At 28.4% G+C, this 137,097-nt stretch overlaps 5 protein-coding genes and 1 non-coding gene across 8 annotated transcripts in view; 3 read left to right on the top strand and 3 right to left on the bottom strand.

Moving 5' to 3' along the window:
- Window positions 1-16,357: 16,357 nt before the first annotated feature.
- trnat-agu (transfer RNA threonine (anticodon AGU)) lies at window positions 16,358-16,430 on the top strand. The gene has a single exon. It is a non-coding gene; the product is annotated as a tRNA-Thr (tRNA).
- A 13,372-nt stretch (window positions 16,431-29,802) lies between these two features.
- On the bottom strand, window positions 29,803-54,754 carry LOC100211296 (inositol oxygenase). 2 transcript variants are annotated; one of them, XM_065805485.1, is made up of 10 exons: window positions 54,616-54,754; window positions 49,286-49,393; window positions 49,106-49,186; window positions 48,832-48,924; window positions 48,673-48,742; window positions 38,517-38,584; window positions 30,833-30,939; window positions 30,659-30,726; window positions 30,422-30,584; window positions 29,803-30,345 (listed from the first exon to the last, which is right to left on the bottom strand). In XM_065805485.1, exons 1-10 carry the CDS (start codon window positions 54,631-54,633, stop codon window positions 30,237-30,239), a joined length of 885 nt encoding a protein of 294 aa, XP_065661557.1. In that variant the 5' UTR covers window positions 54,634-54,754; the 3' UTR covers window positions 29,803-30,236. The 2 variants fall into 2 exon arrangements, with proteins under 2 accessions (XP_065661557.1, XP_065661558.1); XM_065805486.1 differs by lacking the exon at window positions 54,616-54,754 and adding an exon at window positions 49,787-49,941 and having other exon boundaries at window positions 30,133-30,345.
- A 6,531-nt stretch (window positions 54,755-61,285) lies between these two features.
- On the bottom strand, window positions 61,286-61,753 carry LOC136085428 (uncharacterized). The gene has a single exon (XM_065806733.1). It carries the CDS (start codon window positions 61,751-61,753, stop codon window positions 61,286-61,288), a length of 468 nt encoding a protein of 155 aa, XP_065662805.1.
- A 357-nt stretch (window positions 61,754-62,110) lies between these two features.
- On the top strand, window positions 62,111-66,143 carry LOC136084744 (uncharacterized). Of its 2 annotated transcripts, XM_065805484.1 has the most exons (3): window positions 62,111-63,613; window positions 63,880-63,952; window positions 64,281-66,143. In XM_065805484.1, the coding sequence occupies exon 3, from the start codon at window positions 64,955-64,957 to the stop codon at window positions 65,372-65,374; it is 420 nt and encodes a 139-aa protein (XP_065661556.1). In that variant the 5' UTR covers window positions 62,111-63,613; window positions 63,880-63,952; window positions 64,281-64,954; the 3' UTR covers window positions 65,375-66,143. The 2 variants fall into 2 exon arrangements, with proteins under 2 accessions (XP_065661556.1, XP_065661555.1); XM_065805483.1 differs by having other exon boundaries at window positions 62,429-63,952.
- Window positions 66,144-70,900: 4,757 nt separating this feature from the next.
- Window positions 70,901-94,002, top strand: LOC100198277 (polypeptide N-acetylgalactosaminyltransferase 2). Its single transcript, XM_065805482.1, has 5 exons — window positions 70,901-71,143; window positions 71,234-71,298; window positions 87,350-87,518; window positions 90,964-91,089; window positions 93,697-94,002. The coding sequence occupies exons 1-5, from the start codon at window positions 71,003-71,005 to the stop codon at window positions 93,973-93,975; spliced, it is 780 nt and encodes a 259-aa protein (XP_065661554.1). The 5' UTR covers window positions 70,901-71,002; the 3' UTR covers window positions 93,976-94,002.
- A 25,897-nt stretch (window positions 94,003-119,899) lies between these two features.
- Window positions 119,900-137,097, bottom strand: part of LOC100198425 (uncharacterized protein C19orf47 homolog) — a 23,671-nt gene continuing 6,473 nt past the window's right edge. The window contains exons 2-8 of the mRNA XM_065805481.1: window positions 133,744-133,810; window positions 133,558-133,618; window positions 124,609-124,689; window positions 121,333-121,522; window positions 120,809-121,126; window positions 120,530-120,609; window positions 119,900-120,453 (exon numbers count right to left, since the gene is read on the bottom strand). Coding sequence (XP_065661553.1) covers window positions 120,262-120,453; window positions 120,530-120,609; window positions 120,809-121,126; window positions 121,333-121,522; window positions 124,609-124,689; window positions 133,558-133,618; window positions 133,744-133,810 — 989 coding nt within the window. The 3' untranslated portion in view covers window positions 119,900-120,261. The remainder of the gene's footprint in view (window positions 120,454-120,529; window positions 120,610-120,808; window positions 121,127-121,332; window positions 121,523-124,608; window positions 124,690-133,557; window positions 133,619-133,743; window positions 133,811-137,097) is intronic.

Here is a 137,097-nt window from a genome sequence, read left to right as displayed (position 1 = left end):
TGCATTAGACCATTAAAACCGCGGCTTTTTTAAAAATCGTTGACGCCAAAACATTTTGCGCATGAAGTCACTTTGAGGCAAAAGCGAATATAGTGTAAGATGATTTTGGTTTAAAGTGCAGAGTAAACGCATGTTTTTCGAACCGCTAGTACGCGGCGACGGGAGGGGGTCTTGACCTTGAACGAATGTTGGCAGACAGCCCAAACAATGCCGTTTCAGTCGCTATGGAGCATTGGGGCGTACAACATCGTGTGTTCGTTGTCGAACAGTTTTTTAGAAACAATGATTCTGTAGTCACAGTGCAATGTCTTTTCCGTCAGTATTTTAGAGTTGGACGTCAATGTTCAAAACTGTCGGTATTGGGCATCGGAGAACCCACAAGAATTACACCAAAGACCTCTGCACAGTTTAAAGGTAACAGTGTAGTGCTGCATTTCAAAGTTGGGGATTGTTGGACCCTATTTTTTTGAAGAGGAAGGAATTGCAGTTACTGTTACATCAGCTCGCTAGGTTGAAATCTTAAACAACTTCTTCCATCCAGAACTTGAAAGGCGTCAAGTGAACATGAGAGACATTTGGTTTCAACAGGATGGTGCCACAGCTCACACGGCGAGAGCATCCATGGAAGTGGTTCAACAAATGTTCCCAGGACATGTGATTTCGAGATTTGGTGATGTTCACTGGACCCTTGCTCACCCAACCTGTCGATGAACAAGCCTCGCACACTCGATGACCTTAAGAATTCCATTCGTCAGGAAATGGAAGCCGTGCCGAATGAAATGTTGGAGAGAGCCGTCCGTAATTTTCAGAAGAGGACGTCATCTCAAAGAAATTATTTTCCGAACCTAAATATGATATGTAATTTCAAAAACTGCATTAAAAAACCTATCATTTAATACTTGTTTTTATTATTTTCAACCCATTGCGTCCCAGTAAATCAATATTGAAAAACACGCGTTTCCTCTGCACCACCCAGTAGAATTTGATTTATGCAGGATTTTAGTTTAAAATGTTTAGGAAATCTCCTCCATTGAAAAAAACTTGGAAAATATTTAGAATACTTTCTGTTAAAGACTAAAAACATTTATTACTATATTTTTTTAAAAGTTTTTTTACTTAAATTAATTAAAAACACTCGATTTTATAGACAGTAAAAATTTAAAAAAGTTTCATATATATATTTATTGACCATGAAATAAAATACTTTTAGTTAATTTACCTCGAAGTTTTTTCCAATCTTTATTCAAATTCTCTCCTTGGTATAATCTAAGGTTACAGTAATAAAAGCTAATCATTTTGACTAAATTAACCAAATGATAAGATTGAACATCATTATCAAACATATGTTCCCTGTTATCGATAAAAATAGAGCTACCAACACTGAATAGAATATTAATAATTAACTTTATTATTAAATTTTTTTGAAATAACCTCTTCTCTTCCATAAAAATTCTGATTTCGCTTTCTGCAACTTTACATATGTGAATAACATCTTTGGGGGGTTAAACCAAGCATAGTTTAATGTCACTGTAATTCTTTTTTTTATTGTTGGGGTTTGTGATTGAATTAAGGTTAAGCAAATGTCACAATCTAAAAATTTAAAAAGTTTTTTTATAACAAATCCAGCAATATATTCAACAAGGGGCCATTCATAAAGTACGTACGTAGGTATAGAGGGGGGGGGGGGTTTTACCTAAAAGCGTATGAACGCGTACAAGGAGGGAGGGGGGGAGAGGTTGTTAAAGACAGTGAGAACGTACGTGGTTTGACTATCTCTCCTAACCTGATTTTACTTATTATTTATATTAAAACATTGAATTTCACGTGTGTAACAAATCAGTATTGTATTTTTTTTTTCTGACTTTATTCACAATTTTTTTTAAATTTCTTTTATAAATAATAAGCAGAGAAAAATGAAATCGAGCGACAAATAATAGTGTAATTATTCAAATAAACTAAATGTTTTTTTTTGTTTTCAATGTTTTGAAATATTTACGCGTTAAGGAGAGGGAAGAAGAGGGGCTCTATTTTGAAAAAAAATAATGCGTACGTACGCGAAGATGGGGGTAGCTTTGAAAGCGTACAGGTTCGTACAAGGGGGAGGGAGGTCCTAAATCAGTGGTTTTACTGCGTACGCACTTTATGGATGCTCCCTAACATCATTCACATATAATGATAAACTTCTTGAATAACTTAAACTATTTATAGCATACCCATGATCATCACAATTTTTTTTTCTTTACCAAAATCTTCAATAAGCTGATGATCAATTGTTTTCATTTTAACATTTTTGAAGAACTCATTGCTAAATTTTTTGATGGTGTCTGTTCAATACAATTGGCCTGAGAAGAACTTGAAACACTTGTATACGTAAACAATTTTTTGTAGACAGCTTGAAATTGTTTTGCTGTGGGATTATTATTATATCCTCCATGGCTCCCTATAGCACCTGTTTTACTCTGACTTAAATGCTGACGTTCTCCATTTTTAGTACATTTAAGTGTTATTAAATACTCTATTGACTCTTTAATTTTTTTTGAAAATAGTTCTTTATTATAATGTTGTAAACTAGGTTTGATACTCTTCGCTAACAAATTTCTGCTATATAAGATGTCAAAAATGTTATTAATAACAATAATAAATCTTTCTGTTGCTTTGCTGTGTTCAAAATCCTTAAAGTACTGACTTTCTCGTAAATATTCGATTGCGTTTACAACTTTTTGACTGAATGTCTGTGCAACTAGCTTGACTTTCATTTTTTCTTGAAACCAACTTACATGTCTCTTTGTAATTTTTGTAGCTAAATCTAAAAAATTTTAAGGCCTTTCTTTTTTTTGAATAGTTACTATTTTTTTAACAAAATTTTATCAGCTCATTATTACTATCAAACATTATCTTTTGAAAATCTTTTTTTGTATTTCTTATAAGTATCAAAATGTGCAGAGAATCCATGAAAATAAAAATTGTTTTTTTGAACTGGATGTGGAAAGTATGTATATATATGTATGTGGGGTTAACTGATTAATCAGCTCCGAGATGATTTATAATATTTGCCGAAGCACTTTCAAAAGTTAAACTTGTTAAAGTAATGTCAACTTCTTCTAATGTTTTTAAACACATTTTTACTAAGTTAATTTTTTGAACTCCTGAGATTCAATTAATTGAAAAGTAGCCAATTGGTAGCTTCCGCGTATCATTTAAACTATTAATCAAAAATACAATTGCTTCTTTTGCTTCATCTTCAGAATCGCTTTGAAGTTCAGAACCATTATCAACATACCTAAAATTGTAATCAATTTTTTATTTATTAATCAAACACATTGATTTTGATTAAACAAACCCATGATTAAACTTTTCACTATTGCGTACATATATAATTATACTCATATTGTGCACATATATAATTATGTCAACACAACCTACCCTGAAAACTTTTCACCACCCCATTCTATTTTTTTATGAATTGCCATTTCATCAATCATTAATGAGCAGATATATGATTTTTCTTTTTCTTTTAGTTCTCCTACTTTCAGTTTTAAGACCTTAATTAATTCTGATTGAAATCCAGGGTTGCATGTGACTTTTTGATACCATTTTTGAGGTGTTCTCGGATGAGGAAGCATTTTAGTAAATGTTTTTTTAACATATAAATAAACTCTAGGAGAATGAAAATTTAGGGTAAGAGCAAAAAGTTTTACAAATTATTGTGTAAAAGGACACCAAGTATAAATATGGATGATGAAACTCAAGTGGACTTAAATATCAAAATAATACCAGGACATTTATATATAGGGGTCTGCAGGTAAATGACGAACACTAATTTTAAAACAATAAATCTGAAGAAATTCCTAAAAAATGTTATGGTTTGGCAAGCCATATGTCAACGTGGATTGAAATTACAAATTTTTTTTTTAATTAATAGTGAAATATATCTAAAGTATCTAGAGTACCTAGAAAAAGGCTTATTTCTACTATGGTAACTATGGCTACTATGGTAACTATGGCTACTATGGTAGATGTAACCACAATGATAATGCACTTTTTTGACTGAGACACTTACCATTTCTCCAAATCCATGGCAAACTTTGTCACTTAAGGCAGTATTAAGCAATTATTAAAGCCAAATTACGTAAACCAAGTGCTTAAACAATTCTCAGTATACAAATTAATAAATTTTCTGAGAATTATGTCAGCTGTTTAGCCACTTAGGTATAGTTACCAAAATTAGCAATGACAGAATAATCATATAAAACTGTTTGAATGTGTAACAAGAAAACAAAGTTATTCTTACCTTGGTGGTGTTGAACTCAATTTTATTACCAAAACTGTTGGCTAATGATCAATAAAGTAAATTTCAGTTCACGAAAATTTACTAAATTAAAACCATATTTCAACAGTAGTCAAACTAGTCATATATAATGAAGTAAAATCTTTATGATCGAACTAAAAAAAAATATAATAAAAAATTTAGTTTAATAAAAAATATTTTTAAACTTGCATTAAATATATAATTCTTTTAATGAAAATATAAAAGAATCAATAAAAGTTTATTTAGATTAAAAGAAATGACAAAAATAGAACTTAAAAACATATACAGTCGTGTGATAATTTATTATGGCCGCTCATAATTTTTTACATTCTTAAGTTTCAAAGTCTATTATTTTAATATTTTTTTGTGATTTATGAACTCAAAAGTAATTTTTATTTTAGAAATAGGTATTTTTTTGACAAATAAAAAACATTCAACAAATTGTTAATAAATTTTATTATTTAAATATTACTACAAATATATTCAAGATCAATATTTGGCGATTCCTCCTTTTGCCTCTATAATTGCAAGAACCCTTTTTGGCATACTTTTGATGCATTTTTCAGTCTGCAAATAGTTTATATGAGATAGGGGGCAGGTGGTCAATTATAAAAGTAAGGAGACTAATTAAGAAAAATATCATAAAATGTCGGGTAGGTAGGTAAAAAGCATAGGTACTTTTAGGGAGGTAGAGGTTACTCAAAAAGCGTACAGCAAAATAGGAGGGGAAAAAAGGGTTGAAATAAAAGCGTACATTCTTTATGAACGACCCCTTTCCAAATACAATACTTGTACTTTAGGATAAGAAAAAATAAAAAGATTTTTTCAAGACTAGACTGATAAAAGAGTCAATTTAATAGAAGAATGAAAACAAGTTTTCAAACGAATTTCCCTCAAAAACAAAGTATTAATTTAGTGTTACAAACGAAAAAAAACACACAAGTCTCTTGATTTTTCCCCCATATTACAGGTTACAAATTGTTACAAACGAAAAAAAAAGAAAACACACAAGTCTCTTGAGTTTTCCCCCAAAACACAGGTTAATCTAGTTTATGGAATTGCAAATACATTTCAATTACAAATATTCAAGAAACTTTTCATAAAAATATAAATATGCCAAATTAACCTATATTTATCAAATACAAATACGTACAACCCTAATACACAAATAATTTCTTCTTAATTAGCCAGCAAGTGGGTTTCCACGTATATGGGAAGACTACAGTTTATAAACTTGTTTAGAGTAGTAGCCACCCTATAGTTAAAATATTAATAGTAATAAGAGATTTATGTATGTTTATTTTTATTTTTAAATAAGCATTCCACACCTAAAATTCAGGGAACTTTAAAATTTATTTTATAGAAATCTTAGCAGGGCAATCAAATTTCAAGGTACCCTGTAACATGAATTGCTTGTTTCAATCAAGAATGATTTGTACTCTGTACATAAATAAAATTTAGTTTAAGTTGATTTATTCACATAAAACACAATATGTGATAAATAATAATTAAAACATGTAATTAAAAATATGTAAAACAATTATCATTTTATGTTCCATAATGCATAACTAGGCATTTTTCAATAGACAAAAAATTAACCATTTTTGACCAAATGAAAGCTTCATTCAATAATTTTCACATGCCTCTTCTCTGTATTGCTGCAAAGTCATTATTGGTCCAGGTTGGATATACAGGTTTGCTTGAACCAGCAACCCTGTATATACAACTTGAACTTTGTTTGCAAATTGCTGCCCAGAATGTCTTTTTTTTTTTTTGTAGTTGCTTTGATAGACATGATTGCAGATATTTTAATTGATTCGGGTTCATGTTAACAATATCATACTGCTTTCTTTTCTTAACTTTTTATTCGTGTTACTGGGCTTTATTGACTTACGTTTTTTTTTCTTTTCTTTAGACCACTATTAGAGTTGGAAATTACTGGGAGAGAAAAGGTGAGATTTATAAAGCAAGATGATGATTAACAGACAACTTAAAAGGTTGCAAATTATATGAATCTGGAAAACACGATAAAGGGAGCAAATTCTGAAGAACAAATGATCAAGGAAAAAAACTAGACGAATAAAAATTTTAAGAGCGCTTAGGAATATTCACTGTAGAAGGATGAGACTTAATTAAATGACGAGTAACACCAAAATGAATTTTAGTAGATGGGACAAAAGACGCTAACTCTTAAGAGCAGCGCCCTTTATAGTATTTATTGAAAAGAGAAAGAGAAGCAACATTACAACGATGTGACAACGATTGAAGGTTGGCGGCAAGAGAAGGCTTACAATGTTTACAATACGTTTTTGCACTTTGTCTAAAAAACAAAGGATATTATTCGAAGATCCACTCCAGATAGGGTAACAGTATACCATACAAGTACGGATTTTGAGATAAAGAATAGAATCCGGAGTAAGAAAGTGGTGAGAACGATAAACGGATGCAACCTTGGCAGATGCTAGTTTTGCAATGGATTTGATATATGGTTTCCAAGAAAGATAGAAAGAGTAAGCCCTATGAGATGAAGGGTAGATGACTCATCGAGTATATTAGCATTCATAAATGTTAGAAGATCTAGATTATTGCAATAACAATTAGAAAAAAAAATTGAGTTTTATTTGAGTTCACTAGCCATTGATAGCCCCATGCTGTAGCAGAAGTAAGATCCTTTTCAAGCTCAAATGCATCTTCCAAGCAGTTAGAGAGTGTTGGCTTCATATCACGACAAGAATAATTGGTAGTACCATCAGCAAACAATGCCACATTGATTAGAATTTGAGAATGACAATTTCAGACAATTAAAAAAAGTATACGGTCAAGGATAGAACCGTGAGAAACCCCTTAAGTTAAAGGAAATGAAGAAGAGTGCTGACCATCTAGGAAAACATTTATACTACGATTGGTAAAGAAGGATGCAATAGTCTTAAAGATTATACCTAATACACCATAAGAAGAGAGCTTACAGAAAAGACCAGCATGTCAAGCTTTATCTAAGGCTTTAGAAATTTCGAGAGCAATAGCTATAACCTCACCACATCTATCTAATGCACAATAAAACCTCTCAGTTATAACTGTTAACAAATCAGCAATAGAACGAGAGGAATGTATTGGCTAAATATTTTTTTTCAAAAAATGTCTTAAATAATTTAGAAAATTATTTAAGGCATTTTTTGAAAAAAAATGAAATAGAAAATAAAAAAATATTTATTTTTCATAAAACAGAAATAAATTATAATTTTCTTACTTATATTAAATTTTTCTAGAAAGACATGACAATACTTTATCCCATAAATTTTTTTTCACTTATTTGTTGAAAATAAACATGAAATTTGTGATAAAAAATAGAAAGTGCCAATAACTGAGTCATGCCAATAACAGCCACACTATCATGTCTGTCTTTTCCATGTTAGCATTCAAGAATGCTGCATGAAGAAAAAATAAAGGGAATTCCCGAGAATGGATAATCTCTATGCTTAAAATATACCTTGCGATTTCTCTTAAATATTTCTACATAAAATAACTGGAGTTAAAAAACCAAAAACAAAGAAACAATTTTACTAAGTTATTTTTGGTATTTGTTAAACATCATCAGGGTTTATATAGGTTCTAAATGAAGACTTTCCTGACTTCCTTTTCCTTTTTTCTTGAAAAACAATCTTTCTCCCTGAATTTTTCCAAAAAACTACCCTTTTTCCCAGAAATAATTATAAATAGTTTCCAGAAAAAACTCACATTGACTTGCATTTACACTAGCATCTAGAAAAGAATACTCACATTGACAAGCAATGACACTCACATATATAATAAAATGCATATATGACTGATCATATATGTTTTTTAATTAAAGGTTTTTATTTATTTACACTTCACAAGAACTAATTTAAAAAGTTTTATTTATGACTAAATTTTCTCAAAGTTTCACATACAAAAGTGCTTAAAATATCTTTTTTCTATATTGTAAAGATGAAATAAAAAAAGTAATAACTTTTGAAAATTATTTTATAAAGAAAAAGAATAGTTAAATAAAGTAATATTTTTAAAAAAGATTTATTTTTTCTTAATTTCACTTTTTTTTTTCTTTTACTCCTAGGAAATTTGAACTGCTCATTCTATATTTTTAATTTCAAGACCTTTATCTTCACTTTTCATTTTCAAATCGTTTCCTTTGTTAACTAACCCCAAATCTTTTTATTTTTCTGTCTCTTATATGATAATAATAAACTAAATATCTAAATTGTTGCAAAAATTTAGTAAAAAATTTTTTTTCTTTTAATCATCACTAATTTTTCTGGCTAAAATGTTTAACTGATGATTGTGTTAATATTTTCTTAGCACTCTTCTTCTCTTGGTTAAGGCCTAGCTGATTTTTTTTTCAAATTAACTTTGGTTTCAATTTTGTTAACATAAAGTCCTCTCTGCCATTGTTATACCATGACTTGAAACTAAAACCAATATTAGAGCAGAACAGATTTTAACTCTTTGGTATATGGATGGTGGGTTTATGAAAAAAGAAAAATTATTTAGTCTAGTGATCTCGTAACTTGAAGATTTTACTATTTCGGGATCTTGAGATAACACTGGCAATATATATAAATATTGTGGCAAAACTTTCTCTGCTAAAGTTGCATTAATATTCTTCAATGAGTCAAGAGTTGTTTCTTCTTGCTTCTTAATTTGAATATTTGTATACAGAATTTGTATATGACCAATCCGATTTATTAATCGGATTGGTCATATACAGGAACTTAGATCAAACACATTTGCATTTCTTACCATGCAATGATGTAATGGACTTTTTTAAGTAATTTTCTCCAATAAAAGAATGACCATACTTGCAGCTTCCTTCTAAAACTTTTTTATATCTGCAGATTTTACTTTATTTTTGCGTAATAAATTCTGAAGATTTTCTTTAGCTAAAAATCTAAAATAAATATCTTTTATCTTTAGATAAATACCTTTATCAGTAACATTAAGCTCTAATAAGTTAAGAACAAAATCACATTTAAGAAAAATATCAGTTTTAACAACCGACGGCATTAGGAATCTATGCAATATCTCCAGGTCCTTGCCCAGAAAAGACAACATTGGATCATCTGTTTGTTATTTTCTCAGATTTTCTGACTGCAAAAGGCGTGATGTAGAAAAAAAAAGGCGTGATGTAGAAAAAAAAGGCGTGATGTAGAAAAAAAAAAGGCGAGATGTAGAAAAAAAAAGGCGTGATGTAGAAAAAAAAAAAAGTATAAAAAAGAAAAGCTTAAGTATTTCAACTGACTTTTTTTTATAATCAAAAACGGAAATTGAAAACAGCTCTTTGATGATGGCCTTTTAAAAGATGATAGATTTTGCCAAAAATCAATTATCTTTTTTATATTTGCCCATTTTCTTTGATATCGATGTTTACAAATTTATTCAAACTTCTTCTCTTTCCAATTGTATCTCCCTGAGAATCTTCCAGTTCACATTAGGACCATGCATAGGTAGTTGTACTTGTTTGGATAAATCCAAACCAGATAAATCATTATTTATTCTCTTAAGTCTATTGCAATGTCCGTAAAACAGAGTCCCAATACCATACTTTAACTTTGTTACTTAGCTTGTTGATCTCTTATTCTTAATCTCTCAAAAGCTCACTATAAAATCTCAAACTCTTGAATGACTTTGTTCAAACTTTCATCATTACAAACAGCAAGCCATTCTGATGCACAAACTTGTACTTTTAAAAGCTCCCTGTAGTGAGGTGCAATTCCATAACTAACAATGTATTTTAATTTGGCTTTGCCAAGTTAAAATGTTTGATACAAAAAAAAGGATTAAAAAAAGTGAAAACTTTAAAAAATTGAAATAAATGTTTATAATAAGATTTTCTTATTAAGAATATACAAAAGCCTTAAAATTATTTAGGAATAAGGTTTACAATTATTTAAAATACTAATTTAAAAAAGAAAAAAAAAATTTTTAGATTTTAAAACTCCAATGAACATCAGATAATTGATAATTAAATTTTATATAAAAAAAGAAAACTTCAAAAATAAAAATATTTAACTGTCAATAAAATAATTTGTATTTAAAATGATTAAACTTAAACACAACCAACATTTGACATTTCAAGATTTCATTGAAAAATCCTAGAAACATTAACAATTTATTATAGTCTTGGGTAAAAAAAGAAATTTAGAATTAAAAATATTTTATCATTCTCTGACTCACTGAGAAAAAAAGCTACTGTTTCCCCTGACCACTAAGTAAATTCCCTGCTTTTCCTGACCCAGTTAAAAAAGACACTTTTGCCCCTGACTTTTCCTGACAGTATAAATCCTGATCATTATTTAATGTTTAGTATGGTTAAAATAGAACACAAATTTAGCTCAGCCAGTGTTAAGTTTATTCTTATTTCAGTATCGTACATTTTACAAAAAAAAGTAAATTTAAAGTAATTTCTTTAAAGAAGCTTTGGGAGTTTTAAAAGCCAATATGACCGCCGTGTTTACTTCGCATATTTATCCATAACTACAACATTAAGTGCTATAGTTTTAACTTTGGTTTTTATATTACAGGGTCTGCAACACTGAGCAAGCGGATAAAATAACGTCTTCTTATTCAATATGCACGGCTGAAAGAATTTTTGATTTGTGCACGCGAAGCACAAATCAACAAATCTCTAACAAATTGTTTCTATGGTTGGACAACAAAGGGTTTCACAGCATTTTTCCTTCGAATGCATGCTTCCATGACTCCACAATCTATTAAACACGAAATGTTTTCCTAAATTTGACGGAACTCCAACATCCGCACACGGGTGAGATACTTGTGGAATGTTCATAAAAATGTCTTAATCATTGGATAGTTAGAGAAGATATGTTGATTGTTTCAGACAATGGGCCTAATATTGTTATAGCCATTAAACTCTTACAGTTAGAGCACGCAGCCTTAAAACGAGTCAAAATTTTACGCGCCTCAATCTGGTTTAAACAAATGAGGAAGACAACCATTCACAGTCTGACTCTACTGATTTATATATATGATTAAATATATTCCATATCTTTGAATGCCCTGTATGTCTGACACACTTTAGCTTTTTATAAAACTAATTTACAAACATTATAGTGCAACTATCTCAGAAACAAAACAAGTTGCATCGAAAATTAGAAAATCAAGTGTGGCAAAAGAAAAACTCATTCATCAATATGGGAAGACTGTGATCACTGACTGTACCACAAGATGGAACAGTACATATCAGATAAACCGATAGTTAAAAATAAAGACACCAATGAATGAAGGTATATATTATTTATGTTATTAGGTTACACAAACTGTTTTCGGGAGTTTAAAATACACAAAAGTGTTATTTAAACTAAGAAAATAGAAGTAGTAATAAAGTTAAAGAAGTTCTTTAGTCATTATCGTTGAAAGACTAGATATTTAGTAAAGACTATATACCCAGTCTTTTAATTCACTTCTCAAAAGCATGAATCGAAAAATAAACGTAAAAAAAAAACGTAAACGATGACAATTATTAGTTTTTATAATTGCTATTAAAAAATCTTTAATTTCAGTTGGTTTACTTAAATATACACACTAGAAATTGACACACTCAAAGCAAATAAATGGGTTTGGCTTAAAAATACTTCCTCTCTTTTAGAACCCTTCGCAGTACAAACAAATGAGGCGCCTCACAGGAAAAGGTACCAAGTCTTAGTTTCTAGTTACAGAGATATTTGACATAATAGTTAGTCAGGTCGAAAAATTCAAAAACGAGATTATTGTTTTTTTTATAGTTTTATTATATTACAATGCATATTAGGTGTTTTTTTGTGAAAAATTTTTTTTGGTAGTTGCAAAAAAGGATTTTTTTTAAATGTGGAAAAGGTACCAACTCTTCATCAGAACTGTTTTGATAATTTTCTCTCCTCTAGAAGTAAAGAACTCCTTGTTAAATATTTTTTATGCTGTATTATCAACGTTTTAGCGTGCCAGTATATAATACTTTTTATTTTTGATCAATAATCGTTGAAAATCCTAAGAATGTATTGAAAATATAACTTGTTTGAATGTTATTTATTAACCCTTTAAACCGAAATGGTGACCAAATATTTTATTAAATTTTTTGTTATGTTTTAAATCGTAGTACCATCAATTATTGATTGATAAAACAACTATTAGATTAAATAAAGAAATAATTTTAAATATGCTTTTCTTTGTTGAATTCCTTTTAACAGGTGCTACTTTAGAAACAAATTAATTTAAAATGCTGACGTAATAGGCCCTGCACGATTTCTTTGAATATAGAAATGGTGAAAATGATTTTGATGATTATTCTTTAATGTCTGATTCATCTGATAACCAAGCATCTAGCAATAATGAAGCGGCGATAGATGAGAATCAATCTTTAACCTCGACTTTGCACGATGAACCAATGAGTGAGAATGCACCTTTGGCTTCAACTTCACAGGATGAACTGACAATCCAAAATAACATTGTTGTTCTTGAAAACACCATTAAGACAATAACTCCTCTCCGTTCACTTTACTCACAGTTATTTGAAAATGAAGATGAGGAAAAATACAAAAATTTATAAAATCTGGTTGTGGATGTAATCAAGGAGTAAAAAATAAAAACTGTATGGCGCGCTTCTCACATTCAGAAATACGCGAATACAGACTACAATGTTTTGATACTGATGGGATGTTTGAACATGAAAACAAACTGAATGACAATATTGTTGCCCAGTTAAGTGCTCTGCTTTACACGAGTGAAAGGCTAATGTGTTGTAATCGTTATGAAGATCAAAATGAACTTCGATCAAAAACACTGATGGATTATCGGTTTCATGGATACAAGATGTGCTTGAAAACATTCCTGTTTTTGCATAGGATTGGTTGTAAACGTCTCCGTCTACTACGCAGGCGAGTCATTAAGTTTGGAATTGCTCCTCGTAGACATGGCAATACTGGAAGACAACCCAAAAATACTTGTACAAAAGTAGATGCCACTGCAATTGTTCAATTTATAATGAATTATACTGAAAACCCGGAAAAACTTGAGGAATAAGAGATCATCGGATGATGCTTCTTTCGTCATGGGAGACAAAGAAAAGCATACATGAAAAATATAAATCCGCATGTGAATTGTCTGGAATGCATTCGCTGCAAATTATAGCTTTCTCGAAGATTTGGAGAATGGCCTTGCCTTTTATTGTTATATAACGTCCGCGCTCGGACTTATGCAGTGTGTGTCAGAATAACACTATAAAAATGGTTAATCTAGAAGTAGAAGTCAAACGAGAGCGTATAAGTGAGATGTTAAAACATCTAAAGTTAGTTGAGAAAGAGCGTTCTGTTTATCATGATTGTAGCAAACTGGCGAAAAAAAATGAATCTTCACACATTTCTTTTGACTATGCACAGCAAATCTTTCTACCAAACTTACCAGATCAACTTAGACCTATCTATTTTTTAACTCCGTTTAAAGTTGGGATTTTTGGTATTGCAAATGAATTGGCCTGTGTTCAGCACAATTATGTGATACCTGAAAACATGTTAACCGGAAAGGGTGCAAACTGTACTTTGAGTATGATTCATCACTACCTTTCTAAACATAAATGTTCTATCAAAGATAGATTGCCATGCTTACAACTGCATAGGGCAAAATAAAAACAACATTGTAATACAGTATTTCTCTTGGAGAGTAGCTGTTGGGTTAAGCCAAAAAATAACTATAATGTTTTTACCTGTCGGTCACACGAAATTCTCTCCAGATGCAGGATTTGGGATTCTGAAATCCAAGTTTTGGCGAAGTGAAGTAGCTTCGGTCAAAAAGTTTGCTGCATGCATAGATGCTAGTACTCCAATTTCAATCAATTGAATAAATCATTGTCGGTGACGAGAATGGTTCAATTTTGTTCCAACATATGATTGGCAAAAACAGCTTTCACCTAATTTTAAAACAATTCCTAATATCAAGCAATTGCACTCTTTCACATTTCATTTTGATAAACCTGGAGTGATTACTTGTAAGATTGGTTCAGATAGTGTGGAGGTAGAATTCCAAATATGGGAACACCAACTCATCTCAAAAATTACCACGCCACAAATATTACAATCTAAACTTTTCTCATCAGAAAGACAATGGTATCTCTACGATAGCATCCGAATTTTTGTTTCAGAACGCGGGAAAGATTTAATTTGTCCAAAGCCACAAGTTGACAGGATAACGTTTGCCCAGGTTTTATACCATCATTACGAGAATTAAAATACAGATATATTTGACTTAATGTTTAGGCTTTAAACAATGAAAACATCACTAATTATCTTTAATCATTTTTTATTCCTAGGTCAGAACAGCAAATGTTCGCAAAACAGTTCAAGAAACGGTTGGAAATCTAGATTTTTCGATTGGTTTGCCTCCAGTTAAAAGAAAGCCGTCCACATCAGTGGTGGATCCAGCATTTTTTGATCTTTGAGATAGCTAACTTCCAGACATGGAGCTAACTCCACACATTTACATGTTTATACTTATGTCAAATAATGAGAGTTTGCAAAAAATTGCGATGATTGGAGGCTGGGAACAAAAAAGCCCCAAAGTTTTTGCTACACCTGCCCCAAACGTGAGAGCAACAAGTTGGTGAAATATTTTTTGTATTATTCTCAACTAGACTTATATTCATCCATAATTTTTAAGTTTCATAGTATTATCTCTCAGCGTTTAAAAATTATGACCATATAAAAATTACAACCCCCTCAAATTGAGGGGGGTTTGAATCGCAAAGATCAAAAAATGCTGGATCCGCCACTGCACGTGTTCTTACTGCAAACAAGTTGGACATATAAATAAAATGCTAAAAACAGTTCGAGTTTACCCCAAATGAAAAGCAGATTTTGTATTTAATTAAGAGTTAGTACCTTTTTGATTTTTCAGTTATGTTTCTGTTTTTTATTTTTAAAATGTTACTGAAATTTATTTGATGTGAAAATTTGTACCCGTAATCTAAACTGTATTATGCATTTAAAAACAGAAAATAACCACTAACTTCTTAATCAAACTGAAAAGATTCTTTCACTTTGTGAAACATTAACTGTTAAACGTCGTAATCGAATGAAAAAGACATTTGAAATGAGAGTTTTTATGAAAATGAAGAAGAATATGCGGATGAAATTCAATCACATATTTTCTTTCAGTTAAAAAAAAAAATCTTATCTCAATTTAATTGAATCATTGAATGACTATTTGTTTGCATATTTACATTGTATTATATTATATAAGAAACTGTTTAAATATTGTTGTCTTAAAACTTTTATAATGATAATAAGTTAATATCCAGTTAAAAATCGCATAAAAATTTGATAAAAATAAAATAATAACTCAATAGCAACTAAAATGTGAAGTTAAATAAGGAATTATTTACGAGTAAAATCAGAATTTGAAGCTAAATCAATGTTACAAGAACTGAATAAAAACTGAAATAGAAATTATATATTGAATTTAAATATCACTTCTGTTAACATAGACAATTCTAGGAAGGGGAGGGTGTGTGCAGAAAGAAGGCTATTTTCAGCTTATAGCCTCTTTTTTTTTTTTTTTTTTTTTTGTGCAGACCCATCTTTCAGACCTCTTTTTCTCACCTTTCAGAATATTTCTTTATTTTAATTCTTATTTTAATTAAAAATTTAAAATAAAAAACATTTTGTATTTTGAAATACATTGAGAATACAAAATGTATCAAAAATTGCATTTAGAATACAAATACTAGCTACTCGACTGAAAAAGTATTTAAAATACAAATTACAAATACTTTAAAAGTATATACGCATTTAAAATTTGCTTTTATAGTTTTTACAATGTATGCATTGTAAAAACTATAATTTTTACAATGCATACATATACACAGAATTAATAATTTATACAAATTTAATAATAGTTTCTGAGACAGCGTATACGCTGTCTTATAAATATACATAATTAAATAAAAATATGTTGTAAAATCTATGTTTATATACAAAATCAAACATTATATAATATATAATAAATAAACAATCAATGTTAGACATCGGTGCTGTGGCTTAGCGGTTAAAGCGCCTGTCTAGTAAACAGGAGATCCCCGGTTCAAATCCGGGCAGTGCCTGCTCTTTTGTATTTTTACATTTATATGTTTTTTTTGTTTTGTGTCATTTTTTATGTCTTTTATTTTAATAATTTTTGGGTCTCAGCTTAACGACTAATCCTAAGTTATATTGCAATAAATTTTTATTTAAAAGATTTTTTTTTACATATTTGTATAGCAGTATAAATTTGTTATACAAAATGTGTAAATATACTGTTCGACAATAGCTTTTTTCAAAAATCAAGAAATAATGTTGTATTGTTTTAAGTTATGTTAGTTTAATTTTTATTTTATACTTGCAGGACCGCCGAGAGCCGTCACGCCGCCTAGGACGGCAACCCTGATTTGTGCCCATGTTTAACAAAATTTCATTATATATTAGACATACAACTTTTTTTTCTTTTTTTTTTTAGGTACCTTCTTTTCATTTGGCGCCCCTTGGATATCTGCCAAACGGGACTAACTGTCCCTCTTGCCCTCCCTGTCGGCGGCCCTGTATACTCGAGTACATCTTATACTTATACTATTTATTGTTATGTTACTATTACTTTTTAATCTTGTAAAAATTTTTATATTAATTTACGTACTCTCACTTGTAAATGGCTTCTGAGTATAAGATCATTGTGATCTTCTTTTAAAAGCCTTGTTTATATTTGTAAAAAATGTAATACATATATGTATTACAGTGGCGTATTATATATTCAGTTACGATCAAAGTTCGGAACATTATGTAATTGTGTAAAAAAGCATGACTTTCGTTAAATATTGGGAAAAAAGTTGTATTGTTATGAGTTGTATTGTTGGGATGTCGGCGGTCTAACTCTTGTAGAACGACAACCAAATTGTTTGATTAAGGGTCCGTCACTAAATAATACATCCTCCCAATCTTCTGGTAACCAGTCCTTTTATTTCTAAAAAAATACCATACAGTCTTTTACATTTTTTTGAAAAAGGCAAAATTTTTCTGCTGGAACATGGCTTTTTAAATTAGATTGTTAGCAAAAACGTCTATTACGACACTTAGTGCAACACCAGTGGAGAATACATTAGTTGAAATTTCATAAGCACTGGCAAACGTGATATCGTTTTAATGTTTTTATGATGCAGCTATATGTTACATTAAAACGTGCAGCAATAGCATTTAACATCAACCCTTTTTCACGCAGAATAGCAATCTTAGCACGTTTTTCTGTTGTTCATTAGTTATAATTAATAATAGTTTAATTTGTCGCTAAAATAAAAACAAACTATGATGCCGTATGATACGGTGCACAGTGACTCAAAACAACAACAAAATAGTAATAAACCCTCACAACTTTTCTATAAATTAAGTGCCCTTTTTTAAATAATATTAAATGGCAATAATTTTTTATTTCAAAAGTATAAATATTTTTTTAATAAAACTTTTATTTTGTATCATATAGTAAAAAGAAGTGAAAAAATTTGTTATTACTTTCAAATAAATCTGAAAAATGTGAGATTCTTATTTAATTAAAATAGAGTACTTTTAATTTAAATAAAAGTGTATATTTATTTTGAAGATAATCTTTTGGCTCTATATATTTCAAATTGACTAAAAAGAAAAAAAAGTCTGATTTTTTTGTTTAAGTTTAAAGACTTTTTGAAAAAAAAGGCAGCAAGTAATTGTATTTTTTTGGTTTATCTATCAGCTAAAAAAATGTTCCACCGAGTTCTAAAAAAATATATATATTTTCTAGTTAATTAACATTTCTACTTTTAATATAATAATATAAAGGGATTACTGCGGTCTCCTGCGGTATTGGAAGTTATTAAAAAAATACAAATGTCGTTAAACACTTAAAAACCTTGTTTTCCACCAATTTTGAAAGTATTTTGTTATAATCAAAACAAATGAAAATGGTGGGAAACTTAAATTTTCTTTTTTTTCTTGTATTACTATTAAAACTATTAATATAGTTTTTAAATCATAAATATTAAATATAGTTTTAAAAAACGTGCTTTTGTCATTATATACTATTTAAAAGTTTGTTAAAATATTTATTGAAAACTTTAAAGAACGATTTATTATTCGATAAGTATCCGATTAAATTATTTGATAAGTATTCGATGTTTGAAAAATCTTAACTGAACAACTTTAGTATTTCCTGTAATATTAAGTTAACTTAGTAATATAGTGTTTTTACAGGATGTAACAATGTGACATTTGTTAAAGCCATAACAAATTCTAATGTTTTAGAGATAGAAAAAGTTGATGAAACTTTGGATAAAACCTTTCCCATTAATATGAGTGTAGAGGAAGCTCTTGCGTTACAAATGAACACTGATCTCAGCGATAAACAATATCAAATGATCAAAAACTCAGCTCTTGTACACAATGTACATATTTATCCTACCTTGCACGATATTTTCGAGGAAAAATTAAAATGCTATCCTGAGAATATATACTTTTCTGAAATTTCTCCAAAGTGTACTCTTCCAAGCATGTTAGATCACACTGTGAGTAAAATAACTCAAATGATTGATGTGCCTAATTGTGGTCAAGGTAACAAAATATTTGAAGTTTTATACGGAGAGATTGGTTTTAATGGAGCATCAAGCCAAAGAATTTACAAACAGAAATACGAGGCAAGCAACACAGGTATAGAACTAAAAATGAAGAAAATCTTTTTAGTACAGCTTTTGTGCATCTATTGCTCAAAGTAGAAGATGGTGAAATTTGGAAAAATGGAAATCCTTCAAGTTGTCACTTTTGTAGACCTCTTCATCTACAATATAAAAAAGAGAGTCCAATTTTATCCAGAGAAGAAGAATCAGATCTAAAAAATCAACTAAATACCTTAAAGACGTTTTGCAAAGTTTTTGATATTGCATGAAAAAAGGTGACCTTTAATATCAGATCTAGAGTTGATCATACAATGTTTGATAATAAAGTAGTTAACGCACTTACAGAGACAAAATCCACTCAATCCTGCAATGTGTGCAATACTAAACCCAATGAAATGAACAATATTGATTTATTAAAAGCAAAGATTGAGAATGAGTCAGCCTTGGGGCTTGGAATTTCAGCTTTGCATTGCTGGATAAAATGCTTGGAATTTATTCTTCATTTGAGTTATAAAATTGAAATTAAAAAGTATAAGCCAAAAACAATTGAGGAAAAATTATCTGTAGACTTAAAAAAAAAGAGATTCAGGTACTCTTCAGAGAACGGTTAAGCCTATATGCTGACATGCCAAAAACTGGGTCTGGAAATACCAATGACGGCAATACTGCCAGAAGAGCATTTAAAATTAGTGAAGTTTTTTTTTGAAATTACTAAAGTTGATTGTGATACAATTGAAAGATTACATAATATTCTCATAACCACATCTTGTGGATATCCTATTAAAATCAATGAATTAGATTTATACTGCACTGAAACAGCTACACGTATAGTGAGTTTGTACGACTGGTATGTTATGCCTCCTACTGTACATAAAATGCTACTGCATAGTTCTTCTATATCACATAAATTACCTTTGCCTATTGGGGTATATTCGGATGATGTATTGGAGAGTTCAAATAAACAGATAAGAAATTCTAGACTTAAGCACACGGCAAAAATATCAAGGTTAAACACAATGATGAATCAGATGCACTACCTTCTAGTAAGATCAAATCCAAAAGTATCAAGCATATCTTTTAGAAAATATAAGAGCTATCGAGGAAAACCGTTACCAGATGAAGTTATTAAATTAATTGTAATGTAAATAATAAAATAAATGTAACAAAATATAGTTTTTTTTCTCTATGTATCAATCTTTTTCTCTATGTATCATCCTTTAAAAACCTTTTTTTTTTAAATATCAAGTAGAGTAATATATCAAGATAATGTGTTTGTCTTGAAGATTCTAAAACTTAAAGAAAAGTTTTTTTGTACGCGTGTATTCACCTTTAACGCGCGCATTATACGCGTCGAAATGGTGCGTAAAAAAAAATTTATCAACAAATTTGAAATCTTTGACCCAAAAAATATTATTTTGATATATAACATTATTTATTTACAATTTATGTCAAATTGTATTTAACTTTTGCCTTTTTTTGATCGTCCTGAGTCACTGTGCAGTGTGACTTAAGTAAAGTTTGGCAACTAAGGCAAAAAGAAAGTTTCTTACAACAAAGTTTAGCAATATTTTTTATTTGTAAAACAACTACAAATCAACTGGTAACTTTTAGTTTAATTAATTTTAATTGATATATATATATATATATATATATATATATATATATATATATATATATATATATATATATATATATATATATATCGATGATATACATAAGTGAAATCAAGCCACCATAAAAATTTTTTTTTAACAGATCTACCTAGTAAATACAGGATCTAAAAAAATATTTTTTGATTGTTTAAAAGACGTCTTTTTTACGTTGTGTGCTCACGGGACGTAAAAAAGACGCCATTAAACACAATTATTTGAAATATACAGCAAAAAAAACTTTGAAAGTGGTCAATGCTTTTTAAATCTAGATCGAGAAATGTTTTGGGTAAAAAAACTTTAACCAAAACATATTCCCGCTTAAATTCAGAGAAGATCAAAAAGACATTAGTCCTATTAATCTTCTCTGAATTTAAACGGAATAATGGGCATGAGCATGCACAATTACGTGTTTTTTGTAAAAAGAGATAATAATATTAAAGAGATAATAGTATTAAAGAGATAATAATATTACCAAACAAGTTTTAATTATAGTAAGTTATCGATATGATAAAGGAGTGGCAAGTACCTTTTGTATATATGATCACAGCAAGAATTAAAAGAAAAAGCTGATAATACTGGTTCATATAATGTAAATTACGTATTTGAGGCACTTCGTAAAGTCTGCGAAGATAAATTTCTTTAATTAATTAAGTTTACTTTTTCTTTTATCAATATTGTTTTTGAAATTGTTTTCACCTATGGTTTTTAACATATTGTTTTCGCATTAAAAGTTTCATAATTCAAGTTATTCCAATCATTACAAACTCTTTTTTTATAAAAAATTTAATAACTCAACTTTTTTATAATTTATAAATAAGTTATGTTTTGCATTACATATTTTAGTATATTCTCATACAAATCTAAAGTGGTGATTTCTACTTTGTTTTTTGTCTAGTTCTACTTTCATTATTTTTGCGTCCATTATGCTAATATTGCTTGCGGAGTGTCCAAAAAAAATTAAAGCACTTTATTGTCAACAGAAATATTTCACGATAAATTTCAATAATTATTTTACTTAATGTCTCTGTTATTTAATATACTTTTAATAACGCTAAAAAATAATTGATATCTCTAAAATGTAGCTTCCTAGAAGAAATTAAACCCATTTTCCAAATACTAAACTCTAATTACTTACAGAAATTTACCAGGTAAATTAAAAATAATTAAAACTCTACCAATTTATAAATCTTGTATCAATTCTTCCTGAGTTATTAAAACAAAAAGAATTTACAGTCCAATAAAAAGTTCTTCCTATTAAATATCAGTTCTTCCTATTAAAACACGAATAATTTACAACTGTCTGTGTAAATACTTAAGCATAAACAAAATGCTAAATAAAAAACAAATAAAAACCCATTTTAAAAAACCTAAATAAAAAGCACTCAACAGAACATGCAATCTTGGATCTCACCAAAAAAGATCGTTAAAGGTGCCCTTATAGACTTTTTATTACTTAAAAAAAATGGAAAAATACAGATTAAAAAACTCCACAGTGAGCAATGAGCCAGAGATGAGCAAAACCCCTTTTCTTTTTATAAATGTAATCTAGTGACACACAGCACTCTAAAACGGATATAATTTTTTTCCTACAATGAATTTTAAACTCAGTATATTAATTTTAACACGACAATGACAATTTTTTACCTTTCAAATATTGGTAAATATGAAAAAATCATATAAAAAAGAAATATGAGGCCAGTAAGACAATTTCACAACATTTTAATTTCTTAACGGTATATATTAGTCCATCGGCATCATATATTGAAATAAGAAGAAATACAAAAATTTATTTTTCATGCTTTTTTTCAAAGTGTTTTTTAATAAAACCCCTTAAAATGCGCAACCTTTTTTTCAATACTTACCTTTACACAAACAGAAAAACACTAGGCCGCTCATGTGGTCTACTTTAAATTGCTCTCTCATATATAGATAAAAATTTACAACCAAATTTTCTGGGTTCAGTTGAGCGCAGTAGATACTAGACTTTTATTATAAATGATATCCAATTGTAGATTTTGCTTTAAAAAATTGAAGAAGACGCTTAAACAACAGTTTTAAATTTTTAATTATTTAATTTTTTTAAATAGCACTTTTAAGGTTTTTGTGGAAAATTATGGAACATTCTATGATAAATATGTGATTTACATTTAGTTGTTTTTTTTATTAGTAATTATTTTTGTTATGTTTAAGCGGTTTTTTAATTTACATTTTTGTGAATTGTTTTATTGTGTTAATTTTATGTGAATATGTGTAAAAAGATGATTTATGGAAGAGAAGATTTATTTCTTGTATGCAAAAAGTTTTTATTTATGTAAAAAGAAGAGCTTAGTTTAGTAAAGAGAAATGAGATCGTTTACGAGAAAAATAGATTTTTAATTACTTGTTGTTTTTTATTTTTAATGTCGTCTAAATAATTTTTCAAAATGCCGTTTTCATATAGAAAATGTGTCAAATGTGTTTTGTTCATTTAAATAACGCTCGAAAAACGGAAAAACGTTTATTATTTGTGAAAAATAGTCATTTCATGCACCCCATACTAATGTTTTACAATAAAACAACAGAGAGCACTACACAATGAAATTGTGTATATAATACACAAACTATGATCTAATGATGAAAATGCTTTGCAGCTACGATACTAAGGTGTCCAGAATATGCCTAGATTCAAATATCTTGACCGCACTTAGCCATAATTAAATTAAAAATTATCGGGTAATCCCAAGACCACCCTTGACCACCTCTAAAATAACCATTTGAGCGGTCATTATCACTTCTAAAGACTGAATATGCCCAGATTTGAATTCTCTGATTGCAATTATCTATATTTAGACATACAACATGTCCTATCTAACTTAAAAACCATCGAGACATCCCATAACCAGGCTTGGCAACCCCATTTGTGCGGTTATGACTACTCCAAACTTTAAATGGAGCTCAAAAATGAAATCCTTGGCCCCAAAAATTCCTTTAAACATGTATCATATGTTTATATTTAACCCATAAATAGTTTTGCTATCTTCAGACAATTCTAGCCCACTGTGCAGTGGTTCAAAGCATTTTGTATAACAGACAATAGTGTATTATTACAGATAAAAGTCACTCAAAATAATTAAAAATAACATGTCATGATCGTCCGGGTTCGCGTTGCGTCTCTCCAGGTTCAAATATTGCTTCTCTTTTGTTTCTAATCTCTATATAAGTGACATTCTAAAAGTCTCTAATAAACAGATATTTGCAGACGATACAAATGTATTCTAATTTTCAGCAAACATAAATAAACTGTGTGAAAATGTAAACAAACGAGCTGTCATTAAAAAAAAAAGTTCATAAAATGCACTGGACACGAAAGCAATCAAACGTTTTTATTTTTTTGATAATAAAATTCTATTTAAAAAAAGTTTAACAAAAAGTTTTTTGTTTGTTAAAGTAAAGTATATTATTAAATAAATGAGCAAAGCTGATGCTGTTTTAATGGTTTTAACCATGAAACTCTAAACTTATAAAAAGTAGTATTGATAATACTGTCATTAATTTACAGAAACAGTTAATATGGTAAATAAGAATTTGAATTGCTCAAAAAAACAACAAAAAAACAAAAAACAAAAAACAACCAACATGTAAAGAATAATCTTGATAACACCAAAGCTAACATTCGTTGGTGATACTTGAAAAAAAAATCTGTATATGAAAAAGAGTTATCCAGCGTAAAGCAGGTGTAACTTAAAATTTATTGATGAAATTTCAAATTTATGGATAAGTATTAATTTAATTAAGAAGAGTAAAAAAAAATTTAAATTAAAAAAAATATTTTATTAAAAAAAAAATTAACAAATTAAAAATAGTTGATTTTTTGTTCTCAGACTCCAATCATCGCATTTTTTTCCAAAGCATCCTAATTTGACATAAGTATAAACATATAAGTATAATGTATAAATGTTTAGAGTTTGCTGCATGTATAAATATAAGTGTAACATGTAAATGTGGGGAGATTATTACTCAAATATAAGTATAACATATAAATACATCCCTGGAAGTTAGCTCAAAAACGAAAAAAGCTGGATGTAAAGATGATGCAGGGGAAAATTTTAATAGATAATAATGAACTAAAAATAAAACCCGTTGACATAGCTATGTCAAGGCATGTCTAAGTTTTTTTAGTTTTTTTTTGCTTTATTTACGTCTATATCGATTCACTATATCGTGGATTGATATAGACTCACTATATAGTGGATTAATATAGACGAGTGTCAATTAATTATTTAAGAGCTGCGATGAAAAAGAATGGAAAAAAAGCAAAGAAAAATTAAAAAAAGCCTTAACTAACTTAACTTTCTTAGCTGAGAAGCTTAGCATTAAAAGATAAATCAAGGCCGAACTATCGCTTTAGGAGTTTTATTATTTTGAACAATTATTTTGAAAACTGCAAGACAACGAGAGCAATATTAATGCCCCAACATAAACAACTCATTATTATCTTTTTTTCGTTTAAAAATGAGATCAAACGAAGCTTTTGAACAAGGTTTTTAAATAGTAAAAGTAATTTGAATTTTGAGTCTTTTGAAGAAACTTTAACAAGAAACATAAACATGTTCCAAGAAACTCAATGAAATTTAACGAATACACCGTATTTTGATCTTTATGAATTAAATGGAGCAAACAAAAAAATAAAGATTCTTTTTCTATGTTATATGTAAATACTAGAAGCATAAATCAAAAACTTGATAAGTTCACTCTTACGACGTCAAATTAATTATTTAATTACACGTACGACGTCAAATGTCTTTTAGAGTCTTGACGCGAAAACACACTTGAATCTAATTCAATTTATAAACTATTTAATTATAAATTAACAAGTCAACCGCTAGGAATAAATTTAAAAAAATGGAGGAAGAGTACATGTATATGTTTTTTTAAAATTATTGATACAAAATAAAAAATTCATTATGCTCATCAAATCTTAATTATGAAGCCTATTTATTAAAATTATGTGACAAAAAAATGAAAACATTGTTAGACGTGTAATCGACCGCCAAGTGGTAAAATTAAATTGTTAAAAAAATTTATAAAAATTACAATATAAATAAATTTTTTAAAAAGTTCTATATTGCCGGTGACAAATTTGAAGCCTCTAAAATACCCAAAGCATACGAAACAAAATCTTTTTTGACATGCTGTTTAAAAAAAACATCTTGCCAGTTATAAATAAATTAACTTGGGTAACAAAAATACAGATATTGATCCCGACAATACTATAGTGAATGATGAAATGGTCAATTAGGAAGGTTCTGTGTAATTTTTGTCACTTTTTAATGAAAGGCTCTGAAGATAAACGCAGTTCATCAACTTGCGGCCAACTAGCCCCGATCTCCCCTACCATATACAGTTGAACTGTTAGGAGGTCGTGTGAAATTGGCATGGTTGAAATGTAATCAAATATTATAAAATTAGCAGCACTTGCACCAGTTTTTTTAAAACCATATATTTGGTGAGAAAGAAGTCACTATGAATGGTGACACCTGTTCAGGTCAGAACAAAAATAGATCTATGACTGCATATTTAAATTGGAGGAGGAACTGGTCAGGTTTGCACAATAAAATTACCTTACAAGTTCTACCCTTCGGACACGCCAAGTTTTATCCTGATTCATATTAAACACACTTTTGAGTTTCCAATGTCAGCAGCTTGAATTATTTAATTGCGTTAGTGCAATTATATTGCATACAAACTTATGATATAGTTTGTGTACTCAGCAGTCACGTTAGAAACCGTCGAGTACTTCTTTAATTGCGATGACAAAAACCTAGTCAATGTGAAACTCTGCAACTCAGTCAGTGGTGATCTACCAGAAATCAATAAAGGTAATGGACAGTTTGTTTTTACTGAAAATCTGAATGCAAATCATGAAGTCATAGCAAACATGATAACATTAATTCTAAGAAATTTTCAAGATTGACCAGAGGAAATGGTGGTTAAAACTAACATAAGTTCACAATAAAAAAAATACCATTCTGACTATAATTCCTTTGGACTTTCTTTCAAAATGTTGTTTCAAAACTATTGCTATCTGTATAAGTTCAAACAACTTCACAAGATTCTGCATGTTGAAGTTTAAAACTTAACTTTTTGAAAAATTATACTTTAAAATATTTGGATTTTAAAAAAACATTATTCAGGATCCTCTTAGAATATTTTAAAGATCTTGGTATCGTTTTGCTTAGTTCTTATTGCTTGTTTATGTGCTATTAATAAGTCAATCCCCCATATATGGTCTCTTTTCCGTGAAGGGATCACATATATTATTATGTGATCACTTATTATGTGAAAAAATTTTTAAACAATTTAAAATCTTTATAACAGTGCGGGTAAACCAATTTACTTGCACTGCTTACCAGAGTGTTTTTTTATTTAGTATAAAAGATAGTTGGTTGTTAATTCAATTCCAATGTTAAAAATTAGAAATAACCATGAGCGAGATCTCGTCTCGTTCTCATTTCTCGTGAGAAATAGAAAATTCTCGCGAGAAGTAGAACAAGACTTAAATATTATTTTCCAAATTAAAAATTATTATAATTTACAAAATGCTTAATTATTTGTTTTTTTAATTAAATAATATTTTGACTCCATGATTTTAATAAATCTAATTAAAAATTTAATTTCTTTTTGACAAAAACAAATTAAATTTTTAATTTTTAAGTAGATTTTTTAATTAGATTTTTTTTTAAAATCTTATTAAAAAATTTTAATTAGATTTTAAATACAAAAACTTTTTGTATAAAATGGTGCACTTTCGACTTAATTTCATTAGTTTACCAGTGGAATTCAACTTGACACATATTGTTCATATTGAAAAGAAATATTCTTGCCTCATGTCACCAAGAAAAAACAAAATCTGGAGATATTTTCAAAAAACAAGTGACGGTGCTGAATGCAAGGCGTGCAAAATGTCTTTGAAAATAAAAGATGGAAACACAAGCGGGCTTCATCGTCACCTCGAAAAAAACACAGCCAAGATTATGTTGAGTATTCTGAAAAAACTGACGACTCTCTTCTTCCTCCTCCTAAGAAGAAACAACAAACCATGGTCGAAATGCTTGAAACAAAGTCCAAATATGACAAAGACAATTCCATTCAAAAACAGTTTGACTCTGCAATGCTGGATTACTTTTGCATTGGTCTGGCATCCTTTTCAGCAGTCGAAGGAAGAGGTTTCAAGAAATTGTTTGACATTGCAAACCCTAAACTGAGCCTTCATCACAGAACAACATATTCAAGAAAGCTTTCAATTTGGTCAAGAGAAGTTCAAGCTGGAATGAAGAGCATAATAACGGAGATTGCGCCAAATCTAAAAAGTGCTGCATTTACTTCTGACCTTTGGACTTCTAGAGCTCAGAACAGCTACATCTCTTGGACTTTTCATGCTATTGACGAAAATTGGAGACTACATCACTGGACACCCCATGTCCAACAGTTCCCAGGCAGACACACAGGTATCTTAATTGAAGGAAAGCTGGATTCTTTCTTAGAAGAACTAAATTTGCCTGCTGATTTGCCAATGTACTGCGTGAACGACCAGGCAAGAAACATGAAACTTGCAGTCAAATTGTCAAAGCGCCTTGACCAATACTTGTGCAACAATCATATTTTGCAATGTGCAGTTCGAGACTCATTTGGAATGACTGCTGGAATGGATGATGCGTTGCAAACATGCAAAGATTTGGCTTTTTTAACTTACCAGTCAACAGTTGCAGCTGAGTTGCTTGAGTCAGAATCAGACGCTCAAGGAATCAATTTTAGACAGTTACGCCAATCTGTTGACACAAGATGGAATAGTGAACTGGATTGCATGGCTTCTGTCCTACATCTAAAGAGTGCAATTATCAGCTTATGTGCAAATGAAGATATTTTTTCTTCAAAGATCATCAGTGCATCACAGTGGAAATCAATCGAGGAAGCAGTAGAAATTTTAGCACCACTTAAAGAAGCTACAGAAACATGGTCGGCTGAGTCTATTCCAACAATTAACACTGTCGCCGATTCTCTTTATTTAATCCATGACAAAATTGATCAATTTATTGAGACGGATGGAAAAAATGGCTACGGTGTCTTGTATGCAAAAAACTTGAAAAGCTGCATTGAGAAAAGATTTCCTCTCTGTCGCACTGGAAACTTATTGAGTGCTGCAGCAAACTACTTAAATCCTGCTTTAAAGGGACTTCACTTGAAGCTCTTCCAAAAATTTCAAACAACAAAAGAATGGTTAGCCTCACAGGTTAAGGATAATGTTGAGTGCCAACCTGTTGCCAGAGTCCTTTCAGCAGATTTGTCCCCTAATTCAAGACTGAAGCGCAAGTTAAACGTCAGACTTAAAACACAAGAGCCAACATCTGAACTGAATCCTATTTTGAGCGAAATGTGCCAGTATGAATATCGCCCTGATGCCGAAAAAGACTTTCCGATTCTTGATTGGTGGAAATTGCATTCAAATACATTGCCAGAACTCTGTTCATTAGCTAGACAAATTTTAGCTATTCCAGCAAGTTCAACTAAATCAGAGAGAGTTTTTAGCTCAGGTGGAAATGTTGTCCGATCATCCAGACACAACTTACACCCAGAAAAAGTAGAACAAATCATCTCAATCAGAGAAAACATTGTCTTGTTGGAAAAGTTTGGCAAAAAAATTCTGAATTAATATTTGAAAAAGTTGTTTACATTTGACAAATGTCATTTGTGTCTATTTGTCAAAACCATGTTTACATTATTTTTTATACTTGGATTTTAATAAATTTGTTTTCAAAAATTGTTAAATTTCTCTTCTCGTTCTCGGTCTCACGAGAAGTACTAACTTCTCTTCTCGGTCTGGTCTCGGTTTGAAAAAACCTAGTCTCGCTCATGGTTACTTAGAAAATATTAAAAAAAAAAACTTTAGTGTTTTTTTATAATTACAAGTGGTATTTCTCAACAAAACAACAACAAAATTTTTTTTGGATGTTTTTCTAAAATGTTTATGGCTTGCTAAACAATACTTTACATTTTTTAATTCATAACAATATATCTAAGTGAGAGATTTGATCGGGGTCTTACCTAAATATTTTAATACTCATTATGTCTAAGATTTTATAATTAACTTTGAAAAAAAGATAACCCTGCTAAACAGATACGATCAATTAAAGCCTTTAAGATTATTCAAAAGGTTTAGTCTACATTATTCTTCTTTTTTATATATAAGAAATTTTTTTTTAAATAAGAAATCATATTTACACTTTATTTTACATGAAAACCTATCAAAAAAAATCAACAGTTTCAATACAAAAATTCAAAATACAAATATTCGAAAAAATAAACTACAGCTTCAAATCAAAAAACTGATGAAAAAAAAATTGCAACTTTTAAAAAAAAATTTAATATTAAACGACTTTAACTACAAAAAAATTTATAAAATTAAACAAATTTTATTTATTAAACAAATTTTATTAAAAAAAAAATGGTGAAACCTTTAAACGACATTAACTACAACAAATGTTATTATATTAAAATTATTTATTATTTTATTAAAAATTTTATTAAAATTTATTCAAAAATTTCCGAAAGATCACCATTTTAGGAATCCAGGTATATATTTATCAACTAAAGATTGGTAATAAGGTTGCAGAGCTTTTGGGTCGAGAAGTTTGTCACTTTTTGTATACAAGTCAAACAAGCTAAAAAAAAATAAAATACAAAAATATTAAATTAATATAATATAAACAAAACTAGCCAATAAAAAATAAAAGCTACTTGAATTCTTGTATCCAAGGTAACATCAAAGCATCTTTTTCGTTGCATAAATTTTTATAACTGTCAGATGCATGGTATGGATAAAAAGAATGATAACGAATCATATTAAGTGCTTCTTCTGGGAGTGTAGCTTTGTTATGTTTAAGTACTTGGTACAAATATTCTGAAAGAAAAACCAAAATGGAAGCATTTTAACAAATGATTGCTAATTACAAAAATGTTTACCACTCAGCTCACCATCATGCCCCCAAGACATCATCACTTGATCTAGTCCACAATTTTCTTTATAGATGCCGTTGGGTGTGCTGTTTTAAAAAAAAAAATGTTAATTTTATAAAAGTTAAAAATTATAGTTTTACAATGACAATTTTGGAAATATTTTCAACTTTATATTAAAATTAAATAACTCACCTATATTCCGGATGATTCCAGTCTGGATTTTCTTCAAAATATTTGTAAAATACACATGTAGGTTGGAATTGGCATCCTACAGGAAATGTGTCTCCAACAACACACCACTAACAAAGAAAACATTTTTAAAAATCTGAAGTGCTGAATAAAAACCCTGTAATATTTATCACCAAAAATCCTCAGCATTTCCTCCTCTGGACCTTGAATTTTTTTCACTGCTGTACTTAAAGTTCTTTGAACTTGATAAATTCATTGTAAAAGAACATTAAATTTTGCAAAATAAATTGTTATAAGGTCCAAGGGGCTTGAAAAAATGTTGAAGTTTTTCATTTTAACCTTTTAACAAAAAGTAACTAACTTTTATAACTTAAAAGAATTACAAAGAACTAATTACATGAAAAAATAGTGAAACGACTAGAATATATATAAAAAAAATAGTGTATGGAATAAATTATATGAAAAACAGTGTATGAAAGAAGCTATACAAAGAAGCTGCAACAGAAACCAATTATATACACAACAGAAATAAATTAGGGTAAACACTAATTGATTATATTTATTACCTTCATAAAAAAATAACTCTATCTCAATAAAAAGTGACTTTCTAAATAAAATTTAAAATGAAATAGCTGCTCTTTATAATTTTCATAATTTTATTTGATATGACAACAATTTAAAAATGACTACAGATATATTTTTAAAGTCATAGTTTTTCTTATTTTGGATAGAGGAAATTTCTATTTTTATAATAGTGCTTATATCAATTGCTGATAAATAAAAAGAAATCTGTTTTTATTATATATCCACTTATTACTTATATTGATTGTTGAGATTTTAAAATCTTTTAACTCCTTAAATAATAAGTTATTGCTTCCAAAAACTATTCATTGACTAAGTGAATTGATCAGGTATAATCTTGTAGCAATTTTTTGGCAATAAAAATGTTTATCAATAAGTAGGCAGCAGGTATCTTCAACATTACATTTTTAAGCATTTTTTATTTGAAAACTCAGTAGTGCTAACTAAGACATGTCTAAACTATTTTTAAACTTTTTTTATAACCCTAATAATCTTTAAAAAGCATAAAAAGTTTGTTTTAAAATGTAATGACTTTACCTTAAACAAGAGAGGATGGGGAAAGGAGATAAAAATTGGCAAGGGGATTATTTTAAAATTTGTGCTGATATCGTTTAATTATCAAAATGCTGTGCAACTTGCTGGGCAACTTTGTCATAGTAAACTTGTATGTGATGTAAATAAAGTTTCATTAGATAAATTTTATGCAATTTAAGTTGTCATTTAGTTTCAAAAAGAAAATTTTTTTTGCTATCTTTCTTAAACTCCTTATTGAGGGGCATAAGAAAAATAGCAAAGATAGTATAAATAGCAAAAATAGCATAAATAACATTTAAGTTCTTTCAGAAAATATATACATATAAAAAATATAAAGTATATAATAAGTATATATAGTAATATAAAGTTATATCTACATATTAGCACAAATGTTTTGAAATTTTTATATATATATACATTTATTTTAAATTTTTTCTCTATATATACATTTAATTTAAAAATTGTACATTATTTGTTATATAATTATGTTAAATAATTTATTACATAATTTTGTTTAGATAAATTGAATGTTTGACAAAAAAAAAAAAAAACACTTATTTTATCCTTAAGTGTTTTCAAATTGCTATAAACAGCAATTTACAGTATTAGAATTGGAAAACACTTAGATTGACTTACTAAATTTTATTTTAATCTTTAACTAACAGATTTCCTTAGCTAATGTTTAAAATGTTTTACCACATAAGGTAATTTTTGATCTTGGAAAATAAATTGTGTAAATATGTTGTATTAGACAGGAATTTTATTCACAAACTTGAAATAAATTTTTTTTCCTCAGTTATATTCTTAGAGCTTGATAAAATTGATTGAAAATTCAAAAAAACATCGCAGAGAAGCTAATCATACTGCCTTTTTTCACTAATTCTTTTTGTGTACTTCAGTACTTTGGAATTATGAATGTTAAACTTAAAAAAAACTACTCCAGTAGTTTATTTTAAGTTTAACATCCATAATTCTACACTAATTTGGTTCAGACATATCCATAATTCCAATTAATTGTTTAATTTGACATTATGGAAGTGCAATCTTCCACTCCTAAAGTAGGGTAAAATTTTATGATTTTGGGAATTTTTAAGAGCTTTATGACTTTTTAAGACAAATAAAAATGAAATTCAGAACATTTTAGAACAATTTAAAACTAAACACGAGTTTCTGGATTTGAAGAATTATATAGGCTTTAATGCAGATAATAAACAAAATACAATTTAAATGTTATTCGAAAACATTTTGCTCCTTAACAAGCTTCTGTCTTCTTTTTATCCCAGTTTCAATTTTACATTGGGCTCCACTTCTTTTCTTGTACCATTTTTATGAAAGCAACCACTTCTATAAATCATTATTTTCTTCAACAACTAAATCATCAGCAACTGATAGACCATCTTTTATCTGCAAAACAAATAAACTTTTACTTTTTGATGTGATAAAAACATTCTAAAATGAGTACCAAATTGAGATTCAAATGATGTTTCCAAGGGCCTCATTACTTCCCTTTTTTGAAGGATCGAGAAATATTTCATTTTTAAAAACAGCTGAAAACTATTTCAATTTTAAATAGGTTGTAAAGGGTTTCAAGATTCAAGACAATTTTGCATTAACTTCTTTTCATCACATAAGACTTTAAATGCTTTAACTTCTATAAACTTTGGTTAAAGAAGATTGGTAACAGCATAGCTTCGTGCCTGTCTACTTTCACTAAAAAGGTTTTCTGGCATAATTCCTACAAGCTATGTTAAATATTTTCAAAAAAAACTTTCCTAGTAAATAAACGTTTGTAACAGTTTTTAATTTGTTAATAACTGCACATTTTCAATTTATGTTGGATGCAACTTTATCGATAAGATGTGAACATTTGTTAGAAAAGTTATTTACTATTTATATTAAACTGTGAATATTTAGATATTCACAGCTTTGTAATTTTAAGTAGGCAGCAACTAACATTTCAAACTAACTTTATCTAACTTTATCTAATATTCCCATTATAATTTATTATAATTACAAGGCATTATACTTAAAATAAAGGCAAATATTAATACTATTTTTTGGAAAAAAATTTTGAGGAGGGCGTAAATTATTTTAAAATTAAAACAATCAAATTTAAATGATAACTGATTAATTATAAAATTTAAACTTTTTTCTACAATGTATAAAACCATCATTTTAAAATAATTAAAAAAAAAAAAAATTAGAAAAAAATATCACACTTTTTGTACTTTAATAACACTAACCATAAGCGAGACTAGGTTTTTTCAAACCGAGACCAGACCGAGAAGAGAAGTTAGTACTTCTCGTGAGACCGAGAACGAGACGAGAAATTTAACAATTTTTGAAAACAAATTTATTAAAATCCAAGTATAAAAAATAATGTAAACATGGTTTTGACAAATAGACACAAATGACATTTGTCAAATGTAAACAACTTTTTCAAATATTAATTCAGAATTTTTTTGCCAAACTTTTCCAACAAGACAATGTTTTCTCTGATTGAGATGATTTGTTCTACTTTTTCTGGGTGTAAGTTGTGTCTGGATGATCGGACAACATTTCCACCTGAGCTAAAAACTCTCTCTGATTTAGTTGAACTTGCTGGAATAGCTAAAATTTGTCTAGCTAATGAACAGAGTTCTGGCAATGTATTTGAATGCAATTTCCACCAATCAAGAATCGGAAAGTCTTTTTCGGCATCAGGGCGATATTCATACTGGCACATTTCGCTCAAAATAGGATTCAGTTCAGATGTTGGCTCTTGTGTTTTAAGTCTGACGTTTAACTTGCGCTTCAGTCTTGAATTAGGGGACAAATCTGCTGAAAGGACTCTGGCAACAGGTTGGCACTCAACATTATCCTTAACCTGTGAGGCTAACCATTCTTTTGTTGTTTGAAATTTTTGGAAGAGCTTCAAGTGAAGTCCCTTTAAAGCAGGATTTAAGTAGTTTGCTGCAGCACTCAATAAGTTTCCAGTGCGACAGAGAGGAAATCTTTTCTCAATGCAGCTTTTCAAGTTTTTTGCATACAAGACACCGTAGCCATTTTTTCCATCCGTCTCAATAAATTGATCAATTTTGTCATGGATTAAATAAAGAGAATCGGCGACAGTGTTAATTGTTGGAATAGACTCAGCCGACCATGTTTCTGTAGCTTCTTTAAGTGGTGCTAAAATTTCTACTGCTTCCTCGATTGATTTCCACTGTGATGCACTGATGATCTTTGAAGAAAAAATATCTTCATTTGCACATAAGCTGATAATTGCACTCTTTAGATGTAGGACAGAAGCCATGCAATCCAGTTCACTATTCCATCTTGTGTCAACAGATTGGCGTAACTGTCTAAAATTGATTCCTTGAGCGTCTGATTCTGACTCAAGCAACTCAGCTGCAACTGTTGACTGGTAAGTTAAAAAAGCCAAATCTTTGCATGTTTGCAACGCATCATCCATTCCAGCAGTCATTCCAAATGAGTCTCGAACTGCACATTGCAAAATATGATTGTTGCACAAGTATTGGTCAAGGCGCTTTGACAATTTGACTGCAAGTTTCATGTTTCTTGCCTGGTCGTTCACGCAGTACATTGGCAAATCAGCAGGCAAATTTAGTTCTTCTAAGAAAGAATCCAGCTTTCCTTCAATTAAGATACCTGTGTGTCTGCCTGGGAACTGTTGGACATGGGGTGTCCAGTGATGTAGTCTCCAATTTTCGTCAATAGCATGAAAAGTCCAAGAGATGTAGCTGTTCTGAGCTCTAGAAGTCCAAAGGTCAGAAGTAAATGCAGCACTTTTTAGATTTGGCGCAATCTCCGTTATTATGCTCTTCATTCCAGCTTGAACTTCTCTTGACCAAATTGAAAGCTTTCTTGAATATGTTGTTCTGTGATGAAGGCTCAGTTTAGGGTTTGCAATGTCAAACAATTTCTTGAAACCTCTTCCTTCGACTGCTGAAAAGGATGCCAGACCAATGCAAAAGTAATCCAGCATTGCAGAGTCAAACTGTTTTTGAATGGAATTGTCTTTGTCATATTTGGACTTTGTTTCAAGCATTTCGACCATGGTTTGTTGTTTCTTCTTAGGAGGAGGAAGAAGAGAGTCGTCAGTTTTTTCAGAATACTCAACATAATCTTGGCTGTGTTTTTTTCGAGGTGACGATGAAGCCCGCTTGTGTTTCCATCTTTTATTTTCAAAGACATTTTGCACGCCTTGCATTCAGCACCGTCACTTGTTTTTTGAAAATATCTCCAGATTTTGTTTTTTCTTGGTGACATGAGGCAAGAATATTTCTTTTCAATATGAACAATATGTGTCAAGTTGAATTCCACTGGTAAACTAATGAAATTAAGTCGAAAGTGCACCATTTTATACAAAAAGTTTTTGTATTTAAAATCTAATTAAAATTTTTTAATAAGATTTTAAAAAAAAATCTAATTAAAAAATCTACTTAAAAATTAAAAATTTAATTTGTTTTTGTCAAAAAGAAATTAAATTTTTAATTAGATTTATTAAAATCATGGAGTCAAAATATTATTTAATTAAAAAAACAAATAATTAAGCATTTTGTAAATTATAATAATTTTTAATTTGGAAAATAATATTTAAGTCTTGTTCTACTTCTCGCAAGAAGTCCCATTTCTTACGAGAAGTCTCATTTCTCACGAGAAGTCCCATTTCTCACGAGAAATGAGAACGAGACGAGATCTCACTCATGGTTAAATAACACTATAACAACCATACCTCACTACAAATAACCATGAACTAGTGTTTAAATTTAAACTTTGTTACATGTAAGGTTAAAAAACCTTTAAAAAAATTTTCAGTGAATTTCTTTGTATATCATAAAAAAAAAAAAAAACTAAACAAATAAAAAATAATTAAAAAAAAAATTAGAAACTGGTCAACAACTTAAAAAAAATTTATTGTAGCTTCTTCTATTAGTATACTAATGCTGTGACTATAGAAATGACTTTTATATGTATGTTAATGATGCGACTACAGAAATGTCTTCTAAATGTATATTAACAATGTGACTACAGAAATGTCTTTAAAAAAACTAATTAAAAAAAAAAATTATTCATCTCTACAAGGCCAAAAGAGCCACTACAGTCGAGGAGGCTACACTATTTTGGTTACAACCCACTCTAAACTCTTTAACTCTGAAAACTTGAACCTTGACAAACAAGGTTGCTGCGTGGAGAAACAAGTTGAGCGCTTAACACAGCTTTAGTGTTGCCATTATGCTTGGAATATTTGCATTCCCAGCAAAATGGCAATTACTTCTAGATCCACACAGATAAACCACTGGTGGATATAATAGAGTCAAGTAGAACTTGCATACAGACATAAGACTCCTTAATAGAGTCAAGTAGAACTTGCATACAGACATAAGACTCCTTAATGTAAACAGAATATTTAACAGAAATTGATGGAGTTCATTCACATTATGTAAACACTGCTATTGAAGAAAACACTTAGCTTTGCAGCGTCAATAAAGATCATCTATTTTTCAGGTTTGTACTTTGTGAATTCATTAGCCTATTGATCTGAGTGAATTCATTAGCCTATTGATCTCATCACAGAATATAAGAAACATTTTCATACCAACAAACTGAGTTAAGTGCTTGTTGTTATCACAATATATGAACATTTATAGATTGCAGCAGATTTCAGCTAAAGTCTAGAGACTTTAAATTTCTGAACTATTTTTTGACAAACCCAGGTTTTTGATTAGGTCACTTAAATCATTCTGTGTAAACCTGTGTGTGTCTAATGAAGGAACCTCAGGAATTAAATCAGGATCTTGTGGTATTGAGGGTTCAAGTAATTTAGCTATACAATCTTATTTGTGATCTTCAAATTCTAGAAAATAGTCTACTGGTGAATCAAGACAGGGGAATTCTTCGTGAGGTACAGAGCGGATTGCAGATAATATGTTATAATATTAATAAGCCCATTTTTTCTATATGGACAATTTGTGCTGTACATGTAGAAAGAATGGACTATCATATAATACACAAAAATAGCAGTCTGTGACATGATTGGTCGGATCTCTCTATATCATAAAAACAGCAAATGACACGATGAACAAACTTTTTGATCAATCCAGTTCTGGAGGTTAAAAGCACAAGTATTGGAACATATATGCGGCATTCAGCTTTTATTTTAATCTCCAATCTTGAACCCAAAATAGCAGTGATAAGCCTCCCTAATCAATGAAGAAAACATGTCATTTTACTACAAACATAACTAAAAGATATTAGCACTATTTAAACACTTTTGATATAATGAATCTCATAATAGAAGATAATATTTAAGCAGTAAATGTGATGACCTAACAAAAAAATTTTGTAAACATGATGACTCAGCAGGAAACTGTTGTTCTTTACATTGGCATGTCTTTATTTATAGTAAAAAAGGCAGTTTGTAAGTAAAACTTTATGCTAACTTTAAAACACAGAAAAATTTAATTTTATAAATAAATTTTTTTTTTGATTTGATTTCAATTTTAAAAAAGCATAATTTATGTGTGGGGATAGACTAAGTAGTCTTCCATAAAACTTATCTTACAAATACCTGTGGTTCACCCCATAATGCCATAACTTTTCCAAGATCATGGATGAGGCCTGTCAGTTGAAACCAGTCTAAATTGATAGATAAAATATTCATTTCAATATTTATTATGAAATGTTAAAAACAATAATTCATCAATCCGACTTGATAAATTCAAATTTAATACTTTTCAATATATTGCACTATTTTTATATATTAACACTTTTAATACTTTTGTCATATATTATTATAGAGTACTCAATGCTTCTTTGTGCATTTTTGAGTTTTTGTTAATTTATAGCTTCTTTTTTTCTCTCTTTCTTTTCAACATCTTCACTTCCAACAAGGCTGCAAGCAACCAATAATAGAGTTGGAAGTTACTGGAAGAGAAAATATGAAGTTTATAGAGCAATTGACAGACGACTTAAAATATTGCAAATTATATGAATCAGGAAAACAAGATGAAGGGAGCAAGTTCTAAAGAACTGATGTTCGAGGAAAAAAATTAGATGAATAAAAAGTTTTCAAGCACTTAGGAACAGTCACAGTAAAAGGATGAGACTTAATTGAATGACAAGTAACACGATAATAAATTTTAGTAGATGGCACAAGAGACGCTAGCTCTTTTGAGCAGTGCCCATTATAATATTTATAGAAAAGAGAAAGTGAAGCAATACTACGATGTGATAATGGTTGGAATTTGGCTGCAAAAGCAGGTCAAACTATGTTTATAATGTGTATAATGTGCACCTTGTCTAAGAGAGAAAGGGCATTATTGGAAGATCCGCCCCAGATATGGCAACAGTATTCCATAAAAGGACGGATTTGAGATTTTCAGAGATAAAGAATAGAATCTTGAGTAATTTAGTGGTGAGCACAACAAAGAGATGCAACCTTAGCAGATACTAATTTTGCAATCGATTTGATATATGGTTTCCAAGAAAGATCAGAAGAAAGAGTTAATCCTAGAAAATGAAGGGTAGGGATGCAGTGCAAGATTTCTACTGGAATAGCCAGGCAACTTTGCACTCCTTTGTTGTTTATTTTCTAAAATATGAAAAACTTGACAGTCCAAGTTATTGTGTTATATCAGATCATCTGAAACATGGAACAGATGTTGTTTATAAATAACGTTATTGATAAATTTAAACAATTACAAACATTCCAACTTAGTAAGACGCATCACAATATAAAAACAATAAAAATATTAACAACTTAAGCTACCATATTAAATATGCAAAAATGCAATTAAAAATGCAAAATATTATCAACTTATGCTACCATAAATAAGATTTTAACACTTATCAAGTACATTACCGTTCAAGGAAGATCTAGATTATTGCGATAACAATTAGCTGAAAAATTGAGTTTTGTCTGAGTTAAAGTTCACAAGCCACTGTGAGCCCCATGCTGTAGCAGAAGTGAGGGTGTAGCAATCAGAGGGTGTTGGTTTCTTATCACGACAAGAATAAATGGTAGTATCATCAGCAAACAATTCCACCTTAAATGTGAGAATATCTCAAAGATCATAAATGTAAATTAAAAAGAGTATAGAGCCAAGGAGAGAACCCTGAGGAACTCCTGAAGTGGATATGAAGAAGAGTGCAGTCCAGCCAGGACAACTTTAATACTACGATTGGTAAGGAAGGATTCAATAATGTTAAAGATGTTACTTGATACACCATAAGAAGAAAGCTGATGGAGAAGACCAGATGCCAAACTTTATCAAAAGCTTTAGAAATGTAAAGAGTGATGGCCTTCGCCTCTCCACATCTATCTAATGTATGATAAAACCTATTGGTTATTACTGTTAGCAAATCAGCTGTAGAACAAGAAGTTTGAAATCAATATTAATGATCAGAAAGTAAGTTATTAGAGTCAATATTCAAGATTAAGTGTTTGTTAATTAAAGAATCAAAAACCTTGCTTATGATAGTAAAAAGACTAATGGGACGGTAGTTAGACAATTCAGATCGCTCTCCAGAATTTTTGAAAATAGGGATAACAGATGCTGCTTTCTAGCAGTCTGGACAACATGACTCTGATAAGCACTTGATAAATAGTTTTGAAAGTATAGACAACAGCTGCGGAAAACACTTCTGCAAGACTATAACAGGTATGTTGTCCAGACCACAAGCTGTAGAAGAGTCTAAGCAGGAAATCACTTTAGATACAGAAGCTGGAGTGATATGAAAGTCAAGCATTGATCAACCTGTTTGGCTATATCAGTTAGAACGCAACTAGTGGAATCAAGAGATGACATTGATAAAAAGTTCTTAGCAAACAATTCAGCTTTGTCTTTAGTTGAGGTGAAAAAATCTGAACCATACAAGAGAGTTGGAACAACAGATTTTTCCTTATTATAGATATTGTCAAAAATTCTCCAGTCATGAGAGCCTAATTTTTGCAATGAAATACGAGAATTCATGACCTGTGAATAGCTGGATTTGGAGTTAGACAAAACTTTTTTACAATGGTTTCTAGCAATAGTAAACAGACGTCTGTTTTCTGGTGAATTGTTTTGCTGATAGATATGATAGTAATGCGAGGAAAACCATTAAGAAGAGCGAGGCTTGACTTGGAATCATCTAGAGGGAACAAAAGACTCCATGCCTGAATCCAAGAAGTTAGGTAAAAAGCACATTTTTCAGCAGTAGGACAAAAGATTTCTACCCAAGGGCCATCATGAAGAAAATCATGGAAAGAGTTCCAGTCAGCTTTAATGTAGTTGTAAGAGGTAAGATGGTAGGGGGATTCTGATGATGAAGAAAAACGAGAAAATAGTTTTAGAGCGATCAAACTGTGATCAGAAGCACTTAAGGGAGAATATGGAAAAACTGAGCACTGACTAGGATCAGAAAGAAGACATAAGTTGAGTAGAGAAGGTAAATGATTTGAATTGTCTAGAAAGCATGTTGAAAAATTGACTATTTGAGTTAGAGATTGAGAAAGGCAAAAGTTGTGGGGCTTAATGCCTGCAGAGTCACTTACACTAGATCCAAGCCATTCAATTTAATGAGCATTTAAGTCACCAATAACAATGATGCTGGCTGAAGGATAAAGAGAAAGGACTTGGTCAATTCGATCAAAAATAACATTGAAAAGAGTGCAGTCTTGAGATGAAGGAGAGCGATATAGAAAAAAGAGAAAGGTGATAGAGTGAAGTGGTGTTAAACGAAAGTACATAAAAAAATAGTTGGTTGATTCAAACCTAGTTTCCCAACAAATGGGTGAATTCTTATGAATGTAAATGCCCAGGCCAAGCATGTGACTATTAGAGTCTATATGAATTAAAGGTAGATATTCATCAACACTAAGATCACTAGATGAGACAGCTGAACTCAAACTAGTCTCACAAAGAGCAAGTACGTGAGCAAGTGAACTTTGCAAGAGATAAACTCAACAGAAGAAAAGTTACTTTGAAGACCACGAATATTAGTGAATGATAGATTTAGAGAACTTGGTGATGACAATGGTTTTTTGAGTTTTATAGTTTTGGTACTTTAGTCATTTTTAAATTTGTTAAAGAACTTGACTCAAAGCACAGATAGTACTCAATACACTACTTAATAACCCAAGCAATTGCCTCATTACTATTAATAAACCTTAAATCGTAACAAAGAGCTCCAAATGTGGACTCGACAATGCACGCCAAAAGTACGAACAGGGACACCATTTATGCGCAACATGGCACTGTCAGTACTCTGATATTTTACAGCTGTTGATGGAATCAGCCTCTCTGAGAGCTACCACAGAGCTTGGGAAACCTGACTACCAGCCTGCCTCAGAACCATAAAACTAAGCTTTAGAACTGTACCCTCATTAGGAGATAATAGAATGAGACACAAGTAAAACCCATGCATTGAGTCAAGAAGATCCAGCATTCAACATCCTAAACTAGAAACAATGTATTATAAATACATTTGCGCCAGCCTGAAGATGAAGAAGGGGTGCGAGGTCAGTCAACAGATAGAATCAGTTTACCCCTTAAATCTTTGCCCAGGAGGCCTTCTACAAGACAGTAGCCAAATGCACTTAACATCTGCCCAAGCAAGATGAGTATTTTTATTGAGACACCATTTCTAGCCTTTACTCAACCAAGATCCCCAAGGCAGGGGGTGTTTTAAGTCGGAGTTGGCTTCTCCTAGCCTTTGCCTAAAAAAGTGCATCCCACAAGGCAGCAGGACATAAAATAGGTTGTACTGGGTTACATGTTACCAGGATAACCTGACCTGACATTAATTTATTCTATTTAATTCAAATAATTTTATTCAAATAAGTTTTTTTATTTTTTATTCAAATAAGCATTTTTATATATTATTAATTTTAATCAAATAAGTTAATAGCATGATAATATTGTGACTTTTTATAAGCTTATATTTGCTTATTACTTCAAACGCCAAATAATTTGGAAAAAAGGTTTACAACAAAAGTAAACAATATTATGGAACTCTATTAATAATAGTATCCAAGGACAGATGCAGGTTTTTAGTTTACCCCATTAAAAAAAAGCAGGATTAATTAACAAAAAATAACATATAAGTAAAATCTGTGTCGAAATCTTTTTATTGAATATATCAGGGGGTTTATCACGTCTTAAAGAGTAGTCTAGTTCATAGTACTTCTTGTTTGTCTCTTAAGTTATGTTGGAACTGAACTTGTCTACATCTTTGTGAACAAGATATTTTCCTTTTTAGACTCTTTGTTTAATAAAATTCATATGTAAAGCTAATAAAATTCATGTTTGCTCTTTTGCATTTACATCTTTTTGTGCAACTTATATACATTTTCATAATAAACGATAAAATTTTAAAGATTTTTTTTTAAATCTCTTTATAGATTTATTTATTGAGTAAAATCTTAAATAAAAACTCTAGTAAAACTTTTTAACGATAAACTGAACATTTTTTATAAGTCAAAATATATAATATTTCATAAAAGACATAAATATTAAAAAAACAATGAACTTATTTTCCTGCATATATATATATATATATGTATATATATATATATATATATATATATATATATATATATATATACATATATATATATATATATATATATATATATATATATATGTATATATATATATGTATATATATATATGTATATATATGTATATATATATATGCATATATATATGTATATATATATATATTAGTAGAAAATCACTTAACTAAATTTTTTTCCATTTGACACTGTGTTTCATCAACAAAGTTAAGTGATTTTCTACTAATATATATTGAGCACTCTATTATGTAGAATACTTTTTAAAGTTGTTTATATATATATATATATATATATATATATATATATATATATATATATATATATATATATATATATATATATATATATATATATATACACTACATCAAAAAATAAAACATACAGTTAATTTCCAAACATTCAAGTCTTTTTATTTCAATCAAATAATAAATAACATAATTAATATTTACATATTAATTAGTAATTGCTATAATATATAATAATATTAAAAATAAAGTTCATAAAGAAAATTATTTAATTAATAAAAACAAAAACATAGTCAAAGAAAAAAACATACATCAAAAAATAAAACATACACACATCAAATACATGAAAGAAAAATAAGATACAAGAAGAAAAACGATCATACCCTTTCACAAAAACATGACTCATCTAATTCGGTAATGTAAATAAGACCTGTTTTTGTCATATTTTGCTTTAGTATTGCATTGTTACTTAAATAGTGCGCATATTGATGTCAATAATGGCAACCGCTAAAAAAATTTCTGAAAAAACAAAAATTTCAAAAGGAAAAGTGTCCATTGAAATTAGAATGTTAATTATGAAACTAAAGGAAGAAGGAAAAAGTTATGTAGAAATTGCTAAGTTGATCGACAGACCTCGAGCAACCATTCAGACAGTAATTAATAATTATAGAAAAAATAAATCATTTGAAAGTGCGCCTGGAAGAGGTCGAAAAAAAGCGTTTACAATGCAAGTAGAAAGGAAAATTGAAAGAATGGTAAAAAAAGATCCAAAAACATCGGCTCCAAAAATAACTGCTCTTTTAAAAAAAGATCTAAACGTGACAGTTAATCCCCAAACTGTAAGAAATTTGTTGCACCGGAAAGGCTACGCAGGACGAATTTCACGTAAGAAACCATTCTTAACAAAAAGGAATGTTGTTAAAAGATTGGCTTACGTGAATGAGTTTTTGAACAAGTCTGAAGAATTTTGGAACACAGTTGTATTTGTGGATGAATCAAAATTTAATATTTTCGGATCAGACGGAGCAAGGTATGTATGGCGAAATATAAACAGGCACTGCACTTGACAAACAAAATATTACACCTACAGTCAAACACGGTGGCGGAAATGTGATGGTATGGGGAGCGATGGGTGCAGGTGGGGTTGGTGATTTAGTATTTATTGAAACTAATATGGACAAAGAAAAATATTTAGACATTTTGCAAAATCATCTAAAACGAAGTGCAATAAAAGTAGGTGCTACTGAAAATTTCGTGTTAGTCCAAGACAATGACCCAAAACATGCATCGAAACTAATTAAAAATTGGCTGATTTTTAATGTTAAATCAACACTTCTGCATCCTCCACAATCACCAGATCTCAATCCAATTGAGAATCTTTGGGATCTTCTCGAAAGACGACTTCGGCAACATGAAATAAAAAATAAACAACAATTAAAAGAAAAACTTTTGGAAGAATGGAATAAAATTTCAATAGAAGATACAAGAAAACTTGTACATTCGATGAATACTAGATTGCAAGAAGTTATTACACAAAAAGGTTATCATACACATTATTAAAAATACTTTTTTTCCTGTTTTTTTATATATAATTCGTAGGTGTATGTTTTATTTTTTGATGTATGTTTTTTTCTTTGACTATGTTTTTTTGTTTTTATTAATTAAATAATTTTTTTTATGAACTTTATTTTTAATATTATTATATATTATAGCAATTACTAATTAATATGTAAATATTAATTATGTTATTTATTATTTGATTGAAATAAAAAGACTTGAATGTTTGGAAATTAACTGTATGTTTTATTTTTTGATGTAGTGTATATATATATATATATATATGTATATATATATATATATATATATATATATATATATATATATATATATATATAAATATATATATATATATATATATATATATATATATATATATATATATATATATATATATATATATATATATATATATATTGCTTCGATTTGGTAAAATTGCCCTTGTTTTAAATTAGTAAAACAATTTTAAATCTTTTCAGAACATTTTCAATCAAACTTCAAACCATGCTTTGATGTTAAAATTCAAAAAGCACTTTACATTGTATTCTACTTATCATGATTTAGCATACTTTTTTCAGAATACTTCAGTTAAATGCTCATATAATGGTGTACATTTAACCTACATTTGCAACCAATCAAATAACTGCTGCAGATGCGGCAAAGTATAGTTTACACTGCAGAGTTTATTTTTAAACCAATCAGATTGCAACTTTTAGTAGCGAGGAATCAATTAACTTTTCCAATTTTCTCATTCTCTACAAAGTATGATTTACAGTACAGAAATATTACAGTAAATAAGAGATTTATGTAATTTCTGTAATAACTTCCTGTAATTTAATTTTTGGTATAAAGTTAAGTTTTAATAATTTGATTAATCATTTTTGATGAGTCTTTATAGATAAAATGCAGTGTAAAATAAAAAAATTTGTGAAAAAAAAAGTGATTTTCTACAACATATATTGGAGAAAATCATTATATAAGTTTCGGGAATTATAAAACAAATAAGATCCAGCAGTAAAATATACATAAGAAACAAGAAAATAATAAAAAAAGAGTTAAACTACTTGAATATAACTGTAAACAACACTAATAACTCATACTATGACTTCAAAATCCACAGAAAGTCTGTTATCACTAATATAAAAATAGACCCAACATTAAACACTAATCCAAAGAAATCCATTAGAAAGTAAATTAAAGGGGTCTTCTATAAAGTACATATGCATGTATGAGGGGAAGGCCGAAACCTAAAAACATACAAATGTGTACAAGGGAGGGGAGGGTGTTTAAGACAGCAAGTATGTATGTGGCTTGACTCTCTCTGTCTCTCTTAAAACTTGATTTCTTTTTTAACAAAAGCATTGAATTTAATGAGTGTAAAAAATCAACATGTTTTTTTATATTTCCTTATATATTTTCTATTTTTTTAAATTATAAATAACTAAAAGAAAGAAAAAAATTTTTTGCGTACTGATGTTTTGAAAATTTTTTTTGCATTTAAGAAAGGGGTGGGGTTAATTTTGTAATAAATAATGCATATGTATGCAGAAAAGGAGGTTCTGAAAGCATACAGGTGCATGCAAGGGGAAGAGGTCCTAAATCAGTGGCTTTACTGATATATGGATGTCCAAACCTTACAACATCAGAATAATTTGAATTACACCACCTACTTTAAAAAATATCTTATGCAATATCATGTCCAAATTAATTCCCAATAGTAATCCTGGTGTCAACAAACTTACAAGCTCCTGTGGCAGTATATACTTTAGAGAAACAAAAAAAAAGATTTCTAATGAGATGCATAGAACATCAAAAACTGAACATGGTTGAGAATGGTATTGATGGTATTGTTTAATTGGTCACATCCCAAACTTTAGCAATTAAATTAGGGTATGGAAAGTGAGAGAATTGTTTGAAATAAACTGCGCCACAACATACTAAGAATTAAAACATGCTCTAAGAATTAAAACACACAAAACGTCTCAACTTTAATTATTGACCAAGTTAATTTTGGTGTTATTTTTAAGTTTTCTTTTATCTGCCATATATACTTTGAAAGGGTGGTTAAACTTTTCATCTTTTTGTTTGTGAATGAGTGTTTGTGCCCATCTTTTCTTCCATTCACCTTATATAAAAACCTTATAGAAAAAGTATATATTGGCTAGGCCAATATATACTTTTTCTGGGGTGTTAATTCAACCACCTTTTTAAAGTATATATGGTAGATAAAAGAAAACTTAAAAATAACACCAAAATTAACTTGGTCAATAATTAAACAAGTCCCCGCCTACAGCAACGTAACAAAAAAATGCTTGCTTTGCCTTCATGAAAAACTTTGCATAATATCATACAAAGGTACGCAAAAATTATTAAATAAAAAAACAGAAATTATTTCTAAGTGCCGCCACGAAAACAAGTTCTTGCTTGAAAACCACGAGCCCAAAGATTAAAAAACCAAACCACGCTCGCAAATAGTTATAGTTTTATAATTGTTTTTGAACGCCACGATGTATATATATGTATATATATGTATATATATGTATATATATATATATGTATATATATATATGTATATATATATATGTATATATATATATATATATGTATATATATATATATATATATACATATATATATATATATATATATATATATATATATATATATATATATATATATATATATATATATATATATATATATATATATACATAAGGCCGCATTTGTGACATTGTTAAATCAATGGCGCCTTTAGGCATACAAACAATTGTTGTCCGAAAGTTCGTAACAAAATTTTTTAAACTAGAATTTTTATTTTTAACATTTGTTTTAAGTCATTCAAATTTTTAATTTAATTCTTTTTTACTTATAAACACTCATTAGGTATGCATAATATATACAAGATTTATTTGCCTTCACCGGCTTCTCTTCACTTCTCAATATAATTATCATTTACAAGAGTAAAAGATTGCTAAAAACGGGTGCCCATGAATTTTTGCCCATGAATTTTCATCAATCACTATTTAACAATGTCATATTTGTGACATTGCTAAATAGTGATGGCGCCTTTAGGCATACAAATAATGTTATCCTAAAGTTCATAATAAAATTTTAAAAATTACATATCTACACTGAAAATTAAAACTTCTCAAAAAAAATAAAAAAACAAGTGCCCCTTTTTGGTAGGCGCTCCTAGGCAGTTGCCTAGATTCGGATTTGTAGCCTAGATATATATATATATATATATATATATATATATATATATATATATATATATATATATATATATATATATATATATATATATAAACCTCATTGATATACTAAACATGACATTGCACTTAAATGCTAAATGATTAGATTACCTTTATCTGGATGTATTTCTCTAATCTTTTCAGCTGTCTGGAAAGCATGCATTGAATTTGGTAAATCAATCTACAAAAATTTAATCTTAATTACAAAATTTAAATTTTATTTTTTTATATATATAAAAATTTATTTATAAAACAAGATTCATTGACTACATCAGGATCACTGGAGTCCACTAAATTGTCAAGCAAGTTTACTGCTTCCAATATTGTCATCTCAGCATGATCAAATTTCAACCACTTTTTTCTCTAAAACAATTATATCATACATTTTTATTTACTTGTGTTTTAATTATTTAAGTGACAAGTATAACTTAAAAATTGAAATTAGTATTTTATAATGTTGTCTTATTAGTATTTCTTCTTTTGTTGTAAGTACATAAAATTTTAGTTAAGGTTACAACAAAATAAATTTTTTAAACCAACTTACTTTTTCTATACCAAAAGCAACAGTTTGGTTAGCATGCATTTGTTGGTATGTATTCATTACATTTAATGTTTGCAAATTATCCTAAAGTTAAGTGACTATATTTAATTTTAATGATGTAAATAAGTTAGTAGATTGTGTATTAATGAATCTACTTTTAAATAAGTGACAACAAAAACTTGCTTCGTAGTTTCGAAACTTTTTCTGACTATTTTCATTTATTAAATCTTTATATTTCAACTCTGGGCGATGAGTCAATGAAGGATCATCAATGATAGCTGTTTCTTCTTTCTGTAAAAAAAAAAAAATTAATGTTAATATTGACATAAAATATGAATAAGATTTAATAATTTCACAACAAAAAATTGAGATTAGTTCTAATGATGTTATATTATAAAGATAAAATATTATAAGATCAAATTTAGTTAACATTATTTCAAAAATAATGTTGTTTAATTGGAAAATATATAATAATAACTTTAAGTAACTTAAATACTTGAGTGATTTATCAACTCAAGTAAATAAAATAATGCCCATACCTTCAAGTAACTTAAATATTAAAGTAAACAATGGAAGTATTTAAAAGACTTTATATAAGTAAAACAAAATAACTTTGGAAAAAAAACTTAACAGAAAAAAAAAAGTTATACTAAAGTATTTTAAATGATAAAAACAAAATTTTACCATTTTTTGTTTGTTTACATGATGATGCACATCTGCTTTGTTTTTCCATGTTAAACAACTTTATGTTTGAACTTTGGTGTGTTACGAAAAGCTGACTGACTTAGTATTTATTATTTTTGTTAGGTTTGCAGTAATTTTATCTTATAGTTATTTCTAGTAGTTTTTTAAATGTATATTTAAAGTATAAATATAAACAATATAGAAGACAAAACTACTAAGAACAGAAAATAAAAAGGATATAATACATATTGCTATGACATGCACCTGATGAGTGGCCTCATTGCAGGTTTTGGGCTTCCCAAAACATCTTAGGCAATTGAAATATATCCTTGAAGGGGGACTACTATCCATTACTTAATTCTAATTGGTTATTAGAGCACCAACATATTTACCCACTAAAATTTTGAGCATTTTATTATATTGGTCTCTTTGGAATAAACACTCTATTTAGTCACATTACCTTACTAGTTTACAGTTAGTATTTCACATTAAATATTTCATACAAGCTTATTAAGTATACTTAATATATTTATGAAATGTATATACTATGAACAGCATGATACTATTTTATACTCTACTTGTTAAGAAATAAGCGAATGATAGTGGCACAGTTGATTAGTACACTGCAGTACAGACAGGCAATCCAAATTTCATATTGTGCCAGGGTTTCTTGTTTGTATTAGCTTTACTTCTCTGATGTTTTAGTTATGCAACCAAAGGAAAAATCTTTTACAGCCCCCCCCCCCCCCTCAATCATACAAGCCACTTGAAAGTATTGACATTCAAAAAGAATGGGCTGCTCACGGTTTTAAAATTCCAAGTTCAAAACAAACTATGACTAAAATATTTTGAGAAAAAAAAAAGAAGACTTATATGAATTGTAAAAGATCATTGTGAATAATGAAAGAACTTTATTGACTTTAAATGAACAAACTTACTGTAAAAATTAAAAGTAAATGTGGCTATATACTTGTCAGATATTTTAGTTACCTTGAATGATAAAATATTATTGGATACATAAACACTAAAGATAAAATTTTATTTAACCAAAGCTTAAGGATTTTCAATCTAATCTTAATAACCACATTTTTGGAATAGTTACAAATGGAGTAATATAAAAACATAGGCACATGCTTGTTTTTTTAATTCATCTACTTGTTGTAAAATTTGGTTTGAATCCATCTCTTTAATTTAATGACCACACTCTTCCTGTCATTTTAGAAAAACAGTTTAATTTAGTGTAAGTCATTCAAATCACTCAGGCTTTTGCTGTTAAAGTTTATTCTCACTTCTACTCTTAATTTTTAGACACAGTCTAAAAAGGTGTTCTACAGAGCTCTTTTCAATACTCCTTAAACTATTTAACTGAACCTTATTTTTGTTCCAAAAACAAGATTCAGATTCTTGACATATGGCTCTCAATAAAATTTAGCATGCTGATCTTCTGCATAGCCTCAATTCATATCTCAATTCATATCTGGGAAAGATTTCAAAATTGTTAAATCATTCTTTTTTAACTGCAGTATTAAAGTTGTTTTGATGGACAATACACTTGTTCATTTCCAATAACTTTTGGGGTACCACAAGGATCCTCAGCCCTGTGTTGTTCTTTATCTAAATTAATGATTCTCCCAATAATCTTACCTCTAAAGTGTTTTTTTGCTGATGATGATCACTTTTATATACTTAGCCTGTCAAAAAGCCATCACTTTTTGATTGCACTTTTAGCAGCCAATTTTTAAATATAACCTCTCTTTTGTGACAGCTTAAGGCTTCCAGTGCCTGGTGCTTTTTAAAAAAAAAATCATTTGTTTACTGCTACTAACTACTTTAATACTGTTGATATTTCTTTATTGATGAATGATGTTGAGATGTCTATATTGACAACATTCTTACCCAGCCCTTTATTTCATCTTTTGTTTAATTATCTTTTGCCACTGACTTCTCATGGAAACCATTATAGAATTTTTTGCAAAGTTAGCATCTGCTAAGGTTGACTCTCTTTAATGAGTTTATCATTTATTTAACTCTAATTATATTACCTAACTTTATAAATTTTTTATTTGTTCTTGTACTACTCTTGTCATATTTAGGCTGGTACTTCTCATAAGACCTTCTCTCTATTAAACAAGGTTTTAAAATAGATTGTTGGACTTGCTCAAGCTGTCAAGTTTACGCCAACTTTAATTATTGTAAGGTTGTATCTCTTTCTAAATTCTAAAAATACTACAATACTAGCTGCTTAAGAGAAGTTTTATCTCTTGTTCCCTCAATCAAAGCTCAATCTCCAATGACTTGTCAGACTCTTTTAGTGTAACTGTTCCTTCATACTCAAAATACTTTTACTTATTTTATTATTTTCCTTCAATATTAATACTTTGGAATTCTTTTTTGCCTTCATATTTTTCTCATATATTGACTCATACAACTTTTTTATTGACTCATACAACTTTCAATTTTTTTAGTTTTCTATCAACAATTTTCTCTTCAAATCTATTCTTTGCTTTCCATTAACTCCTAACATAAATAGTAGTGACTTGTAGCCTTGTTGTCCATAAAAAATTTTAAGCAAAAAAAAATTAAAAAAATCTGAATTTATGTTAGTAAAACTAAAAGATCAAGATGCAACAACTTTTGGATATTTTTTTAGTTAATGATGAAAAGAATTTCTGAGAGACAAAATATCAGAACTGCAAAATAAGACACAAAATCAGTATGACCAATTAGAAACAAATTCTATTTTAGATTGCTAAAAGAAAGAGTTTAAAATTATAGCAAGAAATATTCTTTTACATCTTTTTATAATCTTAAATATGCATTCAAATTCAAACATATAGAATATTGAAAATAAAATTTTTTTTGGCGTTGCATTGAAAAAAAACCCTCCTACATTAGATGAATGTCCAAAAATGCTTAAAAATTATAAAGCAATCAGCTGAAACAGAAAGAAACTTTAACACTACTTGATTTATTATTAGAAAACATCATTGAGTAATAAAATGATTAACAAATATATTTATTAACAATATACTTATTTAGTCACACATTATCACAACAAAAGATAAAATAATATTTTGTTGTTTTAAAAATATCTAAAACTTTTCATATAACATAAGTAATTTAGAATGATTTACTTAAAATAAATCCATAAATTTTTTTCTCTTTAATAGAACACCTACTCTGCAATTCAACATACCTAAAAAACCGCTCTCAATTTTTACTTTGATTTTATGAAAGATGCAGCCAACCTCCAACCATTATCACATCATTGTAATGTTGCTTTTCGTTCTCTTTTCTATAAATACTATAATGGGCACTGCTCTTAAGAGTTAGCGCCTCTTGTACCATCTACTAAAATTCATTCTGGTGCTACTTATCATTCAATAAAGTTTCATCCTTTTGCTCTGACTATTCCTAAGTGCTCCAAAAATTCTTATTCGTCTAGTTTTTTTACTCAAACATCACTCTTTAGGAATTCACTTCTTTCATCTTGTTTTCCTGATTCATATGATTTACAGTATTTTAAGTTGTCTGTTAATCATTATCTTGCTCTATAAATTTCAACTTTTCTCTTCCAGTAACTTCGGACTCTAATAGTGGTTGCTTGTAGCCTTTGTGGAAGTGAAGATGTTAAATTAAAAAGAAATTTAGAAAAGCATCACCATTCTTTGGACTCCAGTTAACCAACTGTCCTCTTTGGTCAATTATTTGTATGTCAGGTGGTATTTTATTAGTCTCGTTTTTTCCCTGCACTTCGGCCTTTTGGAACTCTCCCATCTTCATGTTTTCCTGACTTATGCAACGTACAACTTTTCAAGTCTTCTCTCAACTGTTTCCTTGCTCTATAACTCTATTAATTTTTTTTGTTGTTGTTGTAGTAACTCTCAACTTAATAGTGGTTGCTTGCAGCCTTGTTGGGAGTGAATCAGAATAAATAAATAAATAAAAATTAAATAATTTGGCACCAGCCTAATAATTTTTTTAGTTGGCTCCATGCATGCATCACTTTTATTTAAAAAGCTTTAAAGACTTTTTGATGAAATATGAATGAGATAAAATGAAACTTTTGGATATAACTTAAAACAGCATAAAAAACTTTAGAAAAAGGTAAAGTTAACTTTTATACCCTAATTACTACAAAACATTTTTTATTTGTTATATTTTACAGAACATTAAAAAATTGAGTTAAGTATGTAAAGCTATTTTATCTTGATATTTTATATCTTTTATTTTGAGTAAAGCTATTTTATCTTTAAGCCAAAAAATCCTGCACACACCACTGAAGAAAAACTGTACCAATTGAGCATAAATTTTCATTGTGTCATTCATTAGTGCACCACCTAAACTATTTTTTACACTTAAGAAATGATTAATGTACTTTGTTGTTGTTGTAGTTAGCTTTTAGTCAAGATAACATTACATCAAAATGATTTTTGCTAACATTTTCCATATTAAATTATAATAAAGTTTTTTTTTTAATAATAATTTCGTAATTAAACAAACAAAAGCAAAAACGGTAAAAATCGCAACTAAGTTGTCAACATCAAGCAATTTCTTCTCTTACCTGATAATCACTATTTTATGAAATTTGATATAAAATGTATTAAACAAACATATATTTTTAAAATTACCCATGTTTGCATTTACTTTTTATTTTAAAGAATTTAATACAGTAATCAAAGGATGTCTGCATTTAGAAAAAAATAGTTTATATTCAATAAAATAACTATTTTAAAAGATTATTTTTGTGCTTAATGAAAAGTATAAAATTTTTAATTTAGTTCAAATTAAAAAAGAAAATATATTAATAACAATAATAAAAATCTTACCGGTATTAAGACCCTCATTTTTCTTTTTTCTTTTACTTTTCGTTGTTTTTGAAGTTCGCTTTCTAAATGTTTGGTAACTAATAGGTTTTATAAAATAAAATTTTAATGTATTTGCTTAATGTATTATAAACCAATTATGTCGTATTTGCAAAAAAAATAAATATTTTACTGCGATTTTTGGCACGTGACTTTTGAACGATGCATACCGCCAATATGCAAGGGAAATGCACTAAGTCCGTTTTTGGCAGTATGGAGTTATTTATATCACTATTTAGTATTTAAAATTCTCTATCGTTTGATATACCACACAAATTTAATAAATCAATTGTTATTCAGTTATCAAGATTTTTTATTTTAACAAAAACTTATTATTTTAACAATTACGCAAAAACTTATTTGTAGAGATGTGCTCAATACAGCAAAGGCCAAAACCAAGACTAAGACCAAGACAATTTGGCTCAAGAGCAAGACCAATACCAAGACCGAGACAGTTAAATATGAGTCTCGAGGCTCGAGGCCAAGATTTGGTCTTGAGACCTACATCTCTGCTTATTTGTTCATTATCTCAAAATGATGTTTTTGGACATAGTGCATTTTCCTTGTATACCTACAATATATTATGAAAATTTAATACCAAATAGATAATTAAATAACTTGCATAAGAATTTAAGCATATTAACTGCGGCAAAAGACGGATCATCGCATAAACTACGTGCAACATACATACCAGGTGAATAATGTTAACCTTTTTTATTAAAACGAAAATGACATCAAATCATGACATCAGTTATTAGTTATAAATTATTTGTAAAATTAGCTACTAGTAATAAATTACTCCAGCAAAAACATGTATTCTTGAAAATCAAGAAAAAGTTTAAAAACAAAAGCCTAGAAGATTTCAAAAACTAAATAAGATTTAGGAAAGATGCTAGATTTAGCCAACAACAATATTATATCAGATCACTATAAAGATCTTCTTAATCTTAGCCCAAAGTTTGTACCTATCACACAAAATATTGCAGTCGTGGTGTAGTGGTAAGAGTACTTGCTTCTGAACAGAAGGTCCGTGGTTTGTAGCCAGCTACGGCCATATTTACATTACTCGTAGGGAAGGAGGCGTGAACTTCCTGGTTAAATGCTAATCAACAGTACTCAGTGATCAGACCGTTATGATTTCTTGGAACATCTAATTAGTTAATAATAATAATAAAAAATTCCATATATAGATAATATCAATATAAGGAATATTTTGATCCCATTATCGAAATATTTTTATTTTTATGATAACGGAACAAAAAACTTTGCAATTTAAGCAAACAAATAAATAAACAAAAAGGATGAGTCTTTCGGAATTTATCCATTAAAAGTAAAAGTTCTAGGTATAAACAAATAAAAAATTATGATGTTTTATTGAAATCTGAAGAGCACATCAGTAATATAAAAATTTTAATTACTAAAATGCTTTATGTTAATTTTCAAAGTTGTTTAAAAAAATAAAATAGATGATGAGCTTTTTGAAAAGATATTACCTTCTGATGTTCATTCGCCAATTATGTATGGTCTTATAAAAGCACCGTATGTGTACTGTGGTAACATACTACTGTCGCAAATACCATTCTGATATCTATATTTTTCTTACTCAACAATGGGTTTTTTGGTCGGCTGGCAAATAAGTTAGCCTGTCTAAGACGCCTTTGAATTGTTCTGTTAGACACATTTACATTGTCTAATTCTGCTTTATTTTTTGTAGCAGGTTTAAAAGGGTCTAATGATGAAAGTTTCTTTATCCTTTCATCATCCATTTTTGATATTTTTCTCGGCCTGCCGGGACTTTTTTACAATAAATTCCATTCTTTTTTTCTTAAAAGGGCATTTCCATTTCTGTTCGTGATTTTTTATTTTTCTTTGTTTTAGCAATTAAAAGCTTGGGCTTAATGCAATATGAATACTACTATGATTTTCTTAAAGAATATTTATAACAAAAGTATTTTTATCATATTAAAAAGTATTTTATCATTTTTTATCAGGCTACCTGAATAAATTAAATGTATATATATTTTTTTTTGCATAATAATATTGCTACAGTTTGAAAATATAGAATAATTTTCAAAACGCTATTAGCCAAATTCACGTCAGAGATCTGGGTCCATATTTTAGTTTGGAAAGTAAAATACTGTGATCAAGTAAAATAGTGTTCAAGTTTTTTTATTAGTATATTATGATTAATGGTATCGAAAGCTTTTGACAAATCAATATCGTTAATATATATTAAAAACAATAATGGTCCTAGGATTGAACCCTGGAAAACTCCACACGTAATATCGAGGGCTGCTGACTTTTCTATTAATACAAATTGCTTTCTGTTAGACAAATAGCTTTGAGTCCACTTAAATGTTGAGTCTATTATACCGTTATATTTTATATATACTGTGATCAACTGTATCAAAGGCTTTGGAAAAATCAATAAAAACTCCTAATACCAGTTCATCACTACCAAACAACTTATATATTTTATCAGCAAGTTTAATAATAGTATGTTCCGTAGAGCAATTGCTTTGAAAACTAATTTTTGAATAATAAATTGTTTTATCTAAAGTAATTATTAACTGTATTATAAATTACTCTCTCAAATACTTTTGAAAATACTGGAAGTAGATAAATAAATCGGTAGTTAGAAAAATTATTGCAATCACCTTTTTTGAGAATTGGATTAATTTTGGCTAATTAAGTTTGTCAGGGAATATACTATTTTCAAATAAAGATGATATTAAATAAAATAATGGTTTACTTATGCTGTCCATAACATAAGTAGCTATATTACTGGAAATACCATCATATCCACGTGACTTGTTGCGTTTAAGTTCAATAATTGCTTTATTAAATTCAAGTTTAGTTATCTTTTCATTACTTATACTAGTGTTGGGTTTTTCTCCCAAAAAATTATCAAATGTTTTATTTGGTTGCGCAATGTTAGAAACAAGAGAAAAAAGAGAAACTATATTAACAATACATTTGTTAAATTTCTGACATATTTGTTTCACTTGTTATAATTTTTTTATCGGAAATTAATTTTTGTGGTAAGCAGTACGCTTCTTTTTTTCTTCCCGTTAGTTCGTTTATAACAGCCCATTGGGCCATTGCGAGGATTAAGATTTAATAAGAGTCACCCTGGAAAATGTTTTCATGCTATAAATAAAAAAGTTCCAATAAATATAAATTTAAAATAATTAATGACTATTTAGGGATTTGAGTTCAAAAAATATTGAATCCTCTGTTTTAGGGATGAGGGGCGCGAGGATTGCATGTATATATATATATATATATATATATATATATATATATATATATATATATATATATATATATATATATATACATATATATATGCATATATTAGGGTGGCTATTAAAACAACATTTTTGAAAAAAACCTGTTCCTACCCCTTTACTTTGTTCTATATAATACTAAAACACTAGGTTTAAAATTTTTTTGAACAAAAAATTATTTTAGGGGTAGCTCAAGACCCTTACAAATTTGACTGGTCCCTAAAATTTTGAAAATAAAAGTTCTTCTAAAGTATGTTAACCTGGTACTCAAAAGAAGTGAAATTATATAAAAGCTTTAAAAATAATAATCAATTTACAAAAAATAACTTTATTCTTAAATAAATGCATAAAGACTATTGTTTTTAAGCTGAAAATAAAAAAAGTCATTATTTTCAAGTTTTAAAAAAACTGTTTTTGAAGTTTTTATATAATTTCGCTTCTTTTGAGTACCAGGTTGACATACTTTAGAAGAACTTTTATTTTCAAAATTTTAGGGACCAGTCATATTTTTAAGGGTTTCGAGCTACCCCTAAAATAATTTTTTGTTCAAAAAAACTTTAAACCTAGTGTTTTAGTATTATATAGAACAAAGTAAAGGGGTAGGAACAGGTTTTTTTCAAAAATGTTGTTTTAAGAGCCACCCTAGTATATATATATATATATATATATATATATATATATATATATATATATTTATATATTTATTTATACATATATATATATATATATATATATATATATTTATATATTTATTTATACATATATATATATATATATATATATATATATATATATATATATATATATATATATATATATATATATATATATATACTAGGGTGGCTCTTAAAACAACATTTTTATATATATACATATATATATGTATATATATATATATATATATATATATATATATATATATATATATATATATATATATATATATATATATATATATATATATATATATATATATATTTATATATTTATTTATACATATATATATATATATATATATATATATATATTTATATATATATATATATAATGTGTGTGTGTATATATATAATATATTTACACACACACTTTATCAAAATGATTACAGAATTTCTACAAGAGAAAAACTGGCCAAAACTTGATGGCAGAGCTAGTGAATTAAGTAAACAGCTACTTGAGTTGTGTGGGAATATATCTTTTTCTGATGACCCTTGCTGATCGATTAAATCTACTCAAGCACAATAAAAATGAGAAGAGAAAAGAATTCGCAAAACTCCAAGTAGATTTAGAATCAGCAAAAAAAGTAGAAAAATCCTCCAAACATCAGCAGCAATTGGGTTTAAGTAATAAAACAAGGTGCTAAAAATGCTAAAAAACCAGCTGACCAGCTTGCTGTAGCAAATGCAACTATAAGTGAGTTAAATGAAAGAGAAAGAAGAAAAAAGAACGTAATTATCTATGGAATACCTGAATCCGAAAAGGAATTTTTAACAGATAAAAAAGCAGATGATAGCAAAAAAGTCAAAGAGATATTTAATGTAATTGGCAAAAGCAGTGTTTCGCCAGTTTATGCAAGAAGACTAAAATCTAAAGATACAACTAAACCAGGTCCAATAATAGTTGAACTAAGTTATGTTTCGTTAAGAAATCCACTTCTTCTAGCAGCAAAAAATTTATTGACCAAAGATATATCCTTGGTAACATAAATGAAGGTCATTTGGTCATCTTTTTTGCTTTTATTATTAAAAGTATGGTTAATAACTTATTGCACAGTTACTTAAAATTTAATTACAAAAAAGGATGACACCAATAAAACTTCTGACTTTATTACAAATATTGATTGGGTAATGATGTTTGAAACTTTATCTGTTCAGGAAATGTATGACAATCTAACTCACTTTTCAAATGTATCATGTAATCAATTCATTCCAGTGCTTGACGTATCTCGAATAAAAAAACAAATTGCTCTATGGATCAAAAATCATCTTAAAACTCTAATTAAAAAAAAGCAAAATCTTAGATACCTGAATTGTGCTTGTAAATAGAGAGATCTTACTCTGTCTAAAGAGTACAAACTGACTTGCAAGTTAGTGAAAAAAGAAATTAAAATAGCTCATCTTGCATATGACAATGTTTTAGTTAAAAGATCCAAAACAAACCCGAAGCGTCTGTATAAATACCTAAACAGCCAACAACTAATCAAAGAATCAATCAGAGCATTAAAAACAGCTAGTGGTGATCTAACTCAAGAACCTAGAGAGATAGCTAATCTACTCAATAAATGTTTCCAAGATGTTTTTGTAATTGAAGAAGAAGGGGAACTTCCACATTTCACAGTTGAATTAAACGAGAATCATTCAAAGTTTGTTGATCTAGATCCTTATGATATCAGCTACGAAATGATATTAGATAAACTTAGAAATCTTAATCAAAATAAAGCATGTGGTCCTGATAATATGCATCCATTTCTTCTAAAAAACTGTGCAGAAGCATTTGCTATTCCTCTAACATTAATTATTAGGGCATCTTTAACTAATAGTCAACTTCCAGTTCAATTTAAATCAGCGAATGTAACACCTCTATTCAAAAAAAGTGATAAGACTCTTCCCACCAACTATCGTCCAGTTTCATTGACTTCTATTCCATGTAAAATTATGGAAAGTATAATTAGAGCTAAAATGGAAGAGTACCTGTATAAAAATAATCTACTAGAAAAAGCACAACATGGTTTCGTTAGAAATAAATCATGTACCACTAACTTTTTAGAAAGCATTGACTACATTTCATCAAGCTTAGATGTTGGTATTCCAGTTGATGTAATTTTGTTAGATTTTGCTAAAGCCTTTGACACCCTTCCACACAAAAGACTGTTGGCCAAACTAAAAGCATACGGCTTTGATGGTCTGATACTTAAATGAATCAAAGTCTTTTTAGAAAACAGAAGACAAAGAGTTGTTCAAGGTAAAATCATTTCTGACTGGGTTAATATTTTTAGTGGTGTACTGCAAGGGTCTGTAATTGCAGCACTTTTATTTGCTTTATAAATTAACGACCTTCCAAAAAAATTGCATAATGTAACCAAACTATATGCCGATGATACAAAAGTGCTTTCTCAATTATCTTCAGAACAATGCGCTACTAATCTTCAAAATGATCTAGATATTGTCTAAAAATGGTCTCAAACTTGGCTTCTTTTGTTTAACATATCAAAATGTGTAACGAGTGATGCAGAAGTTGTCGGACAAAATAAAAACGTCAATAACTTATTTATAAATAAAAAAACAAACTACTATTATATATTTTTTTAAATAAAGCATTTAAATAAAGCATCTTTTAATGAAAATATATTATTTTTTATATGAAAAAACACCACCATCTGCAATTGATCTCAATTTTGCTCTGACGCCTTTCATATGCGACTGTAAAAAGTTTAAATCAATCTCTTGTAGTTTTAGTTTAATGCAATCAATCAAAACATGCTCTGTTGAAGCTTGCCAATCTCCCTTGTAAACCTTCTGTGCCAAATGTCCCCAAAAATTTTCAATTGGTCGTGCTTGAGACATATTTTGGGGATTGGATTCTTTATCAACGTAATAGACATATTGGTCCATCCAATTTAGAGAATCTTTAGAATAATAAGAACTTGCTAAATCTGGCCAAAATAAGTAGTTAAAGTCTTCATGATACTTGTGAATAAATGGAAGAAGTCGTTTTTCTAAACATTCATTAATATAGATTGATGAATTGATCGCTACAGCCTTGGAAGTGCGAAACAATGGCTCGGAGATACCACGGTCAGATATGGCTTTCCACATTAATAATTATTTTGGAAATTTCTCTTTTTCTATAAAACAAACACTTTCTGGGCATGTCTTTTTGTTGTTTGTGTGGTATCCAGAATTTCCAGGCATGTTGTCCCCTGCAAAACAAAAGTATTTTTTGTCATCAATGACTTGAAGCGATTTTGTGTTATAGAGTTGGTTAACTAGTTTCCTGCTTCTTTTCTTCGCCTTTATTTGTTGTTCTATAGTGTATTTTAGAGTCTTTTCACGTTTTCTATATTTAATATTCATTTTTTTTTAACTGACGACCAATTGTCGATTGATTTACACTGAATTTAATACCTATTTTTCTCTGACTGAGTCTCATTAATTCGGCTTTCTTTTCTCTAGTCCAGGATGTCGGACAACCATGGTGCTTTCTATCAGAAACGATTGAACAGTTTCAAGTCTTTTTAGGTTATTATAGAGTGTACTTCGAGCAAATCCTTCTTTTTCAAAATGATTTATGATTTTTTTTTTTTTTTACATTAGGTTTATTTACAAAAAACATTTTTAGTCGCTTTCAAAAAGATTCTCGTTCAGCTGCATTTAACCTCATTTTAAATAATTGTGTTTCAAATAATAAAGTTTATATTTTATAGAACGTTTATGCCTAAGCATAAAACCACAAAAACTAATTATTATGCTCAAATAATGAAATTAGGATTTGTCCGATAACTTCCGCATCACCCGTTAGTTATGCATTATGGTCATAATAACAAAAAATATTTATACAATTTAAACAGTATTCAACTGAAAGAGTCAGATACTGAAAGAGATCTTGGAGTGCTTTTTAATGCAAATTTAAAATGGAAAAATCAAGTGATTAATGCTTCTAACAAAGCAAATCAAATGCTTAATCGTATCAAAAAGTCATTTGCCTGTTTCGAATGTAAATTACTTTGCTTTATATTACTTTTATTCGCCCATTACTAGAGTTTGCAGTTCTGGTATGGTCTCCATATTATAAATCTAATTGTGACTATATTGAAAAAATCCAGCACAAAGCTACTAAACTAGTATCATCAATCAGAAATCTTTTCTATACAAAAAGACTTGAAAAATTAAACCAAACTACTCAAGTGGAAAGGAGACAAAGAGGAGATCTAATACAAATGTATAAAATTATGAATAATATTGACAAATTAGAAAAAGGCAATCGTTTTCCAATAGTTAATAATTATACGAGAGGTCACTGCTTTAAATATTTCAAGGAAATGACAAAACATAAGCACAGAGAAAACTTCTTTTTTAATCGAGTAGCGAATGTATGGAACTCTCTGCCAGAAGAAGTTGTTAAATCGCCTTCAGTCAACAGCTTTAAAGCAGCAATTGATTGCTGGATGAGCAGCAATCGATCAATTCGGCTGTCAAAGTGTGCCTGATAACACACTTACAGCGTTTTCTACTAACTAACACTTGAAGGGAAATGCCTAAAATAATAAAAAACCTAAGAACTCATAATAAAAGCAAGAGGTGTGCTGGTTTGCCATCAGAGCTTCCAATAAACGATCTTCCAACTTACAGACAAGTGATTCAATATTCATATATTCAATATTCATTAATAAGTATTTGTAAAAATATGTATGAAGTAACTAGTATTAGTTCTACAGAGATAATTTCAAAAGTGACAAATGAGTTAATCAGTCTATGAAGTAGAATAAATCCTAAGCTTCCTCTGATCCACGAGAAGTCAGTAGCCAAAAAAATTTCTAGACTTCTTAAGAGAGTTTTATCTGCTGAAGGAAAATGAAAAAATGCAAACAAAAACAAGGAATATCTTGATTACAACTTTGAGCATTTGTTTGATTTGTTTTCTTGTGGTTGTGGACCAGTAGTAGCTTGCAATAATAAGTTAGGAAAATTGTTAATTTCATTTTTATATGCAATACTTACTTTTAGCTTGTGCTAATTTATTGTTTATAACTTGATATGATATTTTTTTATAAGTTAAATGCTAAATTAAAAAGATTGTAATGGATAATTTTACATAATTTTATAATTTAATGATATGTTTTTTTTTTCCGTTTTTCTGTAATGCTTTTTTATGAAAATGATATTAAATTTACTCTAATAGATTTTAAGTATTTTTATAATGCATGCAATTTTTTTATGCATAGATCTGTTAAGTGTAAGAATCCTTTGAATTGTAAAATAACACACTTTGCTTGTCCCTGTGAAAGCGGCAAAAAGGTGAATAGTTTTAATTTTAAAAATTAGACTTTATTTAACTCTTTAATCTGTAATAATTCGGAGAGCTTTGAATTTGGTAGTAACAATCAAATACATGTCAGAGTGAAAAAATAGTGTACTTTTGTCAGCAAAATACTTTATTTTGTTTTATTAATAATAATAAAAAAGCCTTAGAGACGGTTTGAACTGTGATTTTCTTAAGTGTTTAGGGTATTGTCAAATATATTTGAGACTATTTTATTGTATTTATTTTATTCCAGAGTTACTTTAACACGTTTATTATTGAACTGGGTAAACACCTTGTTAAAAAAGTTTAAAATTGTTTTAGGTACCCCCATTGAATAGAGAATATTTAAAAGATCAAAAATCGAAAATTGGAATAACAGGAAGATTTCAAATTGGTACAGTAGATAAAAAAACAGCTGCCAGAGAAAAAAGAAAGCAAGAGAGAGAAACTAACGAGACGATAAAAAGTTGTATTAAGTTGCCTGCTGCGGAAATTCAATGTGATTCCAATCTGGATACTGAGTTATTTGATAACAATAATAAATTTGAATCTGATCCAGACTTTTCTATAATCGTGCCAGTTGAAAAAAATTATACTCATTTAACAAATTTGGCAAAGGCTGCTATACGGTTTGAAATAAGCGATGCTGCAACAGCTGCATTGGCAACAGCTGTATTAATAGACTATGGTATTGTAAAAAAATTTAATAAATCACAAATAATAACTGAAAAAAAGATTTTTGGAGAAAAAAAAAGAATCAGCACTATCATAAGTTCTAAACACTTAGCTGATGTTAAAGAATTAAAGGTTATTGGAGTTGATGGAAAAATTAACAATTCTACATTAGTACATTCTGTCAGTTATAACACTGATGAAGATCCTATTATTGTTGCTTCAACAAAGAAGAACATCATCTTACATCTACAGCAGAATATGGACCAACAGTACAAAATTATTTGACTCATGTACTTATACCTAATGGAACTGGCGCTACCATGACAAACGCAACTGCAAATGTTTTAGCAGAATATAATAGTGTTCAAAGCTTAGTCGCTGTTATTGTAGATAACACAACTTCTAATACAGGTGCAGATAACGGTTTGGTTATAAAACTTGAAAAAATTCTTAAAAGAAGTTTGCACCTTTTAGGATGTTTGCTGCATCAAGTTGAACTTCCACTTCGACACATTATATGTGAATTAGATGGAAACACAAATGGTCCTAAGTCTTACAATGGGTCTATTGGAGATGCTGCATCTCATCAAACTCTTCATGAACAGCTATTGGTTGAGTTTGGTCCCATATATTGGGAAATAGAGTTGTTTGTTAGCAGTGAGGTTATAAGTGATCTTAGTGCAGACCAGCGAAAGCTTTATGAGTACTGTGTAGGTATCTCAAAAAGGTTTTATATCTAAAAAATTTCTTGCAAAAAAACCTGGACCAATTTTTCATGCTAGATGGCTAACTCTAGCCTTAAAAATAATGATGGTTTATGTTAGGATTGATAAACCATCTCCTGATTTATTAGTAATAACTAAATGTATTGTTCAAGTCTATTGTGTAATGTGGTTTGCTATTAAGCGCTCCGGAAAATACAAAGATGCTTGTCAACTTCTGTACAAAACCATTCAATTAGTCAAGCTTCAAGACAGCAGGATTCAGAGCATTGTTTTTAAGAACTTACAAGGAAATTCATATTGTTGTTTGCAAGAAAATTTCCTGTACTGCATGCTGCTGGATGATAATCTGAATATAAGAAATCAAGCCTTTTAAACCAAAGCTTAAGCCGAAATCCATAATGAAAACACATTTTGATGCTTAGTCTTGGGATTATCTTATTTCTGTTGATGATATTCAGGTTAAGCCCCCAACAACTCTTTGCATAACGTCAGAAAATCTGAGAGAGGCTATTAAATCAAACCTAAAACTTTGTGTAATAGATATGCCTATCAATTCTCAATTTGTGGAGAGAGCAGTCAAATTAACCTCAGAGGCATCTAAACAGGTTTATGGTTACAAAAAGAGACACAAATTCATTTTGACTAAAACCCAAAGTCGAAGAGAGAATAAAAGAAACGTAAAAAAGTGTGACTATTTTATAAAATGAATGTCTAGTATGTTAGTTATACTTTTTGTTTATTTGTTTTTTCTTTAACTGCTGAATGAAATATTTAATGTAGTCAATAATCTAAGTATAGTTCTATAGATATTAAATTCCTAATTACATAGACTTCCAGGGCCGGTTTTCTAGGGAGGGGAGCAGTTTGTGAAATGGACACAGGCTCCACGATTTAGGGGCCCCCAAACGCAAATGAACTTCTTATTTAAAGTTTTTTTTTGTAATTAATTTAACAACTATTCAGAATGACTAAAAATACGCATAAAATTATTGTAATTATTAAAAATTTGATTTAGTCTTAGTTTTCGATAGTTTTTCTGTTTTTTATCTTTGAAACCTTTTTTTTCAACCAACTGCAAAAATTCAAGCAGCCTGTTAGTATAAAATTATATTTATATCTGTGGGCCCCTAAAATTATTATTGCACCCGGGCACCAGAAGTAGAAAACCGGGGTTTTAGACCGCTAAAAAATAGGCTATAAAACATATCAAAATGGCTAAAAAGTGTGATTAAATCCAATTTCCCGAAGGGAAAATAACTTCAAAAAAAGTAAATGTTATTGTTTTGTGTTATTAACATTGCAATAAACAAATGCCAGGGTGACTCTTTATGATTTAAAAAAAAAACACCTAGTAGGCAGTGGCCCAACAGCCCAAGTCCTCTTTATGTCGAATTTATGCTTATCAAGCTGATTAGAAAAATATCTTATTTTTGCGTCTTTTATACAATGTTGAAAAAACTTTTTATAGTTTTTGTAGATTTTTTCATCATCTTTAATTTTTGATTTTAAAAATTTTACGTAAAAGTTTTTGTTTTCTTTTGATGCTTTAATTAAAGTTACTGTTATCCATGGATTCTTATACCCTTCTTTTTTTATTTTTGTAGTTATTTTTGGGCATATACTATCAAAGATATTTTGAAATGTGCATGAGAAATTATCAAAGACAATATTAGGATCTGTTGATGAATAAATATACTATTTAGTGTATATTTCTGGCAATGCACTGCCACCACCACTGCAGTGGTGGATTAGGGTTTAGTGTCGTGAAGGATGGGAAAGGGATATTATAATGATTAGGGGGTGGCATATTACTCCTAGAAAATTTTTTTTCAAAAATGCACTTTTGATTAATATGTTTTACCGATGCTTTTATGTTCCTTTTATCATAACCATTAAGTACGTTTAAGAAACTACCCAGCCGGCAAACAACGTTGAACTAACGCTGAAACCGGTAAATTTGCGTTGATTCAACGTTTAGAATAAAAAATTTTTCAACGTTGATTTATCAACCGGGGTCAATAATGTCATTTTTTATGTTAAATAGCAACTATTTGCTAAAGCAATTTTTTATAATCCCTTGCACATTCAGGCGTTAACCAGTTTTGCAGACCAAGAATGGGTATTTTGAACAATATACTTCTATTAAGAAATAAAAAAGAGGAGTTAAAGAAGAGCTTTGATCAAATTTTAAACATTTTTGAGGATAAAAGGGGATTTTAAGACGTGGTTTTTAAAAAAGAGGACTTTAGAGGATTTTAGAGGAGCTGTGATCACCTTGATTATAAATGATGTAAGAATCCAATACTGTTCTTGATTACCTCACCATCATTTTGTGTATTCAATCTTTTGAAGACGTTCCACCAACTAATTGTAATGGGTTTATCTGTAAAAAACATGAAGTAATTCTAATATTATGTTTGTGGAGATATATTATATTGTGAAAAAACCACACTAGTTGAAACCTGGATGCAAAATTAAAAAAAAAGATATATTTATATATTTACCTAAAGATTTGTTCAATGAAAAACTGGAGATCAGGTGCATTGACACTTCATCTAAATCTTTGATAACTGAACCTGTAAAATAAATTACATTTATATTTTTAGGTATAAAAATTAAAATTTATATAATCCAAGCACATAAAAGTAATACCTATGTAATATGTAATAATAAAAGTAGTACTTGGGAAATAATCAAGAAATTCTCTTTGTTTATGTTTTCTTTTTCGTAAATAGACATTCTTATTATCACATTTTTCTTTTGTAGTTGTGAATTCAAATTTTTCACAATCCTGTTTGCTTTCTTTGGAATTGAAGCAGTTATATGAATAGTTATATATTTTGTATCAACAAAATAACTCTTCTTACCACAATATTTAAAAAATAATAATTGTAATATATTGATGTAATACCCCCTCGTCACAAAGTTGTTACACTTAAGAAGCAAGTTTTGTATGAGTCGTCACAAAACCAATAACCCCCCCTCCTTTATAGCGTGATGTAATTTATCGACGACCCCAAAGCAAACAGGATTGTGAAAAATTTGAATTCACTATAAAAGAAAAATGTGATAATGAGAATTACTAATTATAATTTGTCTATTTACAAAAAAGAAAACATAAACAAAGAGAATTTCTTCATTATTTCCCAAGTACTACTTTTATTATTACATATTACATAGGTATTTAATGTGCTTGGATTATATAAATTTCAATTTTTATACCTAAAAATAAAAATGTAATTATATTTTACAGGTTCAGTTATCAAAGATTTAGATGAAGTGTCAATGTACCTGACCTCCTGTTTTTCATTGATCAAATCTATAGGTAAATATATATATATATATATATATATATATATATATATATATATATATATATATATATATATATATATATATATATACATTTTTTTTTAAATTTGCATCCAGGTTTCAACTTGTGTGGTTTTTTCCACAATATAATATATCTCAACAAACATAATATTAGAATTACTTCATGTTTTTTTACAAATAAATCAATTACAATTAGTTGGTGGAACGTCTTCAAAAGATTGAATACACAAAATGATGCTGAGGTAATCAAGAACAGTATTGGATTCTTACATCATTTATAATCAAGGTGACCACAGCTCCTCTAAAATTCTCTAAAGTCCTCGTTTTTAAAAAACCACGTCTAAAATCCTCTATTATCCTCAAAAAAGTTTAAAATTTGATCAAAGCTCTTCTTTAACTCCTCTTTTTTATTTCTTAATAGATGTGTAATGTTCAAAATGCCCATTCTTGGTCTGCAAAACTGGTTAGCGCCTGAAGTTGCAAGGGATTGTAAAAAGTTGCTTTAGCAAACGCATGCTATTTAACATAAAAAATGATATTATTGACCCCTTTCCAAGCCCCATAAGTGTAAAAACATGGACGTTAAACCTTAATTAAAGCAAAAAAAATCCTCTAAATTAGATGCAAAATCTCCTCTAAAATCCTATTATGAAAATTTTATGTGGCCACCCGATAATTATATTTCAATGTTAGAAAAGTTTAATATTATGATTATTAATTTATTTCAAAAAAGGTTGCTTCATTTAAATTAAATATTTGAAAAAATTCCTAATAATCATCTAACAGCAGGACCATCCCGAACGGGGGGTGTAGGGAGTATCCCACCACCCCCAAAGCTTTCATATAAGCATTTAAGTTGACACATTTAGCAAGTTTTGAACTATAGTTGGTAAATTGCAAATATTGAGGATCATTTTTTTGTGTGTTGTATTTTTTTCAAGTTGGCAAAAAATACATACAATACCTTCCCTCCCCCCTCCTTCCCATAAGAGACCAGTCCAACACGGCCATGTCTAACAGTTAAATTATCTTTTAAAAATTTAGAATGTTTTCGAAAAATTTTATGGCCTACATGAATTTGAAAGGTAAAGGTGGAAAAATATATTTAAGAACACTAATTTGTATGGCGTTGTAAAAGGTATACCTTTATAAGTTGTAATACTTTTCCATTCATATTTTTTTCGTGTCTGCCTTTTTTGATTTTTTTTTATATACTTTTTTTATTTACAGCTTCTTTAATTGGATTCAATGGAGCAAAAGAAACCTCGGTTAATGAAATATTGTTTGACTTTCTAAAAAACGCTCCATTTAAAAAAGGTGATGGAAAAGAGAAGAAATTTGTGTAGATTTTATTCAATTATATGTAAATATATGTAATATTTAAATATATGTTTCAATAAAACAAGTTTTATCTCTTTCTTTAATCATACTATTTTAACTAAACTAAACTGAAAAAGTCTAAGTATAGACTATGAGTAGATTTAATATCCATAATATACCGTGATAATGTAATAGAGATGTACAACAACACTATTCAACATGCATAGCACGTTTTGATTGTGATCATAGTTTTTATCAACGGTTTCTGTAATAACAAAACGTTTTTTAACAGTCGGTTCAACGTTGATAAATCAGCGTTAAAAAAACTATCATTTTAAACGTTGTTTCAACGTAAATTCAACGTTTTTATAACGTTTTTTTGCGTCGAATCAACGTTGATATAACGTTTGAACCTAACGTTGAAAAAAACTTTCATTCTAAACGTTGAATCAACGTAAATTTAACGTTAGGTTTCAACGTTAGTTCAACGTTATTTCAACGTTATGAGTCAATGCTCTCAGCATGTTATAAACATCTGTCACTGTACTTTTACAGTTGTTTTAATACATCAAACTATGTTTAAAATCTATCGACTGTATACATTATGATTATAAGAGATTTTCTATAAGAGATTTTTTCAAAACGTTTCTGTTTTATTTTCTGCCATAAATACGGGTAAATTTGTAAAACTGTTGTGTAAAAAATGGTTTGTTGTTACCTAGTATTTTATTTCCATTTAAATAAACGCAGAATTTTTTATTGAGAAACTTATATTTAAGGGGGCGCCAGTTGACTGACTTTAAGAGCGCGGAAAGGAAGTAGCGTGCCCTCCTCCCTTCCCCCATTAATTTTACGGCAATGATCATTAGCATTTCCTTAATTCAATATGGTTACTTTTGGTTGCGTAATAAAGTCACGTGATTCTAACTAATTCAATAATTAAAATTTTAGTCAATAGTAAAAGAAATATAAAGATAATAAAAAGATAATATGAAAAATGTTTGGGTTGCGATTACATCTGTGCTAGTCTGTTCTCTAATCTTTTTCACAAGTTTATTGTTTTATCGCACTAACCTTAAATACTACCGTGACGTGAAAAGATCTTTTACAGAAAATGAAGAAGAAAACGAAGTACGTTTTTACATAATGCTATTCACACCAGATTCTATTTACTATTTCTATACATATTTGTAATGAATAATTTTAAAAATTTGAATCTAGATGGAATCTAAGTTAATTTTTTCGAAGCAAGATAAATGTCCATATTCGTTTGGGTTTATTGAAGAGTAGGTAATTTTTGTTTTTGCATTTTCAACTTATGTTCAAATTCATTTTACATTATAATCTGCTATTTAAATACTGAGTTTAGGCTAGAAAAGTTGCAAGGTTAGAAAAGTCGCGTTAAAAGTTTTTCTAATACATATTTAATAATTTACTTCAAATAATAAGATACATGAATAATTAATTAGATGATGTTATATTATATATCATAACCTAATAAATTATTAACAAATAGTTAGCTAAATTAAATGTAACTGAATTTCAGACACAGTTTTAGTTTTCCACCCTTGTATTTTTATGACTGGTTATGAAAGAGAGTTTTATGTTTATTAAGAATTGTATAAAAACATAGATCTAAAAATTTAAGGAAAGTACTTTTAAAATGGTGCTTAAGTTTAAAAAATTGCAAAAATACACATTTGATGATTAGATTTAAATCACTTCTCTTTAACACATGATGATTAAATTTAATTAAAAGTAAACTTTAAAAGAAGCTTAAACAGCTTGGTTTTTGCTGCCAATTAATAGTGAAACAATTTTAAATTATAGCCACATTAAAGCCCTGAAAAGATCTCTAAGCCTAACCCTGATCCCTAATTAAATACATTTATTTACATCTATCTTGATATTTCAGTCAATATATGTTTTTTTTATTCTTATCTCTATATGGATGGTGTGCAAGTCACCTGGACTAACCTACAAAGTTTGACATTTTTCAGTGAATAATGTATATGCTGATACTTAAATCATCTGCTTCCTCATTGCTTAACATACTTAAACAACCTTAATCTTTTCTGATGAACATCTTCCAATATAATCATTATTCTTAATCTCTGTTTAAGATCATGCCTTTTTTCTTGTCTTGTTAGACCTTGTTAGAGTTACACCAAATATCCATCTGGTCATCTTTACTCTTGGCAAATATTACAACATGAATAGAAAAGAGTTACTGAAATTAGAGCAGCGTTTTAACTGGAACACTTGCATTTATTTTGGAAAAAGATTTGAAAGTTATTCCATAAAAATGCATGAACACCATCAATTTAAAACCATTTTATGTATTTTTTTAGGTGATCTAATTTAATGTTCACACTATATTGATCGCGCAAAGTAAACTATGCTTCTCTATTTTATATGGTTTTTTGTGTTTAATGTGATCGGATTTAAAATTCAAGTAATAACATAAATTTATCTTATATGTTGCTGCAAGTATGTTATTGCTCTGATATAGCAAAATAGTCCAAAATTTCATTGATCTGAACTATAAAGTTTTTCTTTCTTAATCAGTGATACCATCAAAGGGTTAAAGAAATAGTTTTTGGACGCAATTTAAAAATGGTTTATGATTACAATCATAAACCTTAAAAATAATATTTTATTTAGTGATATGAAAAGAATGTCATATTAGTTAAAGCTTTTGTATAATTTATTATTTAAATCAATTAGAGCAAACAATTAATAAAAGTATAAAAGGATTGTCTGTTTGTATTAATTAAATATTAAATGTTTTCTTTTTTTAAAAATTTTCTTTTCATAGTAAAAAAAACTACAAAATATACAATTTTTTAACTGAGTTTATCTCATATTTTTTAAAATAATGGTTTGACCTTGATTTGGATTCAAGTATTTGTTTACCAGTACTGATTCTATGAAAAAGGTTACACAATTTAAAGTTGCATGGTTTTATATTTTCAAAATTTTAATAATTAGTTAATCCATTGGTATCGGCATAGGCCAACAAAGTACTATCGGTATGTCACTAATAAATATGAAGGATATTTTATGCCATATTACTTGCCATTATTTAATAAATAGTAAATACATGCATAAATTTATTCTATATAAGGTATTACGGCTATTAACCCTTGCTAAAAGTCCCTTATTTAGCAGGGGCTGGGACCCCAGTCTCTTAATAACTCCATAGGCTCAAAGACGAAGGCAAGATTCAATTATATCAGTCTAAAAATAGCAATAAAAATTGGTATAGCTTGCATGATTAAGCAGCCAAAATGAACCATCTATCATAGTCCAAAGCTGCAACAGTTCTAATCTCTATTCTACTTTGCATCCATGTAGGCAACACAACATGTTTAATAAAAGTTATTATACAATGGCTGCATCTACAACTCATTGTAAGAAAGTAAAGAGTAAATAATAAAGTTATTCATTAAAACTCAATAATTTATACTAAATGGGTTAGTCATCTTAGCTTGCTCACCATCCATATGTCAGATTTATGTACTTTTATTTATGCAAATCCCAATGTTGGTTATTAATCTAATTATATAAATTCATCAAAATAACATCTCAGTTTAAAAAAAAAATTTATCTTTAAAATCTAATTATAAATCATATAAATACTTAATCTTAATCTAACAAAGATCCATATTCTTCATGCATACTTCATATATGCTGCGTGACACTTTTTTAATTAAAAATATCACACAAAAATTTTTTTTTTGAATTTTGCCAAGGCATTTGACTCAGTGCCACATAAAAGATTGTTGCTTAAACTTACAGCTTATGGAATATCTGTTCTGATAATACAATAAATCGAAACATTTTTAAAAGAAAGAAAACAAAGAGTTAAGATGTATCCTCTTGGGAAAGAAATGTATCCTCTTGGCCAGAAATTATCAGTGGTGTGCCACTAGGGTGTTTCATTTCCGACAAATTTTCGAAAATGATTACGTTACATGCATAACGGGGTAAATAATGTGCCAAAAAAAAGTCTGAAAAATTTTCAAAATTTTAAAATGTCATCTAGAGGTCGCCATCTTGAAAAAACAGCGTTTTTTACACTTTTTTCAACTTTAAACTTGAAAAACTTAAAAAATAATTAAATTTATGTTACGTTACTGGGTGTATATATTAAAGGTTATTATATGAACATTTGGTGAAATTTTCAGAAAAATTGGTAAATGTCTAGAGGTCGCCGTATTAAAATATAAAGCTAAAAAACTTGTTATTTTTAAAAAAAAATTTAACTGGGCTATTTTTAGGCTTCAGCTTTTCTAAGAATAATAATTAATAAAGAAGATATTAGTAACATACAAAATACTATAAAGTATTAATTAGTTTTGATTTCGAATCGGATGGATTTTGCTTTCTGTGTTGTTCGACAACTTGCAAAATGAATTGTCGTTGTTCTTCATTTTGTGCACACTCGCGGAAATCACCAATAAGTTTTATTCCTCTTTCGGCGCAATCATTTGTTACCTCTAATTGTTTAACAAAATTGTCTGCAGTTCGATAATCTTGGAAGAATTTCCACTCTTGTGGATTCATCTGGAGCCATTCCTGGTTGTTTATTAGTCCTAATAAATCAAAAAGAAGCCACGACCGTGGTCCAATTAAAAAATAAATAACGGTTGAAGAACTTAATGTCGGAAATTTTGGTTTCCCAATTAAAAATGTTTTTGGTCTTGGGGTAGAAAAAAGTTTCTTTGCCATTATTGTTCTGGTAAATTCTGACAATTTTTCATTAAATAAAGATAGAATAACAAGCTCTTCTGTTAAATACCAAAGGTGACGGTTAATCGACGAAATTACAGCGGTTGCGATATCTGAATATTCTTCTTGATACCAGTTCATTGCAAAAAAAAATTTGAAGTCATCAACTGGAGCAAATACGGAAATCCTCGAGCGGAGAAGTTGCATCGAATAAAAAAGACTAATAAACTTAGCCATGCGGTGGATCATAATTTGCTCATTATTGGACATAATAAATTTATTAGATAAGAGTTCCATTTTTAAAATATATATGGAATGTGACATAAATCTGGCATTGTGAATTGCACCTGGTTTGTGAATTTTGAATATTCTTTCCATTGATAGTTTCCCCCCAAGGTAGATAATAGTTAATTCAATTAACTCAAGATAATCTTCTCGCGGAAATATTTTCTCTTCGAGGCATTGGTAAGCCCATTTCAGAACTAAACTTGCTTGATTAAATATTTCTGATTTAATATCAGTAGGCCATTTAAAAAAATTCAGGTTTGAGTAATCAATATCAATTCTAGAAAATTCGGCTCAGAAACGTTGAAAAATAGGTTCATCTGGACTTTTGCTACCTCCTCTTAATGCGGTAAATGCATGCTTAATGTGTAGCTCATTATGATGATGGCGACATGCGAGCCATAGAAGAGGTCTCTTTAACTCAATTTCAATTAAAGTTGCTGCTCCTTTTTTATTACCTGTGTTGCTTGCTGTTGTATCAAAGCATATACCAACAATGTTTTCCAAAATGTTCCAATCTTGCGCAAGTTTCACGACCTCGTCACATTGAGTTTTACCTGTCGAATCTTTAATCAAAGGTACACCAATAAGTTTCAGCCTGCAAATAAAACTTAAGTTAGTTTCTTTGAATACAAAAATAAAAAATATACATAGGATTTATATAAATAAATAAATAAGTACCCGTTAAGAGATCCGCTAATAAGAACTGCTACACGTTCTTCATTATGAGCTATGTCTAAATGAAAAAGCTTCGAATCCCAGTGCAAAATGGCCTTTTTAGGTTTGTCTTTGACGATGCACAGTTGATACTGACATAGAAATTTCATTAAGTTTGCCTCCGCTTTTGCAGATGATAGTGGATTGAAATAAAAGTTGTTGGCGAACTGATAAACAACATCGATCAGCCACAGATGCCGTTACTTCTGAGAGCTTCTTTGATGATATCTCTAGTGAATTTGTTAAAGGCACCTTTCTTTTCTTTAGTGGTAAAGGAGTAAACTCTGTATCTTTTTGATCTTCTTCGTCAGCACTTTCAACTATTTCACTGACATCAAAGGCACTCGATTTTTGATCTTCGGTTGAACTTCTCCGAAAATCTATGCTTAGTCTATCTTCTCGACGTTCTAAAAATTTTGAAACACCTAGATCGATGCTACCTGTCATATGATACTTTCTGCTACTCTTTTGATCTTCATAAAATGCCCAATCTTCTTTCCATTTTGGTCTACGTGATACTAATAACTGTTCATATGCATTTACTGCTGAAATGTCGCAAAGTTTCTCAAGTTCATTACAAAATGTGACAATTTTTTCTTTTCCAGCTTTAACATCTCGACTTGCGTGATCAATTTTTTTTATTTTCACCATTTCCACAAACAATTTGGTAAGCAATGAAAGACAAGAGTTATCTGAACGAACTGGTACTCCAGCTTTTTCCCAAACTTCCTTAAGCTCACCAAGAACAAGTTTAAAAATATCTCTTGCAGAAGTGTCGCCTTTTGAATAAAAATGTAAATGAGAGTATCTACCCAAAACATGTTTTTTTGTTTGTAGACAACTGAAACTTGATAATTTATTGGATTCAGGGTAACCAATTAACCAATCTTGATTATTTTTTCTTAGGTTCATTGTTACAATAAAATATTCGCTTTTCCAACTAGTTTTAAAATTGTTTTAATATTTCAATTTTGCTAATTGAAATAAGAACGAATTTTTTAAAATAAATTTATGAAATTTATATACATACGTCCAGATGTTTATTTTGCAAACTATTTAATCATGCAACAACTTTTAGTGGTCAATTATGCTCAAAACGTAAATTATGCATTTTATTTAAGGTGAAAGCATTTAAGCAATTATTCAGCAAAAAAATATGTTGAAAAAATAAAACTTTATAATTCGGCGACCTCTAGACATTTACCAATTTTTCTGAAAATTTCACCAAATGTTCATATAATAACCTTTAATATATACACCCAGTAACGTAACATAAATTTAATTATTTTTTAAGTTTTTCAAGTTTACAGTTAAAAAAGTGTAAAAAACGCTGCTTTTTCAAGATGGCGACCTCTAGATGACATTTTAAAATTTTGAAAATTTTTCAGACTTTTTTTTGGCACATTATTTACCCCGTTATGCATGTAATGTAATCATTTTCGAAAATTTGTCGGAAATGAAACACCCTAGTGTGCCACAGGGGTCAGTAAGTAGACCACTCTAGTTTTTACTATTTATAAACAATTTACCTGAAACTCTAAAAAACCTAACCAAACTGTATGCAGATGATACCAAAATTTTTAATGAAATGCTTTCCAGTGCATCAACGCTTTCTTTGCAATCAGACCTTGATTTAGCTTTTAAGTGGACTCAAGACTGGCTTGTGAAATTTAATATTTCGAAATGTATGGTCATGCACATTGGCCGGTATAACAAAAAATCACCCCTTTATATCAATGAACAAAAGTTAAACAACAGAATCTGAAAGTGATCTTGGAGTAATCTTCTCAAGCAATCTAAAATGGAAAAATCATGTAATAAAATGTGTAGGCAACACCAACTAAATGTTGGGTCGGATTAGAAAACGCTTCATTTGTTTAGATATTTGACTGTTGAGAATACTTTATGTTTCTTTTGTGCGATCACTGTTAGAGTTTGCAGTACCAGTTTGGTCACCTATTCGAAAGGGAGAAATTGAGTTATTAGAAAGAGTCCAACATTGTGCAACTCCATTAATACCATCACTTAAAAATATCAACTGAATCGTCTAAAAGCTCTCGACTTGACTACCTTTACAAAAAGGAGATATGATTCAGCTTTTTAAATTCTTCAACGGTTTCAACGATTTGGAAACAATCAAAAAATTAATATTCAACAAACTCAAACAAGAGGTCACAGCTTTAATCATGTCAAAGAAATCATTAAGCAAGCCTGTCGTGAAAACTTTTTATTTAATAGATCAACCAATTTCTGGAATAGCTTGCCAATTGAGTTGGTTAAAGCACAATCAGTTAACAGTTTTAAAGCAGGTCTTGATTGCTCGATGAGTAGTAATCAAGCGAATTGGCTGTCATAGTGTGTTAATACCACACTCACTGGCTCATACCAGTTATAGCAGTTACAAATACTAAATAAATATTTTAAAAACACTTTAAAAAGATAATAAGATGTATAAAATAAATATAATTGAATTTGTATAGAATGATTGGTTTTTTCGAAAGTGTTTTTTAATTTTGCTTCATTTGAGGACCAACATGACATGCTTTTGGAAATATTTTATCTTGTCAACTTTTATTTGATATTATTAGGGATCAATGTTTAAATACTGAATTTAGATGGACTTAAAAAACTTTGATTCAAAAATTTTTCAAGTCCAGTGTTATTTTATTACACAGAACAGGTTTATAAAATATAATTTTTTAGATTTGAAAAATTCTCTTTTTTGACTTTTTTTAACGCTGTTTTTTTGCAGCGAGATGATCTTTGAGATGGTTAAAGATGAGGTAGGGGATGGCATTATTGTTTGTAATTTGCAACAAATTCTCTTGCTGAAGAGAAGTAATTAGTGACCTTACCAACGAGCTAAACTTCAGCTTTTTTTTTTCAACTGTTTTTATATACTAATGTATGTATAATAATTAAAGGAAATAGAAAAGTAGTAAATAATAAAGATTGTCATAATTACTGTTAATGAGTTATTTACAATGTTTATTTAAAAAAAAAAAATTGTTTTAAGGCCTTCACGTGTGACTGATAAATTCAATTTGATAAAGAAAAGATTATTATTCATAGTAACAAGTTATAAGTAATTATATAATCAGTAAAAACATTAAACAATGTGACTTCTGCTCAAATATCATGAAATTTGGTGCTTGCACAAAATGTTGAGATCCTCTCAACCCTTTAAGTTGCTCAAATTGGTTTAATTTTTTGTATGGTTAATTCTTATATAGAACTAAGTTAGAATAGAATTAAGTTAGGCTTGTAGAGAGTGGTTAGGAACACTTTAAAATTTTACAATGTAATTTTTTTCCTTTTGTTTCTAAATGTTATTTTAAATGCTTTATAAAGTTCTATTTATATTTATCCAGTGAAAATTTTAGTTTTACTGCAAAAATACAGAAAAAAAATTTTCTTATTTTTTGCATAAAACAAATTATGTTTAAATTAAATAAGTTTATGTTAAAAATAATTATAGTAAAACTTTTAAAGAAAAATAAAAATGTCACAAATTACTATTATTTTTATTAATTATTGTAATTCAAACTTTATGCAAAACTTGAAAAATTTTACCTGAAAACTCAAAAATTTTGATGAGTTTTTGTTCTTTATTTGTTAAAACCGGCCATTTCCTGCATGAAAGAAAAAAGTATTAATGTAATTTTTTTGAAAAATGTAGGATTTAATTAGGAAATGCAAATTTTGACGAAAATAAAAAAATTGGAATTCGAAATTAAATTTTTTCGGAATTCGGTCGAATTCTGAAAATATTTAAAAAAATTTTATGTCTATAAAAATAATTTATTTGAGATAATTCATTGTTATTTATTGCATAAAAAATACTTTCTTTAAAAATAAAAATGGAATATCAAATTATACCGAATTCTCGTTCGAACTTTTGTACAAAAGTTACCAGCAATTGAGAAGGCTCGCTCAGACTCCACGCTCGATGGCGGAATCAAAATATGAGTAGACAGACTAATATTTTGCCATGAATGCTGTTCTCTTCAAAGAATTTTTTTTTCAGAAATTAAGCTCCTATTTATTATTTGTTGAGTTGGATGTTATGTTGGGCGATAAATTCAATTGAATTTTGTTCTCCAACTTTTGCATTAATGTTAATGGCTTAGTTTGTTCTTCCAACATCACCTCTATCACATCATCAGCTTCTGACTGCTTGCCTGAGGAAGTTTCCATGTTAGTATTAAATATCAATCTTTGTGCAAAGTTTTCAATAACTTTAGCTTTTTTTTTTTTTAATGGTCTAGTGAAAGATGTGTGAATCTCACTTTTTCTGCCATTGTGTAAATACTGAAGAGTTCTAAACACATTAGTTCGTCTTTGGCTTATTTGGTCTTCTAATTTCTTCTTTAATTTTAATGAAAGTTCATCAGATCCAAAATTCTCAAGCATAAAAGAAAATGCTGCATCAGCAGAAAGCAGATTTGTATCTTCTCAACAAAGGGCTTCAACAGTAAGCTTCACTGGAAGAAGTACATTGATAATGTTTTTAATCGACAAAATTTCAGCATCTAGAATAACGATATCAGATGCATTGTCAATCAATGCTTTTCTAACACAGCTTTTTAGCTTGTTAAACCTTGCAAGCATTTCGACTATCTATTCCATCTAGTTCTAGTGTCCATAATAAATTTCAATTGTTTTCCAAATCCTTGTTTCACGTATACTTGAAGAATATTATTTAATGTCCTTGAAAAACAAAATTTCTTTACAATTGAATGAACTTTTTTGATGAGAAAACTAAATCCAAATTCTTCAGTCTCAACAAGCTCAGCTTTATTATAAGTTTGTTCAATCAAACCAACATTTTCATCTTCTATGTATTCCTCATCCGATTCATCGAAGTCACTTACTTGATCTTCAACACTAACATTTTCTGTATATGTGTGAGCCACCAATTCAGTTGTATTCGAATTATTATACAGAACATCGATTACAGCTAAATGTATCGCATGTGTGAAGCACAACTGCTGATTACATGGTAAAAGCTGTCCAACTTTTTGCATTGCAGCTGCTCCATCAGTTGTTATAGACATAATATCTTTATCGATATTTAGATTGTTGTCTTGCAATGTGGTTTTCAGAGTTGTAATGCATTTCTCTGCAAGATACTTTTTTTAACAGGTACTAAACCTAAATTCCCAAACTGTTTCTTGCCATGGACATTCACATTTAAATAACATCGGTTTCTTGAAGATGTCCATTCATCTAGAGTTAAGTAAAATCTTGTTCCATCTTCTTTTAAATTTATAAAATCCTGCATCGTTTTAGTCCGCATTTTTTGTGCGTATTCTAAAACCATATTGCAAAACATATGAAAGTTAGGTGATTTTGGTAATACATAATCTCGACGCCTCTAGCCAAAAAAAAATTTCTCAAATCGATAGACGCACAGAAAACTTTGAATGACATGTTATCTAAGACACACATTCATGATACGATTGCAGAAAGTGTTTCATCTTTTTTGTTGAATAAATAGTTTGTAATCATCATTTTTGATGCACTGCTTTCTGGACTTCATCTTGCACGACATCCTGTTTTAATATATCAATATTGTGTATTGTTCTTAAATGTGTGTGCTGCGGTGTTGTCGTTGAACTAGCAGTTAATAATTTAACTTGTTAAACAAAACAAAATTAGTTAATAATTTAACTTGTTAAACAAAACAAAATTAGAATTAAATAGTTATTAAATAATATAAATAGTTATTAAATGAATTAAAACTGCTATTATTCCTGCTATTATTTGCTTACCTATTTAAAAAATATTGATCTAAATAATTCAATACACACCGTGCTCCAATAAGCAAATCTCAACACTATTGAAAATTGTAAAATATGACACAAACACAAGGTTATACCAAATATAAAAATTATTACACGCGGAAATGAAATGAAGACATGAAATCATTAACTGCAATAACGTAATAACCTAATAAGCAAATCTCAACAAATAATTAGATGTGGATATGAAATGAAGATATAAAACTGTTAACTGCAATATAGGAATGTTTTCTCTGTCTAATTGTATTATGCAGGATAACTGTAATTTACAATTGTTTTCTTCTTATAGAATTAGAATGTAAAATGTTTATATGTACAGAAAAAAAAACACAATTTAAAAGTTGGAGAGAGCACGAAAAAATAAATTTTAATTTTGGAATTCGCTGGAAAAATTTTTGGAATTTAAAACTATTATAAAAACGAATTCCGGAATTTTTAAGTTTCGAGATGCAATCCCTAGATTTAATTAAAATAAAAGATTTTTTTTTGTGAACAATGCCGTAAGGGTTGTTTTTTAATAATCACGCATTTTTTATAATCACACATTTTTAATAAATTTTTGACTTCTTTTTTGTCAGTGTCACATTCCACCTCACAGTGGGTCTATATAACCTTTACAGCCTTTGGAATTAAGATCACCATTGGCAATTCCTGCAGAGCTTGTTTCTATATTGTTTTGGTAAAACCTTTTTGTTAAAAATTTTGTGCTGACCTGATACTGACCAAAAATAGCTAAAATATTTACTTCTAATTCCAAGGGCTGCCGTTAATTGAGAAATCCAAAAAAGTTCATTAAAGACTTGTAAGAAAAATATTTTTTCTGGCTAAAAAATATAACACTAGATGACTGAAAAGATGTGGGAAGATAAAAAGTAAAGACAGTAAAAAATAATAACTACATAGCTAATCATAAATATGGTTTTCAAATACATCATCAAAAAATCTCTTTGGTTTTAAAAATATATGCTCATGAGATTCGCTTGTATGCTTATAAAATCTGCTTGTATGCTTATTTGAGAGAAAAGGGTTTTTTCTTTATTCAAGTAGTTTTCTTTATTCAAGTAGATTAGTTGTTTTAAAATGTCTTTTGAAGCAAATAGAAATTTTAATTTTCTCATTTCCTTTTGACTAAGTCTAAGGGAATGTATTGAAGTTATTGAGTCAACTATGTCAAATGGTTTGGAAAATGTGCAATGGCAACACTAGCAATTGTTATCTATATTAGTTCAATGTAAGAGGTAACTGGTTAACATTTAATTCGGGACATTCATTGATGAAGTTGTTTAATTAACACATTGCATGCAGGACACATGCAAGTATGCAAGTATGTTTTCTGAATGTTGTTACTTAAGTGTTTGTCCAGTACTAATTAGTGTAATGATGTGGTTTGTTTTTCTGTATTTTGGTATTTTATCTGTATTTTAGTGTTTAAAAAAATCAATTTAAATTCAAAATAATCTTTAGTTTATCCTTGCATAGCTGCTAGGAAATGTACCTGCAAGCAATGTGTTAATTTATTTTTCATCTTATCACCCAGTTCTGTATGATTTTCTTTGTTTTGAAACACAAGATTCTGGTGTGTAAGCATCCTCTACTACATTAAAAAAATCTTTTGCTGTGTAAGTATAAATATAACGCTACATCACATTCACCTTTTGCTTTGGCAACAACTGCATTTATTTAATTTAATTGTTCGGTTGATCTTCTAGGTGTTGTTCTTCCATTAACAACACTAGCCCTTGATACAGAGGTAGATGGTGTACTTTTAGCTTTTTCTAAAACTATGAGTCTTTCTGTTAGCAGTAAATTTCAATTTTTTAGCTCATCAATTGTTTTAATGAGTGACTTTATTAGTTTATCTTGATCAGCTTTATAGATGCTAAACTTTTAGTGTATGTATGTGTATGTATATGTATATATATATATATATATATATATATATATATATATATATATATATATATATATATATATATATATATATATATATATTATATGTATATATATATACACATACACACATATATATGTTTGTATGTGTATATATATATATATATGTACACATATATATATATACATACACATATACATATGCATATACATAGGCACATTTGCCATAAGGCAAGTATAGGCAACTGCCTAGGGGTGCCAACCAAATAGGGGTTCTTAATTTACCATATTTGAGGAAGGGAAAAAAAAATGATTTCTTAAAGTAAAAAAATTATTTTACATTTCTTAAAAATTAATAATGGGAGTCCTGATAAGCCTGGGAGGAAGCAGAAAGAACTAAAAAATTAAATGTTAATCCCCACCCCCTCATTTTTTTAGCATATGAGAGTAAGTACCAACAACATTTGGATGCCATAAATAATGAAGCATATGAATCAACTAGTTTAAAAAGTTTTAAAAGCTAGTGTGAAAATAACTAAAATTTTGCTTTAAAAAGGTCAAATGTTTGATTGAGTAAGCTTTAGTTATTTGTTAAAACCTTATAATCTAAACTAATATGAAATATTCAATAATCATTTTTATTTGTATGAGTTAATTGTACTAAATTAGTTTCCAATAAAAATTTCATTTTCATTTGATATGAAAGTAGATTTGCCTTGGTTTAAAGTTAGTTGTAAATTATAAATGTTTCCTTTTTCTATAGTATCTTGAACTGTATATCTAGTTATATCACAACAATGTCATAGATCTTTGCATCATATTGCAAAGTGTTTTTTTGATACCAATTTTACGTATTTTGAAATCTCTTTGCTTTTTTATTTGATTAGTTTTGCTTTTGCAATAATCTCGCATTTCCGCAATATTGGTGTTGCAAATAGTTTTTATTGTAGTTATGTATTGTTAGAGCCACTGAATAAGTACAAATTTCATAACTGTGAATCTTCATTGGAGTTAAAGTGCAAACTTGTATAAATGCAATCTGACATACATGCAAAGCAGTTGCAAAAATTAGCAAATGTGCAGACCTGTCATGGGTGTGATGTGGCAAGACAAAAACCAGGCTGTGTAATTAAAAAATAAATCGATAGAGCGTATTTTTATAATAGACTTTTTATAATTTTTATTAAATAGAATTTTTATAATTTTTCAGTAAAGTTTTTTTATCGTCTCTTTTGTAAAAATTTCTTTTCATTTTTTGGGTTAGCTTTTTTTTATACTTTGTTTTGTTTAGTTCAGCTTAGTTTTCCAGCTCTTTTAATTAGTTTATCTTTTTACATAGCATAAAAATGTGTTTATAATAAATGAATGAACACAAGTTAGTAGATGTGTTTTCTTTTTGGAAATTTTCCCATGTGCAAATTTATTGATATAACTTTTATTATATCAATAAATTAAATTTTTCAATCTCTTACTCAGATAGTTAACTTTGTGACTCATTTCCATGACAACCCTAATAATTTATTTTCTCTCCTTGATTTATGTCTAGTCTCTGATCCTAGCTTGTGTTTAGTTTCTTTTTTTCTCCTTTAGGTAGATCTGACCATGCAATGATCTGTTTAAATCTTTCATCTTGTACTTCCTTTTTGAACTCTCCCTATCATCGCACTACTTACTACAAGACTAAATTGACTGGAATTCTTTTTGTGATTTTCTTTGTGACCGTCTATGGGCTGATATCTTTTCTCTCTCAGCTGAAAAATGTGCCTCCTACATAACCTCCTGTATTGAGGCAGGAATGGAAGCTTTTATTCCTTCTCATCGGTTCCAAGTCAAGCCTCATTCTACTCCATGGTTTTCACCCTTTTGTGCAGATGCAATATCTAATCATAATCATTTTTTTCATCTTTTTTAAAAGAACAACTCTCTTGAGAACAAAAGGCTATTTATTATTGCAAGAAATCGATGTAAAAAGGTGCTGTCAGATGCTAAGCTCCATTATTCTCAGTTCACTAAATCTTGTATCTTATCTCAGAAGTTAGACTCTAGAGGTTTTTGGAAAATCTTCAACAGCAGTCGTTAACAAAGGTAGGTCTAACAATCAAACTCTTATTCATGGGACTGATCTATTTACCTCTCCTAAAGTTAAAGAAGAACTATTTGCAAAGAACTTTTTTACTAATTCGACTCAAATCTTAAGGCCATTCTCTTCCTTCCATTCCAATTAAACAGGTTAGACATTCAAATCAATCTAGCTTCCGTTGCTAAAGTCATATCTCGATTAAACTCTTCTACAGCTACTGATCCAGACAATATTCCTGTCACAGTCTTACAAAATTGTTCTCTGGAACTCTCTTCAATCCTCTCTAAACTATTTAATAAGTGCTTGACTGAGTCTTATTTACCTGGCTGCTGGAAAATGGCATCTGTTGTTCCAATTTTTTAAAAACTCTAGAGAACATTCTGACCCCCTAATTATCATTCAACCAGTCTTCTTTCTGTTATTAGCAAGGTCTTTGAGTCTTTGATAAACAAATTTCTCACATCCCATCTTGAGTCAGATAACTTACTGTCAGACAATCATTATGGTTTTCGATCCTCTTGCTCTACAACTGACTTACTGTGACTGAAAGATTTTATCATGCATTAGATAGAAAAGAGGCAGATTTGGCAGGAATGGTGCGCAATTGCACACTGTAATTGTCCTCACTTATAATTTTTTTTTAACAATTTGACCACAGCTGTTTTAATGTTTTAACAATTTACATGCAATTTTAAAAAAATCCGTACGTTATAAATAACTTATGATTGTTGATCTTTTCTAAAGTTTTTTGTTTTTTGCGAAGGCTTTAAATAAATTGAAAATTAATTATAATGATCCTTTAAAATAAACACTTTTTGCTTAAATCAAATGTTATATTTAAATGTTTTTTTATTGGCATGTATTTTTTTAAAATAAATTTAAACATTTGAAATTATTTTTCAAGGTCTCTCTAAAAATATTTTAAAATATATTTTTTTTTAAGTTACCTTAAATTATCAATAAGTTAAATTAAAATCTTCCCATTGCAATGCAATGATTTAATTGGTTTGTTTTTTTGTTTCTATTTTTACAAAGAATTGTTTAAAAATTTTTTCTTATTTAACTTGACTAATGAAATGAGTAATTATTTTAAAATGATTACTATTATAAAAATTTACCTTATTAAGAAAAAAATTTTGCATAAAATGTTTATACAATTTAAAAATATTTGTTTCTTTTCAATAATTTACAATTATTTCAATTTCAATAATTAACAATATTTACAATTATTACAATTTCAATAATTAACAATAATAACCCTTATTAATTAACATTAATTAACAATTATTACAATTTCAATAATTAACAATAATAACCCTTTTTTCAAAGTTTTAATAAAGTGCTTATATAAAGCAAAACGTTTTCACTCACCACAACTTTAAGCAATTTATCTCATTGTGTTGCTTTTGTTTGTAATGTCTAATCCTGTCTTCGGTTTGTCAATAATAAAATTATGTTGTTTCTTATTGCTTTAAACAACTTTCGTATTGTCACAAGCAATAAAGAATTAATTATAATTGTATCACTTTCATGAGTTGAGTGCAATAGCATTCAAACATTGAAATCCACTTATTTAATCTTCATAAGCTAAAAATATAAGCTGAAAATATCAAAAAGTTTAGTTATTTTTATTAAAAGTGAATTTTTATTAAATCCATAGATGCACAGTTAAACATAATTTACATTAAGACATATGTTATTTACTTTAGTATTTTTTTTATATATGGATATGCTTTTTTTTATTTTGTTATATATTTTTTAATGCTGTCAACTTATTTTTTTAAAGTTTTATTTGACTTTCTACTTTTAAAAACGTTTTTTATTAAGGCTAATTGAAATAGATCACATGGAAAAAAGACGTCTTTTACCTGAACACCGAAAGCAAAATTTTTCAGGGGGGTTAGTTAACCAAGATATGATGTGTTTAGATACAATGGATGCATCAGAAAATATGTTTATAGGCATGTATGAATGTCATGGCAATGGTAGAAATCAGGTTTTCTTTTACAATTTTTTATTATTTTAAGATGTTTCAATTAATTTATTTTGACTAAATAATCAAATACATAAAACTGAATTTTTTCAAATTTTTCAATTTTGGGTGTATCGGGTTTAAACAGATGTTGTTACATCAACAGTTGCGAATTCAAATTGGCTTTGCCAATACAAAAGCCAACCAATTTTTGCTTTATGGCGGCATATAACCAGGGGCGCGGTGGCTCTAAAAAGCCCGTGCTGGATTTTTATTTAAAGGCCTATATATGCGGGATTTTACCATATATGCTTCATGTAAAGGCCCATAAAAAAAAAATATATATATATATATATATATATATATATATATATATATATATATATATATATAATTAATATTATTGTTTGTAATACTTCAAAATAAAAATGGTAACAACACAATGCGCGACCACGTTTTTGTTATGATTTTCTTAAAACACAACTTTATCGCAAGGCAATACGATTAGTTTTTTATTGTTTGAAGAACATAGCCTAACACAAATTTAAAAATCAAAAAATTTAATTTTCCTATTACTATATAATGATATATATTTTATTGTACAATAATATAAATTTTTTTAAATTATGCAAAAAAATTTTTCTAAAATAAATATTGAAAATCTTGAAAAATAAGAAATTCTTTTTATTTTATGAGAAAATTCATTTTAGTTTATGCTTTTGTTTAATTCGGTGTTTTAACTTTTTTTAACATTTTTGCATAAACTCACAACAGTAAAATGCCGCTCTTAAAATGGTGCCGTTATTGACATAGTTTAAACATAAAAGTTTTTATAATGTAGTTTATTCATTTAGCAGTTCATCATCCTTTTTTTAATCTGTCTGAGGACAGGATATTACGGAGTGATTTCTTTATTTACATACAATAATATAAACTGTATAAAGATAAAAAACTTTTTATCTTTATACAGTTTATATTATTGTAAAATGCAATACAATTACTATATAGTAATTGTATTCCGTTTTAATTTATTAAAGAAAAATATTTTGGGGATAAATTTTAAATTAAGTTAATTTAAGTCCAACAATAATAATACCTATTATTATTGTTGGGTCTGCGGACTTCCTTAAATTTATTTTGTCAACATTACAATCGTTAAAAACCCTTTATGGGTTCATTATTTTCTCATGAAAAAAATATCATCATAAGTCTCAAAACATCTACTTTGTTTTCAGAGCAATGTTATTATTATGCAAAATATTAATATAATTGCGCTCAAAGTCGAAGACTTTAAATCAAGTGATTAATAAAATTTAATTTGTGCTTACATAAATATTTTAAATGATTGTAGAATTTCTTTAAAATGTAGAAACAATTAAAATTTTTCAAAAGACCCATATTTAGATGAAAAAGTGAAAAGCCCATGCGGGAATCCCGCTTAGCCTCTGTGGCCACCACGCCTCTGCATATAACTGCCAACCTCCTAAAAGTGTCAGCATGCATAAATAAGTATATGTAAAAAGTATGTAATTTTCTTTCTTTATAAGTTCATAATTTATTTATTGTAATTACTTGTTTTTTCAAGTTTGACAAGTTTTATTTAAAAAAAAATTCATTCATTTTTTTTTGAATTCATTCTTTTTTTTTCTCAAATTTATTCAACCATAGCAAGGTTATTTATTTGTTTAAAAGTTATTAGAAATTGTTTTTCAAATGTCTGTTGTTCTCACACTTTTTTATTAAAAATTTAGCACAAATATTATTTTATTAAGTTTTAAATTCAAAGCAAACTCAAAAAATTGCACAGAAACATTGGTTATAAATAAGAAAAAACAACTATTTAAGTATTAAATTTTTTAGAGTCCTTTTTATTTTCCCTCTACATTATTTTTAAAGGGTCAGATTTTTTTATTTATGTAAAGTTAAAAGTTAATATGCTACAATTGCAAAGAGTGTTTTTTTGATAAACAAATGGAAAACTACTGTAGAAGAAGTAAATTCTTGTTCCCCTCTACAGCACATAAACTAAATTTGTATTTCTAAACAACGTTTTTTCTATGATCAATTTAAAAAATAAATAAAAATGTAATAAATAAACTATGATTTTTGTTGTTGTTGAAAAACAACTTTGAAACTAAAAAACTACTTATATTAAGGTTAATTGATACCTTCTTTAAAATATTATTGTCAAAAGCTGTCCTAATAAAGCAATGCTTTTATAATCAATTAATTATTACCCCTTTCATAACAGAAAGCAAAAAAACAAAATAAATTTTTTGCTTACCCAACATCAGCTTAGTACGGCATTCTTGTGCCTGCATAAAAACCTTTAAATTTCGCAGGCAGCATCAAAAAAATCAACTTAAAAAAAGTTTCAGAAATAAAGATGAATCCAATTTATATGTCCATCAACATTATTTATATAATAAAATATTTTTTATTTTGTTTCATTTACTATTTATATTATTTATTTTTTATTGCTATCTATAAATAAACAAAAACAGAAAAGCTTTTCTTTCTTAACACACAGTTTATTTTAGCTATAAATTAATAAAACATCAATAAAACTTACAATACCTTATTTAGGGATATTAGCTTGTGGACGTTTCTTTAAATGTTATTTAAAGAAACTTCCAGAAGTGTTTTTTGCCAGGAATAATTTTTTCATGACCTCTGTGCCGTAAAAAGTCAAAACAGCTTTGCTCAGCAAAGTAAAGGTGGTTGATACATATAAAAATAATCCGCATGGTTATACCACAATTTTCAAGGTAGCATAAATAATTCGAAACAAAGTCCTGCAACAGAGAAAACGGAAGTTTGACGGAAATTTCACTGGTTTTGATATTCCAATGTCCTTATTTACTTTGCTAAGGTGGGTGAAACTTGGAGCAAAACAAAATGTTGACTCAAGTTATGTTGCAAAAAAAATCAATTGATAACCGCTACGTTAACGATCTAAATCATCATTAATTTTCTTCCTTTCCTTTTTTCATATTGTTTGATTTTATTATTGTTTTACTGGAAATTTGTCCAATTTTAATGGCTTTTTTTGGGGTTTTTGCAAAAATAGTAAAATAATAAAAAATTTTAAATTGATTTTATAATTTATAGGTATGAGCACAGGAAATTTTGAAACTGATGATGACTAGTATATAGTCGAAACATTTGCTTTTAAAATAAAAAATTTGTTTTATTTTTTAAAAGAATTATTCATTTTGTGCTCAAGAGAGATTTTGGTAATATATACATATATATATATATATATATATATATATATATATATATATACAACCCTCAGAATTAGGAAAATGAGGTCGGCAAAAATTATTTGATATGAAGGTCTAACCATAAAGCATAGAAACAAGGTCAGCAGTTTTTTGTCGATCTCAAATACTTTCAGGTCGGCATTGCCAAATGCCGACACTAATTCTGAGGGTTATATATAAATATATATAATTATTATTATTAGGCTATAACCTTCACAACAGATGGTTTGATTGAAGCAGCAGCGTCAAAACCACTGTGTTTATCCATCAAAAATATGATTTCTGTACAGGTTGTCCTTAAAAGATGTGATAAAAATGACGGTACACAGGTAAGTGCATTATTTACACAGTGGGAACACTGCAAACTCTTCTCTTTATTAAATTTCTTATTTCAATTTTAATGTCAGTAGTTGTTTATTTCCAGTAGTAGTTTTCAGTAGTGTTAGTATTCCGTTTTCAGTAGCGTTAGTATTTCGTTTTCAGTAGTGTTAGTATTTCGTTTTCAGTAGCGTTAGTATTTCGTTTTCAGTAGTGTTAGTATTTCGTTTTCAGTAGTGTTAGTATTCCGTTTTCAGTAGCGTTAGTATTTCGTTTTCAGTAGCGTTAGTATTTCGTTTTCAGTAGTGTTAGTATTTCGTTTTCAGTAGTGTTAGTATTTCGTTTTCAGTAGCGTTAGTATTTCGTTTTCAGTAGCGTTAGTATTTCGTTTCCAGTAGTGTTAGTATTTCGTTTCCAGTAGCGTTTTTTGTTTTCAGTAGCGTTAGTATTTTGTTTTCAGTAGTGTTAGTATTTCGTTTTCAGTAGCGTTAGTATTTCGTTTTCAGTAGTGTTAGTATTTCGTTTCCAGTAGCGTTTTTTGTTTTTAGTAGCGTTAGTATTTTGTTTTCAGTAGCGTTAGTATTTTGTTTTCAGTAGTGTTAGTATTCCGTTTTCAGTAGCGTTAGTATTTTGTTTTCAGCAGCGCACTATGAAGCGAAAAGCTCAAAAAGTGGCCATAAGTGGAATTTTTTTAATACACCGTTTTCACTAATTTTTTTTTTACAACTTATTAGAAAAAATATCAAATGATAAGAAAAATATATATTTTGGTTCTCTCATGTCTACTATCCTAGTCAGAGAAGCATTTTTTCCTGCTTAGTAAAAAAAGTTCGCTAAAATTTGCAAACTTTTTATACTTTTCTAATTTTTAACTTCTTTTTACTCATTTAGATGATTTTTTTATTTTTTTTATCATTAAGCTTTTTATCTTTTTCAAAAGTAAAAAGCTTAAAATATTGAATATAGCTGTTGCCAAATGAGTAATTAAAATATTAGGTGAAGATATAAATTTTCCGATAAATATTGTTTTTGAAAATAATATATCTCAAAAGTTCCGCAGAGTTCCACCCTGAAATGACTTTTTTATCTTAAGGGATGTTATCATGGATAACTAAAAAAAAAATCAGCTGCCCCAAATTGCCCGAAATGGATTTATGGGCATAAGTATAAAAAATAAAAATCTGTGTAAAATTTTTCCCTCTCACAATGAGGGGGTTGTAAACTGTGCGTGGTCATTACTTCTGAACGCCAAAAGATTTTTTTATGAAATTTGAATTCTATTGATAAAATTAAATTTTATTTTAAGTTTTGAAAACAATTGTTTCAAATACTGTCCCCCCTTGGCCCCCTCTCAAAGGGTTGGAGGGGGCCGTTATTTGGGTTCTTCATGTTCCCAAGCTCCAATAACCATAATATTTTGTAACACATCCTCATTTGACAATAGTATTATGTGTTTATTAATGTTCGCAACTAGAGCAAAAGTCTAGTCACTTTTTAGAGCACATCAGGTCATCAAACCCTAGTGAAAATGCAAAAAAGATTATTTTAGAGTAAGTATTAAGCAAGTAATTATCAAAAAGGACAAGAGTCCAGTTAGAAAGCTTATAATTTAGTTGTAAGCATGGGCACGACTGATATTCGTATGTTTTTAACAATTAGGGTTTTTCTTGTATAACTTCGCATCTAAACCCCAAAAGAACCCAGTTACTTTTTGGAACACATACAGCTGTAAAAGCGTGAGTGAAAAAGAAGTTATAATTTTATTGGAGTTAGTGTTAGTTCAACAATGATCAAAAAAGCTGGACAGGTGCCCAGTATGGAAGCATTGAGTAAGGAGGAGAAAATTCTAGTTACTGATCATTTATATCTCGTATACCGTATGAAATGTATACCATTTTAGCGCAGATATTCAATTTACACATAGTTTATATCTAAATTTTGGTTATACTGCTTTATTGAAAATATTTCCAGAAAATTTGGAAATTTTAGAAACATCTGCCAAATATTATGTTCAGTCAATGGTGAACCACACTTTATCAAGAATTATAAACATATCTAATACAGAGTGTCTAGATGGATCAGAAACAACTGGAAAATTCTATATGAAAGCTGGAATGGATGGAGCCTCGTCTCAAAGTGTATACAATCAAAGGTTTGATGACACAGCTCTTTCAACAGGAGTTGAAAACGAAAAATCCTTGTTCCATACTGCAATTGTTCCGTTGAAACTGGAAATAGGAACCATCACTGTATGGTCAGACCCAATACCTTCAAGCCCCCAATTTTGCAGACCTCTTCACCTGCAATACCAAAAAGAAACAAAAGAGTCAACAAGAGCTGAAAAATTAGATATTAGGAACCAAATAGAAAGTCTTCAAGATTTTGAACTTGAAATCCCCTTCTCTAACCAGAAAGGGGTCTACAACTTGAAAAGTTTTTAATTACCCACTTTTTAAGTTTGTTTTTGAATTGGAACAATAATTTAATAAAAACGTTTATTACTTTACAAAATTTTGAGTTTTGGCCGCTTTTTGACCATTTCGCTTCACTGTGCAGCGTTAGCATTTCGTCTATTTACTTTAAATTTATCATTTCACTAAATTAGTTGTATAATTTAGATATGGACAACAGACAGTACTCTGGGTCATGTGATACCTAACATAAAAAGAGATTACTGTCTAACAACATCATATCAAAACGAGATAAATGTGGATATTCAACCTTGCAAAACTGATAACAGCGGGCAGAGATGGCAGTTAATTATGAATGAAGTGTTACTCCATTTACAAGAGGAAATTTTAAATGACACCTTTATGTTAAAAAAGAAAAGAAAGCAAACAGAAAAACTGATTCTTCATCAACGACTTGTGTCGGAGGATGAAAGTTTGATATTGTAATGTTTTGCTAAATGATTATTTTTATAATTGATAGAAGTTATATCTTTCATAGAAATGTTAGTTAGATCCTATGGTGTCAGTTAATCTCGAAATTAGAACGAGCTTAGAACAAAATTAGAAAGATTAGAACGAGTTTAGGACAAAATTAGAACAATGAATTCTAACATAAATTAGAACAAGCTTTTAATGAATTGGCTTCGATTATCAATAAAAATGCGAAAAAAGACCACAACATCCAATGGTCGTTATGACAAAAATATTGATCTTGAAGACTTCTGATAGTAATTAAGTTATATAAAATAATTTATTTAAAAGAATTATGTTAACCGATATATTTTATTTAAAAGAAACCTATAAAAAGTTTTTTTCTTAAGCTTCAAAAGAAGAAGCGTTATTTTTAAAAATGATGAAAAAATATGTATTTATGTATTTATTTATACTTGTCTAATATTAGAAATGAATGTCATATTTAATTTAAAATATATTTATTTTTTGGCATATTTATTTGAAAGTATTAAACAATGAGTTATAATTAATTTAAAAGATTGTCTTCATTGACTCTAAATTTTTTTTCGATGTGATTTCGATTAAGTTTCTTATTATAAACCCCAGAACTTTCTTTATTTTTATTTTTCTGTTTTATATTTGTATTCTATTAAGTTCTCAAACAGAATAAAGTAAGCAAAAGTTTACTTATGTTAATTAAATTTAAAATGTTCTGGTCACAAAGTTCTATTGGATTTAATTAATAAAAAAAACTTTAAATAATAAAAAATAATTTAAAAGTTTTCTTAACTCGTTCTTAAGCTTGACGATTGTCAAAAATGATATTTTTTGAAGCTGAAATAATTTTTTTCACAAATGTGATTTTCACAATGAAATTTTCACAAAACCATAAATACACATCATAACAAAAATAACTTAACATAGGTGGAATTGAGCGAAAATGCTTAAGGTAGACCACTAATAAAAAAATATCCTTCAAAAATTACATTTTAGAAATTATTTTTATATAAGTTGATTAAAATTTACATTTTAATGACAATTTTTTATTTTATTTTTGATTATTAAATGGCTTAAGAAATTTGGTCCCGAAAACCCCAAAATAGGGTTATTTTGTTGCGGTGAATATCTCAAAAACTAGGTATGGTATCAACTTGAAATTTTTCAGACTTGCTTTTAATATAATGAAAAAGATCCTGTACCAAAACAAAAGAAAAACATTAAAAAGTTTTTTTTTAAATAAAAAAAACACTTCAATAACAAAAAAGGGGCATTTTTGACCATATTTGAACTTTAATATCTTTTTATCGAGTTATCATAATCAATAAAAGTGGTAGGAGACATCCATACTAACTAAAGGAACAACTCCTGAAAATTTTATGAAAATCAGTTAAGAGAGTCAAGAGATAATTACCGCGAAGTCGTAAATTTTAAAGAACTGAGAAAAACACATGAAAAAAAAAGTTTTTCTTTTGATTTGCGATTTAGTTTCAATTTTAACTCTTATCAACTTAATTAAATATTTGTTTATAGTAAATAAATAAAAAATGACAATTGACAGGATGACAATATCTTCATTTTTTTTTTTTTGCAGAGCTACATTTGAATTGTAAATCTTATAAATTAGACTTTTTTCAGCTACAACGTTTGATGATTTATGTTGGTTTCCCCTGAAGACTCTGCGTTTCTTGCTATACCTTTTTTTATTTCTTTTATCTTTATTTCCCATCATTTCAGTTATTATTTAACCAAAGTATAGAAGACAGAATTAGCCGAAGAAAGTTGTGGTTGTTGTAAAGTAATTAGACATTTACTGAAGAAGTCCGTTAAAAACCATGTAATACACTGCACCAAAAGCATTTAATAATAAACAAAAAGTAGTTTTAGAGTAGCAGTCACCACAAATGAAGTTTTTTTGTCTTAGCATTAAGGTATTTTGTTGGATAACTTCCTTTTTAGCTACATACTAACGAAATAAACAATCCGTTGCTACGGACAAATTTATGAAAATGCCTAAACCGCATTATTAAAAACTGATTTTTAATAGGGTTAGCTTTATTTTTATATAAATCTAATATGAAATTCGTAATCTACGATAATTATATTACTTAAAAACTTTAAAATTGAAAAAATGATTGTTTCGATTTTTAATAGTGGTCTACCACCTTAAGACACCTTTAAGCGAAAATGTTATAATATTTACCAAATTAAACTCATTAATTGATACAAAACTAAATGGTATAATATACTGATTTATTAGTACACTGCATGCTAGCATTCCCTTTTTAAAAAGTTGACACCTAATTACACATGGATACAGAAATCATCATTTAAACCAGTTGATTAACGCTCGAACCGAGCAGAATTTAAGTAATTTAAAGACATTTAAAGTGAGATGATTAGAACACAACCAAAGTTTATATACCGTTTATTAAGTCCTTTAAAATATACTATAAGTTATATTGACATTCCTATATGAAGTTGGAAGAGGATTTTAAACGGGATAATCCTATTGAATACAACTTATAAGAATTCCTATTGATTTAAAAACTATACAAAAAAATCCTGTTCTAAAATCTTGTAGGAATCCTATCCCTTAAGACACTGGATATAAAAACATCCCATAGGTTTGGACCTACAGGAATCCTAAAATGCTCTGTTCCAAAATCTTATAGGAATTTAATTTTGAAGTGATATAGGACTCTATATGTAGGAAAAACCTATATGTTCATTCATATGAAAGACCTGTACAATCTTGCTTTATTTCTTACATGAATTACCTTTACAGTTTATATAAGATATTTAACAAATTATGAATAAAAAACTATTTTGTAGATTCAATCCAACAAGAAACCTAAATGATTACTGTTCTAAAATCTTATATGGCTTATATATATATATATATATATATATATATATATATATATATATATATATATATATATATATATATATATATATATATATATATATATATAGCTACCTGATAAACCTACAAAAGGAAAAACAACCTGTCGAAGAAAATAATTAGATAAGTGTTTGTAGAACTGTTAAGTTAATTTTATTTTTTATCAATTTCTATATAAACTCATTGTATAATATACACTACCGCCCATAATTATTTAAATAGTCATACTTTTCAATATAAAATATCAAAGTTTTACTATTTTGAGAAAAACTGAAAACCAAATCTACCTGATTTATATGTTAACTTGCTTATTTATTAAGCTTATATAAAAATTAATTAGAGAAAATAAAAGTTAACTTAGCAAATGCTGCAGTATATCTGTATTCTAATGTATAAAAGCCTATGAACCTTTCTACAATATTTTTTTCTACTTGGCAACCCTCTTGACTGATGAAATCAGGTATTATAGTTTTAGGGGGCGCTAGTTAGCAACTTGGGGGAATTTTCTTCAAGAACCTTTAAGACTTTTTAATCAAAAATTTTTCATAGGGTTTTAAAAATGAAAAAAAAAAAAAAATTGACAACTAAAATCATTTGTTTAAACTTAATGGGTGTCATACCTAAAAAATTTCAAAATTTTATATGATAAACAGAACTTTTCAACCTGTAAATCTATGCGTTGTTTGTTTTAAATTTATAGTTTATTAAAACTGTTAACTAGCTTGATTTTATTTGATTCTGTTAACAACTTTGCTTATGTTTTAAAGTTTATCAATTTTAAAACCTAATCAAAAACTTTTTCAGTGTTTAAATTAAAAACTAATTTAAACAATGGAAAAACCAAATTCGTTATTTCCAATCAAAGTTTTGTTACTAAAACCACAATTCAAACTAACGGTACTACCCTACATCTTAAAAAAAGAATGAAACCTCAAATTTTTCTGAAGTTATCAAAACCAAACATCACGCCTATCCTTATAGTAAATGATTCTGCAAGCATTTTTTGTTAACTATACAGTTTTTTAAGCTTTGTAATATTTGAGTAAGTACTCAAATCATATCAAAAATCACCAAAATCATAGGTTTGATGTATCGAGTTCGCTCTTACGTAAATACACCATCAGCCATGTAAACATTTCATGGGCAAGTGCCCATGAAATGTTTACATGGCTGATGGAACCATGAGTTAACCCAAAGTAGATAAAGTGTATTTACGTAAGAGCGAACTCGATACATCAAACCTTTGATTTTGGTGATTTTTGACTGGGTGTATATTATATGAGAAAGCCAGGATAACTTTTCATCAACAATGATTCCCAAGAGTTTTATATTGGATTGCTTTTTAATTAGTTTATCATGCTTTTATGTTCAATAAAGAAAACGGCTTAAAACTCTTTATTACCGGTAATCTGAATCAATACAAAAAAAAAGTTCCTGTTATCTAAATATTTGAATTTTCTTTTTAAAATATGCACAAAAATGCTCAAAATACTCAACGGTTCTCGGTATAACAACCTATTTCTCATTTTAGTAGGGGTGCGCCGTTTTATGCTATCTAGTGGGAATTTAAAAGCAGTTGTTCAAATTTCGAAATAATAAAAAGCAAAAAAAATTATTCAAAAATTTAATTGAAAATATTAAGAAAAATATTAAGACTACATTCACTATATATATATTTTTTCCAACTGTTATATATCAGTGAATGATAAAAAGAATAATTAAAATTAGTTAATTTAAGTAAATATTAGCCAAAGATTGAATCAGCTACAGCAAACACGATAATATATATAAATTAAACACGTTAATATCTATAAATAGGGTTACCATATGTCCTCATTCTATAAAGATAGTCCTTACTTTTGGAGCCTTGCCTTTATTCGGAAAATCTCCTTACTTTTTCATTTTAAACAATTACGAAATTCTTTTATTTTATATCTTTTCTTGACTACCGTGTCTTTTTAATCCATTGACTGTGGCTGTCCCGTTGGAGTGCGGTGAGCCACGATTGTGACTTTTAAGGCTAATCTTCAAAACTATGACCTTTATTGCAAAAATGTCGGGTATTATAAAATATAAATGGTACCACTGTGTTGTGCATATTTTTTTCTTACTTTTGATATATTACTTGTAAATATTTTTCTGTGAAAATGAATGAAAACGAAAACACTTCGATGAATGAAGAAACCTCTATTAGCAAAGAAAATATTAATAGTAGTGCAAGTTTAGTTTTTTTGTTGATACCGCAAGTTTATCAATATAATATCTAACATCACATACTGATAAAAGAGATAATAAAGATGTATAAGATTTTTGTTCTTGAAGATGATTGTAGCATAGAAGACATTTTTTTTACTTTCACTGCTAAATATGGCCTAAGACATATTATTGCACCAGGTTCTAGCCCTATTGACTACTTAAACCTGTTTTTTACTCCAAAAACTTTAGAACATTTCGCAATTACCATATAGAATACAAACACAAAGTATATAAACATATAGCTGTATATAAACATATAGTTAAAGATATTTCTACGCCAAATTCAATCAAAGAACTTTTAATAGAATTGGTTATATTGCCATTTTCTCTAGCCACTGATTCGTCTAATCACAAGTAAATCAAACATTTTCCTAGAGTTATTCGGTATTTTGGAACAGCTGGCTTGGTTGTCAAACTTTTATAATTTTTATCGAACTTACGAGGTGAAACATCAGAATTGATTTTTATCGAACTTACGAGGTGAAACAGAATTGATTTTTATTGAACTTACGAGGTGAAACATCAGAATTTTACTTAAAAAACTTGTTCCTATTTTAATTACTTTTGCTGTTGATAATGTTTTTTTGGTTGAGCCAATCAAAATGGTCAACAAAATGTATTTGCTAAGCCTAAAGCATTGAAAACAAATCTGATTGCAGTAGCTTGTCTCATATTTGTCACAATGCTGCAAAAAATATATATTTGTCACAATACTGCAAAAAAAGCTTGTGAACGGTTTTCAATTGACACTGAAACTGTTTCATTTAAAATTCTGAGTTATTTTACGGATTAAATTTTGCGCGATAAAAACTTCAAAGAACTTTATGATTTTGCTGAAATTTAATATTCAATCTTACCAAGGACGTAAAATAAGGTCTTATTTTACGTCCTTGATCTTACCGACCCATTCCCGTACGCATATTTTATCTGTTGTTAATTTTAAGAAATGGAAAAAAATGTACGTGTTAAAGTAAATTCAAAAAGACCTACAAATGTGTTTCTCGTAAAATGTAATATTTGCTGCTGATTGTAATGTAATTACAATCAGCAGCAAATATTACATTTTACGTAATTATTGATTGTAATTATTGATGTAATGTGAAACATTAACATCAATTCCATTAGGAATAAGTTTGAACAACTAAAAGATTTAGTTCGAGGCAAAACTAATATTAATAACTTAAACTGAGATACTTTCCCATCAAACCAGTTTCAAATTGAAGGCTACTGCCACCCCAAAAGGTTCTATCGAACAAAAACTGGTGGGGGTTTAATGCTGTGTGTAAGAATAGATATTCCTTTACAAATGTTGGTTAAATTAAGTGATGATGATAGCCTTGAATGCCTTTGTTAAAATAAATCTTAGAAGAAAAAAATGTCTAGTCGCACGTTGCTATAACCTTTTAATAAAAAAATTTTTCGAAAAAATATTGGAAAAAATTTAGACTTTTAAAGAAAATATGAGCATTTTATTATAATGGGGGACTTCAACGCCAAAATAAGCAACAAGTATATGGAAGAATTTTTTTGTTAAAAGTTAAAATCGCTCATAAAAGAACCCACTTGTTTTAAAAACCTAACCAATTCAAAAACAATTGACCTTATTCAAACTAATAACTCTTCAAGTTTCTGCCACTCCACAGCAATAGATATAGAATTATCTGATTTCCATGAGTTGATATTAACGGTTATAAAATGTTATTTTCCAAAACAACCTAGAAAGATAGTTACTTAAATAAAAATTTTGTTAATAACAAAATTAAATGTCACCTAATTAAAGAAATAAATTAAAGAAAAAAACCTCTTGAGCAATGGTTTATAAACAACGTATTAATGGTATTGAATAAACACGCGCCTCAAAAAAAAAAAGGATAGAGAAGAAAAAATGAAGCACTTTTCATTAATAAAGAATTAAATAAAGTAATTATGACCATGTCTCGACTTTTAAATCTTTACAAAGTGGAAACATCTTATGCTTCTGAAGTTGCATATATTCGTCAAATCACTTTTGGGTGAGCTTATTAAGAAAAACCAAAAAGTTATTTTGGAAAACAATATAGCCTTGTTTTAAGGAAGCTTCTTCATCAAATAAAAAAATTATATTAGTTGAAAGTGACGCCGTGATATCGGATGAAACGACGGTGCCACATAAATTTAATAGCTATTTCAACGGCTCTGTATTACAATTGTGTATAAAACTTATTACTGAAGTTGCTGTTTTATGTCCATTTGAGCCAGTGGAGGACTCCATAGTTCAACATTCAACACACCCAAGTATATTTAAGATACAAAAGTTATATGAAATCTCCGTCTTACACATTTAAACGAAAAAAAGTTGACGAAGAAATAAAACATATATGCAAACTAAAAATTTCAAAGATGCAAAAAAAAATCTGACATTCCAAATAAAATAATAAAAGAAAACATTTTTTTACCAATTTTGTTTACTATGACTGTAACAACGCCGTTTTAAATAGTTGCTTCTCTGATTAATACTCGGATTTATAGTCTCAGTTCCGCTCTGCAAATTATCAAAAATTGTTTAGAAAAGTAAACATTTTTAGAATTTGAGAAGATTTGAGAAAAAGTTTGAGAAACAAAATTTGACATAAATATGACATACAAAATATCTCAAAACAAAATCATCTTCAAATGAGAAAATATATAAAGATTACAAATATCTATTTCAAAAAGTTCGTAAAAACTTGAAAAAAAGTTACTACTCAAAACTCCAAGATAAATTCAAAAATAACTCAAGACGCATTTGGCAAGTAATGAACAAAATTAGTGGTATACAAAAGAAATGCTCAGGTTCTCTCCCCCAGATGATTATTGTTGATAACAAACGTATATGTGATCTAAGAGATATAGGTCATGAGTTTAACAAATTTTTTATTGACATCGGTCCTAAACTAGCAAATAAAATTCCTTTTACCAAAGGAAAATTTATCGATTTTCTAGTACAGATGGATAATTGCAATGGTTCCAACGAATTATATTCAAAACTATCTTTTCAAAAATTTGAGAGAGCATTCAAATCACTTAAAAAAAACAAAGCAGGCGGTGCAGATGGCATAAACGGTAATATAGTTATAGAATGTTTTGAACAATTAAAAGATATTCTTTTTAAAGTATATAGAGCGTCTATCCATCAAGGAGTATTTCCTAACCGATTAAAAATTACAAAAGTTACCCCTATTTTAAAAGAGGGAGATCAAAAAAATATCAGTAATTATCGTCCTATTTCTGTCCTCTGCACATTTTCAAAAATACTAGAACGCATTATGTACAATAGACTATACAATTATTTTCATTCTAATAATTTGTTATACGTCAACCAATTTGGTTTTAAAATAAACAATTCTACGGAACATGCAATTATCCAATTTTTACGTGAAATTTCAAATTCTTTTGAAAAATCTAAATATACTTTAGGTGTTTTCATCGACCTATCGAAAGCATTCGGTACTGTCGATCATCAAATTTTGATACAAAAACTGAAATACTTTGGAGTAAATTACAAAGTCATTAAATGGTTCAGAAGTTATTTATTAAACCGTAAACAGTTTGTTTTTAGTAATAATAATTATTCTAATGAGTTTCTAAATATTTCATGTGGCGTTCCTCAAGGCTCTATTTTGGGACCACTGTTGTTCTTGATTTATATAAACGACCTAAATAAAGCCTCAAATTTAATGAGTATCATGTTTGCTGATGATACCAACTTATTTCTTTCCAATAATGATATTTACAAACTCTTCTCAAGCATGAACGAGCAACTTAAAAATATATCCAAGTGGTTCAAATGCTATAAACTAACTCTAAACAGTAACAAAACAAAATGGATTCTGTTCCATCCTGTCTCAAAAAAAACTTATTTACCCCCAAATTTGCCCAAAATTATTTTTGATGATACTGAGATAAAAAGACACTATGTCACAAAGTTTTTGGGTGTTTTTCTTGATGAAAACATCACATGGAAAGCACATATTGACTATATTAGCACAAAAATTTCCAAAAGCATTGGAATTTTATATAAATCCAGAACATATTTAAGTAAAAAAAGTTTAACCCAACTCTACTACTCATTTATACATAGCTATTTAAATTATGCAAATATTGCATAATTATGCAAATATTGAATAAATATGCAAATATTGCATAAATATTGTATGGGAAGCACAGAAAAAAGTAAGTTACAATGTCTTTACCGCCGTCAGAAGCATGTTTTGTCAAATTTTGATATATTTCACACTTATCCCACTTTCAAATATAAACTGAAAAAATTTATTTTATCTATTGATGACGTAGTCAAGTACGTCTAATTGATAGTTTGTAATTTTTGTTTAGAACTTTTATTTTATTGTAAAATATGCTTTATAAAACGTTTTAATTTTTGTTTTTATCCTATATATAAATGATATAGATTCAATATATAGTAACGTCAGATTTATTTACACGAAATTTTATTTTATTTATATAGCATCGTCAGATTTATTTACACCGTTTACTGAAATTTTTTATTTATTTATTTTTGTTTTGCTGTAAAATGTCTAAAGCTGTAAACGGTTCTGATGATAAGATCATTATGATCTTCTTTCAGATGCCTTGTTTCTTTGTTTGTAAAATACGACAAATGTAAACGAGCAAAAAAATATATATATATATATTGATATAAAATCTCCGATATAAAGTTTTTTTAACGCTAAATATCTTTCCTGGCTAAATTTATTACTAATTTATGTTCTAAACATTTTATCTTACTAAACAATTTTGTGATAATTTACGGAACGGAACTGAGGCTATAAACCTCTTGTATTAAAAAATGTAAATGTGCATTAAAAAATGTAAATGTTTTACCAATACTAGGTTAAACACTTCAGTCACGTGACTTTTTCCGTGTGGCAAGTTCAGAATATATAAATAATGCCGAATTTTTCGGCAACTTTTTCGGGAATTATGTTAATGCTATCTAATTTCAAACCAAATTGCCAGTTATATTTCACTTTCAAAAATTAAAAAAAAGTGTTGATCTGTGGAGGTTATTCTTCAAAGTTTCTTAAAAAAGAAGCTAAAAGATTTCAAGTCGTTTTCTCTATAGTTTATTTTATTTACACTTTTTAACAAGTACATATACTGTTTTAAATTGCTTTTTTTTGGATTCTAGCACATTAAAAGATTATTTAGCTTATTTAACAACATTTTGTTTTTAAACTAATTTGTTTTTTATATCTGGACTTAACAATTAAAAAAAAAACACTTTTTATTTATTTTTCGATATTATTCTTGATGCCAATATTATGCCGTTCAACCTACATCAATGTTATATTATGTAACTAGATGTCTAACTTCGATCCGAAAAGTGAAGCCGCTTTTTGCCCTTTGTACAAATGGCGAATTAAATTTGTAAAAAAATATTTTTAACTTTTCTTTTCTTAAATGAAGTAAATATATTTTAAATTTAAATACTATTTATGTAAAAGTGTTAAGCGGAAATGATAATACTTGTAAAATAATAATTTAAGATTCCTTAATTTTTTTTCGATTTAACAGGGATTAAAGTTTAGAATAGAAAAGTAAAATGACAGACGCTTTTGAAGCATTTTTATGAATTAAAAAACTTTTTAATAAACATAAAAAAACTTTTATAAGTATTTTATAATTATTAAAATTTGATTTTGAATTATCTTTAATTTATTGGGAACTTTTGACTTGGATTTTTAAATTTTATATACACTTCGGCTTCAGCTTTCGTCCTTTTTACGCATGGCGGATTATTGTTATAAACAAAAAAAGCGGCTTCATTTTTTATCCTATAAAATTCCGCAAGTTAGAAGTTTACACCTTTTCAAGATGTAATTGAGAACTTGAAAGTTGCAATTAAGAAACTTAAGATGTAATTTAGAAAATGAAAGTTGTAAATAAGAAATCGTAGGATGTAAATGAGAAGATAAGAGTTGTAATTGAGAAAAGTATAAAGAATACAAAGTTCTTTGTATTTTTAATTTTGTAGTCCTAAAATACTTTGCAATTTAAGGCTGGAAATAATAATATTATATCAATAAAATATAAAAAAACATGAAAAAGGCATTTGAGGTTTAGGCGGTAACTGGAAAAATCTTTTTGGATGTCAATTGAAACTTTCTTTTATTTTTGTTTGTGAAAAATTTAATTGAGGTTCTTTTTGTTTGTTTTCATTACTATTCATTGTAGTAGGCTTCTTGTGCACTTTTTTAAATGAAAATAGTCTGCCTTCGAGGTTATTGGCAATTGTGGTTGTGCTGACGCTAATATTAAATCGTCTTAATATCCTTGTTTTAATGGCCACCAATGTCAACTGATTAGTGTTTCTTCGATTTGATCATTGGTTAATTTTTTTGGTTTGAAACCACCTCTTCCAATAAAATTTAAATTTCTGCTGCGGACCCAATTGTATGCTGTCTTATATTTGGCACCTAAAGTTTGCGCCAGAGTCACTCAATCGTCGTTTTGCTCAGCACATTTAATTACTCTTCTTCTATAATTCGATGAAGATAAAACATAATGTTTTCTTTCAACTTGTTCAGTTGTATGTATTTTATGTCTACAAATTGGACAAGATGGTTCTGGTTGTTTCAGAAGTGGTTGTAAACAAATTTGGTGAAATAAATGCTGGCACGGATTCAATTTAATAACAGACTTTCTATTCATAGTGTATTGACAAAGAGCACAACGATCTTTCAATTCCATTACTGTATTACTGTATTGCTGGTGCATACAAATGCTAAATTTGATATTATTAACTTATTAAAATGCATGTCCAAGAAAATCTTTTATAATGGCCTTTAAGCTTACTTTGAATTCGCAATTACAAATAGCGTATTCTTATTTATATATTACGATTTCTTAATTACAACTTTTGTTTTTCAAATTACATATTACGATTTCTTATTTACATGTTGGGTTTCTCAATTGCATTTTAAAATTTCTTAATTACATATTGTGTTTCTTAATTACATATTGCGACTTCTAAATTAAATATTGTATTTCTCAATTACATCTTACTTTTCTTAATTAAAACTTTCAAGTTCTCAATTACATCTTGAAAAGGTGTAGTTTATATAATATATCATTAACCTACATAGCTAATTATTTTGGATAAACTGACCTATATCTGGCTGCGTCCTTATTCTGGCCGATTTTCAAAAAAATCTTTAATGCAGGGTTGTGTTGATGGCTTTATAGTAAAAATACAATATTTAGACTTTATGATTTATAAATATGCAGTTTAAAGTACTTATTGACTTGTTAACTGCTTTGAGAACATTTTTTTTAAATTTGATAAATATTATAACGTTCAATAGTTCATTTTTTTTGGCCATTCTGGCCATGCATGAAATGCATAGTTTTTAAAGTTAATCACTTAAACACTGATATATAAATATATATATATTTAAATGAGAAAACTTAACACATTACAGATAATAATTTTTATGCATAAATATAAAAACAATCTTCAACCAAGCGTTTTTTCAGATAACTTTCTTATATCATTTTCTGAAAAATATAATCTGCGTTCAAATACCAGGAACAACTATCAACTAGGAAAAATTAAATCACAGCAGTCAAGTTTTCTAATTACAAACCGTGGTACATCAATATGGAATCGTTTCCAAAATAAAAATATTAAAGACCTAAAAAACATTTCATCGTTTAAACAACAAACTAAATTGCATCTCCTTAATTCCTGACATATATATTATAGTTTACAGTATTTGTTTTCAGATTTTTTTGTATTTTTTCTTTTTGTTTATTTTTTATTTTTTTCTTCTTCTTATGTGTTTTAATTTTATTAAATTTTTAATTTTTCTTTAAAAATTAAAGTGTTTTTTTATTTTTATTTCAACGAGTGACTAAAGGGGCTCTATGAAAAAGTTGTGATGATAAACGCATCATCCTTACCTTCTTTGAGTCCCTGACTGATTATTACAGTATATATATATATTATAAATTAAAAAGATTAAAAACGTTTTTTATAAAGGTTTTTTATGTTTACGATGTTATTTATTTTATATGAAAAATTGTAATATTGTTTAATCAGCGAAATAAAAGTTAAATAATAAAAAATATATATAAATATATATATATATATATATATATATATATATATATTTATATATATATATATATATATATATATATATATATATATATATATATATATATATATATATATATATATATATATATATATATATATATATATATATATAAATATGCATAAAAAATACAAACCATCAGAAATATATATATATATATATATATATATATATATATATATATATATATATATATGTATATATATATATATATATATATATATATATATATATATATATATATATATATATATATATATATATATACAGAGAGAGAAAGAGAATAAGCAACTTAAATTACTTCATACATGTATACGATATAATCGTAGAAACATAGACATTTATTTTTAGACAGCCATAACCATTCTATAATTAAATTTTCGTGGTTTTTTTTTTTGCACTTTACTTTAGAATGGAAAAACAATAATAAAACTAAAAAAATTGAAAAAAACAGAGAAGCAAACGCAGAAAATACCGTTTATGGAATAATGAACTGATGATATCACCAATTAAAGCTGTTAAAAATTGAGTTTCACAGCTCGTTACAAGTTTGACTTTCTGGAGTAATGGAAATGGGATTCAAACCTGGACATCCAACTATTTTAGATGAAGAAGAAGAAAAGAAATTAATCGATTTGGCATATAATTGTGCAGTTTTAGGAAATGGATTTGGTCGATTGCGATTTCTGAAATATGCTAAAAATTTTACTTTAAAACATAAAAAGCATTCAAGAATGAAACTCCTACAGAAAAATGGTGGCGCGGGATCTGTAAAAGGCACAAAGGTTTAACTTGACGTCAACCAGAAGGTACAGCAGCTATTAGACATCAGTGTATGAATGTTTGTAAAGTGTCGAAATATTTTTCCATTCTTAAAAATGTGTTAAAGGAAAACAACCTACTTCAGAAACCGAAAATATTTAGAATATGGATGAGACCAGGATGCAGTTTGATTATCGTCCTGGAAAAATAGTTGCTTTAAAAAGTGTCAAGTATCTACAATGTCATCATTAGATAACCGGGAAACAATCAGAGTAATAGCTTGTGTCGATGCAATGGGTAACTCCACCACATTTCATATTTAGAATATTAAAAATTATCAAGTTTCTCTCAAGTTTTTAATTTGAAAATGCCCCAGAAGAAAGTACATGGAGTGTTTCAGACAGTGGTTGGACAAAGCAACGCAATGTATTTCTATGGTTTACAAAGTCAATTCTATCCAGAAAATTTGGGTTTTTGTAAACGTATATGAATTTGTTTACTCTTACAATATAAAAAAGCTCTCGTTCTTTAACTAAAGTTTATTTTTTTGGTTTTTACAGAAATTTCATTGACCCATTTGCCCCAAATGGGGCAAACGAGCACTGGGATTCTTACATAAATTTTGGGTTTTCATAAATGCGCATGAATTTGTTTACTCGGAAAATATGAAAAAGCACTTGTTCTTTAACTAAAGTTTTATTATTTTTACAAAGCCCTAATTGTTACTGCCTCAATTGCCTGGATTCGGGGAGTTAGACCTGAAATTTTTACACATTTTTTTGATATTTACAAATGTAAATGAATTTGTTCACTCAGACAGTTTGAAAAATCTCTTTTTCTTTAACTAAAGTTAATTTTTTCGGTTTTAACAGAGCTTTTTGTACTCTTGGCCGAATTTGCCCAAAAATGGAAAAACGGACTTTGTGTATTTTTACATATTTTCCTAATATTTATAAACAAAAATGAATTTGTTTGTTCTGATAGTTTGAAAAAACTCTTTTTTATAACTAAAATTAATTTTTATTGTTTTTACAGAGCTTTGGTTGTTCAAACATAAAAAAACGTTAAAAAACTGATAAAAACAACTACCGATCTATCAATATACTACCAAATCTATTAAACGTATATAATTAGTGTTTAGAAAATTTTAACATATTTTCTAAACACCAATACGGTTTTTTTAAAATCCGTGCCCTTAACAATACTTTATAACTATGACTGAGAAATGGAGAAAATGCATAAATAAAAAAAGGACATTTTGGGGCTTTGCTTACTGAACTTTCTAAAGCTTTTGATTGGATTTTGTATGCTTTGCTTATTGCTAAATTAAATGAATACAGTATGGCTTCAGTAAAAACGCATTAAAGCTCATTCAAACGTATCTTAGTAACAGAAAACAGAGAGTAAAAATAAATGATCGATATAGCTCTTACTCTAATATTTTGTTTGGCGTTCGACAAGGCTCAATTTTATATCCGTTACTATTTAATACCTTCGTAAGCAATCTATTTCTATTTTTACTTAATATTGATATTACAGGATACGCTGACGATAACACTCCTTGTAAAAAAATGACTTAAAGTCTGTCGTGAGTGACTTACAAAATGTTGCATATCAATTTTCTTCATGGTTTGAAATAAATGGTCTGAAAGCTTATCCAGATAAATATCATATTATTATTAGTAAAACAACCTTTAACTTGCATTTAAATATATATACAAACTATAAGTCTGAACTTGATATCGTTTCCTGAATATATTATTAACACATCTACAGTGGCGAGCAAAATAATAGGTGTGAATAATAAATTTCACTTAAATTGACATTTTACAGTATATTTTATAAAGTGACATCTAGGAACTGATTGCTACACAAACTATGCTTATTTTATTATAACTGAAAGCAGTATATTTCCAATTTCTTACAAATTTATGAGGGGAATACCCTATTTATATATTTAACCTACAAATTTGGTGGAGCAAAATAATAGGTGTGTGTTTATTTTAACCTGTTTGCTGTAGGATTAAAAACATTTTATTATTTTTATTTGTTGTTGATATAAAGGTAAGGTCAATATTTATGCAACTTATATAAAATAATAACATATCATATTTGTATTGAATTAGAATTAGATATAAAATGGGACGAGGAAAACATTGCACAGCGATAGAAAGAAAACTTATTAGAAATTTAAGATAACAAGGAAAAACTTACAAGGAAATTTCAGTTACGATGGGATGTTCTCAAAATAAAGTTACAAATGCCTTAAAACCCGAAAAATCACCTGAGAATAGAGGAAGACCACACAAAACGCGTCAGCGTACGGATGATCACATTACAATTATTTCAAAAAAAGACCCATTCAAGCAACAAAAATTTTAAATGAAATTAGTGAAAATATTAGTGTTTGGACAGTTAGAAGAAGGCTTTTAGAAAGTAAGTTGCCAGCTCGAACTCCGAGGAAAGTACCATTACTTGGTAGAAAGAACATTATGAAAAGAAAAATTTTTGCAAAAAATCATATTGCTTGGCGGGGACCAGATATGACCAAAAAATGCCGTAATATTTTGTGGAGTGATGAAACTAAGATTAATTTATTTAATTCTGATGGAAAACAGCATGTAAGAAGACCATCAAAGCAAGAACTTTCACCTCGATTCACTGCGAAAACAGTGAAACACGGCGGAGGAAATATAATGGTGAAGGGTTGCTTTTCCTAGTACGGTGTGGGGCCACTTTTTTGGATCAAAGATATTATGACCCAATATACATACGTAGACATACTAAATAATGTCATGTTGCCACTTGCCGAAGAAAATATGCCGATAATTTGGCATTTCCAACAGGACTGCGACCCAAAACATACATCCAAAGCTGCGAAAGAGTGGTTTAAGACCAATAATGTAAAAGTTTTAGAATGGCCACCTCAGTCACCGGATCTAAATCCTATTAAAAATTTATGGAGGCAGTTAAAACTTAAAATTTCTGGACAAAATCCAAAAAATAGAAATGAACTGTGGATGATGCTCCAGGAGGCTTGGTACAGCATTCCTGTAGAAGTTTGCAGAAAACTAGTGGATTCAATGCCGTCAAGATGCACGGAAGTATTTAAAAATAAAGGGTATGCAACAAACTATTAATAATTTGCGACCCTATTGACTTCCATCTTCATTTTTTATTTTACACCTATTATTTTGCTCGGTGTGGAATTTATTTTTCTAAAATTAAAATATATTATATATATTTAATAACTTAATTTTTATTAATTTCTGTTTATTTATGTAATAAAATAAAAGTTCTAATAATTATTCAAAATTTTATTTTATTTGTTTCAAAGATATTCTCGTATTTGTTAATTTTTTGGTTAGCACCTATTATTTTGCTCGCCACTGTACATATATAAAATAGTAAAATATGATTGTTCATCAAGCACCACTATGCCACTCCCCTAACTCTAACTCTCTAGACCAATTATCGTCGAGTACCACTATGTAACTTCCATCTCTCTCTCTCACTACCATAGGTAACTCTATTTATATATTTCTTAGACGCTAGACGCGTCCCAGTTTGTAAAACATGTTGTTTGATGAACATCGTTTATTGGCGCTTATGCCACATGTTATATACATTGCTTAATTCAAACGTTCCGCTTGGTTGGCTTCTTTACATCCTTTGTAACAATTGGATTCCAAAACACTGTCTCTGCAAATTATGCAAGACCTATGTCAAAGACATTGGGTTTATAAAGTTATAAAGAACAAAGTCAATATTAGGAATTTCAATTTCTTTATCATACTTTCATTGAAAATATTTACTTTTGAAGTTACCTACAATTTTCTATGATATATTATATAATATTGCAACAGAAATTTTATCATTTTAGTTTCGAATTATTTTGAAAAAAATATATATATATTATATATATATATATATATATATATATATATATATATATATATATATATATATATATATATATATATATATATATATATATATATATATATATATATATATATATATATATATATATATATATATATACAGTATTGGACAAAACATTTGCAACCAACATCGACCAATGCTAAAAAGTGTTCCTAATTTTACATGTCTTAAAAACGAAACGAACTATACTACCACAGCAAACAGTTCAGGAGTCTGGAGTCATAGCATGCCATGACATGACCAATCAGCTGACAGGTGACAGCACACAGGCAGAATTTCGTTGACAAGTGCCATTTTGCAGCGGACAAAACAAGTGCAACAATTTTGGTTTGTTTCATTTTCTTAAGTCTGGTCCGTTTCAACGTCTCGGAAGTTTTTTAATAACTAAAGGAAGTATCCAGAAGTTTCCAGAAGTTTCCAGAAGTTTCCAGAAGCATGCAGAAGCTTCCAGAAGTTTCCAAAAGAAGCATCTGGAAGCATCCAGTAGCATCCAGAAATATCCAGAAACATTCAGAAGCATCCTGACGCATTCAGAAGCTTCCAGAAGCATCGAAAAGAAGCATCTAGAATCTTCCAGCACCGGTTCACACAGGTTCATTTTACTATATAAGAGACATGTAAATCGACATGTAATTCAGTCAGTATATGGAAGTCAATCAGTCAGTATTATCAAGACAGTTTATCGAAGTGAGTTTTATCAAAGTGTTTTATCGAAGAACATCTATACAAGGAGTGAAATACAACAAGTGTTTCATTACATCAATACAGTCCACATCCATCCAAGACGTTGTGTTCCACAGAGCATTATTGTATCATCACAAGGTAAATGTAACACGGTAAGCCTTGAGAAGCGTGATTATTTATTTTTTATTATTTTTATGACTTCAAGTGCAAAAATGGCTCCCGACAGTCTTGGATTGGAACTAAGAAAGAAAATTGTTGGCGATTACGTAAGTGGAATGTCACAAAAAAGTATTTCCAATAAATATTGCGTGAAAAAATGGTCCGTATCAAGACTATGTTTCAATTATCGTTCTACGGGGAAATTGGCAGCAGATAACAGCAGATAAGGTGGAAGACCGCGTTCCACCACTTCTAGAGAGGATTCTATGATCGTCAGATCCGTCAAGAAGGATCCCTGGATATCATCAGTATATAAGATACAAAAGCAATTAGAGCTGCCTGTATCGGACCGAACAATCAGACGACGTGCTGTTGAAGCCGGATTGTTTTCTCGACGCCCTGCAAAAAAACCGCTGATTTCACTAAAAAACCAGAAGAAAATACTCCTGTTTGCTACATCTCATATTTACTGGAATGTGCAGAAATGGCCAACTGTCCTGTTCAGTGATGAATCGAAGTTCAACATCATTGGGAGCGATGGCATTTGCCGTGTAAGTCGACCGGCCGGAAAACGCCTCGATTTACGTTACTGCCATCAAGACCGTGAAGCATAGTGGAGGCAATGTAATGGTCTGGGGGTGTTTTTCTGCTAACGGTCTAGGTCCAATACATCGAAACGATGGAATAATGGACCGTTTCATGTATAAAAATATCCTGAAAGATATTATGTTACCTCATGCTGAATGGAATATGCCAATAAAATGGGTTTTTCAGCAAGCCAACGATCCGAAACACACTGCAAAAGTAGTCAAGCAGTGGTTTTAATACAACCACCTATCGGTGATGGATTGGCCGCCTCAATCTCCGGATCTCAACTCTGTCGAGAACCTGTGGGAGATCGTTAACCGCAGAATTAATCGTGAAGGTGTTCGTAATAAGGACCAACTGTTTGAACAAATCCGAAAGGCCTGGGCAGCGATTCCACAAAGTTTCATTGATCACCTGATCGAATCTATGCCTCGAAGATGCAAGGCTGTGATCGACAACAAAAGATTCGCCACAAAATATTGATAGCAAAATACAGCTTGGTTAACATTTTGTCGAGTTGCACTTTCTTTGTCCAGAAAGAAATCAACTTTTTTTAATACTTTTAATTAATTTATTAATTTTCGTGTACAAATAATGAACTTTGTGATGAATAAAACTTGAAGAACTTTGTCTCTAAACAGTTACATAGTTATTTCTCCAAACTGAAAAAATGCAGCACTTTTATATAAAGAAACTAAATTAGCATTATTTGGTTTCACTCGTTTTGTCCGATACTATATATATATATATATATATATATATATATATATATATATATATATATATATATATATATATATATATATATATATATATATATATATATATATATATATATATATATATATATATATATATATATATATATATATAGCCTATTGTACTTTTTTATATTGTTTGTACATTGTAAACATTTTTAATGGCAAAATAAACTAAAGTCGCATGTTTAATTTATGCAAATTTTAAATAACTCGCTATTTTAAATTTTGATTTTGAAATTTGCTTTTGATTTATTAAGTATTTTCTTGAATTTTTTAAAATAATTTTTGAGTTGACTTTAATAAGCCTAATATAGAGTTACTTAACTTCTATGTAAAAGTGCCAACTATAAATAAATTGCAAATAATAATAAAAAATAATCCTTTTCCTTGAAGTATACTCAATAAAAAATTTATAACAAATACGCACATGCCTCTCTTTCAAAATCAGCGAATCAGGTTGCGCATATTTCTGTCTATTCTAAAATTGTATAGGGTTTCAAATTATGCTTCCCGTATATCTTAGGTTAACTCTTTATCCTCGAATCAAAAAAGTTTTGGAATTTTGGAATGCACTTAAATCATTAGCTGTATCTACCGATGATATCAAAAAAGTTTTAGAAAACTTTTTCAGTGATGGTCTTAATGAAGTTTATTTTTTTGTTTTTGCATAGTTCATTGCCCCTTTTCTAGCGAACCATTCTTATTCTAGAAAAAGACTTATTTCAGCCAGAAATGTTGGTTGCCGTTCAGAATTTAGAGCAAAAACTTGAAGAAAGATCCCTGAAAAATTTTACGGTGCAAAAGCCAGCAAATTAAATTTATAAAAAAATTCATGCGTAATCACTCAAATGAAAGTTGAATTTGACAATTTTTATGCTACTGCCTTGAACTATTACAAGAAGTGATTTCGGATTATCCAGCTACTACTGCAATAACGACCGGTTGAATATAAAGTACAACCGGTTGAATATGAAAAGGTTCGGCAGACTGTTGAATTTTTGGTTTCAGATATCGCTTTATAAGATTTATTATTTGATGAAACAAGCTTACTGAACAAATTCATAAAATCTGCTTCTGAAGACTTTATTACTTTATCAGTGGATCAAAAGCGGATTCAGATTTTGTTACATTAAAACGATTAGTGTTCATCCTTTTTGCCAGACCAACATCAAATGAAGCAATGGAGCGCATATTTTCTTTGTGTAAGGAGTAGTGGACGGATGAAGTAAACTTAAAGTGGAAAACTATTAAAAGTTTACTACAAGTGAAAATGAACTACTCCTTTAACTGCAGAAAATTATATCAGTATTTGTTGAAAAATGATTTATTTCGTTAAATATCGGCGAGCAGTAAATTACTCAATGGAATGTTTATAATGCAGAAATTGGACAATAAAATTTGATCCGTATTTTCTCGTTTTTGTAAGAAAATTTCCTTATTTTTTCTGAAAAGTATATAGCAACTCTATTTATAAAGTAAACGCGCCAATATCTATCAAGTAAAAACGTCAGTACCTAATCTTGGTATTTGTATTAGACAAAACATTTTTTAGTTACGCTACGACAATTTATTGAATGCTTTGTTAGATATACTAGTAAATAAGCAATCCAATATAAGATTCTTAGGAATCATTGTTGATGAAAAATTATCCTGGCTTCCACATATAATATATATCCAGTCAAAAATCATTAAAATAATAGGTTTGATGTATCGAGTTCGCTCTAGAGATGGGAATCGAACCCTTTTTTTAAAGTTCGGGTCCGGTTCGGTTCGGTTATATCTAATGTTCGAGTTCGGTTCAGTTCGGTCTTAAGCACAGTTCGGGTTCGGTTCGGTTCGGTTCGGTATCAACGCAACTGTTTTTTTATTAGTTACAAAGCTTTACATCCACAATGATAAAACACAAATAAATTAAAGTAATATTAAGTAGTTAAAGCATTGCAAATAACTTGAATAAGAATAATTTGCAATGCTTTTATACTGCAACTTCAAAAGTTCAAAAAACAATGCAGTTGCTAATAGCTGCAGTTAAAGTGCACAAAACATTAAAGCAGTAACTTTCTGAACACAGATAACGGTAGCTTAAGTAGCCTACTGTCAGTCTAGTAATCAGGGCTGCATGTTGTATTTGAGAAATATCAGCATTTCCAATGTTTCTGGGTTTAGGCAAGCCCTGCGCTCACTCATCGTCACTCCACACACTGAAAACACTCTTTCACTGGCAGTACTTGTAGCAGGAATAGCCAACAACTTTCTACAAATCAATGCCATCGTCGGAAGCTTATGTTCACGGTCATTGTCTTTCCAGAATTGCAATGCATCACACGCTGTCACGGGCAGTGCCAAGTATTTGTCAAGTTCATGTCTTGTGTCATTACTGTCGGCCTTAGACAATGGAGTGGCAACTGTTTTTAAGTCTGCCAGCAAATCATACGATTCAAGATCAGCTTTATTCTTCTTTGCAGGAGGCAGCTTATCTGAATGACTGCATTCACTAAAGCTGTCTATATCTGTATTGCCTGAGTCCTTTCGTATCACCTGATTTGGTGAAGAAGAAATAATTTTGTCCACCATACTACGCATTTCTGAATAAACAAAATTGCGATCGTCTGTGTTGACAAAAGACAAGTATTTGTAAGAAGGAACAATAAGTGTTGATAGCTTGTGCAAAGGATGAATAACATACTTTTCATTCAAACTGGACAGAAAAACTGCCTTCAAATCACGCATACTGTCGCTGTCTGAACCATTGATCTTACAGACTGATCGAAGATAAAAAAGCATTGGCCATACATCAGGGGACGTCGGCACATTGTCATGTGACAATTGTAATGACCTGCACAACTAAGTCTAACATCGTTGCGATAAGCCGACTTCATATTACTCCCATTATCAGTCACAAATACCAAATTGTCACTTTTTATAGTCTGAGGGAAAAGTTTTTTAAGTATTTCAGTTGTCTTTGCTTTTACGGCAATGCCAGTCATAGACTCACTAAACTCAAACAATCCAACACACTTACTTATAAGGCAATAACTGCTGTTAATGTAATGTGCTGTAAATGTTTGATAAGAGTATTTTAGAATGTCATCGGTCCAGTGATCAGTTGTTATTGCGATATGAGTAACCCCAGCAAGTTCGTCTTTCAGCTTTCGAACACATTCGTTGTAGAACTTTGGTAGTAGTGTCTTAGACAGCGTTGTTCGATCACACGTAATATCCTCAAGTTTCACTGATCCATACTTCGATCCAATATCAATCATTGTTTGAGCAAAGTGACGGAACCCATCATCCTGAACACACGAGAATGGCTGAATGTCTTTTGCAATCATGTAAAGGGCTGCACGTTGAGCATATTCACAAATGTGTTTAGGAACCTGTAAAGTATAAAGCAATAAACAATAGACATTAAACACATAGCAATACATAATGGCCTTTTTTTTTTGTACTACAAAAAACATTGTATTTCTAAAATATTGCTAACAAATTGTAACAAATATATTTTGCTATCAATGGTAGCAAGTGAAAAGTTAAAACAGTAAATAGGAAAAAGCAAGATCCGCAAACTATATTTATTAACCTCTGTCTTTTTAGGTAAAAAGCTTGTCATTTTTAATTGTCCAGGTTCTGAACTGATCTTATTGATGTGTGATGTATTATGTCTTTGTAGTATGACCAATTGGCACAGACAACCATAATCCACACTGCTTACAAACGGCAAACTCCTTGACAACCTGTTGATCATAACATGATTACTCACAGTTATACAAAAATCAAATAAAGTGTATTATAACTAAGGTCAATTGACTCTATTTAGCATTTGATATTCAACTAATTATCAAACCTGAATGCTGCTCAGTTTGACATTGTGTGCAATATGCAATGCCTGAGAGATGCAGGTGATTATTGATTTATTGAAATATTTATAAAACTAAATAATTTTATATGCAGTAAGTATAGCTACAAACCTCATCCCCAACTTCAACGCAACGGAAGCATGTCCAGCATTCACTCTTTGTCCATGATGCAGGTACTAAGCGAGCCGCTCCGTCTGTTATCAATTTCTCCAACACTTTTTTAGTCCATTTACGAGTTAATTAACTGTTACTCATTATTACTACAATATTATGTAAATATTGCAATCATTAATTTACTAAGATATGAATAAAAACTCAGAACATTAACAACACCTCAATATTGCAAATGTTTAGAAACAACATTTCGATTTTGGTTGGTAATGTTATGAATTGTAGACTTATCGCGAGGTTAGAATTATTTTGTTCTATTTCCCATTTTAAACGTTGGGAGAAAATTTTTCATTTTTTTCTAAAAGTGAAAATTACTTAAAATTTTAGCTAGTTTTTAAAGAAATAATAACTTATGCTTTAAATAATTTTGATTTAAACAAATAATTTAGAAGAAATTTAAAAATTAAAATATATTTTAAAAGTAATTATTAATTACTAAAATTACTAACTCATTTTCTTCCAACACTTAATATGAGAGATAGAACAAAATAATTCTAAACTCGTGGTATGTTATACATTAGGTAATGAATTATGTTATGTATGTTACACATTAGGTAATATAGCATGTTATGTATTGTAGTGATGTGCGAATTGCAAAATTTTCACTTTTTCAAGCCTCTATTTAGCTTGGTTAGGGCAAGAACAGTTGGTTTGATTCGGTTTGTTCACAACAGTTTTAAAGTTCAGGTTCGGTTCGGTTTAGTAACAACGAAAGTTCGGGTTAGGTTCGGTTCTGTCGTAGATAAGGTTCTAGTTCGGTTCGGGTTCGGTTCGTTTCCCATCTCTAGTTCGCTCCTACGTCAATAAAAATAGTCTTAAATTATTCTACTTTAGGCTAATTCATAGCTTCATCAGCTATGCAAACATTTTATGGGCAAGTACTCAAGCGGCAAAGATTAAAAAAATTTATAGTCTACAAAAACATGCCTGCAGAATCATTTACTCAAAAAACAGGCGTGAAAACGCTAAGCCCTTAATGAAAGATATGAAAATGATGAATGTGTTTGAAATAAATATCTACCAGCATTTAATTTTCATGTATCGTTATAATCACAATATCTCTCCTATAAGCTTTAATAACAAGTTTAATATAAATAAAAATGATAGCTATAATCTTAGAGCGAATATGTCCAACACATATAAACTGCCTCGGATAATAAACAAATATTCAGAGTACAGCATTCTATATCGAGGTCCAAAAGTATGGAATACTTTTCAAAAAGGATTCAAAGGTACGGTAAATTCGTTAAGTTCATACAAGTTTTTAACAAAAAAAGAAATTTTTAAAATATAAGAAACGTTTTTGGTTAATGATACTTTGAATAATTTCTCATAAATCTGTTTTTGTTTTATTTCTACTTTTGTTGGTTGCTTATCAATTTTATTAGCGAATTACGCGTTTTATTACGATATTTTATTGAAATTTTATTACGCATATTGTAACATATTACGATATTTTTTTGAAATCTTGTTATAGGGGCTCTATGAAAAGATTGCGATAACGTACTGTCATCCTCATCTTCTTTGAGCCCCTATCTGTTTTACTTATTCTATTTATTGAAATTTTATATTACGAAGTTGTAAAATCTTATATTATATTAAAACAGAGAAAGATAAAAAAAAAAAGATAATTTTTTGATTCTCATCGGAATCGGAGAGGTTTGCGTTTATTTTTAGAATTTCGACAAAATATTTGTTAATTTGTCGGCGTGTTTATTTAAAAATTTTAAAAACTTTTCTAAAACTAACAATATTGTATTAAAATTTACAGATACTAAAATATAACTCTGCAAAAATTGACTTAAAAATTAAAAATTTTGCGTACAGATGTCATAAACATATTACAAAATTCATTCTAAAGGATGATAATTTATATTTTAAAAAACTTTCTGGTATTAAAAATTTTAACATCATTCAAGTTAAAAACTTTAAATACTCATCTTTCTCGTCTTAATTATAAATTAATAATCAAATGACGAGAAATTAAATGACGAGAAAGGCTGGAAAATCAAGGAAGTTTAATATCCCATATTATGCTAATTTAAAAAACTTTTCTATCTCTTCCCGAGTCGATCAAAAACGCTTCCCGATTCAACAGAATGTATTAATTTAGTTGGAGCAACGCTCAAAGACTTTTTTAAAACACGACTTGACGAAGCCTCGACAGAGGCCGAAGTCGAAAAATCATTGTTCGTTGAACCGAGGCGATTGAAAACAGCGGATTTATTTGTTGTAGGTTGTTGAGCCTAAAAAAAATAACTCTATGTTCATCCAAAATTTACAATTACAAGACCAAAATCTGAAAACTATTCAGTAATTTACCTGAACTAAAATAGGCGGTTTTTCAAGGCGATCAAATATTGAAGTTGATTGCTTCTTGCGGTCCAAAGTCTTTCCTTGAGCTAGTAAAAAACACATAAAACAACGCAATTGCTAAGGGTAAATCATTTAAAGATACTTCTGACAGCACCTTTTTCCTTAAAATGTGCGAGGAGAGTAGGAGAGGCGGAGAGGAGGGGGGGGGGAACTAACGATACTTGATTGACAAGCCGGCTACAAAAAGTGTTAATGACACCAAAAAGATCGCATAAAATAGCTTACCTGGAATAAGTGTCACTATTTTCTGTGTAGATTCTGTTAATTTTTTCGACTCAGTTACTCTATTCTCTGTTACTTTTTTAGATTCTTTAGGGTATTTTGAAGTTATTTTTGAAGGGAGCTGAATTGTAAAAACTGTGCCTTTAGTCTTTTGTTTTAATGTTGCTGCTTCTTCGAGTCTTTTTTTCTCATTTTCTTCTTCTTCCTCCTTTTTCTTTTTTGTACTTGATTCATATTCAGAGAATCTATCTGACAATGTTTTTCTACTGGTTTTTGATTTAGTAATAGAGCTGACTTTAGAAGAACTTTCTTGCTTGGAAGCTAAATGTTGAAACACTTTTACTACTGTTCATTTAAAGAATTTTTTAATTGTTATATAATAGTTGTTTAATTTAAAAAATATTTAAATTATATAATTATTATATAACAATTGCATAATCTAAATAACAATTAAAACGCAAATAACAATTACATAAAATATAAATAACAATATGAGTGAAATATAGAAATCTTTTAAAAACACCTACAAGTTCTTTCCTTAACGTCAACAACATCGTTTGATCTCTGATTTGCTGATGATACAGAACTAACCAAAGAGGAAGATGAAACATTTGGCATACTTGTGGTACTGGTTGCTACTAAACTTGCATCTTTTTTTTTGGGAACTAATTTTGTTTTGATAGCAACTTCTGGAGAAGGTGAATGGTATCGAGACATCTAAATAACAAATAGCAAAGCTTAACAAAACATATTAAGTTAATATTAAACAGTAAAACTTAGCAATATGTCAATAATAATAAACAGTGAATATTAATAATAATAAAACTTGAAGAGATATCTAAATAAGACTTAGGAGAAATAAATTTAAACAAAATTTTTTTATAAAATAATCGCCCAAATATTATATTAGCAGATGGAAAATAGCCCTGCAACATATTGTCCAAGTGCAAATCCAGCTCCTTTTCCGTCTCAACGCTAAAAACGTTTTTCAGAACTTAACCTTTTTTAAAAATATGGTTTAAATACCTGATGAACATGATTTATAAATAATACAAAATACTCTTTTCGTAAATATGTATATAGATACATGTAGCCAAGGTTTGGGATTTCGATTTAGGTGTGAGTTATAAAATGTTACTTTTATTACGTTATCCTTTTTATTTGTCTTAATCTCGCGCTTTATTTTCTTTTTATTCTAATTCTTACATTAATTTAATAATTCTTTTATATTATATCTATAATTATTATTTTCTAGATATATATTTATTATTTGAAAAATTAATTATTTTAGGCTGTCAAAAACTTTTTTTATTTTCCTTTTGTTTTATTTTCAGAGTTTAATTTTCTTGTTTTCTAATTTTTTAACTCTTCCTCAGTCAGTTTCTACTTTTTCCTTTTCTAATTATAAATCATTATAAAAACTTTATTATTCAATTAAATATGAGCTAAACCATTTTCTTGCTGTTAATGTATGAAATCTTAATTCACATAAAAAAATAAATCAAAATATGTTGAAATTCTTTAGAAAAATTATATAGTATACATAAAAACAAAAAAATTGCACAATTATAAAGGAACCGTTAGAATTCAAAATATTTAAATAAAAAAATAAAGAATAATAAAAAGAATAATAATAAAAAGAACATATATATATATATATATTTATATTTATATTTTTATATATATATATATATATATATATATATATATATATATATATATATATATATATATATATATATATATATATATATATATATATATATATATATATATATATATATATATAAATGCAAATCCATCCAGCAGGATATTTTCTGATCATTTAAAAAATATTATTTTATTAACATAAGATGAAAAAGTTTGACTCAACAAATGTTTTGAAATTTTTAATTAAAACAACAGAAAAACCTTTTTATCATTATTTCCTAATTTGTTTTATTTAATACTTTAATCTAAAAGATTGTAGAGACTTTCCCCAACAATATCTTTTTTGAGCCCCTGTTTGTTCTTATAGATTTCTTTGTAATTTAATTTACTAAATAATTTGTAATTTTTACTTTTTGAAATCAAACAGATCATATAAGAATCGTAAAACATCAATTCAATTTAAAAATCATCAATTCAATTTAAATATCTCTTGTAAACATAAAAATATTTCAAAATTTAAATCTGATAATTCAAAAAACTTTAAAGAGTTGCACATTGAATTTTGTAGTTAAAAAAAATATTTTAGTCAGTAGAGTAAAATCAAGCAAAAAAGTTTTTGAATTTTATTTTTTAAATTTTGAGGTTAGAAAGAAAAATAAAAATGAATAATTTTGTTCAACTTATCTGTAAATAAGATATCTTTTTATCAAAATATTGCATATTTAAATCAACATATAACGTATTATATAGCTCTTAGATAGGAGTATGATACAATTCGAGTGATTTCAATCACTTTTTTCAATTCAGTTAAATCTTCTGAAACCAAATTATGTTGGTGAAGTTAATCATTAAAAATGTGTTAGAACTGTTATAACATAACATAATACTAAATTTTTATTAATTATTAAATATTAACAGTTAAACAAATATACTATTTTATAGTATATTTGTTTAACTGTTAATAGTATATTTATATATTAACAGTTAAACAAATATATATATATATATATATATATATATATATATATATATATATATATATATATATATATATATATATATATATATATATATATATATATATATATATATATATATATAATATATATATATATATATATAAATTAAGCTAGAAATTATAACTTCTTATACTTTAACCACTTATGTATTTCTGCATTGCAATAAATACATATCAATACATAACAATATTTAGAAAATATGTTATATTAATAAATTGTATCAAAATTAACAAATTATAATATTTTAATGATTACATAAATTAATTTGACTACATAAACATGTTAATAACATAAATATCACTAACACAAAAGACATTTTGTGTTAGAGATATTTCAGTTAAACATGAAACCTTTCATATTTAACTGCAATGATTATGTATTACAAAAATGTTTACTTTTTATTATTTTATTTTTATTATTGATATTTTATTTCTTTAGTTCTACCTTAGTGTTCTACCAACTATCATTGATTTACTTTACATGGCGTTATATAAAGTCCTTTTATGATTTATATCTTGCAAACGGTTCTTCAGTATTTTCATAGATCTGTATATCGGCTTAATCAGTTTTAAGATTTAGACGTATCTAGATTACCTTTAACTAACTTTTCTCACCTGCCTATTAAACTAAAGGGGGAGGGGTTTTTAAAGGGAAGGTGTAAATAATAATATATAATATATTATATATTATTATTTTAATAATAATATATAATATATTATATCTTAGTATAATATATTATATATTATTATTAAAACTTATATAATATAAGTTTTAAAGTAAGGAACTTTAGTCATAAACCTAAAAATTAGATTTTAAAATAAATAATTTTTCTATCATTAACTAAAAAACATTGAAGGAAAGAGACCTATAAAGAATAAGTACAGAAAAAGTGTGTGACTCACCATAACCTGTACTTTTCGGGTCCAGACAGCTAGTTATATAATAACTATTACATAATCAAATTTATATAATAATTATAACTATAAATTTAGACAAACATATTTTGTTTTCTTTTAATTTTCAAAAAAAAAAAAAAAAAATGAAAATATTAAATTATTTAAAAGGAAAATATTAAATGAAAAAAATTAAACATAATTTAAAAACCAATTTTAAAAAGAAGGAAATATTTTAAACCTCTGTTTGTTTTGATCTAGCATAACGTAGAATGGCAATAGAATCACCCACAGCTTTAATTCCAAGGTCACGAAGTACATCCTACATAAAATATATATTAAAGTTATAGTTAAAATAATGTAACAAAAATAAAACGTGTTTGGTGTAATTAGTGATTTGGCGTAATTGTAAAAATTTTTATATAAATATTTAAATCATATAGAATAATTATCTTAAAAGTTTATTGTTCTATTGCACGCAACTTACTACCTATTGCATGCAACCTCCATTAAAATTACTACTACAGTTTTATACTTAGGATTTTTATACTCAAGATTTAAAAATATATATATATATATCATATATTTACAACCAAACCTAGTAAAAAAAAAGAAACAATTCATGAGACATTAACAAAGAATTAATAACCTTAAATATTAATGCCTAATGGAGTATTAGTTTTAACAATTACACAGGTCTGCAAAAAAAAATTTTAAAAAAGTTGTTTGAAATTTTACAACTGTTTTTTATGTATATCTCATCGCTGATTTCGAAAATGCAATCCATTTTTTTATATCACGTCAGGTTTTCTCACAAAAAAGGGATTATTTTAAAATAAAAAAATAACAAAATTCAACTAATTTTTAATATTTTTCAAACGTTATAGAATTTTATTTTATGTATAAATCAACTTCTAAACTATATTTCAAGAACACTTACATTTCTCTTTCAGCTTATAAGTCCTTTTAAGAACATTTTTGCTGTCAAAGCTTCTTTTATTGCTTTTCCGGCTGTGGACTCGTTCAGGATCATTCTTTCTTCAACATCCAGTAGTAGTCCGCTATCATGTTGACATTCCATCTTCCCTGATATCTTCTTTCCATTTCCTTGATGTTTTGGTGAAATCTTTCGCCTTGCTCTTCACTTAAATCACCAAAGTTTGCAAAGGAAGTAATGAGCCATTGAATAAATTATTTCTCTTCCATTGACTTGATTCCATTGACATCCAACCAGACTGGAATGTCATAAATATGGTGTTTGGTGTTCCCTTACACACCAGTCCTTGTACAGATAAGATATTGATTTTTGAACTGCAAATGGTGACAGAATAGTACCAGTAGCATTGACACAATTACTGACTGTGTAATTAATTTTTTTGTAGTTACTAACCAATTTTAAAGGGTGTTTAGCACCAAGCCTGCAAATTATATGCTGTTTACTTTGATTGCCTAAAAAATCAAATTTCGTCAAAATTCCACAAGTTGCATTAAGTGCTATTGTTGATATTTGCTATAAGAAATTGTATTTGAAGTGTATTGAAATAACTTATTATTTTGTCCTTGGTACAACAAGAAGCTCTGAGAGACGAAATATTGCCTGCTATTCTGATGCTTAATTTATGACTCCATTGTTTAGTGAAACTATAATATCATTCTTGTCCTGGTATATCATTTGGTGGAAACAGATGACTTAGATTTGTAGATACCAAATAACCTTCAATTATTCCGATGACATCTGCTGAATTCCTAATTGGCTAAAGTAATAAGTACTGAAACAAGAACAAATTTTAACGCTGTAATTAGCATGGCAGTTGCACCTCTACCATGTGATTGGACTTTGTTGTGCACATGCTTGTGAAGAGCTGCCTTTGGTATACTGTATGCCTCTGAAGCTTTACTGAGTGATATTTTTGATTTGTTCTACTGCAAGTCGCAGTTGCTCTTCAGTTTAAGTTGTTTGCGTTTTATGAAGTAAGTATGAGTCATTTTTGTTTTAAAAACTTTTAGATGGATAGCATATTAATGATCATCATTAATTAAAACATAAATAAATATTTTAGCAAGGCTAAAATATTCATTTATGTTTTAATTTAGCCGCGTTCATCCTAATGCAGAAAAGTGCATTAGCATGTTTACTCTTCCCTCGAAAAACATTCATCTCGCCCACATGGTTTTTTGTTCATGTTTATCCAGAACAAATTCAATTTTAAAAAGAGAACTATGATCGCGATAAAATTTTCTACAAAAAATTTTAAGTTTAGTAAAATTTAATTTAAGTTTTGAAAATTTTAAAGTCTGTCAAGGTAAAAATAAAGTTTTTAAAACAGTTGTTACACCTTTAGATAATTAAGTAAATTAGACCTCATTATAAATTCTATAGAGCTAACAAATGTATTTAACAAATGTGTATAAAAAATAAATTATGTTCTACTTTACACAATAATTTCAAAGAATCAAGCCTTAATATTAAAATGACTAAATTATAGGAAACTCTAGAAACTTTAGAGTTCTGCAAAAATAGTTTACGTCAAGAATACAGCTGATAACTCTGATGCAATGATAAAAATATTTTTTGTCAAAATCTATTGAAAGTTATTATTGCTTTAGATTGGAAAAATAATTTTTTGTCACCTGATATATACAAAAATTCTGGAATGAAAAAATGCTATATTCTTGCTATTGAAGAGACGATCTCAGAGAATAACAGCAATATCCAAAAATTATTAGCACTTCTTAAACTTGTGAATAAAAGTGAATTTTAGTCTGGCATTTGATATAAGTGTGCAAACAATGTTTTTGGACTTTTGAACCAATTTGGAAAATATGCCAACACAATAGAATAAACCTAGGTAACTATGCAGAACAATGTGGGGAAGCTGTTCATTACAAATAAAAAAAATATTGAATAAACTATAAAAGAAACATAGGATGCAAAAATTATGGAGAAAAGCTAAAATCTGCTGAAGGGAATTTTAATTAAACAAACAAGTTAATATCATTTGCGTTATAAATGTATTAATATTAGTATTAATAGTTTTTTAAAAAATAAAATTAATAAATGTAAACACTTTGGCTTGACTACCATAATGGCTCAACAAAAACTTAGTAAGAAAAAAAAGCAAAAAATTATACAATTTAATTTTGAAAAAAATAGATGCTTAAATAAATTATATCACAGTGTAATGCAGCGTAACATGATATGACAACACTGTGATGTAATACAGTGTAATACCTTAATACTACTGTTTAGGGATGCTATTGGATTTTAGAGACTCCTAATGATATGATATGCAAAAAACCATTCAAGGTTAATATGTCTCAGCAAGGACTATAACAATAGTTCCAGAATGTATATCACAGAAATTTTTGACACAGAGCTTCTAAAACAATTGAAATAGCCCCAGAATGTATATCACAAAGTTTTTTTGACACGGAGCTTATAAAACAGAAAAAAATATATAAAAAAGATTTTTGAAGAAAGGTATTTAGTTATGGTATTTATTATGGTACCCTATTATAAGCTGAATTTAAAAGTTTGAAATCAAGTAAAATTATTTCAAGTATCTCAAGAAAAAGTCATTATAGCTTAATCTCTAGTAAAAACTAATTCATTTGATGGAAATGATAAAAATTTTTACCACGTTGTTTTTAAAACCATTTAGGCAAAATTTTACTTTTTTTTTAAGCTATGAACTAGCAAATCTTGTCTTTGCTTATCTTAAGGTACTTCTTTTATCAATGATTTTATAACGTTTAAGCATGTATCCCAATACATTACTAAACAAAATACTTTACTATGACTTAGTAAGAATGTTTTTGGTACCTACTAATAGCTTAAGTTCAAATATGATAAACACTGCTCATGATACAATTTAAACATGTTTAAATTGTATCATGAGCAGTGTTAATCATATTTGCTTGCTCCTAAATGTGCATGATTTTTTAACTCTGTATATACAAGTTTGTAGATTTTATTTTGCAAAATATAAGCTAAAAGCATTCAAAATTTAAAAAAGTAAACAAAATTGATAAATTAAGAAAATTGTTTAAAAACACCGTCAATTTTGGAACAAGGAGATTAAAGAGGAAGTGATATGACTTAAACCTACTATTTTCATAGCCACATATTAAAAAAAAATATTATTGGGTATATTATAAACTTCTCCTGAAGTAGTAAATTTAACACTTAATGTATAATAATTTTATGATGCAGCATAATAATTTTATGGTGTAGTAACTTTATATTATAATATAGTTATTATCACTTAGGTAGCAGGTTTAACAATCCTTAATAAATATGGCGTCAACTTTATGCTCAAAAGTAATTTTAGGTAAAATACAAAAGCTACACTCTCTGTCTTTATAGAGTATATAAGCAATATGGTTCCACAGTGTAAACATACCATCAAACTACAAATATCTTTTTTTTATATGTATGTTTTAAGTTGGATAAATCACATTTGAATAAGACAGTAACAAGTTGTTTTATTTTAATGTGGTGGATCAGGTATAAATGAATCATTTAAAATGCATTTTGAACAACTTGCGATTTGCAAAAAACTTTATCGCAAGTTACAAGCAATATTTTTTAAAGTGTTTAGTGAACAAATTTGTAAAAGTAAAAGAAACATTTGTCATGAAGTGGCACCAGTTGTGGTAAAGTTAGCTAGATTAGTTAAGTGTATCATCATACACTGCAGTAGACTTTGAAACTAGAAAATTATTATGGGATATCTTATTTAAGCTAAAGATAACCTTAAACTTTATGTTTTTTTTCTTAAAATAATTTCTTAAAAGGTGATATAATTATTTTCTGCATTTAACATAATGGATACTAAATCATTACTAAAACTTATACCCAAGATAGATTTTGAAACTAGAATTCTGTAACTACCTTTTTTTTGTTACACTGTGCTTTTTTTTTTTAAATTAAATTCTGTTTGATTATGTGCTATACAAATTTATTAAAATCTATCCCTAAGGTAGAAATTCCTAACATTTTTATAGAGCCTGATTCAGGAGAAAGTGCTTTTAAACTAAAATTATAAAAATGTACCTGAACTTTCTTGTTTTTAGTAAAGATACCAACATAATGTAAATAGTCATATATAAATTACTAACTAATCCAGCTAAGTAAACTTTGTATAAAATATAAACATTTCAAATAAATATACTCTGAATATATGGTACTAAAGATTTATATCTATAGACATCTAGTTATAAAATCGATGAAATGTTTGCATCTATAACATATTTTCATATAGCATATTCAAACTATTACAAACTCTGTCACATAACTACATTTATTAACTGTTAATGTCTTTATTTTATGTTATATTCATTATTTTTATTTGAAATACAAAATATATATGCAATCCAAAACAAGCACAATATGCTCAAAACAAGCACAATATGCTCATACCCAAATATGCACATACCCAAAACAAGCACAATATGCTCCTGGGATTTCAATATTTATCCCAGAATATATGCAACTTAACTATAGCAAAATACAATGTTTACAATTTGATGCACTCTAAAGTGAAATACAATGTTTACAATTTGATGCACTCTAAAGTAGGATGAGCACTGGTATAGATAGGAACCTAAGTGTTATAAGAAAAGGTCCATGTTTCCAGACTAGTTAAATACTATGACTGCAGTTAAATACACTGTAGCGATCTGTTAATAAAGTATGCCATTTTTTCAAGTTACTATAGAAAAAATAAAGATGAAATTATACTTCAAGAATTTATTTTATGAGCAACATGTTTCTTGAACAGAGGTAAGCATGACTTGTTATGTTTTTAATAATTTCTTTTTACTTGGATTTAAATTATCACATTAAATTTAGTGCAACTAAAACACAAGTTTTTATTATCGAGTCAAGGACAGTTGCTTTAATAAAAAATTAGTAGACATCGGTTTAAATATTAAGAAATTAAAGAAAAATAGTTATCACCAAATTCTTAAGTAAGCTCTTAAGCAAATGAGAAGAAATATAATACGACTATTCATTACTACTTTAATAAAAAAATGTTTCTATTCTTTTAAAAGTTTTTATTTTTTAAAACTTCTCAAATATTCAACCAGTAATTCCAACTAACTTTTGGCACTCATATCATTTTTAAATAATAAATCAGAAAGAATTATTTTAACATAAAGACAAAATAAGTAAATATTTTTGTTGAATTTTATCAGTCATGTCTGACAAACCAAAGTATTTCTCAGACAGACTGTCGGGAACAAAGTTTGTTATTTCAAGCCCTGGTTATAAATGCATGTGATATGATTATCAACAAATCACAAAGGCAGTCATTTAAACACATTGCAATTTCTTTGCTTGAATCTGTTTTCACACATTTTAAATATACATTGCATTTTCAAGAGCACAATCGATATCAGAAGTAAAATTTTTCATTTTAGCCTTCACAAAAAACAAAGTATTGAGTGATATCATAACAGTAAACCCATAAACATTATAATGCAAATTCAGATTGGAGCACACAAACGAAAATTGATTGGAATGAAGAATTACCTTTTCAAAATATGATATACAAAAAACCATTCAAGGTAATATGTCTCAGCAAGGAATACAAGAATTGAAATAGCCACAGAATGTATATCACAGAATATGTATATCACAGAAAATGTATATCACAGAATATGTATATCACAGAATATCACTAATTTAAAAAATACAGCTGGCATTAACACAAAAGATTTTATTGGTGTGATTTAAAAATTATCTGCCAGAAACTGAATGACATCAATGAGGTATCATCAGCAAAAATTCAATTATCTAAATTTATATCCAGATTTGATTGATTTTATTTCATAAAACATACTTCAGAAATATATTTTCTTACAATGATTTCAAGATGCAGTTTTAAAATTAGAAGTGAAAAGTTTTAAAAAGTTTTACAGTGCATTGTTTACAAGTACTAGCAACAGAGACCTTTCAGTAACTTAAGAAAACGTACTGATGATTAACCTGTAGATAAGATGAGCCTGCTACTTGTAATTTAGGAAGATGCTAGGTGGTAAAAGAGTAACACACCAAGAAATATATGAAACATATATTTCTTAACATAAGAAATATATGTGTTATTTGTTAACTTCAGAAATTTACTTGAGAATTCCTATTTTTAAAGATATGAAGTATCTGAATACAACTTTCAATAATAAAACAACAACAAACAAATCAATAAGACATTAACAAAACCAAATATTATTTTTAAAATCATTAGTAAATTATTGATTGTTATTATTAAGTCACTATAACAACAGAAAATTTATTACAGATTCAAAATGTATTATAATATAATATTATATAAATATTATTTTATAATATAATACTTATATTATAATTATATTACTAATAAATACTACTGCCAACCAAGGTGAAAATATCTAAATATTTATTTAAAAATTTAAACTATTTAAACGTTTTTTCAGAGTATACACTAATAAAGATTGATTTTCAGGTTTTACTTGAGCATTAATCTATTTTTGAAATGAATAAAAAATAAATAATCTATTTGGACTGACAATGAATAATACATACAGTAAACTTCTGGCTATTCAAACTTCCTTGAAATATAAAAATTTGTTTAAAATAACCAAAATTTAAAAAAACTTTAAAATTAACTTTAAAGCCTTTAAATTGCCATTAAACTTTCATAAAATGAATTAGACATTTGGAATAAACTTTTATAGAATGAAGTAGATGTTTGAAATAAACAAATAAATTAATAATAAAACATTAACAAAGAAACAGATTTGGTTTTATTAACATGCTTGTTAAAGAAATCCCTTAGAGCTGAGACAATTTGTGTTCATATTTTAAAAAATGTTAAAATAAACATTTGGGTTCAACTTTTTTAGTTTAAAAGTAAATAAATGCATATTAACAAAAAGCTAAAATTGTTGTTTTAGTCGAAGTTCACCTTCCTCATTTTACTTTGGATGTCAGAGTCTTTATAATATATGTCGCAATTTACAGACTTGATCATTTATTTCATGCGGTTCATGTATGAGACGTTATTGTACATTTTTTTTTTTAAGATATTTTTTTTTTTTAAAGATAAGTTTTTCTTTCTCCCACAATCAGCAAATAATATTTACTTGTATAACTTTTGACTAAATTTCCAAAAATATTCGTAATGCATTTAAAAATAAGATATATATTTGATTTTTAGAGCTAATTAGCACAAGTTATCTTTAGCAATCGTAAGTATAACTCTTTATCAAGATTTTGATATTAAAAACTAGCCTACTTTTTGCAACGAAATATATATTATTTATCCAATGATTAAGAATTGTATTATACTTTTTTATTAATATCGCGTACATAAGTTTTAAATATTTTATATTACCTGTAGCAATATTTATTTTAACATAATAAAGGCAATCTTTTTCAAGTGGCATAGCTTTACAGTATCCACATTTACATAATTGTGGCCCCCTTAGCCTTTAGGAGGTGAATGAATAAAAAAAACAACAAAATAAAAACAAATGACAACAATTAGTAAACTGTTATACTTAACTATGCTACGGGCTAAACATTTTAACATTATTGTCTGATTTAAAACATACAGATTAAGTTGAAATGACAAATTTTAACAAATTTTTGTTTTGTTTATTATTCCTCACCTTTATTGAGTGTATTAGGGTCAGGGTTGGGGTTAAATACATATTTGTATTTGTATTTAGTCAAAATAGGCAAATTTTACATATTTGTATTCATATTGCAGTTGAATAAAAACTTCTTAAATATTTGAACTTGTATTTGATTGGAATGTATTTGCAATTCCATAAGCTAGGTTAACCAGTGTTTTTTTGGGAAATACCGAATGGTTGTTGGGTTTTTTTTTTCATTTTTAAGAGATATTTGTTAAAAGACTTGTTTTTTTTCTTCTACTTAGTAAACCATTTTATCAGTATTATCTTGAAAAAGTCTTTACATTTTTTCTTAACCTGAAGTACAAATATTTGTATTTGTATTTGGAAATCTAAATTAACATATTTGTATTTGATCAAATGTATTTTACCGCAAACCTGGCTAGGGCAGTTCGAAAAAACAACATTTTTTAAAAATATTATGTCATCAGATATTTTATCATATAGTACTATGTATGATAAAGTATGATAAACATATTTAAATTAAAAACATATATAATCAACTAACCTTGTCCAATGCACTCAACATATCAAGGCGCATTCTATTGTCATAGAATATTGTTGCATAGCTAAAAAATTTATAAAATGCACTCAATATATCACGGCGCATTCTATTGTCATAGAATATTGTTGCAAAAAAAAGGCAACAATACTTTATGAATTCAATAAAACAATGAAGAAGATAAAAAGTTACTTTTCTGCAATTTTTCGTGGTATTCCTGCCTCACGAAAGAAACTTTCCCAATTTGATTGAGAAGATACTAAAAAAAATATTTCAAATATTTTAAATATAACTACATTAAAAAAAATTAATAATATAAAGATAAAAGGACAAAATTATACAGCTTTAAATTTTTGTTTCATTTTCAGTTTGATTTGGTTTTTGATTAACAATTAAATTAGAAAGTAATTTTACAAATATTTCCATAAAATTATTAACACAATATTCATTAGGATTGTTCATAATATTTTTTAACATTTTAATAATAATATTGTTTATTGTTTATCAATAATATTGGCTTAAAATTTACAAGTCTGTTATTTCACCTCAAATTAATTATTTGGCATTCCAATATATATATATATATATATATTACCACAGATATATTCTTTAACTACACCACACTCTCCAAAATTGGATCAAAAAAGAAAATTGCATACCTAATATAAAGATTTCTAAAACAAATTTAAAAGTTTTTTCTTTTGTAAAGAATGAACTATTATTAAAAAATATTTTATTGCTGGTGGTGGGAACTAGCAAAAAAATATTTTTTCATAATAGTTCATTTAGCAAAAAAACATTACTTTATTGATAGTAATAGAAAATACTTAAGCTTTGCTTGAACTAAGTGTTGTGCATGTACTGTTAGTGAGAAATATTTGAAAAAAATCAAATATTGTAATTTTTTATATATAAAATGCACAAAAACTGCACGATGTGCAATGGGATGCCAAGTTATTAAGCTTCTGCATTACAAAGATTTTACTTCAAAAAACTTTGAGAATCGAAGTATTTTTCGAACTTTGAATTTCGAAGTTTAAAAATATGGACTTCGAAAATACAGAATTAGATTTTTTCGAAGTTGAACAAAATGGTCCTTATAATTGCGTATACAATCAAAGTATTTCGAAGTAATGAAATTCGAATTTTTCAATTTTTGAAGTTTATATTTTCAAAGTTCAATTTTTTTTCAAAGTTTTTTTAATTAAAAGTTTGCTATTTTTTGCTTATTGCACATTGTATATTGAATAAAAACTAATTAATTTTGAAATGTTTTTGTTATGTAAATAATTTCTAAATTAAAGTTAATATCAAGGTTGGCAATGGTTAGAGCGGTGTTTTTTACAAATGAGTAGCCGTAGGTATCAATTTTGTTTACCATTTCATTGAAGTGATTTTTTTTTTTAATATATATTAAATTTAATTAGGAGTTTTTCTAGTTTTATTGTAGTATTGTTGTAACCAATGGAAAGTAATTAGTAAAATGTTCAACTTAGTTTTTAAAGTACAATCAAAGTATTTCAAAGTAATGAAATTTGAATTTTAATTTTTCGAAGCTTATATTTTCAAAGTTAAATAAATGTTTAGCAGATAGTATGGTTTGTTGAGCACTAATTTATAGATCTAGATTTAGTAAATACAAGTTTTTAACAAAAACAATAATTTACAACTTTAGTTGATTAAATATCAGAGTAAATAAAAAAATATTCAATATATTATCAAGAAACATTTAGTTAAGCAACTTGAAAAAAAACCTCTTTACAAGTTAAAAAATGGCTCCTTTAACAAAATCATTGTGGAAAGAGTTTGACAAAATAAAGGCTCCTGATGACGCACCTCCAGGTGAGCGTGATCTTTCTGGAAAGTGTAAGGAATGCGGAGGAATTTTAAAAATGAAAAACTCATCAACTGGTGCTTTAAGGTCTCATTTAAAGTGTCACAAAGGAATTCTTGCAAGAGTGGTAGCCTCTGAGCTAGCAGAAACTGAGCAAGATGATGCGAATTCATTGGAACTTCACCAAGCTTTGGTTGATGTGGACGAATATGAAAAGAACCGTGACGGTAAGAAAATTTAAAATACAGGCGACCCTTGTTATGTCCAATCTTCTTATAAAGCTTTAGATGCTCATAAATAAAGTTTAACTGTTTCAATTTAATTTTTTTCAGATTTCATCAACAGTCCATCAAACAACACTCCTCTGAAAACACACAAACAAAAGAAGTTGTTGCCAGCCCAATCCACACCTAACAATTCAATTGTTGGATACTTTCAGCCCAAAGTTTCAATTTTTGACAAGCGCCAACTTGACTATGATTTCGACCTACTTGAGCTGTTGGTGAGCTGTTCCCTATCATTCAACATTGTTGAGACGGAAGGATTCAAAAAGTATGCGGCCAAAAGGGGACCCAGGATGACGATCAAGTCTGCAACAACTTTTTTAAGGTGTGTGTGTGTGTGTAAAATTCTTACCTAGTACAGCATGCTGCTGTCAAAAATAAGTTACTGCTGTAAAAACGTTTGCATGGATAATTGTAATTTGAATTGAAACTCTGGCATTATATATATTTAATTGGTTATTATTATTTTATTTTTTAGACAAAACTCCCATTGCTTTACGGACAGGTAAAGCAATACATTTCTGAGGAATTGGCTAGAGAACTCAATGACTGTGAAGGCCTTGGGGCTTCGACAGACATGTGGACAAGCAGAAGCAACGATTCTTACATATCTGCAACACTTCATTTCATCAACAAAAACTTTGAACTGAAAAAGTTTGTTCTTGCTTGCCAGCCATATAGTAGCCAAAGCTTTGGATAGGTTATGCAAACAGACCTTTCTTTTCTGAGAGCCAGCACTCAAAGGATTGCTGTGCACGATTCAGCAGCTAATATAAAGGCTGCAATTCTGAAAATAGAAGAGATTACAGACTCTCTGCTTTGCGCTGATCACTTGATTAACTTAGTGCTGCAAAAAACCAATGAAAAGAAAATTCTTAGGTCTTCAAGCCACAATGGGACGTCCCAAACTTCTGAGGAAGACGACAACGACATTTACAAGGCAATCAAACAAGCCCAGGATCTCTCTGCAAAGGTTCACAGAAATTCAAATTGTCAAAATGACATAAAAAAAAAGTGTCAAGAAAATGAAGGTAATATTAATAATATTTTGGTCTAATATTGAAACTTTTAATTTAATAAAAGTATTTGGTAAAAATTAACATTACACATCTTTTAAACACAGAAATATTGTCCACCCCCTCCTCCTCCTCACACATGCAAATAATTGTGACACTTAATATTTATTTTTTGTTTTTCTATTTTTAGTTTTTTACGTCAAGATCATCACAGACTGCTTGACTAGGTGGAACTCAAAGTCTATGATAATCACCTCTGTAATTCGGTTGAGAGAAGTCCTTGAAGAATTGAGAGACGGTAAATGTAAATTTGCTAATGTCATCCCCGTCAGAGAGTCAGTTTTTACTTTTGGCAGAAGTTCAACCCATCTTGGATTCATTCCGGAAAGTCAGCAAGGCCTTTTCTGCTGAC

The sequence above is a fragment of the Hydra vulgaris genome, chromosome 09 (genome assembly GCF_038396675.1).
Source record: "Hydra vulgaris chromosome 09, alternate assembly HydraT2T_AEP".
Lineage (NCBI taxonomy): Eukaryota > Metazoa > Cnidaria > Hydrozoa > Anthoathecata > Hydridae > Hydra > Hydra vulgaris.
Note: the sequence above shows the minus strand (reverse complement) of the source record. Positions and strands in the feature narration are given on the sequence as shown.

Excerpts from the sequence above, each read along its gene's own strand:
- LOC100211296 (XM_065805485.1), bottom strand. Across the intron at positions 48,925-49,105 it reads TTGCTTTTGGTATAGAAAAA|AGAAAAAAGTGGTTGAAATT; the intron begins GTAAGTTGGTTT and ends TAATTGTTTTAG. Across the intron at positions 48,743-48,831 it reads TGGACTCCAGTGATCCTGAT|ATTGATTTACCAAATTCAAT; the intron begins GTAGTCAATGAA and ends AAATTTTTGTAG.
- LOC136085428 (XM_065806733.1), bottom strand. The coding sequence starts at position 61,753 with ATGTGGAAAGCCATATCTGACCGTGGTATCTCCGAGCCATTGTTTCGC.
- LOC136084744 (XM_065805483.1), top strand. The coding sequence starts at position 63,797 with ATGCTTTTTTATGAAAATGATATTAAATTTACTCTAATAGATTTTAAG. Across the intron at positions 63,953-64,280 it reads CCTGTGAAAGCGGCAAAAAG|GTACCCCCATTGAATAGAGA; the intron begins GTGAATAGTTTT and ends AAATTGTTTTAG.
- LOC100198277 (XM_065805482.1), top strand. The coding sequence starts at position 71,003 with ATGAAAAATGTTTGGGTTGCGATTACATCTGTGCTAGTCTGTTCTCTA. Across the intron at positions 71,144-71,233 it reads AAAATGAAGAAGAAAACGAA|ATGGAATCTAAGTTAATTTT; the intron begins GTACGTTTTTAC and ends ATTTGAATCTAG. Across the intron at positions 71,299-87,349 it reads TCGTTTGGGTTTATTGAAGA|GCTAATTGAAATAGATCACA; the intron begins GTAGGTAATTTT and ends TTTTTTATTAAG.